Genomic DNA, 144179 nt, shown 5'->3' with positions numbered 1-144179 from the left:
GCTGTAAGCACTTCGAAAGCTGTAGTTATCGCCAGCTGAGGAGGACAAACCATGATTTGCTCTTTACGCTAGATTCCTGCTCTAATATGTGCTTTGCTTTCCTTTCCATTCTCTGCAAAGTGGCTATCGAACGCATTTACTGTTGCAAGTTTAAGGACGCGCTCCGCGATATGGCTTGAGGTAAGGTTCTCAAGCGGGCAAACAATGCCCGGTCCGGTAATGAACACCCATTTAGGCGAGTTTCCCCATTATCTATTGCACGTAGAGCAGGAAAGATAATTTGGTCTGGGTGCTTTGTGGCCACATATTATAAGTTCTGGAGGCGCATTTTGAGTATGTTCCAAGAACATTTGAAATCTTGAAAACAGATGTAAAAAGTGTTCCAGGGGACAGTTGACCCTGTCAGTTCAGCGCACAAATTAGGAAGTTAGCACTTAATGCGGATGTATCAGATGTGATACGTAGTGTATAGCAGTCATTATCAGTAACGCTTCTGTACTAGAAGATAACACCACTCACGTTCTATGACCCAAGACCTTCTCAATCCTTCTAATCAAGCACACTCACGAAGCTTTCAAGCTGTGCCTAAAGAAAGGGATAAAAGTAAACGGCGTCTGTCCTCCGCGGAACTCACAGGCCAAGTGCGTCCTTCGCAACCTGTCACCGCCGTGAGGCCGAAGTGATTTTTGGCGCAAGGCATGCTGCTGGGCCTAGTTCAACAATTACTGCCGAATGTTTGGCCTCACAGGCTCTATAAAAGGTAGCTTGAAGGGAAATGACAGAATAACTAAAGGAAACGCAAGGAAAACGGCGAAAGCGTTGGAAGATGACGCTGTCTTGTGTCATCCGGTATTCCGTGTGGGGAAAATAGGGCGTGCCGTGTTGGCGATTTTGTTATCAGTATTTCCGCAATGCATCATCGAAATATGGTAAACTAAATACAGCGGCCCAGAATAATCTGAATTCAAACAAAGTGTGACCAATGAATATTTTAGTACTAAAACGCAATTATTACATTTATCGGAGTCAGGGGATCGCGTCCAGATTGTTCTGAGAATTCTGACGTAGCAATAGGAGATTTGGTTATGACTAATACAGTCGCACAGTATGCGGGCTGATCACCCGTATCTCCGCTGTAGTGCAAGACTAAATGCTTTGAGCACATCCTTTCACTGGACCTCTTACCATGCACAACAATGGCATGGCGACAGATATAAAATTGCGATTGCAGCCCTTTCAAGCAGCCACTAAGACGTGGGATACAGCCTTGATGAAGGTATGAAGTCGTAGGTGTCTCGACTGAGTCACCACCCACTTCCGCACTGCCCCAATAAGCCTCGCCTATTCGATTCGACCAACAGTAGGGCGCTGCTACCTACGAAGATTTGGGAAAATCGCATCAACACACTGCGCGAAGTAGCAGAAACTAGTGTCTCTTAAAGCCAACTGCCTAGCGAAATCCTGTTTGGGATTCTAGCAATCCGATTCTCTGCGCACGTTACTCGTTGACGTCACGATAACGAGGTTTCCGCCAAAGAGAATTGTCCCAACTCTACGGCGGTATTCTACCATCACGTGACCAGTCTCCTGAGTAATCCACGTTTTTTTTTATGCTATTTTGCGTGAGGCTTGTTTCCTTTTCATTTCTGACACGACACTGCGAACAATTCGCGAGAGTCCTTTGGTGGTCTCGACGCGAAACAACACATAGTTGGCTGCTTCCCACAGCAGTCCTTGTGCTCCCATCCTCTCCCTTTCTCTCGTGTCGTCCTATTACGTGCACGCAAGACTTTCGGAGCCCGAGGGCCGCGCCGTACCCAGCGACCGTGTCGGGCACCCTTTGTTTTTCGCCCCCCTCGCATCCATTGTCTCCGCACGCGCCTACTCCCACGCGCCACCGTTGCGCCATAAAGCGCGCATGCAGGCGCCCCGCCGCTGTCGCGAATCTTGTTTTGTAGGCTGCACACAGCGCGAGCACATTTCCCTAGCTGCCCTGGACGCATAAAGCTGCCGGGTAATCAGCTTAGCCTATCTTTATGATAGCGACCTGCTCCGAATGCAATCTAGACACGGAGCGAACGTCGTCAGATCCCGTCGAGCGCAGACAGGTCTTTCACACGTGTGCGGGGACATAGAGGTCGTAGCTCCCGATACTGGTTGTCACAGTGCCTTCGGAGCATAAAAAGCGAGCCAAAAAATCACACAGCTATAATTACTTTTTTGCTTAGAAATATCGTGATTTCACGTAGCGCATTCGTATCCCAAAGAAAAGGGAACTGTTATCAAGAACAGTATCAGGTCAAGAACTGTTATCAATAGCAGCATCAAGGAAACTGCTATCAAGAAATGGTCGTGTAAACCTATGAAGTAGCGAATACAGGTATTATTTTCGAGGCGCGATAACAAGCTGGGAATAGTTACTACCGTTTCATAACGCGAGTATTGACGCCAAACTTTTAACAATGAACGATTGCGTTCTTTTTTTTTTTCGTAGTTGGCTTATTACTTTTATCTCCGTTTGTATCTATACTGGTATTTTGACGCTAATTTCCTCAGTCCTGTATAGTTCAATGTTTTCCTTCTACTTTGTAGGTACCTCAGCAGGGCTTGAGAATACGCTGAATAGTAATAAAAAATGATGTACCCTTCATTAGCTCCGTTAAAAAACACATTCCTTTTTCTCACTACAGGACCGCTCAAAATGTTGGAGTGGCGTCGGTTCGCCATTAATGTACAGTCGGTCAAATCTTTAACTAGCGTTCGGGAGCGGCGACTTTTCATGCGTCAGCGGCATATGACGGAAGCCAAGTTGCAAATGTCGAGTTCCAAACAGGTCGGAAGCCAAGTTGCAAACAGGCCCATCGTCTGCTAGGCTGTTCCTTCCGAAGAGCGTCATAAGACTGAAAACTCGCAGCTCGCGCACGCTAGTTAAAGGTTTGGCCGCCTGTACATGCTAGATACCTGGACAAATTCTACTGCCAATGGAATTCTTTATAGTAACGTAAACGTTACTCTAAACGTTACGTTACTTCATTAAAAACGCGGGGCCCTGAAACGTTGTGCCTGTTCGTGGACACAGAAATCGACATTGCAGATTAGAAACCAGCGACTCAGGGTATACTTTTCCTTTAATTCTTACATTTTGGGCGTTATTGCACGCGCGTGCTTGCGTGCGTGCGTGCATGCTTGCGTGCTTGCATGTGTGTGTGTGTGCGTGTGTGTAAGCGGGCGAGGGCGTGCGTGCGTGCGTGCGTGCGTGCGCTCTAGATAGCGGCGTCAGGAAGTCCTACACACAACGTTTCTGTTATATTGATTTATTTAAATATTTAAATAGATACATCAAGGGTACTTTCGGGGGCGTGAGCAGTGAGCAAACAAAATGGCATGCGGAATATGGGGTGAAACAATACGGGTTACATGGCGGGATACAATTCTTTTATCGTCGTCCTAAAACGGCTGCTTTCGGTGATAATGGCAATGCTGGCAGGAAGATCGTTCCAGTCAGGTGCCCGCCGAACTGACCATACCTGGCCTAATTCCACTGAGGAACGCGACGACAGCTGCAGCAGTAGTGACCTTTCGGAGCCCGCCGTGCCACGCAGGGACGACGACGTACGGACCCATCAGCCCGCTGACGGCGCGGAATAACAACTACGAGAGCCAGTACGGCGGGGCCGTCAAGTACTGGCACCTGGTGAAGCCCCTGGACGACCGCCAGGAGTCACACCAGGACCAGAGGCACAAGGCCATCCCGGAGATCTTCCTCACCAGGCTGCTCTCAACCAAGGTACGGGTATTGTGTGTAAGGATGCACGTGTAACCTGAACGTGTGCTGACGCTTGTATAGATGCTCCTATTGTGCGGCACTCGACGTAGTGGCCGATCGCGGACAGACTGACAAGCGCCATCCGCTCTCTGTGTTCGCTCGAGGCCGCGTGTGTCTCATGAAGGCCAAATACAAAAACGGCCTTAAAGAAGGCGTTTGGCACGCTCCAAGGAACCTTAGGGGGTGCCGGTTATTTCCGAACTCTACATTGTACACAATAAGCATAGATGCCCTAGGTATTGTTTCAGTGTCCTCTATTCTACAGATCTATGTTGAATCATATATGCAGCCAAATTATTGAGAAGTGCATATTTGGCGACGCAGAACTGTTTTTACAACATTCAACTGAGTGGAGCGAGGCTCATATTAACAGACTCTAATCATACCACCTAGTAACCCCCTTTGAACGTGAAGAAGTGGGTGAAGAGTGTTTCGCTGCTAATAACTTAGGCTCACTGAATAACTAATTCCATCCATCCTCATAAGAAGACACCATGGCTTCACGGTGGCTTCCTTATGGCTACGCATGGCGGCGATATACACTGGGGACATAATTCATGTGGTCTCGGAGCTTAGCCTACATCAATAGCTAATGTCTATAACCAATAAAATTTAGTGAGTAACCTGAAGGCATTTCCCGCTAAACGCCCTTCATTGTATTATTAGGCTAAGAAAACCGCGCGTTTAAATATTTTCTGTACACAACCACGTCCATGAAAGTGACTTTCGATTACTGTGTGTCGTGTATGCCTGAACTCAGCAAAACTGGGCCGCGTGTTCAGAGGAGCTTACATACATCACCAAATCACTTCGCCGAAACTAAGTCTCTACCAGTGCCCACCCCGCTCGTAGCATTTGTTATGACCTGAAAACATCTTATGCGTATGCTACACAACGTTCAATTAACAGTTGATCGCCAGCTTGCTTACAAGAGCGCATAATCTATATTCAATGCGCCACTTTTGAAACGGCCGTGTAGCGCAGGTAATATGCAGTTTTCTATCATCGTGCTTACACACAAGAGGTCAGCACAAGTTGACGCGGTTCTGACTTCCAGTCAGCAGGAGATAGTGAATTCCTGTCTACGATGCGATTCCAATGGGGATCGCATTGGAATCGCATCACAAGGTTTCAGAAGCGAGATTAATACACTATTGCAGAATAAGACGTATTTTAGCCTTTTGTGCATACTTTAATCTAGTCTAAAGTAATAAAACTATGGGGCTCAAGTCTTAGTTCTTGTTTGTTCGTAGAAGTAATAGAAAATATGCGTTTGTGACAACTCATTGTAGAGTAACAGGTGGTACCGCAAAATCAGTATTACCTTGTATGCTCAAGAACTTTGGCTTTCCGGGGCTCATGAAATTCACGTCAAATGACCTTTCCGCAAATCTCGGCTAATTGGTTCAATTTCACGAGGGAAGAAGCGTAGTGTCAACACTCTGTCTTCGTTCTTCGCATTTATTCGTCTTTTCAGTCATGTATGCGCGAATAATTTTGCAATTGTCGTTCGCAGGGGACGGTACAGAAGTTTGTCGACGACTTTCTGCATACGATCCTGACAGTCAACGACACGTTGCCTTGCGCTGTAAAGTGGCTATTCGATCTGCTGGACACGACGGCGTCCACGTATGGCATAGTTGACGCCGAAGTGTCCCACGCCTGGAAGAGCAACAGGTCCGTCTCCTACGCACTTCTTCATGCCGTCTTACTTCTCTTGCTTCCGGAGGGCAGGCTTTTGCATTCAGTCAGCTGAAAGTCAATCAATAAAAGAAAACATTTGGTTCATAAACAACGCACCAGGCAAGCTCTATGTTAACATTGAAAGAAAGATCCGTTAGGCGATATTATTAATTTTAAAACACACATATAATGATGGGTTTTGCCGAAATCCAACATTACATTGTAACGCCTACTAGATGCATATCGGTCATGTAGTCACTCGTTTAATCATGAGAACAATAATTACTGGCGAAATTTACGTCTTCCCACGAGGCTTGAGCGCGAAACCTATGCTGTTGAGAATTTGTAAACCACCCGTGGGCCCGTGATAGCAGCTGTCACCTTCACTGGCGAATATCCCTGAGTAGGCAAATTGAATTTACTGGTGCGTATGCTGGCGTCGCAACCAACTGGGAATTTATGTATAGTCGTAAGTTTGTGAAGCCAGCTGTCATCGCCATTGGCCAATATGCCCTTGAGTATGTATGTTACCATTCTGAAGAACATTCGGAACTGCGAATAGAGGGGCTGCGAATCTGTATTATGCTGGCTTCATGAAACTATGGAGCAATGTAGGAGCACATTATGACCGGTGGAAGCTTTATACTTTCACTATCAAAGCCCGTAAGCCGACTTATGTATACCTCGAAAGCAATGTTCTGTGTGGCGTAGACGTAGATTAGTTGTCCGGTCACTTGCCCGTGACCGCATTTCCCTGGGTTCGCTTCGCGTTCCTGCCACTGACGACAGCTGTCATCGTCATTGGCCAATCCCCGTGAGGGGACTATTGTAACTGGCCAGCCCCCTTGAGTGAAAGCCACGTGAAAGTTTATTGTGGAGGTGTGATATAAAGTGCACGTTAACTCTGCTGACGACAAATTCGCAGCCCCTCAAAGTGATCGCCCCCGTTTTTTTTTTCTTTCAGCTTGCCCCTGCGCTTCTGGGTGAATCTAGTCAAGAACCCCGACTTCATATTTGACATTGACAAGACCCCCATCCTAGACGCCTGCCTCTCCGTCATTGCACAGACATTCATGGACGCCTGCTCCACAACAGAGCACAGACTTGGGAAGGTAACCGAACTGCCCACTTTTCCCGACCTAGATTTTTCTGTTTTTCCAATTCAAATTTTTACCATTTTACTTACGGAAGACACGCCTGTGCTACCAAGCACGCTGTGGTAGAGGGCTCTAGAATAATAGAATAATTTCGTTCACCTGTCAATCTCTAGCGTGCACCCAAATCTCGACACGGGGGGTTTACGTTTTTCACCTCAATCACAAAACCGGCTGATGAGGCCGGTATTGAACCTGCTACCACGGGCTTCGCAGCATAACGCCTTAGCCACTCAGTCACAGCGTCATGGCATCGATTATTTCACGGAATAATCGATATCAAGGTAGCGCGGATGAAGAAATAAGAAATTGCGAAACTACCGCACACCGTCGATGTACCCAATGAGAAGCCGGGCATATATAAGGAAACTGCGCCAACGAATTGTTCTTACCGTTATATGTAGGGACAATGAATTCAGTGGCATATCAGAAATGATAGCTGCAAGCCAATATTCCTTACCCTCTAATCCATGTGCTCGTCTCTGGTCTTTATTTTATTAATGTAACGAAGCACTGAACCAGAATTTAATTAGCAGCTCCTGATGTAAGTTTTATTTGTTGTTTGAAGTAGTGAAAAACAAAAAATGAACTACTGAAACCATACTCGTTTAACGTGCAATATTTCTCTTGAAGGATTCCCCATCTAACAAGTTACTGTTTGCGAGAGATATCCCAAGTTATCGGCGAATGGTGTGCAAGTTCTACCAGGACGTCGCTGCGCTGCCTCCAATCTCCGACCAAGAGATGGGGGCTGCTATGCATTCGCTATCAGCGGTGAGTGTGTCTTATCGCCGCTTCTGGGAAATACGCAGTTGCGAGAACAATCTCTAACGACCTTTAATCGCCATTGCTCTTGCAGGCACATGCCGGGGAAGTCGATGTCCTGAACGCCTTGAAAGAGCTGTATATTTATGTAACAAAATATTCCGAGCAGGTAAGGCTGTGTTGATTCTTTGAGAACGGCTGATAAGGTCACGCTGATAAGGAAACACTGAAGGCAGCTCCTTTCTATCATCGTACCAGCTACTCGGGGAATGTAGCTGGAGTTGAAGAGTAAACATTTGTGGAAGGACGAAGCACAGCACTGAAGAGGGTGACAAAAGTTAGAACAGGTGTAGGATTTAGGCTGACAGAAAGAACAGGAAGCAGACAAAAACAAACAGCGCTAAAACAGGACAAAGAGAAGCCGAGCCGAGACTGGGCCTTGTCTCGTCTCGACAGACAGTGCCCAGTCTCGTCCTGCCTTATCTTTGTCCTGCCTTAGCTCTGTTATTGAACTTTAGGTATGTACCAACAAGCCTGCACTGACACCGTTTTTCAGGAAAACAAAGCTTTGTACTGAGCGAGTCCCTACCAACTGAGTAAAGTATCCTCGCTAACACAGCTTCGGACCGCCAGTCGCACTCTGTCTTGCCAATCAGATATGGTGAGCAGCAAAAGCCACGCAATGATATCTCGTTTTCGGGAAACAGGGGCAAGAAGTAGGCAGTACACTCGGCATGGTTGTCGGTAACAGTGCACGACCACCGAAAAGAGGGAGCATATGCCGAAGTCTAGTACATGGCAACGGAAACGCTGGCTGAAATAACATCGAGTGTAACTTTAAACAGGACATGCTTCTCTAGAAATTTTTACCAGCCAAACCGAATATAAATATCCTCTTTACCGAGAGTAGAATATTTAGTTCGCTGGTATAGGACGGCAAGGTTGGCTTGGAAAGCATACAAAGCCTGAGAATTTTTAACATAGAGGTCTCCGATCATGATTGCGTTATTTCTAATTGAAGGTACAAGTAAATCATGACGTCAAGGCAGGCAAACGAATTAAAAACAGAAGATCTAACCAGAAGGCAGCATAGTGGATTGATACTTGGGGGAAGAAGGTGCTACATAACTTGGTTCAAAAAGGTGTCACCCAGTTGGTACCATATAGCTGCAACGCAAATTTCCCTTATCATAAGGGATTCAACAAAACATAAAGATATCTTGTGCGCTGCAAAAGCTATGGAACGCAGGCGTGCGTTTGCTCGTCGCCGAAGAAGAGACCCCTCCCAAGCGATAGCAAGCTGTTTAGGTCAGCTTTCGTCGGGTTTATCGGGCTCCGCAGAATGAGAAGGTTACGCCCACAGTACCAAGGCGAAAAAGCCCCGATGGAAAACAGAGTACAGAGTATCGAGCAACGTTTCCCGACCTAAAATAAATGTAATGTTCGAAGGACCCGTAAATGTACGTCTTGGTCAAATAAATCTCTAACAATCGGCCATGCCTGAGGGTCGTGGGAGAAACACGCGAAACAAGAGGTCTGAACTGCAGTCTTTCAACTTTTAACGCCTACAGAGAAACAAGATGTCACCATCGCAAATTTACAATAAGCAGAACTTTCGCCAGCAAGGCAGTCGCCTGTCGACCTCCTTCGCGACTTTCGTGGTGGCTTTCGGTGACATTTCGTTTCCTCTCGCCCAGATCCTGGAAGCGCTCGAAGACGACGAGGCGTGCCAGGAGCTCCAGCTTGCCCAGAGACTCGAGACTGTGGCGTGCACACTGAGCGCCGAGCGGACTTTGCCGTGCTAGAAGTGCTCGACACCGGCGGCGTGGACGCGCCATGCGGTGAACACGTGCGTGCAGTTCTCCCGCATTCCTCGAGGCACAACAAGGTCGCTGCTTCGGTCACATAGCCTTCGGAACGTGCGGCCCTCTACCAGCGCTGCACATCGTCCTCTAGCGACATGCCATGTGATCAACCTCCACTGTACAGAAATCATAGCAGGACCCTTTTCATTCTGGTGCTTGCGGTGTCCGGCTCGTCGCTGTGCCCGTGAACTTGAGGCGCTGTTGTTCATTTGTCGCTTTCTTTTCAACCCAAGCGAGCTGGGAAATGTGCTTGGCGCTTCAGCGGCTCTTGGATGTGTGTCCGTGCTGTTTCTTTCTCTTCTTATATCGGAGAACCCACATTCGTGCCTGAGTGTGCGCTCGCTAGCTCGTTGGTGAGACTGAGAAGTGACGCTCTTTGACGCCTAAAAGAAACTGATTGCGCGAACAACGTGTTTTACGGAAGTCGTGGTGTGAGAGAGTTTTGTACGTTAGACAATGAGTTCATTCATTCACAGGCAGGGTCTCTTCCTTTGTGTTGTCTCCAGTGCGGCTGCAGTACGTGCTGCTCGGTAGACTGAGTGAGCCAAGAGACGCCTTGCAGTGGTTTATTCAGTGAGATAAAAAAGTATTTGCTGGCAATCTATCAACAACTCTTGTATAAAGCTGTGCTCATCTCTCGATTCTTTTCAGAAGATGCTTGATTGTCTGTACAAACAATATAGTTTTTATTTTGCTCGTTATGCTATTAGTAGGCGGATCCCCTCGTTTGATAATTTTGTATAGGGAATATTCATGAAGTGCAGAAAAGAGTCAGTCAGTCTGTACAAGCCTTTCTTTTCTGCATATCGTTATTCTGGTTACAGCGAAAGGAATAACACGGTGAAAAAGTTTTCGAAGTTTGCAGATTTGTTCATTATTGGCTGATCATGGCTTTATAAAGCTGTTCTCACCAAACATAATGAACAATTTTGGGAAGCCGGTAACTGTCATTTCCCTCCTTTTCCCGCGGTAAGATAACATGAGATGATATAGTTTAACTCGCGTACCTACTCAAATCACGAGAGGAAAGAAAGGCTTTGTTGATTTGAGGGATTGTTTCCTGTTGCAGGTGCATTATATATTTTTTCATATTTATCGACGTTGGTTTTTTATTTTACGCGTACAAAAACATTTATGTAAGCGTTCTGAAATGTCGTATGTCTGTTGTACTACGGACGCTCGATTGTCGAGCGGCCGTGGTTGTACCTACTAAACCAAAGATCTCGAGTCTCGATAGGGTCAATGTTATACACGAAGATTTTCGGCTCCAAAGCTCTGCTTGTCACACTATTAAGTCGCTTACACTGCGAGTTCAGCTTTCGCACATTAAACAGCATAGAATTAATACTATTACGTACACCTTATCAGGTGATAAATCTCTTCCTTGATAAATATCCTTAAAAACCTGGTTACTTTGTAGTTGATCTAGAGTTTCCTCATGCAACAAGGTTATCTAAAAAGTAAAGCGATTGTTCCAAGTTTGCCGTAATCCCAAGGTTACAAAGTAAGTGTCAGAGCGAAAGATTCCTTCTGTCCTACTAAGTTACCAGCAAATGCGTCATTGACGTGATAGATGTTTGTGATGCTTGAAACACGGCCTTTAGTGTGTAAGAGTGTATAGGCGGCAAAAGAAGCAGAGAGGATTTTTCGTATTAAAGCGGGGCTAAGCAAAACAAAGAAACAAACATCACATTACGAGCGAACAGCGGGAGCGTCTTGGCTGCGTAGTTTGCGTTCAATTCTGTGACCTTCGCTAATAGAGCACGCAACCAGCGCACGAAATAGGCAATGGTCATCCCATTGCCAGATACAGGGTCCTAAATGTTCTTTTCTGTGCATGTCCTATGCACCTGTAATTATTTACACTTCAGCTGCCTTGTCGGTGTTAGCTGTCGTCACCGCCTGGAAAGAAAAACACGGCAGGAGGCGGAGTTGGAAGTGTTGTACATGATTGAGCTGTAGTACTCGATGATTTTTCCGCTGGAAAAGTGCTTTCTCCTCTAGTGGTCTCTTTTGCCTCACGTGGCAGTGGCGGCTGAGATAGTTTGGCGTTTTGAGGCTATTTTTTTACGAAAAGAAGACAAAGAGTCAAGTGCATTTTTGGCATTCCTTTGTGAAGAAGGTGTGAATAAAGGGTATGGAGACTTTAGCACCATTCCGATGACGTGTATGCGTTCTTTTGCTGAGCCGTGTAAACTTCACGGATTAGCCATTTAAAGGGAACATGCAACACATTCGATAAGCGATTTCACTTTTTCCTTTGGGTCTGGAACCACTGCGAAAGCTATAATTATCGCTAGCATGTAACGGCACTGCGTGGTTTGAACGTCGCACCAGATGCGCCTTCTATTTATACTTCGTCTTTGTGCCTTTTTTAAAAAGTTGCTTCGAAAAGCGTTCATTGCTGCAACTGAAGGAAAACCTGCCAGCAGCCGCTACATGGCTTTCGTGACGTAATCCGAGCCGTCCAAGAACGTCAAGACCAGGAAAGATAGAAAAATATTTTGAGTGAGTTTACAAGTTATCTGATGGGCATATAGCAGTAATTTGGTTGATTGATTGTGGGGTTTAACGCGCCGACGCAACGAAGGCGATGAGGGCGCCGTAGTGGAGGGCTCCGGATTAATTTTGACCACCTGGGGATCTTTAACGTGCGCCGAAATCTCGTACACACGGGCGTTTTTGCTTTTCGCCTCCATCAGAAAAGCGGCCGCCGCGGCCGGGAATTGAACCCGCGACCTCGTGCTCAGCAGCGCAACGCGCCTTAGCCACTGAGCCACCGCGGCGGGTCAGCAGTAATTTCTGGTTGAGCTACTTTGCGACACCCTAATCTAAGTACTCGGTGTGTTGGGTGACTACGTTCTGTAAGCGTTTAATATTTTTAAAAAAGTTGAAAAAAGTGTTGCAGGGTTCTTATAAAAAACGCAGTGAAAGGCCTTATTCCACAATGAATGGATTTGGCGGTTTTTGATGTCATTTTAACAAGTTTGAGTTCATTCAAGTGATAACACACCCGATAAAGCGCTAAGGATGCTATTTATAAAGCAGCCTGAAAATAACTTTTTGGTCTTGATTAGTGTTAATTGAAACATCACATTCCCGTAATGGCGTGCGAGCTCTTCCTTTGGCAACTAACGTTGTCGAAATAAATTGCAGCGCAGCGCGCTCTAGAACGCTGCAGTTCACCAAACGGGTATTGATTGCGCTACATGTGTGGCGAAAGTTTCACAATCCCAGTGTTTCAATGGAACGGGGGCAAGCTATCTTCTGTAAAACAGTTATTTATTGCATTCGTCCCAAAAGTCATCGTTCGGTGCAGCCGTAGCATATAATTCCTGAAGGCACCTGGAAATGATATGCGCGCCGAAATTATCAGACCGAGCTGATAAATGACAACACGGTGATAGTACAACAGATGTGCGATTTAAAGTACGGGCAGGACATATTTTTCAAGAATACATACATGTACTCAAAAACTGAAAAGGAGTACAATGAATTTGATACTCAGCAGGAATACCTGAATATTTTGTGTGGTTTTTTTAACGGTATAGGGTAGGTTGCAAAATGAGAGACAGGTTGATATTTATTTGCCGTTTGAACTCTAAGTCAATCGTTAAGTATTAAGTTAAAACTATATTGTAATACCATAATTATCCTACCTCTATGATATATTTAATTTCCTTATATTGTGTTAGCGCCCTAATACGGTGAAAAAACCAACCGTCTCGCCTTCACCCAACCTTTTATCTTCTATTATGAACAGTAAAAAGCAACAGGCCCACTACTTCTTGCGAGGAAGAAGCTGCAAATATTGTGTTACTGTCTGACGATATTTATTTCAGTAAAAGTAAATCGAATCAACCTTTAGTTGGAATCAGCAGTGTAGATGTCAGGAGCATGTACAAAAAGACAAAAGGAGAAGTCTGATTGGTCCCCACGCCCCCGGAAGTGCCCGGAAGTGCCTCTATAAGGCGAATCTACTCTTCCCATAATTCCTACGTTGGCGCGCGATTGCACAGACATTTCCTTCTCTAGCATATCTTAGGAAGAAGCCCTATGGGTGGCGGTGACTATTTGCTATTCGAACCGGTGTTCAAGAGCAAGAGAATAGTCATACAGTTAAACCTGGATATAACGAAGTTGACGAAATCTCGATATTTTTTGTTACATGCAGGTTTCGAGTTAAGGCTCGCGTGAATGAAGCAGAAACAAAACCGGAAGGCTAGACATCAGTGAAGGTGAACTCACCCTTCAAGAACTTATTTGAGCGTAAAAAAACTGCGTGTTTGCAGCTTCTGCTTTCGCACGATCTTAGGCACTACGCGGCGCTTCAAAAAAGCAAGCTCACTTAGCCCCGTATTCACAAACGTAACTTAGCTATTACTTTTGCCCTTTGGAACTTTTTGATTCCAAACGCGTTTAAAGAACTAAACTCAGGCTGAAAAGGCGCCTTTTCGCGAACTTGATGCCCTCTTCAGCACTCACAATTGTTGAGGGGGTGCTAGCTTGGATACTGTACCGGGTGGCAACGGCATTTACAATTGCAAGCTTCCCTTGAAAAGAGAAAACGTTTCGTTTTCTGGCAGAAGTACTCATCATAGACGAACCAGCCACACAGACAGCAATGAAGATGCGCGCATAACGCCGACAGGAAGGCCTAGCACCTGGAAACTTAAGTGTGGAACCGACACCGCACTCAGACGTAGAAGCGCACGGTCGTTGCTGCGTGGGCAGAAAAAAGTGTAGTGTAGTTACCTTTGCGTTGTGGTTTCACGCTGCAAAAGCGAAACCTCAAGTGTATGCTACGTTAGCCATTAGATGGCGCTAGGCGCTCCGTTCTTCATCATCGTCATCATGACAAATTTTGTTTTGAGCATTTCTAGACGTTTTTGTAGCTGCTGGCTCCATAAAGGGGTGCTAGTACTCGGCATGTTAGTGAGTTTCTCCCATCTATTTTTAGTAAAAGTTCAAAAAACAATGACGGATCAGCTCAGCGAGTTCGTTACATCATGGTTAACCGCCGCAATGCTTTCGTTTAATAGAGGTCGAAACACATGGGCTTTAAGGGGGGTAGCAAAGGGGAATTGAAAAACTTCGTTAAATCCAGGAATTTGTTACATAGAGGTTCGTTACATCCGGGTTTGACTTTATTGCAGCAAGTTGTGAATGTGAAGAAAAGTGGTTTTTGAACCCCCCCCCCCTCCCCCTCCCCCTCTACCTCTTTCGCCACGGCTGGAGCTACCGCAAATGCTGGATGCCCGCCTAGAGACTGCGTTCTGGAACAGTTCCCACTCACCTTCAGATCATGCAGCCCTGGCACTGAGGTGGGCAGAGAACCGGGTTCAAGCATTCCTTCTTGCAGTAGCTCGGACATTTTCCGGCCGGCGCTGCGAGAGCCGCCATTGCCAAGAGGCAAAGCGCTAGAATCGCAATGAAGACGAGCTGGCGAAGGTTTACCGTTGGGACCTGTAGATGTATCAATGCGTGCGATCATTACCAATGGTCACGAATAAAGGTCGCTACACTCGCAATGGGAAGATTGTCAACAGCAGGTATTGTATAAGTAAAGACGGAGGCATTATATGAATATAACATGTTAAGCCAAGATATTAACAAAGAAACCACTTCTAAGCAGCTGGAAAGATTACCCAAAAGTGATTAGAAATATGCAGAAACACTTATTTCTCTATACTGAAAACTGGTACGGGATTTACGTAGAAGTTCGAGGAATAAACGGGCTATAGCGTGAGTTGGGTCCATTTTATTCTTGCTCCGTGATTGGGTCTCACGTTGTATAGTACCCGTGTTAAGACATTGCATACGGCACCGGCTCTGGCTCAGTGAAAAGTAAGCACACCAGGGCAGGTGCCATCGGCATTTTTGGGCCCAGTGCGCTCGAGAAACCCTGTTTGTTTTTAGGCGTGGCCGCCCGGGATGTGTCGGCGTTACTAAAACCATCCGCAAAGGAGCGGTAGGGGCAATTTCATCTATACGTCGAATTAAGCCTGGCAGGAGCTTGGCTTTCTGCTCTATATGGGAATGAAGCGGAAGAAAATGGCTGAAACTCGGGAACACACAAAAGCACACACAAACATTAAAACCACCGAAACGTACGTGACAACTGGCAGATGCAAGAGCGCACACACAGCGCACTGACTGGAGTTTAGTGAAGGGAAACGTTCACAGAATGTTGTTCAAGGTGCAGCCACGGAGAAAAGACACAAAGACCCTCCTAGCCCGTGTCACCGCTGCAGTCGGGTGCCGTGGGCCGATTACATCGGTGAGATTCAGGCGTCCATCAGCACGCAGTCCCAAAGTCATTTTCATGGTTAGCCGCGGGGAATAAATGGGGGACACCCACAGTACATGCCGACGTCTTCACGAGCACTGTGCAGGCTTGGCAGAAAGGGGAGTTAACTCGGTGCGTTTCATGCACGTTTTGTCTTCCACGAAGCGTCGTGCACAGGCAGCCAAAAGAAGTTGTTGTTAAGAGAACCAAAATTATGTTGTGGCTCGCAGAAGTGAATAATAAACAGCTTTTGAGTGTTGTGTTTTAATCATGAAGTAATCTCACGGGAATGAAAAAAAAAGTGAGAAATTTCAACCGTCAGGTGCGTTTTTTTTTTTCCTTCTTACGTATTTTTCGCTATATAGAGCCACTGCCCCCTAGGTACCAAGCCGTTTCGTAAACTGCCTCAGGCGCTGCAGCGTTACGACGAGTCACTGTCGTGGTTGGACCCCGTATACAAAATCCTGGGCTTGCCTTTTGAGTGGTTTACGACTGCACCCATGGGACAAAGACAGCAAGCTTAATCGTTGTCCTGTTTATTTTAACTTGCCGAACCGAGCAAACAACACGTAGGTCATCGGCGTCAATAAAAAAGGAACCAGCCCCTGTATTTTCGAGAAATGCTTGTATTAAAACAGTGCACGTAGATCGTGCAGTGACGACGAACGTCAGGCGAGTACGGGAAAACACACGAAAAGTCGCGCAGCCAGGCACGAAGAAAGGAAGACGGGCTCACCATCCTTGCTGAAGCAGTTTCCGCAGCTGTGGAGTGCGGTACGTGTTCGGGTCAAGAGGGGCGGTTTTATGCCGCAGCTCAGCCAGTTAACAAACCTGCGCCTTATCATCTACAGATAACACAGCTCCGCGCGAGCATGGTTCGGGGTTTACCGGCATAGATACGGCGAAGGTGAGTGGCACGCGGCCCAAGAGAAGCGAGTGTTGGCAACCTGAAGGATTTTTTCCGAGGTTTTGCCAACTGGGAAGTAACGTTTCTCCGGTAGTTTCAAAGGAGTGATGTACACGGGTTGGAGGAAAAGGAGGGGTGGGAGCGTCACAATGCGGGAACAACTTGGGGGCGGAAGCACGCAGATGGAAATAAAGAGCGAGCGAGAATTCGGGGAAAACGTAGGCCACTACGCTTAAGAGAGAATCACCAGACTGCATCTAGTCCACAGATAACACACCTGGATAAGATACAATAATTGGTGTTGAAAAGCTGAAGTTAAAGCACGAAGCTGAGGAATGGCACGAATAATAAAAACCGTATCTTTATTTTCTCAACAATCTCTGCCTTTCTATACTTTGTATCTTTGAAATTTTGAGAGCACACTTTTATTACCTTTCAACGTGAAAACTCAGAAAGGTAGTCGCGCGCTTTGAAATGCAGTTAAAAATTGCACATTACTTTCGAGTATACCACTATAAAGCCAAAATATTACAGGATCACATTCTGCAGGAGAAAAAAAAGACAAAGTCAAAGTCAAAAGTCAAATCAATTTTATTTCTGTGTAAAGGTATACAAACCTATTAATATACAGACGAGGGTCCCAGAGTCCGCAGACTGTAACGGGACCCTCTATAAAAGGGCAAAAAGTGAGTTTGTCGGAGCAGTGATTAAGAAATAAACATGAGCAAACGTACTAAAGACAGAAGAGAAATACAAATAACTGCATAGTTTTATAATTATCAAACATTGGTCTAAACTAAGTACATACAAATGCATATAAAATATGCATATGCATATATACATACAAAAGTAACATTTGCGGCAGCCGGGGAATAACAGACAGCGGTCCTGCAGTCGTATCTGGAAGCTAAACAGGTCACGGCCACATTCTTGGAAGCTCGCACTAATCAGACCTTCTCTTGTCAAGTACGGCGCCGCCTTCTGTCCCGACCGCAGCACTCGTTTCATTGCAAAGGAGACAAAATACAAACGCTCCTGCGGGGGCATTGTTCAGCATACACTAAAGGGAGCCAAGTGAAATGCGAAATTTAGTGCTTCTTTGTATCCATGAAAGCTCATGTTTCAAGGAGATTGAACCTTAGGTTCGAAAGTTATGGGGGCAGTGGGTTTCAATACAACTCACAGCACACCCTATGATTGAGCGATGAAGGATATAAAAAACTAGCAAGGCCAACGAGATATAAATCACTAAATAATTGTTACTTGTAAATACCAATTACTTCCGAACCAGACAGCTTTCAGCCAGGATTATATTTTTCGATGAAATAAAAATACTTTTATGTACCCATGATTGTCACCAGGCCTGCTTCTGCCGTACAAATTGCGGGACCAAACAATTATGCAATGCCCACAAAAACACGAACCACAGAAAAAATTCCCCCGCATTTCCCCGAGGGGGAGAATGTGAAAGTGCGAATGCACGGTTGTCGGCCCGCTTGCGGCGCTTGCGCTCGGCCCCCGCAGCCCACCGCCTCGCCGCCTTCTCTTCCATCTCTTCCATCGGGTTTGTAGTATCACGTGTACACCACGCAGTTATCAAGCCGCTATAACGCCGCTGAGTCGCCAACGCATGCCGCTGACGACGTAGTTTGAATGCGTTAAAGATATAAGGCGCGTCACTAACACTGACATCACCGTCGCGTCCGTGGCTTGGTCGGTAGAGCGTCGCGCTGCGGCCGCAAAGTCCTCGGATCGAGACCTGGCGCCGGATGCTGTTTCTTTTTTAAATATAGAGGAGCACTGCGGACGCCGCCGCCGCCGCCGCCGCCGCCGGCGGTGGATGGTTTGGGGTCGCTTATAAAGTGCATTCGCACTTAAAAAAAAAAAAAAAAAGCCTTAACTTCCGTGGCGAGTTACGGCTGTATTGGTGGCAGGGCTATAGCCTTGCTTTCGGCGGTGATTTATAGCGATGAAAAGGGCAAAGATAAATCCTTACCTTTGGTGGCGCCTCATGGCTGTGAAAATCGTAGCGGCATACGATTTTCACAGCCTCGCGCAGCGTAGTAAAGTGGATTCGCATCGTTACGACGGTGTTACCGACACCAATTCCCACACAAAGGGCTACAAACCTGAAAGAACATTCGCCTAGGGATTGCGCCAAAATCCACGAGTCACAACACGGGTAAGGGTCTGTGAATTGTGGCATCAGACTTCCATTCAAACCGTACTCCTAAATCAATACGTCACCGGGGAGTAATTCCACCATGCAACGTATCAGGAGCACAGTGACGACACATTCCCGAAGCTAAATGAAATCAAGCTGTGCGCACGAGTAGATAGCGCAAGCGGCAACCACCTTTGAGCGAGCGGCTCGTGCGACGAATAGCTTAGAGCGATTGCAAGCGAAGGAGTGGCGCTCGCCCCGGTTAAACTCGCACATCGCGCAAGTGCATTCACCATTAATGGGTTGGGAGCTAGGCTCATCACTCGCGAGTGGTGAGTACACTAGCAATGACGAGTGCTGAGCCCCGCTCCCACTCGTGAATAGGGAGTACGCTCGCACTCGCGAGTGGTGGGCGGGTGTCACCGGGAGTGGCGTTCACAACCACTTGCGCTCGCACTCGCACTCGTCAATCCTAAGCGTGGCGAGGCTCCCTTACCACGCACTCGTTAGTGCGGTGAGTGGGGCTATGGGAGTGCACTCATGAGAGAGCCTGCCGACCTATGCCTGCCACTATCAAAGCCATGACTTACAGGCGAAGGCAAACCTACAGCCAGCCACTAACATGCCCATAATACGACACCGAAGGAAAGGCTATATCCTCGCCATTTTCCCAACCTTAACTCGCCGCCGAAAGCGAAACAATAGCGCTGCCCTAAAACGGCCATAACTGGCCGCCCTTTTCATTTTCCCCGCCATAAATTGCCGCCATTTTCATAGCCGGAACTCACCGGTGAATTTAAGGCGAAATTCTCTTGCCATATTACGAGCCATGAATTTCAACGCAACACTCTGTATCTAACTCTGACTCAGAGACAAGTTTTGCTATAACTGATGTCAAGCGAATTCCGCTTGTCACAAGAAGTGAGGTAGCAATGGCGCTCGAAGCAATGAAGAAAGGCAAATCTGCAGGAGATGGCAGTACGGCCGATATATTGTTCCATGGTCGGGACATTGCGCTAACAAAGCTTGCAGCCCTACTCGCAGTGCCTGGGGACTTTATCGGTGCCAAAGGCGGGGAAAAACGAGAATTTAGTTCTAATAGACAGAAAGCTGATCTCACAGAGCTCAAAAATTACAAACCCATCAACCAGCTTTCAATTACATTTATGTGATTTACAAAGATAATTCTCAACTGCAATATAGCGACTTTAGTCCTTCAACAGCCACGAGAACAGGCCGGTATTAGGAAAGTTTTCTTAATTTTAGACCATATTCGCGCTATCAACCAGGTAATCGAAAAATGTTCAGAGTATGATACATATTTGTGCATGTCATTTATAGGTTATGCAAAAGCATTTGACTCAGTGCCCACTTCAGCAGTAATAAAGCGTTGCGTTATACGGGGTCGACAAACCATATATTGCGCTCTTCAAAGATATATATGACGGATGCATGGAATCTATACGGCTCCATCAAGAAACTCGTGAGATTCACATACAAAGGGTGTCGGACAAGCGGATATAATGTCTATGCATTTATTTACAGCCGGTACGAAGGGTGTGTTCAGAAAGATTAGTTCAATAGAAACATGCGTGCGAATAAATGGGGAATATCTGAGCCACCAAAGGTTTGCAGACGACATTGTCTCGTTCAATCAAACCAGCCCGAAATATGAGAGCATGCTTCGCCAGGTCTGCTTGGAAAGTTTGGTTGCAGAACATTAAAATAAAAGCAAAAAAATCAAAGGTTATGTTCAAAAAGCCCGCCAATGAATGTGGCCAAAATTTTCGCAATCGGCTGGACCATCGGCGTAGCACTTTCACTGCTCCAAAGTTTTTGCATAGCCTTAGAGCTTTCACTACCCCCAGACCTCCCTCCCCCCTCCAAAAACAGAACACACTGACGATTACTATGCTCTCTCAGGCAAAATTTGTGCGCAGCGCGAACTGCAGTCTTCTCGATCTCGGAGCATATCTACTGGGTATTAGGAAGCGATCGCGGGACCAGCGACGGCACGCGGCGCCGGCGTCGCAGCCGCCGAGCATGCTGTTGAAAATCGTCCTTGAACCTCCCGCTCAAATGTCACGTGATTCGGATGAGACACGATCGGAGAAGGATCTGGCGAACGTGTGAGGGGGAAGGCACTCCATGGCAGCGACGCATGACGAAAGGGTGAGAGGGAGGCAGGGATAGCGTGCCAACCTCACCCTGCCACTTTCACCAGATGCTCCGACGAGCGTCTCGTGTGGGGTCAGCATCCTGCCCTGTCTCACACTTTCGCCACAATTTCCTCCGCAGTTTTAGGGCGCAGCCCTTTGGCGGCCGTCTCTGGGCTGAGCCGCGTCGCCGTCGTCATGACCGAGAGAACGATGGCCACACCAACGAGTGAAAGAATAAGCCAACGATGAAAGAAAGCAAAGGAGGAGTGTCGCGAAATTGGGAGGGGAGGGCGGTTCGCCGTGGCGGCGCGAGCCAGCGCTCTCCGAAAGTGTGAGGTGTTGGAGAGGAGGGGGCAGTATACAGTGCCCGCACGAAGCGCTCGACGGCGCGACTCATGTCTAAAACGTGAGGGGGGCGTGCGCGTGACTATGATGAGCGATCACTTAAGACGCAGTTCCCGGTCCCTTCCTGAAGCGCTCTTCGCGCCGCCGATGCAGAGGCTCATCATCGTTGTTGTCGAGAGCAGAGTTACTCAATATAGACAGTTGCGAAACTCCGCTTCAGAATACAGGCGGCGCTAGCCCCCCCCCCCCCCCCCCCCCTCACTCCGTGGAAGGGGCAAGTTGACGAGCGCGGCACCTAGGAGATAAAAACGGAACTTCGCTAAACTATTATTATCCAAAATACTTCTGTAAAATAAAGATTGCTTTTTAAATTAAAACACAATAATTACGTAAAATAAACTTGTGTTTTTGCGGCTTTTCTTTTTATGACTTACGGCAGCTGCCGCAAGCACTTGAGTACTGCTTCAACGTCCTGCCGACAGACGACAGGCTAGTCAACTTGCCCCGTGCTTGCCTCGGCGCAGGGGGGCAACCGAAGACCGGCTTTCGATACATGGGGCCTATGGGGAGTTTCGCAACTGTCTATATCCAGTAACTCTGGTCGAGAGAACCCACGAGTGAATGCTGCCCCAGCGCACTGCTGCTGCGCCCAAATATCGCATCAGGGAGTATCGTAATCGGCAGCTAATTTTTCTTTTGTCTTCTCTCGCTCAGTCACAACGCTGTCGGCGTCAACGTCGCTGCCGCCAAACCGCAGTAGCAGCCGCCTAAATGGTGTACACTAAAAATTTTCGCCATGGGCTATACAATAGCCTTAGTACTTTGGCAGCCCTAAAACTTTCGCCAATGACTGGGCTATTAGCCTTGGCACTATGGCTGCCCAGCATTTCCGCCATCGGCTAGACTAAAGCAATAGTAATTTCGCTGCCCCGAAATTTCCGGCTTCGGCCGGATAACCTTGGCACTTTGTCAAAGCCAAAACTTTCACCATCGGGTGGACTATACGCTTACTACTTTTGCTGACCAAAACTTTTTGCCAGTGGCTGGACTCTAGCTTTAGTAGTTTTGCTGCCCCAATATTTCCGCCATCGACGACTTCATAGCCTTGGCACTTTGGGTGCCCCAATATTTTCGTCATCAGCTGGACTTTGGGAAACGCTTGGCACTTCTGCTTAGCTTAAGGATCCGTCATTGGCTTGACTATAGCCCTAATATTTTCGCTGTTCCAAATTTTCAAAATTGGCTGCACTATAGCATTACTACTTTCCCTGCGCCAAAATTTCTGATATCGACTGGATGTAGTCTTGGCAGTTCCCCTTCCTCGAATTTCCACCATAGGCTGGGATATGGGCTTGGCGGTTCGGCTGCCCAAAATATCCGCCATAGGAAGGGCTATAGCCTCAGTACTTTCGCTGCTCCAAATTTTCGCCATCGGCGGGACAATAACCTTCGTAATATTGCTCTCCAAAACGTCCACCACCAGCTGGACTTTAGTCTTAGTATAATTGCAACTCTAAATTTCCGGCATGCTCTAGACTATAGCCTTAGAACTTTCGTTGCCCCCAACTTTGCGTCATCGACTGGAGTATTATAGCCTTAGCACTTTTCTCTGCCCCCAAATTTCCACGGTCGGCTGGACTTAGTACTTCCGCTGCCAAAACTTTTCGTTATCGGCTGCAAATAGCTTTGACACTTCGGCTGCCCCAAAATTGCCGCCATAGGCCGCAATTTTGCAATTTTGCATAGGCCTTTTCAATTTGGCAGTTCCGAAATTCCTGGCATAGGTTGCTCTATGGCCGGTATTCAATGGCGTGGAATGCATGCAGGCAACAATGCGAGTGCGTCGCCATATCTGTGGCCAAGCGTCTGTTGCTAGGCGACGTTGTGCGCACGGCCCCCAGATCAGGCACCCCTCTTCTCCTCCATGCAACCGTGTGAGTGTGCCGTCACTCGTTACGTCGCGCTCCGCGAGATGGCGGTACTTGTCCATGTCCGTGGCGCATCGGCCATGTCTGTGGCCGTTTTCAGTGTTGCCAAGCGAAGAAATTGACCGCTAAACTTTTCAACGAATACCATCTATACCCTTAGTACTTTCACTGATCAAACGTTTCACTATCGGCTGCAATATAGACCCCAAAATTTCTACCGCTCCTGGGAATACCCTTAGTATTTCCGCTGTCCCAATATTTGCGCCATCGGCTTGATTATAGACCCTTTGCAAAATGGCCAAATCGCTGGCGGAAAAGCAGCAAGCCACTCTGGCAACACTGTGCACCCGCAGCACCGCCATTAGAAAGGAAGCGAAAATGCTCCCAGCACAGAGTTTCTATGGGGCAACAGACCGTCAATGTATGGGGCAACACCCGTCAATGCTCCCAGCACAGAGTTTCTATGGGGCAACAGACCGTCAATGTATGGGGCAACACCCCATGGGACCGTCAATGTATGGGGCAACACCGTCAATGTAATTGCATACGCGTCGTGGGGCAACAGACTCGTGAAGCCGTGGGCGAAAACGTGCAACCGCAACGGCGTTGCTACGACCTGCTTCCTTTTTAATGGCGTCGTCGCGTTCACCACCAGTGTTACCACCGCTGAATTCTCAGTGTTGTGCGCCTTTTTGCAAAGGGTCTATAGCCTTAGTACTTTGGCTGCCCCCAAAATTCCGCAGCTGGCTGGACTATGGCCTCAGTACTTTCAAAGAACAAATTATTTGCGCCGATGGCTTTACTACAGCCTTCATACTTGCACATCTCAAAAATCTTCGCCATCAGCTGAAGTACAGCCTTAGTACTTTCACTGCGCCGAAATTTCTCCACCGGCTGGACTATATATAGCCTTGGCATTTCGGCTGCTCCAAAATATCCGCCGTCGGCTGAACTATAGCCTAAATACTTTGCTACCTTAAAATTTTCGCCATTGACGCGACTATTGCCCCTCTCCTTTGTCTGCGCCGAAATTTACGCTGTCACCTGGGCTAGCCTTGGCACCTTGGCTGCCCCAAAATTTTCGCCATCAGTTGTACAATAGCCTTAGTACTTTTAATTCCCCAAAAATTATCGCCAACGGCTGCACTATACCTGTAGCACATGGTTGCCTCATCTTGGTTGCCACCGCATCCAACCGCCTTATTTCTAGAGGGTTCTAGGCAGTTCAAGAAACAACGCAGTACTTTTGCTGGGCTATAGTCGACACACGATAAGAACGCATACACGCTCCAGGCAACTGGATGTGTCGCTGATAGTGCTAGCAGGTATGATTGTAACGCTTCGCTCTGAGACTAAAGGAGCGGTAAATAGGCCAGGTTGATAATATGGGCGCAGAGGTACGGTCGCTTGTGCGTTCTTGGAACATTCCATGCTCGCGTCAGCATCGCGCACATCCGTTGTCCATATTCATCCAACTTATGATTCTGCAACTTTGTTTCTTTCCCAAATGTCAATTCAGAAAAAGCTAGGTGTTTTTAGAATTCATAGTGACTGAAATGGAGTGTCTTATCTCACAGTAATTTAAATGAACTTAATTAAAAAGTATATACTTCGAAGGATATTTTAGCAGGAAATAAAAGTGGCAAAACTATACTACCAAAAACCTGCATTGTTGCGCCCCCCATAGCCGCAAAATGTAATTGCAGTAATGGCCTTACTGCCCCTTACGCGAAGAGCCACACCAGTGCAAAATTATGAAACACAGGTCACTACCTGAGTCAAAAGTAATAAAAACTATGTTTCAGGAGAGCTTCGGCTCCCCTGTCGTTCCCCAGTAGCTCTGTCGTTCCCCAGTAGCTGTTCACCCATTCGCTCCCTTGTTCCTCTGACATGACGACGCAAAAACCACTGACGAACAGAAGGAGGCAAGGCCGCTGGACAGCTGCGGCTGCTGCCCATTCGCCCCGCCTAACAGGGCCCTATATGAATACATTTTTTTCTCTATCTTCCTCTCGTCTCCTTGTTCAGCTGAAGAAGGGAGCCGCAGTTCTATTTTTTTATGTTGACGCGAAGCGTGCTTGCTATGTTTGATGAAACATGTGTGATTGAATTGGATTGGACTAACTAATGCGCGTAGACTGAGCCTACGTCGTCCTCGGGGCAGGCGCCCGGCGTGGATCCCCGTTTGCCGTTGCCGGTTAGCGGGGCCCCTGCCTGGTCAGTGCCTCGACGGCCTGCTGGACGGCCCAAAGTTGTTCTTCTTGGTTTTCGCTCTTCGTCGCTGCTTCCAGCCGCGCCGGTATGCTTCCTGACTTTGCTTCGGTGAGGTTCTTGGTACAGTCCCACAGCATGTGCGTGAAGGTTGCTGTGCCCCGGCGGCACGCCGCACACTTGTTGCTCTGGTGTGTCTCGGGGCACATCCTGTTTAGTAACGCTGGACTGGGTAGGGTGCCCTTCTGCAGTTGTCGGAGCGAAACCGCCTGGGCTCTGTCCAGCCCTTTACAGGGAGGTAGGAAAAGGCTGCGGCTCAGTCTGAAGCACTTTTTCATCAAGTTGTAGTTCACAGAGGGGTGTTTGGTGCTGAACCACAACGGTAGACAGCTGCGGCGGTCGTGGTCGGTTAGTGCTCGCGTAGCGGCGTGTCCCGTCTCGTTGTGGTTCTCCTTTCTCTCCGACGCGGCGGCCGCGTTCAGCAGAAGGATTACAGCAGATCAAGACAAGGTCCAACTAGGCTTTGACATTCCAACTAGGCCTTCAGATTATCAGAAAGTTCTAAGTATCATGCGTAATTTTTTTAATAGGTCAGTGACTTGTGTTTCATCATCTGTATTATGCTTACCCGATGGTACGCCGTCCAACTCTTGACTTCATCAAGATACACCAGAGCTTTTCGTACTGGTGTTTTTCGTCAGCTGTGACTGGGATTAAACCCTGTCAACATGACTAAAATGAAACTTGCTAGCTTGAGCTCTCTAGCCAAACACTTCAGCCATGGAGCGACAAGGGTTCCGACCGGGAACCTTTCAATTATGTTCATAACTTTTTGTCAGAGCCAATTCAGTAGCAGAAGTCTTGCTGTGAAAACAGGGATGTTATATGCGGAGAATTAACATCAGAGCTGTTTAAGCTCTTGGTTGCGGCGTCGGTGAACAAAGACGCGCGCGTCACCTGACGTCTGCTCCTGACGGCACTCGCTCCGCGTTGCTAGGGGCAACCACCTGCGCTCATAAAGCTCTCCAACTCTGTGCCGCGCACATGGGGAATGGGGCAACCAAAGAAGATCCGGACGCTCGAAGAAGAGGCGGCTTATCAGGAAGTGCGCCGCGCTGCCAGGCGAGAACGCCTGCTGTCGAGCGGACCAAGCTCGAGAGGGCGGGTGACTTTGAAAAGGGGGATGCGCTGGCGCTGCGACGGCACGGCTCATTCAAGCTAGTCTTACTTTATATTGCCCGTAACGCTACCCAAAACGAAATGAAGTGTTAGGTCCGCACTAGGCTGCAGAAGCATTACGAGGGGGAACCCGTCGCTCTGGCTGGGAACTTTAACGTTGACATTTTCAAGCAAAAGTGGCTGCTAGAGTACATGCTTGGCACTTTTGGCGTGGCTTGTCTCACACTCAAGTGAGGGTGTCTGCCTACTACCTGAGGGGAACTTGCATTGATCTCGTCTTTGCCAACTTTGACTTTAATGAGATTTGCGAGCCATTGCCAGTCGACCATCGTGATCATAAGGCCGTCTAAGCCAAGCCGGAGACACTGATGATCATGGATGATTGGGTGCATCTACAGATACGACCACCAGTTGATGCCCCAGAAGAACAACAACAAGACGAAGTTGTGCAGGTCTTCAACGGGGAGGGAGCCCTCGACAAAAACTTTGCGGCGGTGGACGAAAAAGTATCGAAGAATGAGGAGGGCACTGTACAAATAAAGCACTTATATACTTTTCTTTCCATTTGATTTGGTCTTCTGCTGACGAGCGACATATATATACACAGTGGAAGTGCTTCTGAGTGACATATTGCAATCATCAAGTTTAGCTTAGTGAGGTGAACCCAGCCCTGCTGTGGCATTAGGTTTGCAACGTCTTTCAAGTTGGCTTTGACTGTTTAGTCTAAATTAAGCATAAAACGGGAACGAGTATCCCTCTTTAGAAGAATTTTCAAAAGTTGAGGGGAGAACATTTAAAACTGTTTGGCATGAACTTTCCTGATTGTTACTAGAATAATGATCGAGCTGCCTGTAATTGTTTCAAACTCCGGCAGTGTAACTCAACATCCGTTGGTTATGGATTAAGATGACAAAACCAAGGTCTCATATTTTAAATGGACGAAGAGTAAAAATTAGAAAAAAAATAACTCGATTCAATCATTTTGGCCTGAGGATTTAAGCGGGAATTTGTAGTTGCAGCTTTCAGAAGGCGTAAAAGCGGTAAAGGCCTTGCGTTAAAGGCAGAAGACTGCTGGTGAAAAAGAAAATTTGGGGCAAGTCACCTCTGGGCATTTGTGCAGGATATGTGACTTTACACTCCAATACGATTAAAACACACTTCAATTACGCACTCATCCGCCATTATGCAGCGTGTTTTTGGCAACCCTGGCGCCCACAGCAACGCGTAAACGTTTGTAACAGTGACGTCACACCAGCTGCGCGTACTGCTGCCTCATCCATTATTCCTTACACTCTCAACTTGACCGCCTGTTATATTCAGGACAAACCGTGTACTTACCGCGCAGCGCCACGAGCGTGTTAGACGGGTGGCCTATCAACTTTTCACTTTTTAAAAAGGCACACAAAGACAGCCCCTATCAAGTTGGTGCAAAGCCGATATCTTGTCCGTAAATAACTTTTAAAGCGAAGCTTTCTATACCTCACTGGTGCTGTGGACCATTACGCGCAAAACGCACTGCAGAAAAGCCAACTTACACAATGGGTTTCCAAAAATGAGCATCGAAGCGCCTCAAGAAAAAAAAATACAGTGGCTTAGCTCGGCTATATCAGGGTATACGTAGCGTGAGCTAAGGTTCATCTGATTGTCTTTAGCTTTCCTGGTTGTCTAGGATTACCTTGATTATCATGCCTACTGCTGCTTCAATGACACACACACAGTATACACATTATGTGACACATGTATATTTATCAAGCGACTCCGGCGCAACGTCACCCATCGCCCCAGAGCTAAGCTGGTTCCACAGGCGCACGCTGGTGTTGCTGCGAAGCATGAGCCATCGGTTCCACACCCGGCCACCCCTCGCACGATCATGAAGTGGACCGGACCGCCACGTGCAGAACGGAGGTCGGCGAAGACGCTGGGCGCGTGGGGTATGTGAGAGACGCCGGGCAGCGAGCAACGTTCTGTGCGCCGTGTGACGTCCCTGTTCCTCGCGCATGCGCAGCATGACTCTCCAGGAGCCACGCAAAACTGCACAACCTCGGCCAGTGTAACTCACGCTACAAAACCGCTTCCCTTGGTCGGAATCAAACATGAGTCCCTCGCGTTATGAAGCCGACGTCTATCTTAATTCGCCATTCAGAAGCGGTTTGGTTTGGGGTGGTTCAGGTCAGGGATGGGTTAGGGCTGATTTGGAATAGGTTTCGGTTTGGTTTATACTGACCCGTGACATGTAGGCTTCGCACGCATTCCAGTCCCCTTAAGGGAAGGTGTTGGTTTTTCGGTGACTACAGCTTGTCGATGATTGCCGTCTGTAACTCCGGATCCACTGAAAATGGCAGCAGCGCAACTGGCACATTTATTTTCCACCCACAGCGTGCGTATGAAGCAATGGACTATCACTAACCCCTTTGAAAAACGCCGCACAATGTCGGATACCGGACAACATGACAATATACTGGAAAGATTTTGACACATCTGTGGCGCGGGTGGTTGGCCCATCTACACTATATATCCTTTCGACCTCACTGCAGCCGCGTATTTACTTATGTTCTAGTTTGGATCGTAATAATTACAAATTACAGCCACTGCAACGCAACGTTCCCTAGATGCTTAATAAGGTCGTAGTAAATTACAACCCTAAAGAGTGGGGAATATATTTTTGTAAATGATAACAGTCTTTAGGGAGTAGCCGTCTAATAACGATCGCGTAATTTATTGCAGATTGCCTATAAGTGGTGTTTAGGCGCTAATTTTGTTTGCTGCTAATGGCGTTTGTGTAATTCTGTTTGTGGAATTTGTGTGAAATTGATCTTGGGCTTGTAGTTTCTTATACCATTGTTTACGAAATATTTTGTATTCGTCTGTAGTTTGTTGCTAAATGCGTAATGAGAAATTTCCTGCTCCTTTTTTGTGTGTCATTTAGAAATGCATTGTGGACATAATTGTCATATAGTCACTTCCTTGCTACGGATTCACGGGCTTCGTAATGCTGTGTCGAGACAGCTTCTAGCCCAGAAATCCCGCTAGAATTTGTTTTTATTTCTGGCAAATAAAATGGATTTAATTGAACTGAATTGTTTATTACGATCTAGGCACCGCTATATCACCAGTTTGAAAGAAGTCCATAATCTGCCAATATGCAAAGTAATCGCAATGAATAAAGCACAGCATATTTTGTGTATTTGCAGCGTGTGCAAGATTTTCCTCCCCATTTGTCATGTACTTGCTGAGTACCAAGTTTCAAAGCCCGTTTATATTAACTCTATGAATTATTATTGTTCCTTAAAACTTGTTTCAGATTAAAACACTCTACCTAAATATTGCTAAGCAACATGCGCAAATTTATCGGCACGAAACAAAACACCTATAGAAAATGCTTAGAAGTGTCTAAGAAATTTGTCTGCTGCAGAAGTGGAAAGTCAGAGAATTTCGAGCCTGAACACGATGCGCCCTTGAACGTCACCAAAGAAGAGCACAACATGATTCGAAACTATGCAATAAATCAATGGCTATCCGCCGCGGACAAACAACTTATTTCTGGACAGGAACGTCACATGATGGAAGATTAAAGCAGATATCAGCGTTATCTAGGCCCACTGGTGCCGTTGCGATGTTTTCTTTGCTTTTCAGGTCGGTCAGCACGAAGTCCAAGAAGGGAGAGCAGCACATCATTGATGAACAGCGGAAAGAACGTTCTTTCTCATCTGACGCAGCAAATGACGGAGCGACTCCACGCCACACCGAACCCATTGAGCACAACCTCAGCAACAGCTCTAGTAAGCTTCCCATATTGAGTCCAAAAGGTGAGCACTATTTTTTTTCAAGTATGAACACTTGGTATGAGACATAACGGTGGCTTCGTAATTAAAAAAAAACATTTTCTGGTTTCTAACGCTCATTCTAAGAACGCCTGTCGCATTGTTGCAGTACTTAAATTATGGCTTTTCTCCATAAACGCATTTGCAACTATAGAAGTCAAGCATAGCGGCTTACTGTTTCCGCATAAACCACAATACAACAAATCTAATCTATTTTTTCGCGCGAAAAGAAAATTGCGAACAATAGCACGAGACGTTGTGTGAATCCTCGCGACATTTTTTATGTCAGAAGGGCGCCATAGTGTTCAAACTTGTAGTGGGAAATTTGTGGCAAGGATGTTTTTATATTGGCTATTATAAATAAGACCTGAGCGGATTGTGCCACTGTTATTGGATTCGTAAGGCTACGCTGTTTCCAAACCTGCAGCTTGATGAATTAAAACCATCTTTACATATATAGTGTCTCATAGGTTGCGTCTCACTCGAAGCCTGCATGCGCGGCGGTGAAAAATGTTAGCCTATAAATGTGATATTTATTCCTAGTACAAGTGGAAGTTTCACACTGGGCCACAAGCTATATACTTTAGTGTTACGGTGCATTTTTTACACATGTGGTAAAAGGAAATTGCATTCGTCGTTGAAATCTAGATTATAAATCAAGGAAATTGCATTGCTTCGCTTTTGAGGAAACAAAATGTCTCCGGCTGTTAAGGTGCGGTTACGGTTGGTTTGTTCCACAGTGTGGAGCGATGTTTTTGACAACGCCCTTCACATTTCCATAGCTGCCCTGTTTGAGAGAAAGAAGATCTCAGCTTGAAAGCTCAGTCTCATAGCCATAATTTGCAACATTCTGACCTATGGAGCAGATAGACGGGTTCACAGAAAAGATCCGTTCATAGGCTGCTGAAGGCCCGGCAAAGTGCGCGTCAGCATGTTTTAGCGCGCAGTGAATACGGAAGAAAGCACGAGCGTCGACGTCAAGGTTCATTTCTTTTGCTGTACACTCCTTTTGGCGTTGTGTCTCGAAGAATGGTTCGCGTTCGTCTCGAGTTGCTTATGCAGGATCCGAAGCTTACGACCACCTAAAAAAAAGGAAGAATGTAACTTCCATAGCACTCAGCCTATTTGGGCACTTAGTAGCCAACTGCAAAACAAACATACAAAAACATATTGCTATTTCTGAATTTATGCTGGATCGCTTTGTTCAGCAGCCGTTGTAGCAGGGAAATAGAGAATTAATGCGGAAGTTCCTTAATTAGATAACATCTCCAGAATCAATGGAGATGCTCCTGAAAATGATTACGTCAGCTTTGTAGTGTTGCTGATTTTTGTTTTGTTGTGAAACATTACTTGAGTAGTTTTTTCCACATAGAAACATTTCCAGACTAAGTTGAGCATTAAAACATACAAGGAGGATAGGAAAAAAAACATTCGTTCCATACTCTATGCAGGAGCATCAATCCTTTCATCTACAGAGGAATCGACCATACATTGTCATTAATTCGTGCAAACGTTAAACCTAAACGTTTGTCTTTACGTTGGTCCCCGTATCTACAATATCGAGTTCGTGTGCTGTGTGAAATCGTACTGCGTCACCTCCATCCCACGTTTTACCCGCCCACATATTCCCCAAGAACACCCACGCATTAGCAATACGAAGGCGTTCTGTATAGTGAGTGCATGGCAGAAATACATACCAAGATGATGAGGGTTACGAGCATCACGAGAGCAGCGTTTTCATAACGCAGATTGTCCGTGGCGTATCTGCTAAGCAGTGGAGATGCCGATGAGCTACGACGAAAGCGACAATATTTAGTACGTGCATCTGTTTGTAGTAACCCGGTAATATTTCAGAAATAATACGTACCCCAGCGTTATCACAGCAAATAGAAAGCCACATACGGTTGCGAAGGTCCACATGTTGGCTGGAAATCCTCGCTCACTAAACTCCAAACGTGAAAAAAAAAACGCAGTAAAGGTGTTGGGGACATCAAATGATATGGGTCCGGTACTCTCAAACAGAAAAAAATAATACAGAACACAACAAGGCAGAATTTCCGCCACCAAAATGGCATAATAAGAAATATCCTAATTAGCCTCTAACCATGTCCATACAAAGGCTACGCATATTCCCTGTAAAGATGTTTAACGATATTTTTGCCCAGGGTTTCTCATTTGTGATTCCTTGAGAAAATCGGAAATAATCAGTAGAAATGTTATTTTTATAAAATAAAAAAAAGGAACAATTCTATTGGGGCTTGCAGTCGCGTCCAAAAAACAAGTGCTTAGGGGCCTCAGTGAAATAACGACGACACATTGAGCTTGGGCACATTTTAAGCCAGGGTTGCATGGTTTTGTCATTGTATGCTCCCTATTGTTAAGGATCCAGAGTGATTTCTCACCGCATCCATGTATTGACTCTTTGCATGGAAGTTTAAGCTTGGGCAAAGACAGAATGTGGAAATATGTGATTGCCAGAAGAAAAAAAAAAACAACCACGAAGTAGCTGACCAACTAAAATTCGTGGGCAGTGATGATCAACACTATATCGATACGCAAATGCAGAAATAGGGCGAAGTGAATGCGTAGATATTTTGAAAACAAAATGAACTACAAAGGACAGACCATAAATTCTACGGCTGTTCTATTTTTCGTGTTGCGTACGTCCTTCTGCATTTCAACAGCATATCTACGCGTCAAAATCTAGTAGACTTGTACAAGATTAAGAAGGTCATCCTCATGGGATAGTAATAAAGATGTACGTTATACCTTTGTAATCAAGTCTCCCCTATAACTAGGTGTTCTGGAAAAAAAAAAATAAACCTTACATTGCTTTCTTGAGCGAGAGACTAAAACTGGCCACTACCACCGCGGCGGCGCCAAAACCAGTCATGCCTTGGGTCAGGTAGACAGTCCAAAGATATCTGCAGTGCATGGAAACAATATCAAAGTAATTTGAACACATAAAACATTCTTAAGAAAAAAAGCGGAGAAATAATTGGCAATGCAATCAAAATTAAAGAGACCTAGGCGAAAAGGCAAGCTTCTCACTATCAACACCTGCATGGAAAGAAAATAATGAAAGAAGCAGACACTAACGCGAAAGATTTGAGGGTAGCGAAGCTGTACGCAACCCTCACGACCATCACGAAGGTTTAAGTCCACGACTGCAGCCGATTTCCTTCTTTGTGGCCGCAACGACCTTAACCCCATCATTGTTGCTGTAAGTGTGAGCTTTTTTTCATTTTTTTGGAAGTGATAATTATTGCACATCGCCTCGGAGAGGCGTACGCTATGACGTGTCTTTCTGGTTCCGAGCATGTGTGGCTACCATTACGGGGAACGCCGGAGTTCTTTATTTTTTTGGTTCAATCTCACTGAGTGGGCATGCTTGGCTTGACAAGCGCGCGCTGAGGACGCTGGGCGGTCGCCGCGAGGCACGCACACACGAGCATTCGGCCTTTTCTTGGTTCTTTTAACTTCCGGGCGGTCGCCGCAATCTTAGCCAACCCCCCTAAATAGATATGCCTGGCTTGGCAACACCTTCGCTGTTGAAAAGAAACAAGAATAAAAAATTACCGAATCTTGATCATGCTGAGAGATGCATTTATAAGCATTAACACATCTGTCTTGCGAAGTTAGTTGCAGTATTGTTTGAGTATTTGAGTATTTGATTTTTATTTCTTGGCAAAACCAAGGGGAGGATGAGACTAAAGGCGGATGTGGCCTGACGGGGGCCTCAGCCACCCGATTTGCAGCGTACATAATAGCACGTCTGTTCACAAATTTAAGCATTATAGCACAATCGTAACAGAGAAATAGCACTAAGCAAAGTCATTAGTACATTTCCTTTGTATTATACAAAGCATTGGTCTAAAATTCACGGAAGTATCCCGGTGTGCGCATAAACGCAGTAATTCGTACGCATGAAGTTTCATCAGTTACACTACTATGTCACAATTACGTATGAATGTATTTTTGTTTGTAATTGTTTTTAATTTCTACCTTTAGGGGAACATGTAGACATATATTTCAAACCCTTAATTATATATCAGTGTTGCAAGCGTTTTGCTTAAGTAGTAACGCTTCTTTGACCTGTTTTTTAAACGTAAGTTCACTGGCATCGAAGTTTAATTTTTCTCGCAATTTATTTAATACTTCAGTCATGGGCCATTTCGCTGGGACACTATCTGCGTTGGCCCTTGACAACGCGAGGGAGCCTCATTCATTTTTCCGCCGTAGAGTGGGTCATGCGGCCTTTTCCTCAGCACACTCCTCCCGGAACGGGCGGTTTTTATTTTGTACAGTCTTGTCGCCTATTTTTCGACAGAAATTTTGATACACGATGGCAAAATTTTAATTTTGTCATCGTGTGTAATAACTTTAATAATCTAATCGCTAAGTCTCATTAAAAAGCTGTGCTAACATTTGCTTTGTACTTGTGTTCTTCCACGCATGCGTTCAAGGTTTCCTTCACTCTGAGTAATTTCTAGATGGTCGAACTGTACCACCTGTTTTAGTAGCTAGGAAATTTGCGCGCTTATATATAAATAAGCCCTATTTCTGATGTGATTATAGTTAATCCAGAGTTGTTTATTGTTCCCGTGATCTCTACAGTCCACCGGTGTTCTGTTATCCAGCTCAGAGGACACTTGCCAGTTGCTCCCGTATGTCATTGTCCTGTCCGAAGATTATGCCGAGTACGTCGCTTGAATGTGTTGTTGTGAGATTTCGGTTTTCATGGCCTCCGATTCGCTCATTTGCGACGGTGCGCGTAATTGTGCTTGACTGCTTCTCCGACGTCTATTCTAATAAAAGTGTAGCGTGAAGCTTAATTTACTTTAATAACCCTTATGAGGTGTGGAAACCTTGCTTTCTGTCCGATTTCGTGACGAAATTTGGGTTATGTCGGCCACTGAGCTGCTGCGTCGAGTGCCAAACTTGTTTTTGTAACAATGGTTGATCGGCAGTTCTGGCTAGCAAGATCCCGGCCAGAAGACAAGCCCATCAAGACTGTTGCGATGACCAACGAGGCAACCGAGCCTTTGCGTGAGTTCAACAAAATTTTCCGCATACATCTGCTTACCTCTTTATACGTACAATTAATTTGGGTTTACAGTTTTTGCTCTAGAATGAATTCCGCAAAAACAGCGGGAAATACACTTGTATTACTGACTAATCAATTGTTGAGTGAGTATGGCACTTCAGGTGTACCCACTGCACAAGATCCCATCCCACCCAGGAGACGAATCAAAGATCGTCTCCCCAAAAAAGTTCCATCTCGAGCTTTGCGCGTCAAATTACCCTTCCAGTTCTGTAATTGCATAATCTGTTAGATTCCGCATAGCAGCCGACAGAACGATGGATGGGGTGAGGCGGAACGATGACGTATTTATTACAACGCACAATTCGGTGATAGCTATCGCAAAATTTATTCCAGTCATCAGAGCAATAATGCAATGAATGCCCATTAACTAAAGCTTACTTTTAATAAAATTGTAACTTACACCCTCGAGAAAATTACAGCTAACAAATTATTCTAGATGACCAAATAATCGAATTATTTGTAGCATTTGCGTAGCTGCTATAGTATTTTTTTTATGCTACACCACTGGTATTAAATACTGTCACTTCAATGCGCCAGTACGCAGGACTAACTCTAGGGTTCGACGGTTAGCGGGATGCCCTATTTCATAGCTAAGATTTTGATTTCAACAAAAAGGGCGGGGTAGAAAATATATCCCACCATCATATCTCTCGGCGGCGGCTTTATGTAGTCCGTTGGACAACATAAGGTCTGGGCGGGAAAGTATACCTGGTAAATCGTAACTACTTCATCTGTTTTTTAAATATCTCGTCCAAATCTCAGCCCATTTGTTTAAAGTTTGCTTGTAAATCTCACCATTGTTATTGGGAAACAGCCGCATTTTGAATGTTTGTTTGTATTTTTTCGACCGTTCGAGCGATCGGCATTGTCGGCGTCTTCGGTCAGCGAGCTCACACCACGCGGACTTTCGATCGGCCGACGTGTTCGTGTCGCGATCGCCGTGTTGTGACAAGGCGGTCTGCCAATTCGGCAGTCAGCGCCGTCGTCGTGACATCGTCCTGTCGGCCTTGCCAATGCGTTTTAAAGAGAAGCGTGGTAATAGAGTAAAAATGATAAATATGGCCGAACATGAGAGCGTTAGGCGTGCCGCAGGAAGCGTTAATTAACCAAAGGCGCCACCGCGACCCGTCGATGCTGAGCAGACGACACTTCTCTTCGCCGAAAGTGAGAGAAAAAGCAGCCCTATTGCAAGATTTCTGCTTCGTGAAGCACAATGGAGAATCGATGACGTACATGCGGGAAGATGGCGGAGCCAAAAACGTGCAAGAAAGGGTCGGAACGCCTCAAGAAACTTTGAAACGAAAGTGTCAGCTCTCCGCTGCGTGTAAAAATCTTATAGTTAGCACAGATGACGTTGACCACACAACCTAACGATTGCGCTAGTTCATTTAGTATGCTCAAAATGCCTTTCAGGACTCCTGCAAGCGACCAAGGTGTCAAAGGCTGAGAATCCGGCTGTGAATTAGGCTTTTGGCTAAAGTAGTCATTTCCATGTGAATGCGAATCGCAAAACTTCCCGCGTATAGTTCACGTCTTCCTCCCTATATAGAACTACGAAGATGGTCCATATGAGTTCGTAGTCTCATATGTCAGGTGTTTTTCAGGTACTGAAAAATGAATTCGGCTCTGGCAGGCAGGTGTTGGCTTCCGAACGAGACTTCCCCTAGTTATCAAAGGAAACTAGTTTGACTAAGTGTTAGGTTTTCGTTTTCTCTTTTGTTTTTGTTCTAACGCCGCCAGCAGCTCCATGGCCCAAGTGCAGCATCGGAACATTAACCATCCCGTTTCAACTGAAATTCATAAGATTGGTCAAGCGAAGCCTTTGTTATATCAGTGTTCGTTATGGTTGAGTAATCTGCCCAATTTAACTCCTATTCGTGATTTCGCCAACTCGCTAACTAATGCCATGACTGACCCGGTGACTGGCAAGTAGGTAGATGACTGAGTGACTGTGTAAGCAAACTATCCTGTCAGGTTACCTATTCCGCGAACACTAATGAAACCGGCTTGAGCAATAGGAGTGTTTTATTTAACTCATGTACCCTTGAAATGCTCATCGAACGCAATGTACGCGGATTCCCAGGTTAACCATTGTTGCAGCCTCGGGGAAACCTCCAAGCTTCTAAGCATATTCACGCAGCATCAGTTCTTTTGAACCGATTGGTGTTGTGGAAATGTATTCGATTTGAAGAAAAATTTAGCAGTGGCTTAGATCGGCTATGCCAGGATATACGTAGCGTGAGCTAAGGTTCAGCTGGTTATTCATCGGTTTCCTGGTTGTCGAGGATTAGCTGATTATCATGCTTACTGCTGCTAAAATGATTTCCAGCCAAAACAATTCAATCCAATCCAATTTAATCTAATTCAATCCAATCCAATTCGATCCGATTTAATCCGATTCAATCCAGTTTAATCTGATCCAATCACGGCGGCTCCGGCGTGCCAGCTGTGCGCCGTGTGACGTCACTGCTCCTCACGCATGCGCAGCACGGCTCTCCAGGAGCCACGAGAAAGTGCTCAACCTCGGCCAGTGTACCTCACGCCATAAAAGAAAGCTGGGCGGCACGTGGCCTTGTAGCATAAGGAAGACGGGAAATCCCCACACAATGCTTAACTGTCCCCGCCTGCGCGGCACTCACGGTGGAATGGGCAGAAAAGGGGCGGGCCCAACAAAAATGAAGGCGGCCGCCATAATCATGAATCCAAGCAGCACCGTTAGGCTCTCTTTCTCCTATGAGAGAAAAAAAAAAACAGATTGCAATGAAGGAACAATGATTTATGGAAAGTCAGTCTCCAGCTAGAACACTTCACACGCAAACTGTCTCCAAAACCTGAAAATCTACCTTGCACTCAATACAAATGTTGAAGCCCTCTTGAAGTCGATGTTTTATGTTAAAAGCGACATTCGCGGTCAGAGCTCCAACTTGCACACGATTGGCACTTTTTTTTTATGCACGGGCAACGGCAAGGTTTACGAGCAAAGAATTGGTGCTTTAGATAAAGCAACGTGGTAGAATTGTTTCAAAAGACGCAATAAACCTGTACTGCTTTCTGCCGAGCAGGCTTGTTCGAAGACATAAAGTCAGCACTCCAAAGAAGCGTACAAGACTTTAGTTTACGGCGCCTCGGCAATGACGCGTTGAAAGACTGATAAGAACAAGCACAGTGCACTGGTTACAAGGAAGACTCTATGGCGGCGAAAGAGCAGCCCAATATAGGGCATTCACCGAGAGCAAACGACCGGACGCGGTGAATCCGTGACTAAAGCGTCGGGCTACGAAGCAGTGTGCCACCAGTTCGATTACGAGACATGGTGACTTTACCTATGAAGTGGGAAGAAAAACAGAACAAAATGAATATTCCGTGTCTACAAGACTTCGCTGCACGTCTTGGGACTCAAAGGGGAACACGCATCTCCATACCACAACAGCTGGGCATCGACACGTGAAAGAACAGTTTGAACTGAGGCATGACGAGAAGTTTAAAAAAGGAACACTTCGCGTTATCGGTGATCCGTCATTGTTTCAAAGCAATATCACATGCTTAAACAGCCGCGTTGATGCAAAGTAATGTGAGGCCGGTTCCTCGAGAATTAAAAATGAAGGGAGAGGACATGGTAGATGCCAAGTAATCTAAGGCCCACACCTTGAGAAACAACACTGAAGGAAAGGGACATAAGCCACTAAAAATGACTCCGCTGTAAGGCGTAAAGGGAACGTAATGGACGGGGATCCCGACCACCATACCTCTGAAGCAAACCCAGTGGGGTAAATAGAAGCGATAAAAAAAAAAAAACAAGAACCAATGAATGTGCTTAAGGGGGAAGAGCTCTACTAGCGAGGCAGTATATCAGAATTTCCATACCTGCATAATTTCGAAGGGCTTTCGCAGGCCCGTACGTGTATGTGATGAACAATCTTGTTGGTTGTCTCATGAAGTTTTAAGTGCAGTACGTTTTTAGTTTCGTTTAATATTGGGGCATAATATTGATTGTGTTCTTTTACTGTTTTTAGTGCTCCACGGCCCTATTTTCATTATTGCTTGTCTCAGATCGTCTGGAATTTGTTACCAAAAATATCTGAGTTTTTCCAAGTTATTGTGTATATTTTTCTTTCATTACCGAGGTAGTGGTGTGAATTTTGTATTCGTGGAAAAGAGCACGCAATGCTTACGAGCCATATGGAACGCTTACACTCACTCTCAACGGTGAATACCCGCCGTATTTGACAATTGCCGAGACAACGATCTGCAGCAGCCAGGGGCAGCCACCTGGGCGAAAGTCGGCCTAGGACGTTACCCGACGAGCCCGAAGTATACTGAACTATAGTACCCGAAGCTGCCATTTTCTGTCGTGAATTGACAGGGGGATGAATGAAGTTATTCCTCCTTCTCCTCCTTCTCTTCTTCCCTCGAGCAGCCCCAGCTCTCTTCCCTGCTAGTCTGCGTAGCGTCGGCCGTCCCGCGAACTCCAGCGGGAGCTCCAAACAATTCACATCAATAAACATTTTGCTTTGGTAGCTAGATGGCGTTAGCGAGGTTAAGTGGAGTTAGTAGCCTTTGGAAGATCCCGCAGAATACCCTTTTAGGGGAACAGGAACCCGATTATTTGCGGAACTGTGGTTTAGCGATTGCCGACCTCGAAAGCCTCCTAATATTCATAACACCGCGGAGTTTCGCGCAGTTCATTCTACTGTCTGCCTACTAAACTCTTAAGGATGTTAAAAACAATTTCACTAATACCCTCACACTTGCATCTTAAAATCAACTAATGTTACTGCGTTTCGTTTACATAAACAAAAAAGGAATGATGATTCGCTAATTGATACAAAGGGTGAGGACACAACCCATTTCATAGCATGGTTACATTTGTTCGTGCACCTCATGGACGATATAATTGCGAGCCTAAATATTCTCAACAATCTGAGGAAAAATTGGAGTTGAATGCCATCAAATTTGCGAAACGGGACAGGCTCGGTAGAGTAGGCCTAATTTGTTATTGCTTTTATTTAGTGTTAGTTCAAGGTAGACTTCTTTAAAAAAGCGGGAAATTTTCTACAAAATGCAACATTTGTTTTACATTTCATACTACTTCTTTAAAGTGGTTACTCTCTTCCTATAGCCAAGAGCAGGGACGAAATTTATCTGCTATACGATCTTTCCAGATATTGCTTGATATAGCTTGCAACCACAGTTCAGCGAAACAAAACAGTTCAAAGATAGTGGGCTATCCTGGTAGCCTGAAAAGTTAATCAGGCATTCTCTGCCTGTCGTCGAAAACAATAGATGCTGATCCCAATTTTTGATTGATTGATTGATTGATTGATTAATTGATTGATTGATTGATTGATTGATTGATTGATTGATTGATTGATTGATTGATTGATTGATTGATTGACTGACTGACTGACTGACTGAATGACTGACTGATTGATTGATTGATTGATTGATTGATTGATTGATTGATTGATTGATTGGTTGATTGATTGATTGATTGATTGATTGATTGATTGATTGATTGATTGATTGTAAGGTTTAACGCGCCGACGCAACGCAGGCGATGAGGCGCGCCGTAGTGGAGGGCTCCGGATTAATTTTGACCACCTGGGGATCTTTAACGTGCGCCGAAATCTCGAACACACGGGCGTTTTTGCTTTTTGCCTCTATCAGAAAAGCGGCCGCCGCCGCCGGGAATCAAACCCGCGACCTCGTGCTCAGCAGCGCAATGGTCCCACTTTTTAAAGCGCGGAGCACGTGAGGGGCCCGGCTTGTCACCGTAGTTCGTCCGCGGTCACTGCGTCACGCGGTGTCGCGCGCCTAAACAGAGGCTTCGAACAGATACCCGCTTGTCCCTCGATTAAGCATTTGGGACAAAGCTTATGAGCATACTTGAATAAGAGGTTTACATAGGCAGAACCGTTAAAAAATGCTGGAATCACTAGCACTGGTTATTCATCTGCCCATGATGTAGCCCACCCAAAAAACAACTGCTAGTACATTCAATTGAGGCAAAATATATGTACTTAACCGGCCCTCCCCATGTTCACTTAGTTAGTAATGCTTATTGGGTTAGTTTTTACGGTAGTAAGGAAAGAAAATGGCCGCGGAAGAAAAAAGTGGCCGCGTATCTGCTTCTGTCGTTGTAAATATCGACGCAAGACGATAGTCGACTGGTGCCCCTGGCATCCCTTCTCTTTCCCGCTCACCTCTCATTCTGTCCCTCTCCCGTCTCCTTCCTTCTAAACGCTAGAGGTTGGCTCACGTCAATTTAAATTTACCGCGTTCCACTGCTCCGATTAGGGTGCCTCGATGCCGTACGGCGGAGACGCGCGTGAATCGAGGCACCCCACTACAACGTTTATAAAACCACGCTGCCGTGCTCCAGGAGCCTTCCAAGCGGAATGCGAAACCTATCTCGTGGAACCTTTCATCGCTGTTGCCGTTTGATTTTTTTTTAATTTAGCCAAGTAGCCTGGGAAACAGCAGGTGAAGGTTTTCTGCAGTTGACGTAATGTTTTATTTGCTGTTGCAAAAAGCAAGCATCCGTAAGTTTTTAATAAAGGAGCACTGCAAATACCACTCATGTATTGATTTTCTCTCTTATATTTGCGCAATGTCTTGTTCTTGTTCAACAATGTTGACAAGTATGAACATTAACACCGGACTTAGACGTTTAGATTTGGCTGTGAGTATATAAGACTATTGCGCAGGTAATGTTTTACTTTGGCCGGCTGGCTGAATCGAGTGACAGACAGACAGACAGACAGAGAGACAGAGAGATCAAAATTTTCCCGTTCAAGTAGACCAAGAAAGACTATCGCGTTAAAAACGACGCGTTGAAACTGGCGCGGAAAGGCCAGAGCACGTGCGAGACGAAAGGAAGGACAAAAAGAACAGAACTCCCGCTCCGGCTGTCCCATGCAGAACAAGAAACAGAAGATAAAGAAAAGGATGCGAGCTGTCCCAGGAGAAGGCGCGCGAGCACTACGAGGGCGGGAAAATTGAATTGCATTGAACAAACGTCTGTTCAGTTCATCAAGATAGGAGCGGGACAAGGAGCGGGACAAGGAGGGTAAGAGCGTAGGGGGTGGTAACAAAGAGCGGAGAACGGCGCCACAGCCCCCGCGGCGAATCCCTGGTCCCCAATTGACAGCTTTCATGTTGAGTGGAACTGTTTTAAGTTTTTGTTCCTGTGCTCTCTGGGTGCTTGCAACAGGGCCTAATCGTATTTCATTATTGGATTAGGATGGTTTGGCTCTGCTCCATGTAGCCTTACAAAATCGCTATTCCCCATACCATCTCTGAAACGATTTTTTTTTTCAATTAAATCTTACTATTCCCTGTTTGAAGTATACCGAGAATTTATATGCTAATCGAAGTGGAATATGAATGATGGAGAGCTACATACCTTCCTTTAGGGACGATTAAAGTAAGATCTCTTTACCTTTGTGCAAGTGCGTGCATGTACGGACTACTTATTTTCCGCCTATGTGTGAATTGATATTGCTACCTAATGGACAGTCATGTACCAGGATCCTATTTTTGTAATGTGGGTTTTTAGCTTTGAGGCTATGCGGTCGCACATCAAGTTATGACCCTAGCATTTCCATAGATTGAGCGTTATGGTAATTTTGATTATTTGCATACCGTTGTGCTAAGGCACAGACGAAGACGAAGCTACAGTCTCGAATGAGATGTGAGTGCTAATATTACAACCTGACTTTTTTTCCGGGCCTAATATTGATACATACCATCTTGGGGTTCTTTCAGTCAACTCGAAATTGACATTCCTCGTTCGGCCTTTTTTTTTTTTTGCATATATATAATTTATTATTTGTCATTTCGTTTTCTCCCACGAAATATACCTGAAATGTTTATTGCATGGGCCCATTGTTTAGCCAGATGGCTAAGAGCCCAGATGGTTAATGTTATTTATTCCAAAAAGGCTCGAATAAAGAATTTTCTTCTTCTTTTTCTGAACTTTAATTTGCGTGTGTTACTATTACTGTTTTGTTGACCAGTCAATCATTTTGCGCTTGATATTGCGCGTGAGCCACTATCGTAAGGTTGTCGTTGAATTTTTGAATTGGTGTCTAGAATGCTAAACATTAATGTGGCATTTCATATCCTCAGTGGTAGCTGAGTGCCTAAAGCATTGTTTTGCGTAGGCATCATGGCCGTGGGTTTGATGACCATGTGCGGCGGCTTCTCTCCTGATGGTGGCGAAAAACAAAAATAGTAGGAGAATAATAATGTCCGCTTTGTCGCACTCGCTACGGCACGGAAGTAGGCCAGGTGCACTTTTGGAACCTAAACAACCAACCTTAACATATTTACCCACGATTTCTGCTGACTGAGACAACAGGGGAATGTCAATTTTCAACATGCGATGAAAAGCTACTGCAAATTGAATTCCCGCCGAAAGTTAGCGAAGAACAATACTTTGATATTCCGCAATCATAAATGATAAAAGAAAGAACTGAGTGAGTCTATTACCCCTCAATTTTATCTATTGCATATATCGGTGTTTTTAAACTTACCAGCTTGTACGTGAACAAGTATCCCCAAAACAGGGCTCCAAAAGCGTACGAAATGTAGAGAACAGAGAACACCGCCGCAACTTCAATGTCTGGAAGCCTAAACTGCAAAAAAGGGGAAGTGGCAGTAAAGGTTTAGCGTTTGGAGCTCGATAATACTTGCTACTCCAATGGGAATATCGAATATATTTCGCAGAAGGGTCTATGCTCTATCTAGGACAACGAAAAAATTTTGGGGGAGAACACGAGCTTTGCGCAAAGTGTTACGTATACAGAGTAATACAGGACAAATGCAGGAGATTGTACCTCGAACAATGAAAAAAGACTCCATAACGCCGACATTGGCGCCACTCATGTCCTACGATGCGTTTCTATACCCCAAGTTCGATCTATGCGCCTTACTCCAGCTTGCGCATCTACTGTATTGCACGCGATACAATGCGCGAGACAGCGCCACAACACGAGCAGTGCACCATATTGCTAAAACTAAAGGCACGAACATTTGAGGCTCGGAGCACCTTGGGCCCGGCTCGTCACCGTAGCTCACCCGAGGTACCACCGCGTGCCGTGCACTCATAGTCACGCGGCGTCACGCACCGAAACAGAGCATTCGAAAAGATACCCGCTCGTCCTTCGATTCAGCCTTCCGGCCAAAAGTTAAGAGGACACTTGAACAAGAGGTTTATATAGGCAGCACCATTCGAAACTCCCGAAACCGCTGGCGCTCATCATACCTTTCCGCTTACCCAACAAAATCTCCCCACGTCCGTTTAGTTAGGACTGGTCGTTGGGCTGTTTTTTTTACGGTAGTAAGCAAAAAAAAGTGTCCGCAGAAGAAAAAAACGACGCATTTTTTATCAAAAAGGCGCAGAAAGGCTCCAGCACGCGCGAGATGAAAGCAAGCACAAAAAAAAAAAAAGCTGAACTCCCGCTCGTGCTGTTCCAGGCAGAACAACAACCAAAAGATATAAAAAGGATGCTGGCTGTCCCAGGAAAAAGGTGCGTGAGCACTGCGAGGGCTGGAAAATTGAATTGCATTGAACAAACCTTCGAGACGAGTGAGATAGGGAGGGGAAGAGCGCGAGGGGTGGTAACAAAGAGCGGAGAACGGGGCCACAGCTCCTAAGGTGAATCAGTGCTCCGCACTTGAGAGCTTTCACGTTGAGTGGAAATGCTTTAACTTTTTCAAACGCAGCTTATATGGCTATTGTTCTATGTACTTTTCATGACTCGGAGAAACATTTACCTGTCTTTGAAGCGCAGAGCGTTCTATAGCTCAACGCGTTAAAAAAAGGACGTTCCGGTGTTTATGCGTGCGCGCTATTAGCCCGCGGTCACCAACAAAGACTCACGCCATTGAAAACATGAATTCCACCCCAAGCTCATACTTTGTGGGATTCCTTTTTTTTTAACTTGCTGCGACACTACCATACGTTCAAAATTGTTGTAATAGCCTTGGGAATTGAATAACGCGCCGTTGTTATTCTCGTTACTCTCGGGCAGCACTGAACAACGGATATATTTTCCACCACGGGTTCGAGGGAGCCAAGCGGTGTGATGGCAAGGACGGCTCTCGCCGCGCACGCGTACGTCAGTCACTCCAAAGTGAAGCGATAACTTTCGTAATACAGGGGTTTATTACGTGGCCAACCACGATACAAAAGCTACACTGCACTACGCACCTAGACCCTGGGGCAAGTACTCGTCAGCGTCTGCCCAGACCGGCATCGGCCGGCAGTTGGCGTCCGCCTGCGTATGCCGACAGAACGCGCGCTTAGGTCAAGGAAGAGTCAAGGTTCATGTTGGCCGCTATACATTTCAGGCCTCAGGGCTCGACGGGGTGGCATCGGCGCTCGTCTGCAGACCTTAGACGGCGCATGCCGTCACAGTGCGGCCGCGGGTCAACTCCGCTAAAGGGCGGACAAGGCCCAGAGACTCACCGGACTACCTAGATAACGAACTAACGCAATCAAGGCATGCGCAAATCAATACGGTGGGTGCCGCGACCTACGCTTCTGGGGAACAATGGCCGATGCAATGATGGCCAAGATCAGCCAAAATGCATCAAACACCGTGAGCTGCACCTTCCCACGGTGGTCTCCCCCGATCGCTGGCGCGTCCTTGCAAGTTTCCGAATAGGGAGAGGAGGGAGGTGCGCGAGGATTAACCTCTCCCCATTCAGGAGGAGAGCGGCGCTAGCGCTTCCTCGCCCCGAGAGGAGGGGTTTGCCCCCTCTCCCCCCCCCCCCCAAGAAAAAAAAAACTTATAATCACTCTTTGGAGTAGATTAGTCGATAATGGGCACTATTTGCAAGATATGTCTCGTCACTTGGATATTTTGAATATATTAGTCATGCGAGCGCCCTGCTGGGGGACGGCCGCCGTCAGTAATAAAGAGGAATAAAATTAGCACATGTTTACCACATAATTCTGTGTCAACTCTATTTCGTGTTTTAATTTGCTTTACTGCACGTACGTATTCCCAGAGAGACATGGTTCATGATTTTTGTGTTTTATTTCTTCTGTGAAGCCATTTCGTTTGTATTTAAATCACCTGGAACGTCATGTGACCCGCGGCATCGGCCTAGAGTACTGGTTAAATCACTTGCTTCTCATCATGCGTCCCCGGGTTCGATGTCCATATTTGACGGGGTTTTTAAAGAGAAGCTTTCCATGCTTCGCTGATGGCGACGTTGCCCCAAAACGCGCTGAAGAAAGCCAACATCCTCTGACGATGATGATTAGCGTAGGTGAAGTGAAAGATGGTTGAAACGCGAAGCTTCCTCTGGTCGAAAACCAATGCCCTCAAAGTCCAAAATACAAATCGTTACGTCCAAAGAGTACTGCAGGAAAGTGAACTTACACAGCGGGTTTTCACAAAGGCGCATCAAGCGCCTAAATAAAAAAAAAAAACGCTTCTTGTGGTCGGAAACGAACATCGCTCCCGTGTGTTTTGAAGCCGACGTCTATTCCACTGTGCCACTCCGGCACGGTCGAAACAGTTTAGATTTTTGACTTTGACTTTCCCTCAGATTGCACGGGAGATTGCTTCGCGTTTAAATAATGTTCCTTTTAAGAAAGGGGCTTTGATTTTTTTCAGTTGGATGACGTAATATGTGTACGGCAGGTGATCGCGCAGGCGATCTGTCAGAAAGGCTTCCCGTTTTCCGGGCGCTGCTTTTGCGAACGCCTGCTAACTTCGCACTTTCGCCAACCTAGAAAAGTAACGCGACCGCTTTAAAATAAAACTAAATCGATTGCTATGTTAGCGGTGCTTCTTGTCCTGAACGGATGACCCGTTACAACAGTGTATTACCGCTCTTCCGAAAGGCCACTCCTGCGAATGACTCATTCACGATTCTTTACTCGAACTGTTTATATAAAGCAAGATTTACCATATGAAAAATCGGGTAACCATCGTTTGCTCCTCAGATTGCTTCTCAGGGGGAAATTTTCAGGCTTGGTCGTTTTGGTAAGTTTCTTCGCACTCGCCGGTAGAGTTTCGTCCTTTCACCAGCTTTTCGCTTTTTCATGAAGGTCAGTCACCTGACGGTTATGTACCGTCTTGTGCGCATTGTTGCGCTCAACAGAAGTTTTTCTTTGTGAAAAATCAGGAATGACATTCCCACTGACGCCATTCACAAAACCAGGTCTATAACTTGCGCTGCACTTGCGCAAGTTGTGCTGCATTTAAGGTGCGCCGCAAGGTGCGCTCCACTTAAGCGAATCAATAAACTGCACATGTACAGCGCAGTCGAAGACGCGGCCTAATTTAACCTCAGTTTAAAGAATGATCAGTACCATACTATGCGCGCAGTGTAAGTGAACAACCAATCGTTCGTTTTTGTAAGCGGAAACCCCCTTCGCTACTGCTCTTAGTACTTTCCAAAAACGTAAGCGAAGAAACTGGGTCCAAATTTTTTTGACGCTTAAAAGAGGCACTTACCTCTCCTTCTTTCAGGTGGAATTCCAGCGTTCCGTCGTGGAATCCAAGAGCGGCCATACTAATGCCCACGTTCACAATACTAATAATCATCGGAGCATTAGCCAACAAGCGAACAGAATTTTGTTCTGCCCTGTCTCTCTCAATTTTGATGGCTGTAGAATAAAAATAAATGAAGCATGCCAAAGTTAGAAAAGCATCCACCGACGAAGAAAACATTTGCACACATTGTGTAAGTCCTGTCACCTCCGAACTGGCACTTCGAAAGAATTGTCCTTTTGCGGTAATTTGCGCAAAAGAAGCTTAAATTCCTGGGCGATGATTTTTTTTTCTAAATGGTATTGAGTCAACCGGCCTGTCAACACCACAGTCAACACGAAAGTTAACTTCAAAGTCAATACAAAAACTGCACTTGACGAGACGCAAATCGTGGGACTTACGTTAAGGTTGCGGCACCCAGAGTATAAAAAAAAAAAAAAAACACCGACAGAATGCAGAAACCGATACAGAAGCCAATTTGTTTTTTTGGAGTGGTTTCGGTTTCGCTGAAAACCACCCCCAAAAAAGAGACACTTAAATTGGGGTTTTAGCGTCCTTGTAAAAAGGTATTGATTAAGATCCCCTCAACGTAAGGTCGATGCCTTGCGTGCCAATCTCGAACCCATTCGGATTATTTTTATTTTTATTACTCCATCAGATGAAAAAAACGGCGGCCCCTAGTTAAGAATTAAGCCAGCGACACCTGTTCAGTAATGCCGCAGTGCCTTACCGCATGGGCCGTAACAGTGGGGGTCAAACGAATGCAGGAAAAAGGATCATACACGCTTGTTGCGTTAATGACGCTAGGCGAATTCAGTGAACAAACACGCCCAGAGTTTAATGAACAAACACACCCAAACACGCCCAAAAGCATTTCTGGAAAGCCGCTCTGAAGAGCCATTGGCTTTGCTCAAAGTTCTAAATACTACCTGTAATATGTTTACCCAGGACAACTGAAGCTTCCAGTAAGCTTCTCCATAGAAATGATGCACCTCTAAAAAAACACCAAGTATCGGCTTCGCCCCAACTTCACAGAGTGGTTAGCCCATGCGTTGAAGCCAACAAATGTGAAGAACAATGATTACAACACCATTTTATTCAGAAAGGCTGACTGCATTGGGACGCCACCTCATTAAAAACCTTATTGCGTGTTGTTTGCACTGCGTGATAAAGCAGCGGGGATCAAAATTTTAGGCTCAAATATTATGCTGGGACCAGTCAATAACCCACTTCGCTTTTTTGATGGCGAAGATTGGTCACACGGGTGCATTGTGGTAAAGCATATTCACAGATTTTTTTTTTCAGAAGTGTATGAAATTAAATACAACTATTTAATACGGCAAAGTTCCCCATGACCCAGCTCAAAAAAATTTTATTCCACTGCACCCCAGCCATCATCATCCCCCCCCCCCCCACCCCCTGCAAAAAAAAAAAAAAGGCGTAAGCATGACTCACACTTTGCAGGGGATCGAAGAAGCAGCAGCGGCAAGCCAAGGAACATCAAACCACCGGAAATAAAAAAAGGTATGGCATCTTGCCACCTCTGAAACCACAAACATCTTATAGTTAAACAAAAGTGACCTTTGTTCCATGCCCCTGCCCGGAATAGCAAGCCATACCTCAAGCAGCGCGGTTCCGATGATGAAACCTACTGTGTTCGAAATGCCATACGCAAATTCCATTGTAGACTAGAAAGAAGAAACGAAAAAGAAAATGAATCGCTTGAGTGGACAAATAGAAACGACACTTCGGCCCGTATTTCCTGTTCGGTTGGTTATTTACTAAGACTGACTATTCTGCTCATAGTTCTCATTTGTAGAATACCGATCGTGATTTTCCACAAGCCTAGAAAGAAGCAGGATGAACACAAAACGCGGAAAGAAGTAGCAGAACATACATAAAAAAACGCAGTCACTGACTTGAACCACAGCACACAGTTTTCATCCATTGGTATCAAGACATGTCTAGGAACAACCACTCACAATAATTATTCCGCAGCTTTGCTGGCTTCGGAATGTTGCCGCTGCGTAGAGAGTGACAACGAAAAAGGCGTAAAAAAAGCCAAACGCCAAGCCCAGTGCAATCGTGGTACCAATGAATGAGCCGCCTTCGGCCATCCAGTGCGTAGACCTATAATAAAGTAAGAAAATAATTTCATTTCGCGTGGCGCATTGGGTAGAGATATGTTAACGTGAAATCCTTAAATCCGCCAAAAAAGAACACCCAGTCGATAGACTTTGGAGGTTAGCGAAATATTAAGTGCGAATGCACTTTATAAGCGACCCTGAATTCCGGTGACCGCCGTCCGTCCACATAGCAACAGCTGCGGGTGCGCGCGCTCCTCGTCTTCCTTGGCAACGGGGGGAGATGGGCGACATGGCACATATCCTTGGCAACGGGGGAGATGGGCGCGCGCTGCCTGGCCACTGACATGGCACATACCCACGTGGGGGATTGGCCAGGAATCGGGCGTGAGAAGGGCTAATGCACCCGCTTAAAGGAGTACTGACACGAAATTTCAAAGCTGAGATCCGCTCTAGCAATCAAGTACAACGACAACACAAACAGGTGTCTGTGCATGGCACATACCCACGTGGGGGATTGGCCAGGAATCGGGCGTGAGAAGGGCTAATGCACCCGCTTAAAGGAGAACTGACACGAAATTTCAAAGCTGAGATCCGCTCTAGCAATCAAGTACAACGACAACACAAATAGGTGTCTGTGAATAAATGCATCTTTCTTTCTTTGTAGTTGTGTGTGTGTGTGTGATCTCTCTTTCGCGAACATTACCGAACCGCGCAAATTCAACTCCTGCATTCGCACTTTCAGATTCTTCCCCTCGGGGAAATGCGGGGAATTTTGACTCTTTCCACATAATAACCGCACCTTTCAAACGGTAGTATAACTAATAATACAATAAAAAAATGGCTGACGATTACGATACTCCTCGATCCGAAAATTGTGCGCAGCGCAAACTGCAGTCTTCTGGGTCAAGGCGCATAGTTGCTGTGTCTCAGGAAATGATCGCGTGACGAGGGAATGCATGACAGCGGGCGTGACTCTGCCGTTATCTCACAGCGCGTAGGTGCCGCCGAGCATGTTGTTGTAAATCGTGCTTGAACCTCCCGCGCAAATGTCACATGGTTCGAATGAGCCACGCAACGAGGACGACGACGAAAGACCCCAAGGACCGATGAACGTGGAGCACGCTGCGCGTTCTGAGCTTCTATGCCTTTTGTGAACTTGAAAGAACAAGACACTTGCTTTCATGGATGCCTGGTTTTGCTTTTCCTTTTTTGGGCCCGCTAGACTTCGAGGGTGGTACTGCCCTCCTCCTCACACTTTTGGGGGAGCGTCTCTCGCCTTGGAAAACAGCCCTCCCCCTCCCAATCTTGTGACACTTCCCTCCTGTCTTTTTCTTTCAGTCTTCGGTGTTCCCAACGTTCGCTCGGTAACGACGCCATCGCCACCGCCAATCCACAGTAGCGGACGCTTAAGTGCTACGCACTAAATTTTTTTTCTAACTGACATGCAAGCAGTGGCCCGAACCCTCTACCATAAATTTTATTGAAAAGTTTTGTGGTGGTAAAACATTCAGCAGGTTTCTAATTAGCCCGGTATAAAAAAAGACAGGTTCTGAAGCTAAGCAGGGCAAGCCGTCCGTTAAACGCGCAAAACGTACAGTCGCCAGCAAAAGTTTGCGGGATGTGCGGCGCGTGGCCGAGCGGCGCAAAACTGCATTGCTGCGCCATCTGCAGCCAGCAAGCGCCGGGTCGAGGCTCAAGGAACTGGCGGGCTAGCCGCGCTTTGCGCATGCCGGTCCATTATTGGTTACCGGGCGTCTCTGATCACTCGCTTGCCCGTGACATGCGCTCAGTATTCGCGGCAGCCGCGGTGGCGCCGCGTGAGCATCGCTGTCCTTCTGCTATCACTGGTGCTACAAATTACGCAGCCCGAGGCCGCCGTTTGCGCGGCGCGCAGCGGTCAATAAATCTTATCTTCCAAGTGATGTAATGGGTCCACGACTAAATTTATTTTACAGGAGCTAATAAAGGCTACCTGTTGGAAACTGCGTACCTCGATGTGGTGCTAAGGAAAAAAGTCGCGTCGCCAAATTTAATCTTGCGACAAAGCAAACTTTCTGGGGAAAGATCTAGCTCTCAGTGTAATGTAGGTCTCATGTAAACATCATACTGGAATTGGCCAAGGGAGGACCATTAGCACTACGCCGAATCACATTTACTTGCCATAATTAATTTTTAGGGAAGCCGTAAACGATACGGCATTCAATACATGACAGACTAAGGATGAGCTACAGTTACAGAAAACGGCTGTAACTCTTGTTTTGTTAGAACTACCCCAGAGGACATTTTGTGATAATTAGCCCCTGAGACGAATACAATGGCAATTGTGGGTCAGCTGACAGTTTATCAGTGTTGAGATTAAAAATAAAACAAAAGTATTTCCTATTAAAACAGCAGTGCCTCTTGAAAGATAAGGCCGGGTTCAGACTGTCCGCAACTGTCGTAACTAACTTTAAAGAAAGACGTCATTTCACGTCTCAATCCACCGAACAACGTGACAGGCCGTCTTTTTACGTCCATGGATCACGATATGGCTTTTGCGTCGATAGTCTGAATATAGCCTAAGATTTATTAAATGTTGCGCGCCGCGCAAGCGGCGGCCGCGGGCTGCGTATTTTGTAGCACCAGTGATAGCAGAACGACGGCGATCGCCACGCGGCGCCACCGCGGCTGCCGCGAATATCGAAAGCATGTCAGGGGCAAGCGAGTGATCAGAGATGCCCGGTAACAAATAAAGGACAGGCATGCGCAAAGCACGCCTAACACGCCAGTTCCTTGAGCCTCGACCCGGCGCTCGCTGGCTGCAGATGGCGCAGCAATGCAGTTTTGCGCCGCTCCGCCAGGCGCTGCACATCCCGCAAACTTTTGCTGGCGACTGTACGTCACGCCGTCGAGCAAACCTTGGAATTACTTGAGAAAGTACAAACAACAGTTATGCTTGAAGTTGATCTGAGAGTGGGCGTTAAGTTAGTTTGCGGTGACGGCGATGGTGTCCAATCTTTCTTTGAAGAGGAGCTTGCTTACGTGGGCCGCAACCTTAGTTTTATGGTTGAATTTATGTGAAGTCTAAAAACTTACCTGAATTTGAAGTGAAAGCAAAACTGGTCCTGTCAGATAGCTGACTATGACCGTATCTGCTCGCACATCTGCACGTTAATCTTAATTAAGGAAAGTTGAAAGATAACCTGGCCAGAGCCTAGTTTGCTATACTGCACGTGGGAAAGGAAAAATACGAAAAAAAGATAAACCAAAGAATTAAGAAAAGTTGGAGCACACAGGTATGCCCAGCGCTGAAGCACTAAACGTTCAAGCCCAGTCATTGTCGCTGGAGTCTTTCAGTCTACAGTCTGGTGTTTAAGTTCGTCGCCCGCAGGAAGCGTAAGAGTTCCTTAGTCACCTACTGAGATGATGACAGAGAAGGCCAGTGGCATAGAATCTTCTCCTCTGAAACATTTTGAGAGTACACTCTAGGTGTTTGCAATAATTGAAGATTTTGATTGCTATACGCAAGCTTTTGTTTTTCCATGCCAATTGCATTCGGGAATAAGATATTAAATATTTACCAACATCTGACTGCGACGCAATGTATGCGAAAAATACAATTATTCGTGCTCCATTAAGAGGTACGAGTTTAGAGTATTCTGAGAGACTCGAAGCATGCCTTTCAGGCAGATGTTATAGAGAGTCGCAGGGTCTGTAAACGACCTATCCATAACGCGTAATTGTTTTAGGTTATTGCGAAGGCCTGAACTGTGCTTTATTTACCCACCTACCTGCACGATATTTCATATGTGCCGAGAAGGAAGGCACAATAAACTAAGAGAAATAGTGATGACCACACCATCCGCGAAAAAAAAAAAAAAACAGGCATAAAAGTTTTTGTGACGCATTCGTAGAACAATGACAACCTGTGGTAGTGTTCCCCCAGGACTAGTATACCATTTCAACAAGCGCTACGTTATCAGGATAAATACGCCCTTGCGGGAATTATGCGACTGTTCAGCTGTGCAGGTAGCTTGAAAAAAAAAAGGTGAATCTTCCTGCTCGTTGAGAATGCAACGTCAGCTGAGGCTCCCGAAGCCCGACATTAGCGAGGAATAGGCGTGACAAAAATCAAAACACCATTTGACACTGACACTAACATGCACAGTAGCCAGCCGCAGCTGTTAAAACGGCGGCGTTTCATTACTGGAGACCACAAAAATTACTTGCTGACCTTGGCGTAAATGATAGCTGTAATTTAATGCTTCGCCCTCACGGTCTGTAAGATCGTATTTATATTGTATTCATTGCAGGACAATATTGAATTTCTGATGCCATACTCTGAGCAAATCGATTTTTCTTGACGCTCCTGTTTAATTAGATCTAGATAAGTTCGACATCCGCACCTCCTGAAGTGTTATCGTTCCAGTTTATTTCATCGTTTTCTTCTTCTGGTGCTTTCTTTTGTGTTTTTGTGCCGCATATCTATTTTTTTCTATTTTGCTCCTCTTCTCATTTTTCATTTATTTGGAGACCACCGTCTTTAATTATCATTTCGTCTCACTGCAATTAATGTCATCTGGCGCAGTAAAGCCTTGGCGTCAGCATTACCTCTCCAGTTGATGTAAATACCCACACTTACCCGTAGAGTGAAACGCATGCAACCATGCCAACCAGTGCAACAATTAAGGTAGCTTGAGGCGTGAGGCGCTGAATCTGAAAGCGAATTAACACGAATGAATGAATGAATGAATGAATGAATGAATGAATGAATGAATGAATGAATGAATGAATGAGAGGATAAAACACCGAGACTCACGACCACGACGTTAACGAGGCTCCCAAGAAGCATTGAAGCCTTGGTGCTAGCGTACATGATGTTGAATTGCCACTGTTCCGCATGTTTCTCGGCTGCCTGGGAACGGTTGGGAAACGACCAAGTTAAGGCACATCCAAGGTAAAGCTGCGAAAGTTAAAAACGTGGAACACGCCCCGGTAAAATTAAAAAAAAAAACTCTTAAAGGCAGCCCTCGTCCCGCTGTACCACAACGTATCGCATGACGAAACTTCGCGATAAACGTAACTAAGCAGGCTAATGTTGAAGCCAACCATCTAATATGACTTGAAAGGTGTGGTCAGCGTTCTGACATTACGCACTGCAACAATAACGTTTTGCAATGCTTGAGGCTACAGCGCAGATCAGAATTTTGAATCCCATGATATGTCCAGCAGGGTCAGTGATTCTCTCTCTTCGACACCGCGATTGATCACCTAGGTAGTTGCATGGTTGCGAAGCAGACCCTCAGTGAGGTCGTTATGCGAACTCCGCAGCGCTTATTTTAGCTGACAGACTGTCAAGCAACGCTTTCAAGGTAGTACCGCGAAAAGGTCGGAGTATTTGGCCGTCAGGGCAAAGCTTTTGAATTTATTACTATCGCTTAGTTATAGTTGCCCTGACCTTAACTACGTCACTTAGCAATAGCATTCATGTCGGACTGACGGATGTTGGTGTCTATATCAGCAATGATTTCATGGAACACTACAGAGCCACTGGCAAAAAAGAAAACGAAATGGGCCACAAAATGTCCAAATATAATGACAACAGAGCTCTTTAACGAACGAAATGAAAAAAAAAAAAAGACGACAGACCACGCTGCTGGGATCCCTTCGTTCTACCAGGTCATCTGCCAAACTGTAGCATTTTTACGGCAAGATTAACTCGTCGTCATCCTTTGAAATAGCTCTTCTGATTATGTTTCAGTGTGTACCGACTAGTCCACCCCCGTTCCCGAAATAAGATGTCATTTTTCTTGGCGTTTGCTTCGCCCCAAACACGACTTTTTCAGCAAATATTGCTGCATGAGGCATGAGTTATAATCAACACACCGGGCATGTTTTATATCCGATACCGTAGAGAGTATAAGGTGCCTCGCTGAGAGTATGTAACCCATCAAGGAGCTGCAGGTGCGACATACCAGGTGCGGAATATACGGAGCGACGAAAGCAAGTGAAAAGCAGGCGATGCCGTACAGGACAAGGAGGGGCAATTTTTTCAGGGCTCGGTTCCGGGTCGTTAGCTTCGTCGGCTCCTCTCGCTCCAAAGCTCCGAGTTCTTCCGTATTTGTCCGAATAGGCGGGTCGTCTTGCGCGGCGTTACCGTCGTTCTCGCTGAGGGAAGCCACCGCCGTCGTTTCCACCGTCCGTCCTCGCGATCGTCGAAGTCCCCGCATCTTGAAATGACTGTGATGACAAATATTATGCATGGGCCACTTTGAAAAGTGGGTTAGATGCAGTTGGCTTTGTTTTAGCACCTCAACAAAAACTCATCTTCCTTAACCTAACAGGCGTCGTTTTTTTTTTTTAAAGGTGAAGCTTTTTATGCCTGATGGCTTTGAATTCCGAATAAAACACTACAGAAAAGCTAACTGTACACACTGCAGCAAAGCCAAATTTACACAATGGGTTTCACGAAGGATACATCAATCATACACCAAATATCATAACAATGGTATGTCGCTGCACACCCAGCAAACCACTCGTAATACGGGAAACATAGTTTGACAGGACATATGGTTAGCAATGACGATGAAGATGAAATACATGCTCTAAGCAGGGTTGGCCTTGGGTTTTGGACTTTCTGTGTGTGCGTGGAGGGGGAGGGGGGGGGGGGTGGACGTCGGCATTGGACTCAGGCACAGTTGAAGTGGTCTTTGACTTCAGACTCTGGCAGCTCAGATTCTGGACTTTGTCTTCGACTCAGGTTGCACGGGAGAAAGCTTCGTGTTTTAACCATCGTTCTCTTAGGAAAGACACTTCGAGATTTTTTTTTTATATGATCCTGCGTGTTTGGTAACTATACGGTACCGAAGAGAACAAGCGCCGGGTATTTATTATCTTCTTTTCAATGGCAAGTATAAATAAAGCGCGAGAGCATTCGGATCAGATGATGGCTGTGATGGTCTCGTTTTTTCTTCTGTTTATGAGGCTACTGTTGCAAACCAAGTACCGATGCGAGCCGTATTTGTTTGCCTTAGAGAAAAAAAAGCTGAAATATGGCGAGCGGAGCTTGGCAACTAGCAACCGTTTCATTAATTGGAAAATAAAATGGTCGTAATCCATCCTCGCTAAAGTGGATCTCCATCGAAGCTGTTGTAAACCACTACAAATGCTGATGGGGGAGGGTATGGAATGTTTCTCGTCGTCCCGGCGGGCTGGTCCCTTGCGCTCGGCATCTCAGGTGGCAAATGCTCGGTCCTGCCTATAGCCTGACGGAGGCGCTCGGCGTCCAGGAAAAGAACTGCTTTATTTAGCTACACTAGTTCTGCCTAGCCTTGACACATAATCTGCAAACGCAATCTTTACCAGGAACACATGGTGGGGGGGGGGGGGGGGGGGGGGTCCTGTTGTTTATAGGCGCCGTACTATCCATAACAACACTACCATCATGACTAGGGGAAGGGAAGAGTAAGAAAACGCGAATGCGCGTGCTGACATCATATACTGGTTCGCCCGCAACCACTGATTTGCGGCAGTCAAATCGTCTTTTACCATGCGGTTTCTGAAGTTCCAGGCGCCAGTTATGACAATAATGGGGTTTCGATGCTTGTTTTGCACTTTTTTAAACGAATACTGAGCTCGATTCGGCATGCCTGGTTAGTCTGACGCATGCGCTCGGCGTCTTAGGCGAAAAGCTTTGTCTTGCCTGGGTTTTTTGTTTTTGACACGAAAATTTATGACCATCTATAGAGGCGAACAGCTACGCTGTAAAATGTTCGCCACATTCTACACCAGTTGCTTCACCAGTGCAGAGTTGCCAATTAATTTGTTTCCATATCATACATTACTACTGCATGGGGTAAGCATCAGCCAAAATCACATTAGGCCGAAATTTCGTGATTTCTTTGTCTAATAGGCTTACTGTAGGTGAGATAATTTTGAGAGCGGAGATAGCAAGGTTGTCTTGTGTTTGATACAAGTCTTAATATGGCGTGAACTTTCTTATGGGCGCTATTATAAGAAGGTTAAGCCGGTAGGGCCTATGTCCACCCAAGACTTAAGTAGGAGGACCATATCTTTTTAGCATCACGAAGCAAAACCCTTTCGGTAATAAAGCAAGCACGGCGCTGTATGATTGTACACCTCCCTGATATCAAGCTAAGCACCAAGCTGCGGCAGTTGAAGCCCACTGTAGCCCCTGGCATGCAGCTCACGATACGGTTGCACGCCATAAAGAGTCGCGGTCAACTTTGCCACCAACACACAAAAAATAGGGCTAAAGACCAAGCGAATACAAAAAGGGAAAGTACAACGCTTGTGAAGCCCATTCTTTCTCGTTGCCTTGTCTTTGTAACATCGTTAGAGCTGGTTCTTTTCGAAGGATTGTGTACGGGTCTGCCTTTCCGTAATGGAGCCGTGCCCGGTTCGTTGAATGTCGCTGACGTGTGCGGCGAAATCAGTGCTCGAAAGACTGAGAAGAGCTCGGCCGGAGGAGGAGATCTCCACACCGTGATTGTATATTTCGTTTCTCGTATGCATACGCTACCTTTATACTCTACCTTCCTCTCAGAACAGTTGACAAACGTGGAAGCGGGCGAAATTTGCAGTGAAATCTATATGACCCTCCTGCATCGTCATAATCATCGTCGTCTTTGTGATGAAGGAGGTTGGCCAGGAAGCTGGCCGGGTGGAAGGGGCGCCGTCCGCCCGGCAAGCAGTATGAATAAGCAGTACATGTTTTTGAACTTCTTTTAAGACACTGCCGAATCCCAGGCCTGCGAACGAACGATAGAAATTTGAGGGGGTTCAACTAGCGAGGCTTCACATCTTAGGAAGGTTACTCACTTTTTCTGTGCTTATTCGCTTTGCAGTAGCAATGAAATAATGTAACGTTGGTATTCGGGACAATTGAAGTGACGCTTCATGTCGAATGAATAAATCATAAAAAAAACGAAATCAAAGCGACTTTCTCAGGAGAAAAATGATTTAACACGAAGCTTTCTCCAATTCAAACCTGTGTCAAAGCCGAAGTCCAAAATCCAAATTGCTTCGACAGTGCGGAATGGCGCAATCGGATAGACGTCGGCTTCATAACGCGAGAGACCCAGGTTCGATTCCGACCATGCAGAGCGTTGATTTCTTGAGGCGCTTGATTTGTCCTTGTGGGAACCCGTTGTCTGGGTTGGTTTCCCTGCACAGCGTTTCTGGTGTAAGGGCTGAGATTTTGGACTTTTGCTTCGGGCTTTGAAGACATTGACTTTTGACCACATAAAAGGACACCACCCGCCGAAACTCGTTCTGCTCGCTGGTCATCGCCGTTTCCCGACGCGCACTGCGACGCCTTTTCTCAATGCCATCCTCCAGCCCTCCGCTCGCCGTGCTGTTTCCCTTTCCGGCGCGCGATCCCAGGTTCACGCTCCCCGGCTGGCGCCCTTTTCTGGCGTGGGCTCCCCGGCTCACGCTAATTTGTTTTGGATCAACGATTTTCTTAAACCTCACAACGCGCGGGCTAAAATAATACAGATTTAATGCGCTTTCGCCTTAATACTTTCATCCGACAAAGTGATGTTGCGGTGTTTACTTGTGGTTCTAGCACTACTTTACCAAAAAATGTATTTGTGAGCCCATGATCGTAGCTTCGCCCCGCACAAAAGTAGCTTAACAGCGCTTGTTTATTGATCCAGAAAGAGTTAAAACAGAGACGTGCACGCCATCAGTGGCAACCAAAAGCAATTAAGAGCGGCCAGAGTATAATAACGCCCTATCTAAGGTCGTTTGTTGCAATATACGTCAAGTGGAAAGAACGAACCGCCCAGCGTTCATGCCTGTGTTGGTTTCTGTCCCCGATCACTCTAATTGCATTCTACGCGTGTGGTCAACGCCATCCGAGGGATACGCATCAGCGCTGATCTTGTTATCCCCCCATGCTGTTACGTCTGATAACCACTTGAATAGAGCTTTCGTGTTATCGAATAATAAGACGTGTGCCCGGCTCCAATGGAGAATTTTATCTACACGCCCGTACGCCATAAAGGTTTTTACAACTTACCATGCTCCACTTAACCTTCGTCAAGCCGTTGCGGAAATCGGAGGTTGTTAGTGAATTATGCCTCATAGGAATTGAAGGAATATTATGTCATCATCATCATCGTCATCGCCAGCCTATCTACGCCCACTGCAGGGCAAAGGCTTCGCCTATAAATCTCCAATTATCCCGATCCTGTGCTAACTGCGACCAATTTATCCGTGCAAACTTCTTGATCTCATCTGCCGTTCTAACTTTCGGCCACCCCCTGCCACGGTTGCCTTCTCTATAAATCCACTCTGTTATTCTTAATGACCAACGATTATCTTGCCTTCCCATTACATGCCCTGACCACACCCATTTCTTCTTAATTTTTACTAATCTGTCCTTAACACGCGTTTGTTCCCTGACCCACTCCGCTCTCTCCTTGTTCCTTAAGGTTACACCTATCATCTTCCGTTCCATTTCTCACTGAGTCGAGTCTCCCCTAGATGTTTCATGATACTCCAGCGTGATGTGATGAGTGGGACCTTGTTTTAACGCAGAATACATTTAAGTAACGTCGTGCAAGAACGTGTGGGTAAATTTTAATTCCAATTCCGCATAAGCGACGACGCCAGTTACGAAAGACGAAAGCGAGTGACCAAAGAGAGCAAGCTGGTCGGCGCTGAAAATCTCGTGCGTAGCGAAAAATGCAAATAAAACAGTTTAACGAAACATTCGGAATCCTTTGTGATCATCATTGTGTTGGTAGAAAAGAAGTTCCCTCCTGCTCAGTGGGCTAGTCGATTTAGTGAGGCGTGGGTGATTCGGCCGTGAGCTGCTTGCAAGGAAATATTAACTTCTACAACTTGTAATGGCCGCAGTCATCACCATAGGCCAACCTCCCTGACCGCATATGAGCGTTTTGTGGAGGGAGTTTTTTGAAGACTAACGCCAGGGTCCTTAAAGATTGAGGCTGGTGTGTATAACCGCGTTCGACGTGGATCCTTGCCTCAAACAGCCCGTCCAAACTTCATCGTTCCGAACGACTTCTTCGGGCTGTAAAATGGAAATAATGACCATTATCTTCATCAGTAATCCAACATCAGGAAATGATTACCGTGAATCATAATGTGAAGCCATCTAGACGTACGTTTAAGCTAGCTCGCCGTTTAAAACTAACAAAGTCTGATCCTTTTATAGTTGAAGGCAACGTACAGATTCGTCGTAATTTTCTAAAGTGAAGGCACCTGGGACTTCATTAAACCATTGAAAACATTTGTGGCTCACAAAGACGTAAATTTAGCGCCAGTAGAACAACTTGACAAAAGCTTGGAGCATTCGACATATAGTGAAAGTAATTATACACACGGTAAAAGTCGGCCATGATATGTTGCAGACCAATCTATTCAACCAACTATGATTTCTTGTGGCCAAATAAAGGCGTATGGAAAGCTGTTCTAGTCCACAGGGGCGCGGGATTTCTCGACCTCCGGCAACGACTGCGGATACACAAATATTTTCAACCAAAGCAATCATGTTCATGCATGGAAAGACTCATCTCTACCATCGCCAGTGTTATACTTCTAGAAATTGACAGAAATTTCAGCCTGCCCCAAGCAGAAGGTCTCACAAGTGGATACAGATCAGTGCCCGCAGGAGTCGCCGTTGAAAGTCACGTTGTACTCACTCAGCAGCTGAGCTAAAGAATCGAGAAGGCGCCGTATCCACTCACAGCGAATTTCGTTGAGCCGGGCACCCTTGTAGCGAGTGTGGTCCGCGCTGTTCCGGTGCGCAGTGCTGAGTGAACAGAACTCGTCCTTGGCGTGCAGACGCTTTCCTTCGAGTGATTCATTATTTCGGCACCGGACATGACGTCGCATCGAGGCGCGAACACAATGCGCCTTCTGAAAGAAAACAAGACTGCCGTCCGACGGACTCGGCACGATAATCGCCTCTTCCTGCAATTTCCCGCTGAAAGAACATGCAAGCACGAACAAACCGAAGGGACTAAGTAAAGCTACAGCGAACTCCAGCAAGGAAATCCACTGTGCATCCGGAAATTTTGAAGGAAAAAATGAGTAAATATGCCTCCAGCGCGTATAGGGCAAAACACTCGCGTCTGAGCCCGAGAGAGATCGTCTGGCCCGGAGGTACTATCGTGGCCTTTTGAGCTGATAGTTACTGTACTTGCCCGGTACCGTCTTTTTTACATAAAGTACAATCAAGAAAAATAGGTGGGCTCTGCTGATAAGTAGGCTATAGTTTAATATAGTTTCAATGTGATAGTATGCTCGTACCTCATTAGCGATGTAGCCCATGTTAGGCATACTGCCACCTAGGCTGCACAGAATAAAATGCCGCTGTGTGTCGGCTGCGTGACCGTCATTGTTATGGAAAGCTGGGAGCTGCAAGGTAAAGACAGCAGGTAATTGAGTGCCTCTAAAGAACAGAGTAATGTGAGATGACACGATGGTTTATGTAATACAAAGGGAGGCGGAATCAGCGCTTTCTTGCTTCTTTCCGGCCCTTGTTTATTCTGCGCTTGATTTATTTTCAGTAAAGATACCTCCGACGCAAGTAGCGACAGAATTTCGACACAAAGAAACAGACGAATAATAAACTCGATAGGCGGTGATTTATAAAGATATTAACATACTCTTACATTAGGGATGTTAGGCACAACTCTAGCAATTTTCTCATATACATAGACTTGCGAATAGTTCAGGACGTCCCAACAGGACGTCCCAAGACGTCCCAACATGGCCGAATACACCTCCGCACACTTAAAGAGCATCAAAAGATGTATCGCAGCCAAACGGGTTTTTGTTAGAAAAGTGTGTCTTAGAGCCCGTCGCCAGTACGAATTTAAAGATGTAAGGAAATGAAGCTGCCCAGTGATGTTTCGCCTTGACTTTTAATGTAGGAATGACCTGCTAACAACAGCGTGTTCGGTGCTCAATGAAGTTGAAAATAAAGTTCGAGTTGAGTACGCTTTTGGAAACTAGGATGCCACTGCACAAGTTTGAAGAAATCTCTTTGGAGAGGACGCGGAACATAGTTTGAGAATCACTGTGAAAACTGTGTAAACAAACGCAACTACCGTCACCTTTAGATTTTTGTGCTCAAAATTGTGCGTGTTGTCGCTGCGCCCCCTTCTACTGCTGCTAGCGGTTGTTCTCCAAGAGTTAGTTGAACTAGAGGACTAGGTTGAAACCAATAGCGTTCCAGCAGTTAACGCTAGCTGCCGGGTAACATGAATAACGATCTCAAACTGCCCTTGAGAGCGAAAGCTGCAGCTAAATAGGGTTCATATAGGTGCCTCTTTGGAGAGAGAGAGAGAGAGAGAGAGAGAGAGAGAGAGAGAGAGAGAGAGAGAGAGAGAGAGAGAGAGAGAGAGAGAGAGAGAGAGAGAGAGAGAGAGAGAGAGAGAGGGAACAAACCTTATTTTCCGCAGGATCCAGGTCCAGTCCTAGTTTCACCGGGTCCACGCAGTACTGTAGCATGCACGCGCGAATCCGGTGCACATCTTCAAAAGAGAACGTCCTGGGCAGCCTGGACGTTTACTGTCGGCGAGGGAGACAGCCAGAGCTCCCAGGAGGTGATGGAGGCGAGGGATGGGGCAAGAGGTGGCGGCGTGCAGTCCCAATAAGAGTGAGGGATGGATGGGTAGGAAGAACAGGTGGGACAGGAAGGATGGCCAGGGCGCTGATAGATGCGGGGAAGAATGTGATGGGAGGGGAGTGAAGAGATTTCAGCCTGACGAATGAAAATAGGCATTTATGTGCACTTATAAGCACTTAGGCACGAACGCCGAAATAGACATTTATAGGCAGTATAGGAACACCATAAAAGCCCTTCTTAAGCTTTAATTCGTGCTTATATATAAAGTGAGTGATAGGAGCGCACAGAACAAAATAGGGAATTTCCTAAAATCCGGCCTCTGCTCATTAGTTTCGGTCTTCGTCGAGGCAGGAAATGGATCGTCGTAACTGTGGCTGCAGTGTTCATCGACGTAGTGAAAACAAGCATTCTTACGTCGTGGCTATTAAAACAGAGTCATGTTAAAGTGGAACCTGAAGCGAAGCCCTAGTTATGTTCTTCATAAGGGAGCTTCATTGAATGCTTCTGGGTATTAAAACGCCAATTATTTTCACCGATAGCCAAAGGCAAATGTCCGGTCCACTTACAATAATGCGTTATTGTAAGTGGCCAAAACAAGACAAATCGGTGAAAAGGAAAGCATAAGAATTATGTAACAGAAAATTACAGAAAACTAAGGATGTTGGTTATGCAAGTAAAACATTTTGCGCGTCAAGTTAAAATTTCTTGCAAGTTTAGTCTCAATTGATATCACATTCCATACGTTCGCACCAAAAAACTCAATCAAGCTTGCCTCGTCGTACTAGCCGGCAAAGAATACAAAGTTAAGGGCAGGGAATAGTTCGAGGTTACTATTCTATTGACCAAAAGGGCAATTGTGTAGTCACGAAGAAATGTAAATGATAGCACTCGAAGTTCGTCAAAAAATATGCTACTTGGGTGGTCAAAGGGAGAGTATGTTATTATTCTTAACGCTCATCTTTGTAGTCGTTCGCATATGTTACCTCCCACGTTGCAATACGGTAACTTATATGGAAGTGTAATAATGAGAAATATAGGCAGCGGAGAATGTTAAGTGGAAAGTGTTGACGGGCCTTCATTAGTTTGTAGCAACAAAAAGCAAGTTTTTTACATACGCTATAAATTTGCTCCGTCCAGTGCAGGTGTTGATGAGGAATAACTCCTAAGTATTTAATAGAAGACATGTCTTCAATACTACGATTTTCTACAGCTAAACTAAATGAGTCATAATAGAGGGGTTTTGATCTTGAATGAAAAATTACGTTTTGATTTCTCACTGCTAATAGTCATTTGTTATGCAAAAAAAAAACACTTTGAAAGAGCTGACAAATCCGTCTCGATATTACTTTGAATGGTTGACAAAGCTTTTCCACTTGCAACTAAAACATTGTCGTCCGCATACATTAAAACATCTGAAAAAGCAACGGACTGAGGAAGGCCATTTATAAAAATAGGAAATACAATTGGCCCCAACGCCGAGCCCTGAGGTACTCCACACGCGATTGCTTTACACCCAGAATGACAATTACCAATTACTACTTTCTGTTGTCTGGATGATGAATAGCTTTGAAAGAACTTGTTTGAGCCCGTCACGAATCCATATATTTCCAACTTCTTCAACAACACTGCATGGCAAACAGTATCGAATGCTTTTCTGTTATCTAAGAAGATTTATACTGCGATTTTGTTTTCACGAAGTGCACAGATAAGGATCTGGGATAGGGATAGAATGGCTGTGGCTGTAAACGTATGTTTAACAAAACCATGCTGGTGACGACAGATTATTTGGTTTGCATGAAGAAACAGATTTGCCTGAGCTTAGATAAGCATTTAAAAAAAGGTGTTCATTATGCTTAGTATGGATATTGGTCGGTAACTACAAGGACCATTTGGATCCCCTGATTTAAGCACAGGTACGACCTTCGCGAGATTTAGTATATTTGGGTAAAAGTCGGATTGCAAGGAATGGTTAAAAATGTGACACAGTGGGGTGCAGAGTGCACCAATGTTGTATTTTAGAGCCTTTTCAGGGATGTCATCATGGCCAACTAATTTGCTAATTTGCAGTCCACTAACCACAGAAAGAATTTCATCTGATATAGGTGGCGAAAGTGAACGCCTTCATTTAGCTTCCCTAGTACATCTCCAATTATCTCCAATTAATAAGGGAGGGTGGAAAGAAGCTATTTAGGCAATTACCAATACTAGTGAAATAGCTGTTGAAGTTTTTTGCTACTTATACCGTGACATCATCAGGAAAAATACGTTTTACTAGACCTATACCTTTTACGTTCTTTATGGTGTTCCATAAATGACGTAATGTTGCTCGCCAAAAGACATATATTCTACGGGGATCGGCTAAGAAGATGAATACAATACAAAAGCGTTTCCCCTCAAAAGCACTGTTAAAAATTATGCCGATATTGTGAAGGGAATACGACGTCCACTACCAACTGCGACCGTGGTCTCAGCTACAATGCTGTGTGCCAACACTGCATCTTGGGCTTTGCAAAAAAAAAAAAGTAAGCCGTTCCACTCAATGTGAAAGCTGTCGGGAGTGCAGAGCAGTGATTCGCCATAATGGGCTGCAGCGCCGTTATCCGCTGACTGCAGCATTTCAACTTTCCCGCCTTCACAGGGCTCGCGCGCCTCCTGCCTGAAATTGCGCCAGCGGGAGTTATGTTGTTTTTGCGCTTGCTTTAATTTCGTATGCTGGAGCTGTTTTACGTCATCTCGAACGCGTAATTTTTTTCTTGCGCGGCTGGAGCCTTTCTGCGTCATTTCGAAAGCGCCATTTCTTCTTTTTGCGGCCGCTTTTTTCGCTTACTATAGTAAAAGCCAACCCAATGAGCGTTCCTAACTAAAGGAACGCGTGGGCTCCCGGTTATATGCACATATTTTGCATGACATGTACCTTCAGTTTTCTTTGCGCTAAATATGGGGAAGATGTGCGACAAGCTCCAGCGGTTCACGAAGTTTGAACGGTTATGACTATTTAAACAGCGGGGTTTTCGAAGCCTCACCGGGACTCCTTGACCCCGGTACAGAAGGCACTACTTGGGTCCGTTATCTCGCTGTCCCACCTGATTCCGGCAGTCGCATCGACCGTTAGCGAGCTACGACGACAAGGCGAGCCCGTAAAGTGCTGTGCACTAAACAGTATGTGTGCTTGCTACAGAGCGCATAACCGTGACCCCTATGTGAAACAGATAAAAGTATAACTGCGGAGTCTGCGTGCACAACCGGACTGGCGCCGGTAGGTTTGTGTTGCACGGGACGAGCCTGACCGCGACGCTGACGCCGTGTTGTCGCACTACGTAATCCCGTAGCCATTCTTACGGCCTCTTTTGTCAGGGCCCCCTGGCAGCCGGGGTTTTTGGCCGTCATTTATTCTCTCAGAGGTTGCACACAGGATGCGCGGTTTGTTTCCTCTTGTGCTGCCATCCCAATACCGCAGGAAGCGCTGAACAAGCTGCTAGCAGCCTCCCTTGAGACTTAAATTTCAAGTTCCCTAGAGCATCCTGTTTTCACACCGTTCAAAAGCACTGTGCGTGGACGTTCACTCAATGCCAGGCATGCGCTGCGTAGGCTTGGCACGTTTAACACTTTGGGCCGGCAGACGCGTGCCAGATATAAATAAGCAGCGCAAAAACAAAAGAAGACTCATCGAGCCAGACCGGTTGAGGATGTTCTTTCCTTGAACGCCGACCTAAGGCGGCCGTATTTCGAAGGTGGGAGGGAACGTCGCAAGTTTGCCTCGGCGGATACCATTTATGTCACGGGTTTTGTTGCCAAGGCCCCGCCTCGCGTGCTACGCGGAGAATGGCTGGCGGGTGAGTAGCGTAGAATTGTTTGCTTTTTTTTCGCAAAGGAAGAGAAAGACCCTCAGAGTAGAATCACGTAGTCTAGTCAGAGCCCTCGGTTGTTAACTTCCAATTCGCAAGATGTGTAAAGATGTTAAATTATTAGATACTAGATACGCTCTTTGGGCGCTCAAAAATTAGTGCAACAGAGAGCAGGTGCGCAGAAGCACTCGTACCTGCCTGCGTCTGTTACTTTCTATCAGTTTCCGGGCACTAGGGAACGTTGTTATAGAGCACTAACATTGTCCACATTAGCTGCAACAGTGATTAAAAGGAAATTATTAAAGAAAGAGTCAGAGGGGGAGTCAACCATTATATTTCTCTTTCTGAGCGCATCAGTAGATTTAGTTACCTGTTACCGAACAAGCAATCACGTTTAACAATATTTTTTTTATGAATGCAGCATCGCTAAAACGCAGTACATCAGAAGTTCGGACCCTTGACGCTCTGGGTAGTATTTTTCGAAAAACGTTCTTATGTTTTACGTCACCGACAGCTCACGCGTATTGGTTGTACCAATAGCGAGGGGCAAGCAGATGTCTAAAAAAAAAACTATGAACTGTCAGTGACCCAGTAAATACCGATAGATCAAAATACATGATAACGATGCTGACGTGGTGAATATAAGCACGTTAGTAAGATTATTATTTTGTGGGAATCCCAGTGGGATATCATTTACAAAAATACCATTAGGACAGGGAACACAATAAATTCATTTGTTAAGAGCCTTATGGCCTTCCTCTTTTCTCCCTTGTTAAACACAGTAAGATCTCGTTTACTTCCCAGAAATTCCATAAAACGAATACACTTAACGAGCCGTCCGACCGTTACAACGTGTGAATCACAAAAGCTACGTGTAACTATACAACTGAGAAATATTTCATCAAAAGCTTTATTATGACACCTGTGAAAAGGTTAGACTGCCGTGAGACCCACGTTTATGAAACTACGTTGAAAAGAAACTTGTCGCACACAAAAAAAGTTTACAATCGGTTCTAAATAAGGTATTTTAACGTGACCGCAGAATTACGCGATTTTTTCAGCTCGAAAGAAGAACTATTCACAATCTTCATTCCAGTGAATTGCATTTTTTGTTCTCATAAACTCTACTTTTAATGTATTTTCTAAGCTGTTGACACATAAAGACGTCTTTTATTATAGGAATAGATCAAGGTATTTTCAGACTCGGTCTATTGCGAAACTGGGAGTTATTTTTCTTACGGCTCACCTTTATAACCATTCCAGGCAGTTATTATTTGTATTACACGCTTTTGTGACCACTGCAGAGGTTCAGATATGCTTTGTAAGCCTAAGGCTAGGATTAAATGCGGTATGTTAATTATTATTTTTTTAAAAGCAAAGTAGAGGATGCGCAAAGCGCTTCTGTCAGCGCAGTTTTTTTTTTATATAGAAGCCTGCATACACACTTTTGCACTAAGAACGTCGATTTGACTTGTTGAGTGCTAGTGAATACTGGAATTTACCAGAATTTAAGGCAAATGCCTATTTTATCCTTTCGCTACTATCGTCCAGTTTTGATAGATGAGCATAAATTAGACGTAAATCAGAGATTTTAAGGGGTTTTTATAGTGCCTATAAATGCCCATTTTGTCCTTTATGCCTAAATGTCTATAAATGCTTTAAATGCCTATTTTCAAAATCGGCGCCTATATGAACACTGTTTAGCTTCAAGTTTCGCTTTCGAGTGCACTTTCGACAGTTATTTATTTTACCGGGCAGCATAATTGTTCGGAACACTATGGGACACGAGCTAGTCCTCTAGTTCATCTAACTCCCGGAAAGCAACCGATAGCAGCAGTGGAATGGGAAGCTCATTCTCAGTGACAAGAGCCAGACCGGCACATTTCCTACCCCAGTCTTAGGACACCTCATCCATCCTTCCCTGTACACTCTCTTCTGTCTTTTCTTCTCCCCTGAAAGAGCTGACCTGAACCGCATAATGCGGGATTTCTCCAGACGGTTCTCCTACAAATCCCTCCAAATAACTACGTCGGAGCAATGGAAGGATGCCATTCGCAGCTCAACGCCTACAAGCCAGGACAAAGCTTCGGACTGGGTGTACACTGTTTCCACCCATTCCCGCTGCTTTTTGTCCAAGGGACAAAAAAAGGTGTTCTGACACCCTTCCCCCCCCCCCCCCCCCTCCATTTTAAATCCAAAAAACTGGAAATACAGCCGAACCTCGATTTAACGAAGTCACCAGGACCCGCAAATTAGTTCGTTAAATCGGGAACTTCGTAAAACCGAGAGAACGACAAATTTCGTTCCAGAGAACGACAAAGTTATTGCCCAGTGAAAAAGCTCGTGGTTTTCGTCCGCGCGCGCTTCGTGAACAGCGGGAGCACATACCTCTCGTAGCTGGCCAGTGAAGTCAAAGCGTTCTCGGCACCCTCGTGTGGCCCGGCAAACCGCCTAAGAAGTTCAACGGGGTCCATCCCCTGGTTTGGTGTGGGCACGGGAGCTCCGCTAGTGTCCGGATTGTTCGCATTTCCAGACTCCTTTTGTGCGCCGGAAACGAGCTGCACCCTCTCCTCGTCGTCGAAAACTTAATTTGTTTCAGTGTCCGCGCCTGCATCGGCGTTCACGAAGTCGTCGAAGTCCTGATCGGCGGCCACCTCGTCACGCCGACGAAGCTTTTCCCAAGTCGGCGATGCCTCTTCCTGCTCGTGTTGCGGGCTTGTGGAACCCGACGCAGCCTCAGAAGTAGAAGTGAGGAAGCTCTTTTGAAAGTGTGGAGATAGTGTGCTACCGCTCCTGCGCCGGCAGCACACTGCCAGACATTCTGGTCACCATAAATCGGGTTCGGCGGCGACGTTTGTTTCGTTATTTTTCGAGTTCGTAAAAGCTTTAAGCTTGTGGGCAACTGCGAGGGGAATCCGAATTTGTTCGCTAAATCAGGAAATTTGTAAAATCGGGTTTGGCGAAATCGAGTTTCAATTGTATTGCTAGTTTCCGGTTTTTCAAGCAATTTCTCACGGTGACTCTCAGACTATTTTCCGCGTGCTATCCAAACAAATTTGTTTAAACGTGAATTCGCGTCCTCGTTTCTAGAAGCATCCCCATATCCAACTCTATTTTTAATGGAACGGTTGCGCATGGAACACACCTTCGTTAGCAGATTATTCCTGTATTGAAGTGCCAACGGCGAATCAGCACTGAGCAGCCAGCTTTCCTTGCGCCTTAACGGGACCCTGCAACACTTTTGATAAACACTTTCACTCTTTCATTCGTCTCTGGAACTACTGCGAAAGCTACAATTATCGCTAGCACGGAGCGGAAATGCGTAATTTGCTCGTCGCACCAGATACGCATTCGATTCCGGCTCTGTTTTCGTGACTTTTTTAACAAGTTGCTATCGAAAAGCGTTCATTGCTGCAACTCAAGGAAAACCGGCCAACAGCCGCTACATGGCCTTAGTGACGTAATTCGGGCCGTGGAAGAACGTCCAGACCAGGAAAGAGAGAAACATTTTTTGAGCCAGTTTACAAGTTATCGGACGGGCATAGAGCTGTAATCTTTAGCTGAGGTACTTTGCGACCTCCTAATCTAAGTGTTGGGTTTGTTGGATGACTAGGTTCTGCAAGAATTTAAGATTTGAAAAAAAAGTTCAAAAAAAGCGTTGCAGGGTCATTTTAAAATTCCCACATCCGACGGGCTCTAGAACGTGCTTTTCCATCAAAAATCTGTTCAGCTATTCAACGCCTTCTGAAAAATTCTCTTTGAATGTGTGGAAGTGTACTTTCCAGTGATATGACGTCCTGCCTAAACAAGTCGATTAGTATTATTGTATACGAGAAAGTTTCTAGTTTCTAAAGAGCTCACCTAACAATCCTTATGTAAGAGTACGTGAACTTCTTGATTTCTCTAGCGTTTGTTACATATGTCTTTTTTGTTGTGTCGTAATTAGATAGCGCCAGGCAGACATCAAGTAGCGCTCTTTTCAATCCGTATTCCCAACTCTTAAGGATATTTTTTTATGCTTGTTTCACTACAAGCGACGCTCGAGTAAGCGACAGAGGCCATTTAACATGAATGTGATCAGCGCGCTTGTTGAATTAAGCCACTGAATCGCATTCGTCCAGCAGTGTTATGCAACAATGGAACGGCTATGCTCAACTGTTGGAGCCTTTGCGTCAACATTAACAATAACATTTTTGGTTCTCCTGCAGCAGATACAAGTAGCGCACGTCCTCGCATGAAATTATTTGCTCTTATGTAAAAATTTATCGAGCCTACATTTACGATGTTGGAGGCCTAAAACGTTATTTTGCCTGCATGTTTTGGCGCCTAAAGCGCGCTTTTTGAATGCCAAAAAATCCGGCCTTTATGTTTACCATGTGTAACTCTCAGACATATAATCGTGTATGTGTGTTCGCGTCGACAGTTGTCAATTTTAATTTAGGAATCTTCGCTTTTAATTATGCGATGACAAAATGTAGTGTACTTACTCATTCTATTGGAATTATTTGGTATTTTGTTAGCAAGAAACAATTCAAAATTTCTCTGCAGAATATAATGTTTGCGTTTAATTTTTATTCAAGAACATTGCTCTAAATATTCGGGTCAAATGGTCCGCATACATAATATTTTCAAAAGCGCTTAATATGTGTGGCAACTTATTGATGCACAGTGAAAAGAATTCTGGCTAAAACTGCAATGTTGTAGCAATACTGTTTATCGTGAAGGCCGGTTGTCTGTTTTAAATGTGGCTAGAAAAGAAATAAAAGTGTCTGAGTAGGTTTACCGTGGTGATTTATTTTGGTGAAGAGAATTTAATTGGTTTACCGTGTCAAACGCTTTTTGTTAGTCGGGAAATGTGCCTACCACGAGGTTGTAGATGTTTAATGCAACCTATGATTACACTACTGAAGACGTCCAGTGATTACACGATAACCTGTATTTATAAGGACGACCAGTATATTTCACTTGTGTAAAATAATTGATACGGTAAACAACAAGTTTTTTAAAATGTTATTTATCACGCTAAGAACAGACTTTTGCGTGCAGCTATAGTTGGTTGAGGAAGTTCCATTCCATTCTGTGATTATGATATCTCATGGAATTCCATTCTGATGATTCCATTCTGATGTTTCCGTCTAAGGGGACGTTTGCATTGATATAGGGTCTACCTACTATAACCATTTACTGAAACCGATACAAATATTTGTAATCTGCATCGATGTGACACAGAACTGGATCCAATGTTATGTCCCATATTCGCAGTATGCTTTTGGGCGACGCCGGTAGAAGAATGGCGCAATTTCTCGCCGCCTCCCACGTTCCTTTCTATCGTCGCGCTTTCTCGTTTATCCATCTCTCAGTTTTTACCCTTGCGCAATCCAAACTACAAGCGCCTCCCACGAATGATTCAGCTGGTGCCAACATGTCTGCCACATATCATCCAGCGATGTCCTCCGAGGCGGCGACGCGGCCCAGCGGGTCGCTTGTCGTTGATAAAACCGAAACCCGATGCTGGAGAACCCGTGCGGCAAGGGCTGCGGGAGGACCTTTCGTCACCGGAATGGCGCTCTCGGCTTTCACTGCGTAGCTGTTTGCAATTAGACGCCGAGGACCGCACCAAGGCGACAATTCATCTTTCTCGCGTTGTCAACAAATGTGCGAGGACTGCGTACGGGTTAACAGCGGCCAGCCTTCAGACAAAGAAATGGCACTGAAGCACTCGCCCGCGAAGAGCGGTACTGGTTCCGCTTCGGGTTTTTCGGGATAAGCCTTTGATCCTGGAAGATTTTTTTTTTCTAAGGCGTTAGTTGCTGTGTATGTTTTCATGCTCCAAACTGTCGCCCAGAAATCTCCTGCCCAATCACTCATGTGGCGTGATTTCGAGGAGCTTGCCGCTTGAGATCGGTCTTAAAAAAACGCGGGTTACGTTAGTAAGAAGGATGTGCGCGGCGCCATCAATTTTCATTACCGCCGGTGGGCTGTGCCCTATGCCACTGTTATCTCTCAAAATTTTTTACCTGATTTAAGAAGTAACCCAATGCCTAATACCAGATTCCCAATCCACGATTTTGATTTGCAGAGGACGATGTCGGGGCATATAGGCATTAAAATGCTTCGGTGATGAATAAAATATTTATAACCTCAACGAGGTAACCCACCGTAGCTGTGGGCTTAATTCGTTTCCCGCTGAACCAATCAATAATTTATTTTTAATGAGAACACGCGACCGCGCCATTATTATTTTTTGAGCCTACTTACATTAAGACATGATATTAGTGTTGGGCTTATTTTGTTCCCCCTGTTTTCGGTGTGTAGCACGTGGGGGATTATATGAAGCTCGGCGGGGATTTCGCAGCCACAGCGATTCAAGGGAAGGAAAAGTTGGCTCGAAGGTTTTATGCTCCGTCTAAAGCACCTGATTTCACGCAGCAATACACTATTCGACAAGAACTCAACCATATTCCAGTACGTGGAAAAGGTGTTCAGTTTCCATGGACATCGTGACGTGATTCTGATAGTTCGCTCGCCCATGCCGCGAGATGGCATTACATTTTACCGCATTAGCCACCTTGGTTCAACACGTATGGTCATATAAACAAATAAAATGCGAACACAAAAATATCAACCAGAACACGTAAAATTGTAAAATACTCTTTGTTGCCGCCAAATAATGGCGCGCTATTGGTATATTTGGAAAACCCCATTTCTAAACTTTGTTTTTGTAACTAAGCCATAGGTCGTTTTAATTTTTATGGAAAGAAATAGCGCTATTTATGTGTTCCGGTTCATATTTCCCAGTTGGCATTTCATTTGTTCATGACTGTACATTATTAAAACCCGATCAACCCTGTTAACGTTTATTTAACAAGCTAAAAAAATGTTAAGCACTTCGACAACCCCGAAATATCTCTAAAGGCGATAACACGAGCGAAATTTAAGCACTTCGATAACCCCAAAATATCTCTAAAGGCGATAACACGAGCGAAGCCTTTGACATCTGGTTGCACACACTTCGCTTGCGTAGGAATCTTCACCGAAATTTCGAGGACTCTGGATAGGATAGGGGCATGTCGCAGCTCCCTGCGAGAACTGGTTTTGCTGAAGGTGAAAGCCATGGCATTTTTCAATGCCACAGAACACATTTTGACGCGAACCCCAACACTGAACTGACATAAAAACACCAAAGCAAGCCGCCATTTTGTGCCATTCCATGTCCTCGTGAATTTCGATAGTGGCCTCTACGATTTCGTTCGGCCACTCATTAGACATTCATTAGTTGATTCACCGCGCGTACAAATGAAGGGAAAATAAATGCCAACTCCCTCTCACGCTGCTCGACGTCTGCTTGCCGCTTAGATTCCGTCCGTCTACCTGCTCATGTCTAGCTCCTACCTATTTATACTGGCTGTGTACTGTGCGTTCACACATAAGGGCTCGGCCCACCTAGCTAGGCAGAACATCTCCCCATGTAATCGTATTCTACGCTTGGAACAATTCTTTCTGGACAGGAATAGCTCCCCAATTTTTAAATAATCCCCCTTTTCAGAAAGTTTGTCAATCTTCCACCAGCTTAAAAACCCCCGCTAATACAAATGCAAGGTATGTGTTAAACACGTCCCAGGTATGACTGCGCAGTTGGGCCCGAAAAACTCACCCGTTCTGGATGCATTTCGCTGCCCTAAACAAAGAAAAACAAAGGTGGAGAATGTGGAGAGAGAGAGAGAGAGAGAGAGAGAGAGAGAGAGAGAGAGAGAGAGAGAGAGAGAGAGAGAGAGAGAGAGAGAGAGAGAGAGAGAGAGAGAGAGAGAGGAGAGAGAGAGAGAGAGAGAGAGAGAGAGAGAGAGAGAGAGAGAGAGAGATGTGCTATCGATTCCACGACTGTCGGACACAACTTGCGAAACGATGACTCAGATCAGGATGTTCTAATTTGTAATTGACATCACCCGACATTGCATACCAATTACCTAACACAACGCTAACTACAAACAAGCAACATCAAATGCATGCAAGAATACGTACAGCATTCATATGCTAACTCACATCAAAGTTTGAGTCACCGCACGAGACTAAACCTCAGTCTCGCTGCTTATAAAACATTCCCGGAAACCTCTATATACCCACAAGGGCCGCCCAGACGCGCCGCTCTCTGTTTGCGCTGCAGTTGAGCCACGGGCTCTGAACAAAGGTCGTGTAAACATTGGAGCGCCGTTGGCGTGGAGCCCCAGTGTTCCGGCGGCCCCGAATTCTAGCCTCGACTATACCGTGCTTGTTAGTTTTGCCCTACTTCGTTTGCGGCCGCCTGGGAGCAGGCTAGCGGACTTGAGCCTTGAAGGTTGCAAACTCCCGGCGTGCGACCATCATGTCCTTAACGTATAAAAAGTTATAATAAGGGAATATGGATCCCACGTCCATAAAAATGGAGAAATTCAACGTTGGCTCATCAGGACATCAATGTTATGCGCAGCGATTTCAAAGCGTTGTGAGAATAATGACGTCGAGGTAGATCGGCCTGAGATACTGGTTTCTATCAAATTAAAAGTACGTAAGCTTACGGGAACAAAAATAGTCATCGGGATAGTGCACGCGGCTAAAAAAATGCATGCAACAATTGCGTGATCGTGCGCAGTCTGTGTGCGAACTTATAACCTCGTCGTCCCAAGAACACACGCATAAAGCACCAAAGGCTGGAAGAGCAAGTTAGCTAGGACGTCCGCAACTGCGGCTTGAGCATGGATAAAGAACTAGCTGAGGCTGAAAAGATGAACCGACTACTTTTATCTGTCACATTGAAAAATAGGACCAGTCTCGATCGAGTTCTGCATGCTGGAGCCATAGTTCCAGAGGTCGCAGCTAACTTTTTTATTCCTCCTCCATCCCGCCTCTTACTCTGCCTTCTTCCTTAACACGTGCTTAACACATATGTTCCTGTGCACGTTGTTATTTACATTGCGGTTTCGAGGCTAGCAGGAATAAACAGAGAATTTATAAGCCGTACAACCCTTATAACAAAGTGTGAAGGGCTAATGCATTAGCATAATTGCTACACGTATGATGACAATGTCTCACAGCAAGTCACGCCGACATTCACGGCGCTGTCACTCCAAGAACGTGAAAGAAGTGCGCCGGCGGGAATTGAACCAACGACCTCGCCTGACAGCGGTTCTGGCGAGTGCTTCATCCGCCAGTTATGCATCGCGGCGGGGTCACCCTAATGAGGACGATAACAAAGAGACGACGACGCTGGTGTCCTGGCTAGTATCAGATGCCCCCCTCTTCCTCTGCCATCATCCTCCCCTTCTCCGGGGGTGTGTGCCGGGAGCGGGGTGGCGGTATTCTATTCTAACCGCGAGCGCGCGCGCGAGCGTGGCCAGTCTTCCGCTTGAAAGGCCACGCGCGGCGTTAACCGCAGGCCCGGGTGCGCGCATCCCTCACTGTTTGGTGCGGCCACTGGCTCCGCGGAGGAATGTGATATTTCGGGAAGTGAAGAGCGCCTGCAAACGGGGAAGCAGCCGCGAGAGGCGAAGCAGGCCACCACCGCCGCGAGTAGCGAGCGCGCCCGGCGGGTGTCGACATGCGTTGCCCCCTCAGCAGAGTCGCCTTGTTCCGCGGAGAAGCGCACTTTACCCGGCGCGAAGACGCTTCGCGCGTGCGCTAAGCGAAGCGCCGGCTACGAGTCGCTTCTCGCTGTCGCGAAGTTGTGAGACCGAGGAACCCCGCCGGTTGAGCACGCGCTCTCGCTCGCGTCACGAGAAGCGGTGCTGGGGGAGGAAGCCACGCTCCCCAACTTGTGTTGCCGCCGCCGCTGCTGGGACGGGGCTTGAGGAGCGCCTGCCAAAGGAAGAAGTCGCCAAGAAGAGACTGACGGTGACGAAGTCGTCGCCGCCGTGCGTGCGTGAGACGACGACGAAGACGGCGACGACCTTGCTGGCTTAACCAACCTGTCCCGAGCGACTCTCCGACTCGTACTCGACTTTTTGCTCTTGTTCCGACGGGAGGATTTGTGTTGGAGGAGTTGCGCAGGAAGCGGCGGCGGAAAGTTGTGAGTTTTGCGACTTCCTTAATTAACACCTCCTTTTTCTGTTTTCACTTGGCTTTGTTCTTTGCTTTATTCACGTTGCTCGCTTCGTGCTCTTGCTTTTTCCTCCGCGGAGGACTGACCCTTAAGTACAGCGTAGATGTTCAAGTGGAATCATTTGGTAAGAACGGTGAAGGAACAAATTCCACCAAAATCAGACTACCTGCCTTTAAATGGTAGCCTGTTTTACTTTGCCAACTATGTTTTACCATTTGTAGCCCTCATTTTCACCGGACTGGCGGTATTCGCTTAACCTACGTTTACATGTATTATCTTGGTTTACAAGTTTGATTGATTTTTAGCTACACGAATTTCAAGCTAAGGTTTACGTGTTCACACGAAAGGCAATTGTTTGGTTCAGAAAACAGGTGTTTCAGACCATGCAAACTTGTACACTTACTCTCTTCCGCACCACCTCAGTGCAGACGTAGAAAGTGCCAACCGCCAATTACTTGGAACATCTTATTCTTCAAACGTTAAACCGCTTTGACTGAAAGACAAAGCCATGTGAAATGTTGCTTGAAATGAAGACCTCAAAAATTCGTCACAACGCCTCTCCTGTACCATGCTTCATCTGTTTTATATGTCCAGTTGCTAGTTACACACCAGAGCCCAAAATGTCCTATCCGTGTCCTTTAGTTTCAAGGTTTACACGTAGATAACGTTATCAATCAAAACCGAGAAAAGAGCAGTTCACAAGAAGCTGCATAATCCGCAACAATGAAACGCTTTGGGCTTAGTGCAGTACCAATTTATAGTTTTGGAAATGTAGACCAATTTATAGTTTTAAAAACATAGACTACACCAGCTAGCAGAGAAGACAAACCAAGGCTGCGTGTGTAATTCTTACACATAACTGTTGTGCTTTTCCAACTAAGCAATGAAATGGGAAGTCCAATATTTTTTTTTCAGCTGCTTATGTATATGTAGTGACATACGTGCAACCTAGCCTCGACAGCAGCAGACGATAGTATTCTGAACGAAAGAGGCGCACTGCAATATTCTTGCGGTTAGCGATCGTAACTTGAACGCGCTTGCTGTGAGAAGACGCAAATGGCCACGACCAAAAATCCCCCTGGCAAATAAGTCTTTGTAAAAAGAATGGGCTTACTAAATGTTAAGGTAAGATCTAATTCTGTTGGTTAATTGAGGAGGTTGCCATACCGGTCTTCTTTCCATTTTTTTTTCTCCGCCGACTCTCCTACTGCCTCTCCACGGCCGTTATACTTATGCAGGTAAAAGGACGACGAAAAAAGAAAGTGTGAGTGCCTTAATGGCATCATGGCGTTTTCAGTAAGACCGTCTTCTAAAACTGCCCCCTGGGTGGAATTTCTGAAATTCGCCATTTCCCACTGAAGGCAACTTGAAGAATGGCAGCTTCCCGGGGCATTCAAATGGCATCCCCGTTGGAAAAGTCATCACTTTCTATAACAACCGAATGTAGGCTGACTTTTTTTAATAACAACAGAACAGCAAAAATAAAAAATTCTACACAATTTCTACAATGCCCCGGAAAATTATTACCATGTGTCCAAGCTCCAATGAGCGGCCTTCATTAGGAATTGCGTAGATGAGTTGTCACGACTTTCAATTCGTGAAATAAGTTGTGTTCGTTAGCACTGAATTCGCATGTTGAACTTTTATACTGTGCGTGGGTGGTCGCGTCCTTTGGCACACGAGGGTTCAGTTGACATGCTTACGGATGTCTGGGGAAAAAATGTTTATACGCGCGTTGAAGTTGCAATCCCGCTTTGAATTCTGACGAAAAAAGAATGTTGGACGTTTTTTTTTTTTTTTTTTTAAGATTTCGCTGGTTGTAGCTGCGAGAGGTTTCGTTGATTCGGGTGGTATTGGTTGCGCGGTGTGGTTAATGAAGATAGAAGAAAAAAATAAAAGAGTTGCACGCTTCAGCCTTGTGCCTCTATATCCGGCTCGTAGAGGCGCCGTCAAAAATAATTGTAACACGGTCTCGTAAATTTACAGGAATTTCTTCTTCCGGAAACTGCCTGGCTTCATTAGTGTGGGTTTAAAGGATTCCTCCTTAAAGGGTCCCTGCAACGCTTCCCATAAACGCTTTCACTCTTTCCTACGCGTCTTTGAACCACTGCGAAAGCTATAGTTATCGCCAGCACGGAGCGGCACTGCGTGATTTGCTCGTCACACCAGATACGCCTTCCGTTTCTGCTTTGTTTTTGTGACTTTAGTTTTAAAGCTGCTATCAAAAAGCGTTGGTTGCTGCAGCTGAAGGAAAACCGGCCAACAGCCGCTAGATGGCCTCAGTGACGTAATTCGGGCCGTCGAAGAATGCCAAGACTGGGAAAGAGAGAAATATTTCTTGAGCGATTTTCCAAGTTATCTGATGGACATAGAGCAGTAATTTTTGTCTCTGGTACTTTGCGATCTCCTAATCTAAGTACTGGGAGTGTTGGGTGACTACGTTCTGCAAGCAATTAAGATTTCAAAAAAAGTTGAAAAAAATGTTGCAGGGTCTCTTTAATAAAAAAAAGCTTCCTGTAAACCGGTAATTGCTATCATAAATACAGTAAGACAAATATTTTGTGATACTCTCAAATCCCTATTTCGATTACTTATGGCGGCGCCTGAACACAGGTATACAGCGAACAGCAGTGACGTGAAGCTTGACGCCTAGCAACCAGTGGAGCGCCTAACATCCTTCGCACGTGGCATAGCGGGCGTTTATTGTTTGGATAAATAAATGCGGTGGTAAACCACCACGTTTCCAGCAGAGTCGGTAGAATTATAGCTAACGGCCTTCCTTCTTGCACGAACCGTATCGTCGTGCATGTCTAGCGTACGCCACAAAGAATCTTCGGCCATCCGCGGCGCGCGCGAAGAGCCTCTACACAAGACGGCACACGCCGCGTGGGTCGGCTTTCAAGGACTGTTTGTTTACCGGTTGCACGTTGCGTGCGCGGTACATGAATGCGTAAACTGGTTCCCACGTGCGCTAGAATCTCGATGAAGCACCTGTACGCGCATGCGCCAACCATCGGCATGACGCGCGCAAAAGTGGATACGCGAGTGACGAGACGAGCCCCGTGTTTTGCTCCCGGTTCGTTCACCGCGGGACAGAACCTGCTCTTCACGGCAGCGAGGTCCCCCCGTTGGCGCTCGTCCAGCGCGATTGAGTCGGTGTTGCTCGTTGACGGGGGAGACAAGCGGCTTCTGTCGGGGTCAAAGCAGATGGATGGCTTCCCGCCGAATGAGACACACACACGGCTCTCCCCGCGAGGAGCCACGCATCCGTCCTCTTGATTGGGCGCGCTGTCTTGAGGTTCTCCTCTAGTACGCCGCGTAACCCGCGTCATCCGGCACCACAGGGAAGTTCGCGCTGACGTAGCTGGCGCGTCTTCGTCACTCTCGGCCCGGTACGGTGGAGGCTTGTCTGAGGAAGAAGCCGAAGCCCTGATGATGAGGGCCGGAGCAGTGAGATGTGCTGGGCCAACCTGGCAGCACACACTCCCACCCGCATAGGCACGACGAACCGTTTTGGACCACAATATGGGACGCCTGTTATGCAGCCCCTTTTCTGATCCGCCGGCGCAGGGGTTTGCGCGGTACTTTCTGGCTTGCACTGGCTTTCTAGACACGCGTTGTGAATGTAAAATATCTAAGCCAGGGGTAGCCCGGAGGTTATGTAACAAGAGACCACAGAAGAGAAGCCATTTTCCAAAAGCACACACAGAGAGCCACGCGGCCTCACCTCCTTTGGACTGACCTTGAAATGAGCTGTGTGATTGCTTGGTGCGTTTATCTATGCACATGTTGCGTGTGGCCCGAGTGCGTTTGTGGGGGAGGCAAGTGTCTGCGCGCATAAAATTATGCTAAAATACCATCCTTGCGTTTCAGCTCACCTTAGCTCTCTATTGAAGGACATTTTGCCGGTAAATTCAACTTGACCATTTTTTACTTCAAGATAAAATATCCCAATGCACGCGAAAGGAACATTACGTGAACATCCCCGCAGGCATCAAAGATTGCTTCAGTTGTGTGAGTGCAAAGGAGGCCGAATGTGTTTCATTCAGGTAGCATACCTACTTCCGATTTGTACGAACGCTGTCAATCTTAACGGCAGCGCTAAGTTTTTCAGAACGAAACATTCAGTGTGCCTGGCGGAAAACTTTATAAGAGCTAGTATCTTTTCGAGGTTTTAAACAGAATGTGGGTAAGCGAAAATCTCCCAGTGGCTCAATCAGTTCGTACAACCATATCTTATTTAAAGAAGGTAAGAGGAAGTGGAACACCTTGCAGAAGAAGTTCAATAAGCCCTGTGTATGTCCCTATGATGTGGCGGCTGGAAAAGACAGTGACGCATAATATTATTTTTAAGTGACATCTCAGCGCCAACATCAGTGCATGCGAACTATATATAGTGTGTAGGCGATCCTAAATAAACAGACGGACGAGCACCCTCGACTCGCGCAGCGGCAATTTTATTGGAAGTTGGGGGGCTATTACATTTATTTCTAGGTATCTTTAGGAGCTGTCACTGGGAAAGAAGTTCTGGGTCCACATAGCAGACTTGTCAAGCAATTTGAAGCTCTCTAAGGCGGCAAAACTCGGCATGACGATTAAAGCGATCTAAGTGTGAAATAAGTATACTTGTGTAGGTTAAACCAATTGAAATGGCCGTCAAATTGTAGGAGCTGGGACGTTAAACCAATATTTTTTGCGTCCTTTTAGTATGCAACAGTTAGGACACTAAGAAACTACGCAGAACTCGGATTGAATGCCTAGGAACTCATACATATAATCCAAGATTGCAAGTGATTTTGCCGTACATTATCTTTAGGGTGAACTCTTCTTATCTCTAAAAGCAAAAAGCTTAAACCAACTGATGGAATTGATACTTGGCAACACTGTTTCTCAAAGCTGATGTAACCTTGCAATCTACATAATTATTAAGGACGCTAATTCTTTTAGATAGCAGTTAGTGTGTTCGGGTTTGATCTCCATCCCTATGGAAAAGTTCTTTCGCCGAGCTACGCTTCAATCTTGCCACACCAACCATAATGTGCTTCTAAGAACTATTCCAGACACCCCCTTCTCTCATAGAAATGCCAAAGTGTGTGTTGGTCCAATGGGGCCTCGGAAGGCAACTACTTTGATGAGGACGCTTGAACATAATATGGTTACATTTATTGCAACTGATTTGTGACGTCTTTTTCAAACCTTTTCCCTTCCGTACCCACATGGCTTTTTAGCCTCCTCTCTGCATTAAATTCATTCATTCATTCATTCATTCATTCATTCATTCATTCATTCATTCATTCATTCATTCATTCATTCATTCATTCATTCATTCATCCCACCAATGTTTGAAATAGCACTACAGAGAACTTCTTCAAGTGGCAGCATTGCATAACTGTTCGAATAGGCGAGCAGCTATGTTGAAACTAACATTTATTTGAAAACATTTGCGTGCATTATTTCATTACTGCCAGTAAGTCGCAATAACATTATTTCCTTAAACAAATCAGACTTTTGTCCGGAAATGATGACAACACTTTTCAGTCCATGCACTCAATTTCAACGAACACCGCCTTATTTTCTCCGTGTCTTGTGCAGAGCTGCGCCTTCTACCGACTTACCGCGTACGCATGCCGCGAACTAAGCAAGTTGGCACTTCGGTTCATAGAAACAGTAAGAGCAACACCGCGGGAGAAAATACGTTTCGCCCCGTCCACTCCTTACTGCGCGTGGTCATTTTCGCTCGTTTTTCCTTCTTAGAAAGGTGTTTACAAGTCGTCACAGGCCATTCGCTCACCTAAATACAGTAAACCCCCGCTATAACGAAATCGTTTCATTTATTACCAGCTTTGTTCTGAGTGTCTCATGATTCCCACTACATTGTATACTCACTGTATACATCACACTCGCTTTTAAAGGGACACTGAAGTGATTTGTAAACATTGCGGGATCACGAGCACAAATTGTAGTCCGGAGTCCATAGGCCATGTTTCGACCACTCTGAGCGCGTTTATGCGAATTTATTTTGTAGAAAAAGCAATTCAAAAATGCTGTCCTCCTCTCTGCACCCTCACCCATTTTTTGGGGCGTTTTCGTGTGACGTCACGAGGAGACGAGCTGGCAATTGGCTGCGCTACTGCACGGTTCGCCGACCTTGCGACCAAGTCAGTCGGCCCAGCGTTAACACCGCCGGCCGCCGACGGGTCGTCGCAATTCGCTCGCTCAATTGAAACTAAGTCACAACACGTTCGTGAATGGAAGAATGTGCCTTTCTTTACTTTGTCAGTTTGTACACTGTATCAAGCTCCGAGTCCGGGTCGCTCCACACAAGCGCTGCACAAGTGCACATGGGACGCTTCGCTGACTTTACTCTAGTAGGAAAATGTAAGGCCCCTTGAAGGCGGGAGAAGAGTCAGCGAAGTCAATATTGGTACTAAGGAAATAAAATAAACTGAAATTTTTACCATACAGCGCAAAACTAGGGAGCTGGAAGCACTTTTTTTGCGCTGGGTGAACAAGCAGAGCGGTCAGCAGCACGACCGCACATCTGCGAACGCTTTTCCGTCAAAGAAATGCAATTGCTAGACGTGAGATATGCTAGACGTGAACGCTTACTGCAAGGGCGCTATACAACAAATAGTCACCTAAAGTACTTGAAATGATAAAACTAAATAAAGGTGTAAACTGGTTATACATTATATGCCTGATATATCCATCCTCGGCAGAGGTGGCTTCAGTCCTCTTGGACATATTCATAGCCGCATACGATCACGGTGTTTTGCAACCAACCTTTTACTTAGGGCACACAGTGTTAATACCAAAAACTGCGAATGAACACAAGCTGAGATCTGTAGAGGACTATCGGCCAATCTCTCTCTGCAATGCTGACTATAAAATATTCGCCAAAGTTTTATCTAACCGTCTTCAACAGGTAATTTCTAGTTTAGTTGGTTCTCACCAAACGTGCGGTATTCGGAACAGAAGTATTCAAACGAATATACATATTGCTCGTTCTATATTGGAATGCGTGTCTGATTCGGTTGAACAGGTGGCCCTTATCCAAATTGACCTTGCGAAAGCATTTGATCGGGTGTCTCACGACTTTTTATTTGCACTTTTGGAAGCGGCTAATGTGGGTGATGTGCTGTATAGAGGCATTCAGCTTTGCTACAAGAATTGTACTACACAACTTGTCGTCAATCGCATTCTCTCGAAGCCAGTTCAGATCAGGTCGTCTGTTAGACAGGGCTGTCCTCTATCGCCTCTACTGTTTGCACTGTACATAGAGCCTCTTTGCGTTAGCATACAAAAGAGCCAAAGAGTACGTGGTTTTTCGTTAGCGTCATGCGAAGTTAAAGTGATTGCGTATGCTGATGACATTGCCTATTTTTGTGCTGACAAGCGTAGTGTTCACGAAGCCCTTGTATTGACTAAGGAGTTTTGTGACGTGTCTGGAGCGGCCATGAATATGGAGAAAACTAAGGGGTTTTGGTTTGGCCTGTGGGGAACCAAACCTTCCAAATTTGCAGGTATTAATTGGTAGGTATTAATTGTTTTGTTTTTTTGCAAGTCGATTTTTTTGTCTTCGGCCGATGTTTTCTTAACTGAATTCACCATTTTTGGGCCGTAACGTTCACTGCTCCACGAGCGAGTTCGCAGAACGCACGCAGACTGCCACTGACGCGCTAGCGATCGAGTTCTCGTTAGCGTGCTGTTGCCACAAGCACCGACAGCTTGCGGGCAGTGTACACAGGCCTGAATCAGCACACCCTTGGCCTGGTGCGAACACGCTTTTTACGATACAGGCATGAGTGAGGTAAGCTCCGAATATGCGGGAAAAGCGCATGGCATTTGAGCGTCTGCGGTGACGCGGAGGGCGTTCATCTACTTCGTAGGCCTCGGCTAGTGATTTCTACGATTCCAAGCCGTCCTGGGAAGCTTATCTCAGGCGTTTAACAGCCGACAACATGGCAGATGCGCGGTACGGCGATTACTGAGGTATCGAGAATGCCCATGAGATAACTTCGGATGTCAAGCATGTTGTTTTACAGAACCGAAACCGGAACTTGTTTGAATGCTAACCTTGGACATCGTCCAATCACGGTACCATCTTCTCCCGACGTCACAGCTTTTAGTTGGTGCGGCCGCCACAGACCGCGCATGGTAGTTTTTCTTCTTTCCCGCTTTATAAAATAATTAACGACTTATCAACCGGATAAACGATGAAAAGTGTGGCAATTTGAGCCAGTCTACGCAGTGCAAGCAAAACCGGGAGCTTGAGAAATCCACTTCAGTGTCCCTTTAATGAAATATCGCCTATAACGAAACCGGTTTTCTATCCGGGGGATTTCTTTAAAATAAGGGTACAGTAGTAGTAGAGAACTTTATCTCACAGCTAAATGGGTGTCGTTCCACAGTACGGAAGCCACGTGACGATTTGGCGATCTGTGCCTTAGAGGGTACACTGTACATACATTGACCCCTGATGCTGCTGAGTAATTTTTTTCTTGTTCCGTCTGTCCTTCGCAGACGAATGACGAGGCGTCGCGTGACGCGCTGAAGAACTCGGCTGCTGTTCCCGGCGGCTCAGCATGGGAACGTCGACGCCGCCGGCGCGGGCGAACGCCGAGATCTTTTCCGGCGACGGCGACCGCGCTTACGGCGACCTCCGGGTGGCGCTCACGGCCCCCTCTCCGGTGACGGACAAGGACGAGCCGCAGCCCGGCGAAGAGGGGCAGCCCTGCAAGCCCGGCGGCGGGGCTCCGGCGTGCGGCGAGAAGCGCACTGCAACCCCCCGCCACACAAGCCTGCTGGCCAGGCTGAGGCAGCATGTGTGGCTCATTCCACTCATACACACGCACTTTTGGGTGTCGGCCGCTTTCTCGCTCATGCAGCCGTACTATCCCCGGCTGGTGAGCGAATTCGTCTTCTTCCACGTGCGTCGTCTGCTTTCATTGTGGTGCAAGCTTGCTTGTTGCAATTTATTTATCACGACATGCTCGCATATCTAGTGAGTGCAAGTGGGGCACCAAAGAGGTATCTTTGCCTCTTTGCCAGCGTGAACTATATATATATATAGTCAAGAAAACCTCGGAAAGCAAAGGGGAGGATGTGGTACGTCATTGAAACAGAATAAAGGATTTGGAAAGGAAGAAAGAAAGTGGAGAAAAAATGCCCGCCAGATGGTATCCGAACCCACGACCTCCAGAATACCGGTCTGGTGCGATAACCACTACGCTACCGGCGGGGCGATTTTCCCCTCCACTTTCTGGGGTACTTATGTTTAGGTATTTTTATTTCCTGTGCTTGGGGGTGGTAGCCAGCGCCACTCGGACTACTCGGGGTGAAGGGGACCTTCTTTTTAACCCCCGGGCCGTGACTCGAGTGTCTACGACATGTCGAGAGTGGTCGACCAGCGTTGAACCCTCTTAAGCTTCCTATGGCACCAAGACTGCTAGAACAGAGGCCCTCGCTATGCATGTAGCGAATCAGAATAGGAAATGAGGGGCTCGTTGAAAATAACACAGAAATAAGAGTTGGCAGTCAAGAAAACCTCGGAAAGCAAAAGGGAGGATGTGGTACGCCATTGAAACGATATAAAGAATTTGGGAATAAAGAAAGAAAGTGGAGAAAAAATGCCCGCCAGGTGGGATCCGAACCCACGACCTCCATTTTTTCTCCACTTTCTTTCTTTCCAAATTTGGCCTCTCCTGACCGCTTCCCCGGGCCCAGCGGGATAACTCTCGGGCCAACAGGTGGGCGGTTTCACTGGCAGATGATTTGGTGGGTTGTCCGGTGAATTTGCCCGCACGAGAAGTTACGGCGCGCTTGCTCCGAATCTGTGATAATTACTTTGGCTTAAGTTTGCGTTATGGCGAGAGCGATGGCCGCTTCTTCCGCTTGCAAGGGGTCGTATACGGGTAGGGTTAGGTTGCTGACGTGCTTATTGGGCTGGACAACCACGGCTGTCATTGCTCTTGTGCCGGGATAGGAAGACGCGTCCGTGTATGCTGTGGTTGATTCCCTCCCGTAGTATCTAGGTTTACCCCGAATTTTGCCAAATGAACGCTTGTCCAACAAAATGCAATGGTTCAGATGGTCCAATGCTTTACTAAAGTCTATAAAGATACCAAGAGTAAAAAGATTGTTTTTAATGTTTTCTAATGCATCTTTGTTCAGAGTAAGTAAAGCTTTTTCCGTTGATTGTCCGTTTGTGAAGCCAAATTGTGCATCCGATAACATACTTTTAGCATCAAAGAATTTTTGGTATGCCGGAGAGCAATATTTTTTCTAGACCCGTAGAAAATACTGGGATGACCGATATTGGTCGATAATCGGAGGCTTTGTTTGGATCACCACTCTTAAAAAGTGTAGTCACCCTAGATTTTTGACATGTCATCTGGGAATATGCCTGACTGAATAATCAAATTAAAAATATAAGTTAAAACAGCAGCGATAAGCGGCAAAGCGTATAGTACTGGTTTTATTTGTATGCCGCCGGCGTCTAACGCTTTACTCATGTTAAAAGCCATAAATGTTCTCTATATTTCTATTTCATTCGTGGGATCCAGAAATATACCATCAACAAGTGTTTCCACAGCGGACCCTGCAGAGATGGGCACACCAACATTGGTGAAATGGCTATTAAAATGTTCAGCAAGTGCTACGACGGAAAAGTCGCCGTTGTCGCGGGTTATCTTTGTGGGGGAAAGGCTTTTTCGTTCGCGCCCTAAGACGCCATTTATCAGCTTCCAAACAGAGTCAGGGAGTTCTTGCTTGATATCAGAAAAAAAGGTGTTGGTAGTAGGCAGTCTTCGGGGCTCTGAGTTCAACCTTTAATTTGTTTATAGTTTTATTAAACTTTAAACGATCTGCCGACGATCGAGTGTGCAAGAAAGTATGAGAAAGCTTATTCTGGTTCCATGTCAAGGATACCATTAAGGCCGTTACCCATGTTCTTTTTTCGACTGCTTGAGCTTTGTTAAAGGAAAATTGGGTGTGTATATTTCTACTAACGCAGTGATAAACTTCGAGTACGCCGTAGTTGCATCTGTTATATCAGACAAGTAGAACTAGTCGTACGCACTTTTCTCTTGCTTGAAGGATTCCAAACAACAGTCACTTATGTGTTGTATAGTCAACAGCTCACCTCGATAATTCCTAGTTTTCCTTTCAGTGTAAGACATAAAAACAGGACAGTGATCACTGACGTCTCATGAAATTGGGCCTGCTTCACGATCGCGAATATCGACATTTGCGATTAAAAGATCAAGGCAGTTGTTTTGTGCTACGCGAGGGGGGGGGGGGGGTATTAACCCTTTCTGTCCCGGTGATTCCAAATGGAATCATAATGCTGTAGTCACTTTAGCGCATAGAGAACAAAACCAAAACTGCTAGTTTTTTGGGGAATTATCCTTCAAGGATAAGTTTTGCGATATGCATCACCGTTGTAGCATTTTAGCGGAGCGGAATGCTACAAAGAAGAAAAAGCTCCAGTGAATACGAAAGTGTGAGGTCGAGGCTAAAAAAAAAAAAAATACCAGAGGTCCTAGTGGTATTCCCAGGCTTGTAAATATGTGAATACTTGCACTGCGAAGCTCATCTTTTGCTTTTAGTCTCATGTGGTCATAAAATTTAGGAAAACAGGGAAAAGTTTTTTTTTTCTGCACAAAATAACATTTTTAATTGCCATATGTCTTCAATTATTGGCCTCATTCATAAATCAGTAATGACTTGCACTACCAGCTCTATTTTTCGTTTATGGGCTTAGGGGAGCCGTAGAATTTAGTAGAACATAGAGAAAGCATTTTCGTGCTTGAAAAAAAAGTAGAGACTGAAAGGTTTAATTAGGTTAACAAAACCGGCAGAGCATAACGTGTTCGTGAAATCCTGTACATTGGTGTTACTGTCAAGAATATTTATATTAAAATCACCTCCACGAACTAACCGTTATTTATTGGAAGAAATGTATTCCAGAAAACGTTCGAAGAAATTGAGAAACCGCAAAATGTTTCCCTTTGCACGCCGGTATACGACCGAAAGAACGTCAATATTGTCCCCTATTGCTATTATTTCATAAAAATCTTCGGTTGTGCAAAATTCTGATAATAAGTCATAATTACCACGTTGCTCAACAAGCACAGACACATCACCACCACGGCGATACGGCCCATTAAGAATGAAATATCTGTAGCCGTCAAGATGCACATTACTGTCGCAATTGTACCAAGTTTCAGTGATCATTATTACATTATAATGAAATGTAAATTGCTTAAGGAAATAGTTGATTTCTTCGTCTTTGCTTCCTGCAGGACGTGCGTTAAAGTGTAAAACAGTGCTTTGCGATTTATGAGCAAGTTAAGATTATGGGGAAAAACAAAATCGAGGCATTTCATTTCAAGGGGATAGCTGTAAGCGGGACGTGCGCTAGATTGCGGGCATTTAGGAGCTTATCTTTTCCTGTTCCACTGCGACAGTACTGGGCGGAGCAGCCGAGTTGTCGCTTTGGGTGCTGAAAAATGTTCCGAGGTTCCTTTCGCATGAAATGTGCACAGCGTCAGAAATGTTGATTTGATTGTAGGGTTTAACGCGCCGACGCAGCGTAGGCGATGAGGCGCGCCGTAGTGGAGGGCTCCGGATTAATTTTGACCACCTGGGGATCTTTAACGTGCGCCGAAATATCGTACACACGGGCGTTTTTGCTTTTCGCCTCCATCAGAAATGCGGCCGCCGCGGCCGGGAATCGAACCCGCGACCTCGTGCTCAGCAGCGCAACGCCTTAGCCACTGAGCCACCGCGGCGGGTCGTCAGAAATGTCGTTTTTCCTCCCGAAGATTTTACCGTTGTAGGTTCAGACAGACTTCCAATTACACTCGTATTTCCATTTCACCACCATTCCTAGAAGTTTTTTTTTTTTTTTTTGTGCTGGGCAAAGATGCTTATTCACGTACACTGGGCTGGAGTAGTCTATAACTATATCCTTGCTAGTGCGCCTCAACATCTTTGCTTTCTTCAAAGCACTGTCGCTCTTCGTTGGGGACCTAAACTGAATGACTACGCCAGATTTCTCAGGGTTGTGAGTAAGAACGCGGTGGCAGGCAACGATATAAGCTTCCGGGATGGTTTAACTAATGGCCGTTTCTACAGTTGACACCATTTCAGTAACGTTTTCGTTCCCTTCAATAGGGACATCCTGAATTTCCCGAATTGGGTTGCGCTAGTACTGGTCCATTTGAATGAGCCGTTTTTCCGGGTCAGTGGTTGTTGTTTCCGGTGTCATGTTCCTTGCCTGAAGTGCTCGGTTTTCACTTTCCAGTTTTGTGTTGTTCGCTTGCTCTGCACTCAATTTCGGCTTTAAATGTTCAATTTCCTTGTGAGCATACTTTAGACTTTGAGCCTAGACATGCTGCTCAGTGCGGAGTTCTGGAATGTCCACGGGCAGTTCACGTTCTTGTGTCTATTTGAATGTGTGAAGTTCCTGCTTCATATCTTCCTTCAATTTCAGAAATTAGGCTTTCATGTCATCTAGCAACAACTGGCCGATTGGCAAACTCTTCGTAAATTTACCGACCTTGCCTACTCCATACGTAACTGCCCGGGTCGCAGTGGAGTGTAGCTGTTAGTGTAGAATTCCTGTGAGTGCATTTGTGTGTGTGCGTGTGTAAGTGTGCAGGTGTCCTTTTTGCTACTCCTTCGTGTCGTGTATTTTGATATTTATTAATTTGTCTAGTGTTTCGTTTTTGTTTTCTTGTTTTTTTTTCTTTCACCTAACGTTGTATAAATGTTATTCTTGCCCATGTGTTATATATTTATGTTAGCCCTCTACCCTATCCCCCTATTCCTATGTACTCTTTCCTCCCTATCCCACCTCCCCTACACCAGCAGGCGTTCCGGTGTCCGCCCCTAGGCGAGACAATTTACGCCTCTTGGTGGACCTTCCTTTTTTCTTTTGTGCAATAAATACATACATACATACATACATAGTCCAGTTAGATTGCATTCTTGCCATTGCGCGCGAGAAATATTGCGCAATATCAGTTTTCATCGTCTGCAGCTTACATTTATGACACAAAGACACATAAGACATGGCTGTCAAACTCCTCTCGTCGACTTATCGTAAGGCTAGGGCGTCGTCGTCATGTACAGTCGCCTGTGAGTGTGGCGGCTTTGAAGAGAAATGCAACCCCAAGCCAAATCCGTGGTCCAGACGCGTCGGCCGCTAACTCAACGTCGTCTGGTTATGACACCGCTACTAAGCTGTGATTAGCCGCGCGGTGTGAGTGCTGTACCACTGGCGAGTTTGCGAAACACAAACAGAAAGTAGACACGTCGGAAAACCGCAGGCTATTATTACGGTGTCGGATGCAATGAGCCTTTACTTTTACTTCTTGCTGGGCCAAACACTCCCGGCCCCAAATTTCGTACTCTATAATTTGCGGACGTCAGCAGCCCCAAATAAATTGGCTGTAGGAGCCAGGCCCTCAAACGAATCGGAAATGTTTTACGGCGTTTTAATTTCCCCGCAGGCAGCGGCTGCTGGACTTGAGGCGTGGAAGTACGGCTTTGTATTCTCAACGTTCAAGCTCACCATGCTGCTCGGATCAATATCCACGGAAAGACTTGTAAGTAGTACATTAAGCACGAGCCACTTGCCCTTGTTCTTTTTTTTCGCCTGTCTTGTTCTTCCACTCCTTTGTTAATTCGTTCATTCATTTATGCATATCAAATACACCTGAAACACATGGGCACTTTAGTGTGGCGTGATTTACACCATTGTTCCTCATCATCATCAGTAGCAGCAGCAACAACAGCAGCAGTGCGGTAGAAGAGAAGGAGGAGGAATAAATGATTATTTGATTACGGTGGTGCTGCTCTTAGGGCACCCGCCAGGTGGGCACGTCCATAGTCCGGGATTCCCCTGCCTTGGCGGGGACTGCCGAGTCAAAACCAGAGTAACTGGGGGTATTACCAAGGGGTCTAGAAGTAGGGCAAGACCGTTAACTCGATGGAAAGATGAATTAACAAAATTTGAATGCCAAGACTGGACTCGGGCACCACAGGACAGCAGCGGTCGGATGTCAAAGGGAGAAGCTGTCATCCTGCTGTGTACTTAGGATGATGATGAGGAGGAGAAGGCGGCGGAGGAGAAGGAAGTGGAGGAGAAGGAAAGATACACTCAGATGTCATCGGCATACGGCACAGGCCAATTTCGGCATTGAATAGGGTTCAGTGCACACTGAGGGAAAAAAAAGGAGGGCTAAAGGACCGACCCTTGGGGTACACCTCCGGCTGGAACAGAGACGAAAGGTGATGTGGGGTAGGCGACGAGAAGCGATGTGGTATAATCGCTTAGGAAAGAGTGCAAGTGGCTGAATGTTCCGTGGGATACGTTGATACTATGATAAAAGAGGTGGAACGCGATATATTTAGAGTATTTACAGCTGAAATCGAAGCAGAGCCGAATCTGACATCCTGTTTTTTTCTATTTTCAAGCGACCAACCACGTCCCTTATCACTGTTTCTGTCGCTCGGCAATACCGGCGGGTATTATGTTGGAATGCTCCGGCGAGAGGAGTGCAGGAGCACCCGGTAAACAGAAAAACCGAAGGGAGGAGGCTGGGCGTGGGAGACGAGCAGATAAGATCACCAATGAGGAGTGACGCCGTAGGTACACGCGTCACTGCTGGTATGCAGGGTATGAATACCAGTGAGCCGCTGGGAAGAATTCTTACACGCTTTCTCACAGTTCCCACTCTAGCTCTGTTTCTACTTTTTTGCGTGTTGTCTTTTAAGGGTAAATTAACTAAATCAACATTTTTAGACAGGTTGCATACAATTTTTTACATAATGATGATCATTGGAACAGAAACTTGAGGTGTCTTACGCTAAAGTGCTAACCTGGCTGTGGCTCATTTCAGATGGTTCTTTCGACCCCCCTTAAATGCTACCTCTGCGGCCAAATCGGTTTTTTCCTGTACAATGTCATGTTCGGGTAAGTTGTCACCTCATACGCCCCATTCCTTTTCAGGATTTGTTTATTTTTTCAGTCAGTCGACATTAACATGCTTGAATACCTTTATTTTACCTCTCTTTGTGGACTTTGTGTATGCGTTTGATTGTTTGCCTCTGCGTGTCCTACGTCAAACAAAGCAAAAGTTCCGAGGGCGTTGAGTATAATGTGGCATTGGCGTTGCAGAGCTCTCTTCTGGTCGCCAGGCGGGAACATCTTCCTGGGACTCTCACTGGTGGCAGTCATCTTTGGCGGCTTCATGCAGACCCTATACTTGGTGTCAGCGTACTCTGTCGTCACATCAGAGCTACACCAGAGCAGCGGCGTCATCATCGTAAGTGATGGCCATTCTCTAATAAATGCGATCATGTTGAAATAAACGACTCCTTCCTTTGTTTAGACAGACAGACAGACAGACAGACAGACAGACAGACAGACAGACAGACAGACAGACAGACAGACAGACAGACAGACGGATGGACGGATGGACGGATGGACGGATGGACGGATGGACAGACAGACAGACAGACAGACAGACAGACAGACAGACAGACAGACAGACAGACAGACGGATGGACGGATGGACAGTTGTTTAGCCGCAGCCAGGGTGATTGGGCCGTCGAGGGATTTTCCGTCGTCCGTCGGGCAGCAAGGCCGCTTTTGTGCGGGGTCCGTTGCCGTCGGCCTTCTTCCGGGCGACGTCTCTTTGTATATCAGCGCCCGGGTCACGCTAGTGCGGCCTCCCTCCCAACGCTATTAGCTAGTGATGGTATGGAGAATGAGATGGGAAGGGAGCCTGGGCAGGGGTATGCTACCACAGGCCCACACGATGTGCGAGAATGTTGTGTGAGGGCCAGACATGCACCTATACAGATGTCAGTATACATGGCAGGACATGATGGCAGGAGTGGGGAAAGTGGAGCCCGGAGCTGGCAATAGATGGCCGCTAAGAGTGCAAAGGAAGAAATGTGGTACGAGCGAACATGGGAGTGCTTGTAAGGTAATCTCCACGCCCGCACGGTTGCACATACAAGCACGAGCAAGATGAATTTCAGGTTAGATCACATTCAAATCATTTTCGGCTGAATGATAAAGCCCAGACCCTGATATCAACCGCAGTACACGCCTATTTCTAGTAATTTCTCCACGGACGTGTTCATTGCAACAACTTGTATCTCAAAATAATATCTCATGTGCTCTCATTTTTTGTGCTTTCAGGCCCTCATGGAGTTCATGTTCGGATGTGGCAACATGATGGGTTCAGTGCTTGGAGGAGCGTTAATTGACGTGAGCACAGCCTTTCCTTATCCTTTATAATTTCACCCGAATTGAGGAATTATACTTATGGAGGATTTGTTCCACGCTCCTGTATATCCGTCGATTCAGGATGACGTAATCTTGCGTCTGTAAAAAAAGCATAGCAGGCACAATTATTTTGAAGCAAGGGGCTACTATTGTTCGGGCGTGTGCGTGCGTGGATGTGCGTGTGTGCGCGCATGCGTCTATGTGTGCTCTTGTGAAGAGAGTACCTATTTTCTCATACACCTGATGTGCCTGCCTCAATTATCGCGTAGCGTACTTGTTCCTGCGGGCGGAGTGCGCTCCACGTTTTAATTGTACGTTTTAATTTGTGGCCCACACGCGCGCCTCGAACATCGTGCTATGAGGCTTTTATTGACGCTTGCAATCAGCAATGACGCGCCTGCCTGCCGCAGGGATGTTTCCCTTCTGTAGGAACTCCGTTCATCTTTCTTCGGCTTCTAACAGACATCTGCGCCCAAAGAAAAATATGCACAGGCGGAAAGAACAACTAGAAACCACTGAAGAACACACGCTACTGACCCGACACAGTGCCGTAAGCAAAGCGGGTGGCTTAAGAAAAAAGCCGAAACTGGCGACATCAAGAGGGCTATTTTCAACACGTTATTACAAGTAGAAACACACACGTTTGCTTTCACGCCGCAATACTTGCATCACGGCCGGCAACCGCTAATTGTTTTTCTGGACGCAGAAGTTTCCGCCGCCGTAGAACCCCACACCGTTTGCTTGCCAAATCGAATATGCGTCGATCTAAGAACGAAAAGGCTAAGAAAGCAGTCTGCCGCCTCGCCATCCATTTCGCTACCGACGAGATTGCTTGCTTCTGGAGTGCAACACGCTTCTGTGCACTGGCGGGTCCCATGCTGTTCCCTGATTGGATCCTATATGCACGACAACCCCGCTGACGAAAAACCAAAATGCACGGCAAGCCATCTTACCGCCTGGCACCGGCCGCCACTGCAATGCCGAAAGTAACCAAACGTTTAATTTCCGGTTGGTGTGCGACGTCAATCGACTCTGTGGCCACGATTGCATAATCGGTTTTCGGTGGACATCGCACCCCGAAAACATCAATCGGCGAGCGACGGGCTGCGGTTCGCAATCGGGATCGTACCACAAATTTTGCCCTTGGATCAAGGGAAGATTAAACAACACTTTTTTATTTTTATTTTTATTTTCTTTAGCAAGGAGATTGTATTTCCCCTCAAAATGGCTGACTGAGTGATGAGTGGGCATCGCATTTTGACCCTTTCTTCAAGAATACATCTGTCAGTCATTTAAAAAAATTCCGTTTTTTTTGCAACTGAGAACCTTCCTGCATATGTAAGGAGAAGTATGAACTTTGATTCTTTAACTAGCCCTGGGACAGATGCCCATTTCAAAATCCATTGAAACCGATGACCATGTGTGACCTCAACTTTGCTGTGATCGGATATACCACACGGCTACTTTCGGCGGCGATCGGCTTCGGTGGTCCTCAAACACAACAAAATTCACCGAACACCGTCGAAATGCCCTAAAAATATCGAGCACTCAACAGACAACGCGATTTTCCGAGTGAAACTTAAAATCAACAACGTAGACAACGAGGAGGGCTATTAACTTCAAACTGCGTTTCATGTTTCCAAGGATCCATCATCCCTTTCTAATGAAATTTGAGAGAGGAGCGAGAGCCACGATATTTCGCGCACTAAGGAAACGCATCTACGAACGTCTAAACGTATACCGATCGTGATTTATGATATAAATGTATGCTTTTGTACTCCTCCTTCATGATCGATGCGTCTATTGTCCTATCTGGAACCGTTCCTTTTTCGCGACTTTCAACTTACCGCTTTAACACAATGGAAGCGAGGTTTCCGGCATGTAGAGTCCTCTTAGCGGGTAATTTTCATATAATTTGTTTCGGGATACTTTCGATAACACAAGAGTTCGAGCCGTTTTCTGTAATTTTACTCCCTCCGTAAATGGCGATTTCTCACTGTAGGACAGTAAAATTGGGAAATCCAGCTTACAAAGACCGAATGTACACCCGCCCAATTTTTTACCAATATCACGGGAGCGTCGACCGTTCCGTCGATCAGCGCCGTATGATGGAGCGATACGACAAACTCAGCGAGAGTAACCGCATGCGCATTAAGCAAAGGCCGTTTTGCTATCGTCTTCGGCTGGGCTGTTCCAAGAGCAGACAACCACCCCCGATTTTTTTATTCGCTTATCACACTGCCCTCCAAACCGCCGTTAACGGGGCGAAGAGGGCAATGAAAGCGAGTGGTAACAGCAGTATGGGGTGGCTGTCGGCTCTTGGAACAGCCTAGCAGACGACGACAGCAGCGGCCTTCGCTTAGTGCGCATGCGGTTACTCTCGCCGAGTTTTTCGTATCACCCCATCGTACGGCGCTGATCGACGGAACGGTCAACGCTCCCGTGATATTGGTAAAAAATTGGGCGGGTGTACATCGATGCCCTAAAAGTCGGCTTCACCTTTATGCACAAAATTATTGCTGGGAAGACATTTTTTTATGAGCGATTTTAGACATATCAATATATCAAGGCCCTAGGTCCTTTTTGTTTACATTTTAAGAGAGCTTTTCGGTCGAACAACCAGTCTATGGGGAAATGCATTGTCTTTTCTGACAGGAGGCCATCGGTCCCACAAAGAATGCTTACGCTTTAAAGATAAACCGCCTTCATTGGCGTTGTAACACTCTGCACCACGAAGCCACGCCGTAGCAGGATTGCTCGACGCTGGAAGCGACGTCTTCACCTCTGTCTTCACATTGCCCGTCATATAGTGCGCATAGAAGAAAATGCTCGTTCGCTTCTGGCCGTGGCAGTATGTCAAGGGGTATTCACACGACAGAGCGTTTCAGCGGAGAAATCCGAGGGGGGCCGTGACGTCACCGCAGGCGGACTTCCGCTCGTCCAACTCCTTCGCTCACTCGGAGGATGCGTCTGTCGGACGGACATCAGTGTTTGCAGTGTTTGCAGTCGCCTGTCTCTATTGCAGCACCGCCGATTCCGCTACGGCGGCAATTTGTGCTAAATCACCTACGTACTGATCCTGTCAGCCGCCCAAAAATAGGCCTGCCGCGGGTAGAGAACGGCGCGCGACGCGCGGGGCAGTTCGGGTGCCTGGATGCAGTGGGTGGGGATGCGCGCGCTGGGAGCAGCCGGCCGGTCCGCCTACGGGCCCGCATACAGATGCTAGGCTTAACACTGCGACGAATATTCCATTTCCGCTCTCGCAAGCGGCGCAGATGTCGATTTTTAATGCAACTTTCCATCACATCATTATCCCCTTTCTCGCATGTGCAGCTCTGTTTGCGCCTCGGGGAGCGATAACAAGCTATCGCTCGAGCTACCTGCGCCGGTCTGCGCCACGCCGCCGCTCGCCCAGAGACCGTGCTGGTGGTATACGCGGCTCGCTCAGTGCGCCTGTCGTGTGCGCGGCGCTTTTTTTGCGCCCATTGTAATAAGAAGCAATAAAATAAAGTGCATGCAACCGCTCTGGAACTTGAGTCGCGGCCAACTGCCCGACGAGCAGACGAAATCCCGCCTCCTCCGCCGCCAAGCAACGGGTCGTTTGTAGCTCGCGAGCAGAAGCTCCGACCTCCGATGGGAGCGGTGTGCCGGAGAGAAACCGTGACGTATGGGTCACGTGATGCGCACTCCTAGGAGCCAAACGGTGGATTTCTCCTTCGTGTGAATACCCCTTCAACGGCGCATTTGCGTCGGATTCGATGGTGTTCGAAAGTTTTGTAGGCATGCACCCGTTTCAAAAACGATTGGAGCGGCCATCCGCGCAGGTATATATTTATAAGTATACGCGTGACCACAAGCAACATGTTAACTCAAACCACCTCACTGTGTGGGAATCGTGGAGAACCGACGCCCGCGATCCCGATCCGGCGCGTGCTTCCGGAGAGACGCTTTGCGCTGAAACCGGTCCGGCGCTCCCCTGGTTCGTTGGCGCCCCCCCCCCCCCCCCCCCTTCCCCCTCCGAGAGATGGCACCACCGGTCCGTGGGGGGCATAGGCGCGCGGGCGGCGCGAACGTGTGCGCGCGAGGCAAGATCGGCGGAACAGCGCGGCACTGGCGGATACGTATCTCAGGTGGGAACTGTTTGTCCTGCGCCATGAGTGCCTGACTCCCGTTCGCGGTCACGCCCCGGACGGCGTGGTTCGTGAACGCCGTCGATCCTTGTGCTCGCATGTTTTGGGAGTCCCCAAATAACAGCTGTGCTTCGGCACTACTGTCTACTGTGTTCTCGTATCGATAAACCTCGCTAGGCTGCCGTAGGCTCGGGAGCCCGCGTGGTTGACACTCCGGGAGCAAGTGTGGTGGCCTACGCCCGAGTACTGGCTAGGTCGCCCCGAAGAACCCCACGATATTCCACAAATGTAAAAAAATGCACGCGTACTCCGGAGCTATGTATACGCATAACCGGATGAATTTTCTTTTCCACAGCTGTGGAATTACCCTCTGCCATTTTTCGTCATGGGCACCATACTCATCCTGTCCATTCCTTGGATCATCAAGCACAAGAAAGTTCCGAATAAGCACCCTGAAGGCAGGTAGTTTTTTTCTCTTTTTTGTATGTTGAGTTTGAACCGAGCACACAGACTTTACAAGCACTATACAAAGAATATTCGTGTGTCCGGCTGCTTCTCTCTGCGCTTCATCGAAATATTTGAGCGAACATAAAAATGAATAATGAATGGAAGCCTACCATTGTCCCTGCAGAAGAAAGTGTGTGGAAGCTATATCTTATCGCTACTCACCTATGGGGCAGAAACTTGGAGGCTCACTAAGAGGGTTCAATTTAAATTGAGGACGACTCACCGAGCAATGGAACAGAAGATGATAGGTGTGACATTTAGGGACAAGAAGAGAGCGGAGTGGGTCAGGGAACAAACGCGTGTTAAGGACACATTAGTGGAGATTAAGAAGAAGAAATGGACGTGGGCAGGGCATGTAATGCGAAGGCAAGATAACCGTTGGTCATTAAGGGTAACAGAGTGGAACCCTAGAGAAGACAAGCCTGGCAGGGGGTGGCAGAAAGTTAGATGGGAGATGAGAGCAAGAAGTTTGCGGGGATAAATTGGTCGCAGTTAGCACAGGGCCGGGATAATTGGAGATTAATGGGAGAGGCTTTTGCCCGGCAAAGGGTGTAGATAGGATGATGATGATGATAAAAAAGGAATAAAGCTTAAGGTTGACAAACGTTGCTCAGAGTCACAAGTCGCGGAGGTCTCAGCCCCTGCTGACTGTCTTACAGGGTGAGGCCTGGAGAACCAATGGGAAAGCGACCGTAGAAACCACCCCAGAATAAACACCTTTAAAAACGTATATCCCTCCTCCTCCCAATGCACATTGCGATATAATTAAATTTCAGAGCATCCCAGCGCACTTTACGGTTAAACCAACGTATTGCGACACAAACCTTCGTAAGTACTAGACAAACGGCGGTTTGTTTATGAATTCATGAGAGTTTTGTGTCTAATTCTTGCTTACTGGTATTAGGGTGGTACTAGGCTGGTATTAGGTACTATGGGGTACTATATTCGTCAATAGCGTTTCAAATACCAAAAATAAAATCCCGGGCCATCTCCACTAACGAGACAGCTGGGGAGGGGCGAAGCATGCAGTGTACCAGTGTATTCTTGGTGCCTTGGCGTTTTTGCCAACGGAGATGAAACCGCAGGGGGGTAGAGATATACAGCTTTGCTCTAAAAGTCTCTTGTCTTTGAAGCTGTCTAGCCCGAGGCATAGACGAGTGTCCCGGTGTTTTTTAGGTGTGAGTACCTTAGGACCGCACAATGTCCGTCCGCGTCCGTGCGTACAATTGCAAAAAATCACAGTCTAAGGCAGGATTCGAGTGTGTGTCTGGTAGACCAGACAAAGTTAGTGTCAGTGGTCTCACCCATTGGGCTACGATTGTGAGTTAGTACCCGAGAGTCAAACGGCTTACTCTCTCGCCTGTAACGGTGCGGAGTACCTTAGGACCTCCCAATGTCCGTCCACACACACCACCATCAAGCGAAAATCAAGCGAAATTCGATTTGAGCAGTGAGTTGCTGTTTCAGTTAAGGACTAATCAAGGTGCAACTCACGGCTCAAATCGAATGGCGGTCGGGGCGCTAATCGGATGTCACTCGGGGCGCAACTTGGATGTCATTTCGAGTCTCGTTACTCCGCACCCTCGCCATCATCCACGGAGTGGAGATGCTGCCATTTTTATTTAGAACGCGTTACGAAGCGCTCCAGCGCGAGGCGTAAACAAATGTCCCGGTGTTTTTTTTGTTTATTTTTAGTACGCGTTACTTTCTAGCGCAAGGCGTGAACGAGTTTTCCGGTGTTTTAGTAACGTGACTGCATGAAACGACGATTACGACGACGACAACAACAAGAGACGCCAACAGCCCCTGCCCCTAAGAGGAAGGCTTCGGCCCTAAAAGCAGCACCAAAAATCTACGTCCCGGCGGAAATTTAGGAATTTCGTTTCGATGCGTATGTTTGCACAAGCTCGCATGTGTTGGCTATGCGTATACTTAATTAAACAAAGCGAAGGTTCATGCCCAAGACTTTATTGTTCAGATTTAAAGTTTCCGGTGCGGCATTGTATACACTCTAAGAGCGAAAGCGCGGCGTCACCCCAAAGCTCATCGCTCTTCTGTCCCTGCGCAGATTCTACTCTGTACTCAAATCACATGTTGGCCTTGTCGTTCACTTATGAAGCTGATCTGTCACACCGGAGCGTTGTGGGGAAGTCGGCCTGCGGTCGTTTCTTAGAGTGTAGGTCTTTTTCTCGAGCGGGCTAAGGAACATGAACTCCTTCTTCTCAAAATTTCTTCACTAGCCTCATTTGGCGAAAACTTCAAAAAAAAAAAAAAAAAGAAGTCCTAGATTTTACTAGAACCAAAGGCAGGGTGCAGTCCAGGAAGGAAGAAGCTAAGCTTACTATGGCGGATAACTTGTCGCAAAGGAGCGATGAGAAGGCTGAAGTCAGCTTTTGTAATGATGTGGTACGGCAGAAAAAATTGTCCGCGTTCGGCAAAGAGGAAAGTTCACAGCAGCCGCGCCCTTCCATAGTCGTCATGACGACACCGGTTGTTCCAGGCGTACCAATACAAAAAATGGCCGCGTATACGCTCATTTATTTGCACATGCCGACGAAGACGATAGTTGACTGGCGCCCCTGCCATGGAAACGCCTCTTTTCTCTTTGCCGCTCACCTCTGATGCCATTCCTCTCCCGTCTCGTTCCTCCCAAGATAACACGCTAGAGGTTTGCTCAAGTCAATTTAAATTTACCGCGTTCTACTGCTCCAGGCCGTGTTCCTCGATGCCAGCGCTGCCGTACGGCGGGGACGAACGTGATTTGAGGCACCACGCTTACTACAATGTTCATAGAACCACGTTGCCCTGCTCCCCGTGAATTTCAAGAGGAACGTGGAAGCTATCTATTAGAACCTTTCGTTACTGTCGCCGTTTGATTTCTTAATTAAACTTCCTCCGGGAGCTATAGTGGCGCGGGCAACAGCAGGCGAAGGTTTTCTGCAGTTGATGTAATATTTCATTTGATATAGCAAAATAAAGCATCAATTAATTTTTTTAATAAAAGAACACCGCAAATATCACTTATGAATTTATTTTCTGCCTCAAATTAGCGTTGTCTTGTTCTTGTCCAACAATTTTGACAAGTATGAACATTGCCACCGGACTTAGGCGTTTAGATTTTGCTGTGAGTATATAAGGCTATTGCGCAGACTTCATTTCACTTTGGCCGGATGGCTGAATCGAGTCAGAGACAGACAGACAGACAGACAGACAGACCAAAATTTCTGCTTTTAAGGAGCCAAAGAAAGTCTATCGTCTTTAAAACAGAGCGCACGCACGCGTCACGCATGTTGTGGATGCGCTGCATCAGAAATGATGGAGGTAGCACAAAAATGGCAATAAACCACTTGCTTTTCGCACTTAACGGTGGTGTACTTGATTCCATTGAGGAAGCACGATAGAAAGCTCTGGCACAGTGAGAGCGGACATGTAGTTGCATTGTGTCGCAGCAACAAGCCTGTGCCATCAATTTTTATCGCGGAGAGAGAGCGAGAGAAGCATTATGTTTGAAACAACTCTAGTCCGGAGATGGCATGCACACCGGAACCAGTAGACTGCTGGGACTTGGTGGACTATCTTACGCTAGGTCCCGGTGCCGGCCGGCTTTTCTAGGAAGGGATGCGTTAGGCAAGGACGCCTCGTGTCCTGTCGGGTGCACTACCAGTAAAAGTGGCGTACTGAAGACAATATAAGGCCGTTAGGTGCGAGGCAAATAGGCCGATAAAGGGTCTCTCGTATGTGGTATAAGCAGGATGGTGTCAACAGGGAAGGTGTTCGACCTTGCTTTACCACGGAGGCGGCTTCACGGGAGGGTGACTTGATGGGGTAACATTGCATACTGCCATGTAGGAGGTGTTGTAGGCAGGCCTTTCAATGTGAAGGGAGTTTTGTGCTGGGCTTGGTCAAAAACAGACGGGCACAGGCAGAGTTTTGCGGTAAAGTGGATAAGGGCTGAAAATTCTGTGTAATTTTCTACTAAATTTTGTGTATTGTAGGCGATAGTGACGTTATAACTGAGTCCACTGAAATCAAACTAAATCCTCGTTCCGAACAAAATCTCACGTAATAGGGTCGGAGGGTTGTGATCCCTTTTTGTGTACGCTGCAACTTTTAAGCTTCCTAACCCTTACGTGACCGGAACTGACTGCACGTGAAGCGGGTTTTAAGCTTGACTGCCGTTTTATTTTGTTTGGCCTCGGCAGCCGTCCCTCAAGAGGCCTTGATGCAGGCGCCAGGCTCTGAGAAGAAGCTTTACCGGTTGCTCTGGGACCCACTCTTTATGGTCAACATGGTTACTCTGATGCTGTCCTGGGTCATCATGGGCTTCAACGAGCCCACACTGGAGCCGTACTTGAGACAGGTACTAAGCTAGCTAGTTCGCCGGCTTCAACAGCATGCTTCGGTATCGCCTCACCGAAATATCAACTATAATGATGATTTGGAAGCCTTGAGGGAGACACTCATTAGTGAGAAGAAAGGGGCGGAGATTTGAGAGGCATTGTCTATAAATTTCGAAACGTTTTCCTTCGCTTATTTGTAAGAACAAGAAGCTTCCTGTGGTATGGCATACTTGTTTCTTGTTTTTGCGAAGTTATGTAATTTGGTAATTTTTTCCGGCCAACACAGTGGACTAGCATATTGCCTGTTCTACATATTGCTTAAGATTCCGAGCTTCCACGGAAACATAGGCGAGTGTCAGATCTGATTTATTGGCAGTGTAATAAGCAGGTTTCATTGGTGCTTAACTTTGTCTCGTGGATAGTTCATATTCTTGTTTTACTGGGACCCCATGCCCCCAAATTTTGTGTGATCATTTTTTCCCATTTCTTTCAGTTCAACCTAAGCACCACCCGGCTTGGAGTACTTTACATGGTGCAGTTTGCAAGTTACACCATTGGCGCGGCTTTCGCGGGAGTGTTCTGTTACGTAAAGGTAAGTACGCTGCATAAAATGCTTGATTTAGCGAAGTCGCTCGACGAAACGAGCCAGAACCTATGACAATAGACCAGATACTTCTTGTTGAAAAAGAAAAACAGCACGGACACACTTGTCTGCGGTTCTGTGTAGGTTATATACTGCCTTCAAAATCTATAGCATTCGGTTTTTGATACAGCTATGCTCTATAACCGTGTACATGTCGAGGGACCGCTGACAGCTAAACGTGAGGTGTTTACTTTTCAGATGACTGTATATCGAGACTCTGTCTCCATAGTCAATAAATTACGCAACTCCCGACTTCCTGATACCAAGGGAACATAAACAAGCGGATCTCACATAATAAAACGAGAACGAGCTCAACGCAGCTATATGTAAGCCTATTCAACGCAGACATTTGGTCTAGTTGGTGATACGACTTCGATATGGTCAAAAGCGCACTAGGCGGGGACAGAAGAAAAGACAGTGACACGGGACGAGCGCTAAACATCAACTGAGGTTTTATTGACAAGAAAGGCCACATACACACAGATGCGCAGAAAGACTATGAAAAATACGTAAGGCACAGTTTTCACAGAGAATGTGATTGACGCTGTACATAGGCTTTTTCTTTTGTGTGCAAAGCCAGAGACGCAGTGCTTACGCATTCGTCATTTTTATTGATAATACAGAACGTCTCGAAGATCTCTCTTTGTAGTTGCTTCCTAAAGCTGCGCAGGACGCCTGTTCTCTGGAAGTCAGGCGTGCAGGAGCACCGCCGGCAGTGATCTTCCAAATGTCCTCCCCCCGCCAATGAATTTACGGCTGCGCGATGCTCTCTCAATCGTTCATTATTGCAGGGTATGGACTGTCCGACGTAGCATTTTCCACAATCTAGTGGAATCCTGTACATTCCACGAAGCGTGTGGTGTGTTTAGTTGTGCAGCCAGCCTTCCCAGCTTCGTTGTTCACGACTTTGCACCTACGTGCAAGCTTGCCTGGCGGCGAAAAGACAACCCGGGCGCAGCACCTTCCCGCCACTTTTTTGAGCCGGTGGGACAGGTTGTGTACGTACGGCACGACCACAGGCCGCGCCTTCTGGCGTTCAGGTTCATTCAATCTAGCCTGGCTCCCTGAATTCGCAGCTTTGATCAGGGGCCCTATTCTCGACTGCACAAATTCCGGGAGAATTTGGCAATTTGCCGGAAGACTTTTCTGATTGGCTTTTAATTTTGGTCACGTGCTTCCGGTTGACAAAGCGGTTGTGTGTGCTGTCGTCATCTTGACGTTTCATGACGTTTGCGGGCACCAGTTCTAAAGTTTGCCTTATTTCTCTTTACTGAAAGGGCATAATTCTTGGCAGGCAATGAAAAACTACACTAAATGTACAAGACGTGACAATGTAAGCCTGTCTTTGCTATTCAACAACAATACTGCTTGTAATACACACCCTATATGTGATTGGCTGATAATGCGTGACGTATTTTAAACAGTTGGCGGGAACGACACGTCACACATTGGCAACTTCAGCCTGCGTAAAAGTGACGTAATGTTACATGACAGCTGAAAATGGCGGCGGCTTTTGCCGCGAAACAGGGCAAGAAATTTCACCAACCTTTGGCTCCGTGAAATGTCCGTGCATTTGCAGCAGGCGCAGTTTTTTTTTTTTTTTTTGAAAGTTTATTGCAACAACATGTACAGGAATGGCTATACAGTTGTCGAGGGGGACGGTCAAAAAGGCTACAGGAAAAAAAAAGCCTGACAAGGTGACGTCCCTCTTTACCCTATCGAGGGGCCCCTGACACTTGTCCATCTGGCGGGGCCCCCGGCCATCATGCCGCATTGCGCCATTGCCGGGGGTGAAAGAGTCTGGCGGCATGTCCTGCCACGGGCGGTTGCGAGTTGAGCGTCCATCGTGGCTGTGGAAGGCACCATGTGAATTCCTGTTCCTTGGTGGCGCCGGGCACCTACGGGTAAAATAGGTACAAGCGACTCCCCGGCCTGGCGCTCGGCCCTTGTGTGGGACTACAACGCTTGGGAAGCTCACCCGGCTTGCACGGGAAATCGCCCCTATGGAAAGGGGCGGCTGCAAAAACGCAGGAACTTTTTTTTTTTTCGCATGATGCGTGGGCTAATCCATGTTTTCTACCGAAAGAAATAATAGTTTCGACTGTTTCCAAGTCAGCGATCACGGAGCATACAAATAACGTGCAGTATTTTGCTTTTATGTTTGGCAATAAAATAAGAATTATTTGTTTGGCGTAACCGCAACATAAAGAGGGCAGTACAAGCCTCTCCATGACAAACAGAACCCAATGCATGGCATTTGTCCACACTCGTCCTAGTAAGCTGCTGGGTCACATGATCGAACTCAAGAGAAAAATAATAAAGAAAAGTGACTTTTTGGTTCACTACAGCGCTGATTTAAGTTGAGCTTGACGAATGAGTGAATCGGCAACATCGGTACGCTCCGCGATTATCAGGCGTAGCGCTTCGCTACCGTTATGTGTCATACAAGCGATGGTCGCGGCCGTCTTTTTCTGTGATCACGCCATAAATTTGCAACATTACAGCAGACGATAGCGTGGAGGCAGTGGCGGCAGGGAAGGTGATACCGCTACAAAGCTTGCATTGAAGCAGATAGCTCAACTATGTTACTAAAAACGATTGAAACAAAGAAATAGACACGGTAAAAAAGATTGTGTGATGTTCTTTGGCTCAACATCCCTCTTTAGCTCACCTTTGGATCAACGATACTCGATCGCCTTGTGGTGTTGACGCTAATTTTGACCTGCAGAAATGTGTTTATCTTGCCAATCTCAGCTACCGTCTAAATTTTTATAATAGATGCCAAGGTTTTTTTCTATCTTTTATGGGCAATACTTGATACCTTAGTTGTGATCTTTATGAGTGAAGCGTCAAATTACACTGCATGTTGTCATAGCTATACGTGCAATACGTCACTGAATGGTTACGTTGTGCTTACGCAAAGAAAACATGGTGAATTGCCTGGGAATTTGTGCAGTCGAGAATAGGACTCCAGGCTTCCAGCTATGGAAGCAAGCAATCCTGCAGGAAAATCGGCATTGCACAGGCATTGGGCTTGGTGCTGAAGGCTACATGCAACTTGGTGGACACAGGGCTTTTTGAGAGCAGAGCACATGCAGTTTTTGGCGATTTAGGAAGGTGCGGCACCCAGGTTGTTTTTTCGGCGCCAGGCAAGCTTGCACGTATGTGCAGAGTCGTGAACAACGACGCTGGGAAGGCTGGCTGCGCAACTAAACTTACCACACGCTTCGTGGAATGTTCAGGATTCCACTAGATTGTGGAAAATTCTACGTCGGACAGACCGAACGCTGCAATAATGAACGACTGAGAGAGCATCGCGCAGCCGTAAATTCATTGGCGGGGGGAGGGCATTTGGAAGATCACTGCCGGCGGTGCTCCTGCACGCCTGACTTCCAGAGAACAGGCGTCCTGCGCAGCTGAAGGACGCAAATACAAATAGAGGTCTTCGAGGCGTTCTGCATTATCAAGGAAAATGACGAATGCGTAAGCACTCCGTCTCTGGCTTTGGACACAAAAGAAAAAAATTCCCGCGCCTTCCCGCGAGGGGAACACGAGTAAATGCAGAGCATTGGGGCCTCAGTACTGGTTGAAGGCAGTGTTGCTTCCATCGCTTCTTCCGTGATGCTGGAGTAGCAGACACGAGTAAACGTGGGAGCGAGCGTCAACCAAGGAAGAAATGAACAACGCAGTGACTGAAGCACGAGCGACCGCTAGCGGCTTTATATTTGCAGCGCAAGCAGCGCGCGCTCTTCTACGCCCCACCACGCTGCTATCACGCACCTGTTACGCCGAGACACGGCCGGACTGGAGGAGCGGCGAGCACGCACTTTCATATGAAAGTGCGCGCCCGCCGCTCCTCCAGCCCGGCCGTGGCCGAGACCGCGACGGAGCGTTCCGGGGGTGACGAGCGAACGGGCTGACTACGACGCATGCGCGCACCTGCTGCGGACGCGGAGCTGTGGACGCCGTCCGACGCAGGAAGAGGCGAGGCTAAGAAATGCTCTGCATTTAAAAACCCGCCCGCATCTTCCCACGGGGGGAACTCGAGTAAATGCGTCGCAAAGTGGTGGGGGTATCGCGTGAATGTTGCGTAATTGGGTATCGTTTGGGAATGCTTAATTGTTATTTCGTCTTTATTATTCTTATTTATTGAATTAAGGAGAAGCGAAGACAAGGAGTGTAAAGTTGAAGTCTGTCTTTATTGCTTGGTGCCATCGTTGTATTGGACGGAGAGGATGACTGCTTTGTGGTCACTAAAGTGCACTGTCAAGGGGTCTTTGAGGAGCGGTCATGTGATTGCGTAACTGGTGAAGACGTTGCTTCCATCGCATCTACACGAGTCAAGCAAAGCGTCAAGTCAAGCGAAACCCAAGCAAAGACGCCCTTGACTGAATTCCGAACGCGCGCTCCGCCGCTTATATACACACCGCCCGCGTTCGAGGGAGAGGAGTACGTGGGAGAGACGCGCATGCGCACACTTCCGTACACAAGCGCGCGAACTTTCCACGCACCCACGACGCCGTTATCACGTGTACACGCCCTGCCGCTGTTGCTGTTGAGCGCGACGCAGCGCACGGGTAGCTACGACGCATGCGCGCACAGACGCGCTCCCCCCGCACCGCCGCAGCTGTTGTTGAGAGCGACGGAGCGCACGGGGTACACGCGCTCCTCCCGCACCGCCACACCTGTTGTTGAGAGCGAGGAGGGTACGGGGGAGAGACGCACACCTGCGCTTCGACGCGACGCGCATGCGCAGTGAGCGTGTGGGCGGCGCCGACGCCGAAGCGCGACATCTTGCGACTAAGAAATGCTCCGCATTTAAAAGCCTATCTACAGCGTCAATCGCGTTGTCTGTGAAAGCTGCGCATTGCGTATCTTTTTTAGTGTTTCTGCGCATTTGTATATATATAGCCTTTCTTTTGAAGAAAGCCTCAGTTGATGTTTAGCGCTCGTCCCGTGTCACTGTCATTTCTTCTGTCTCCGTGTAGTGCGCGTTTTACCATGTCGAACTATATGTAAGAATAAAAAAAAGCCGCCTATAACTCAGGGGGACTGAATACTGCGCTCATATTACTTGGAATCCGCGACAAGGGCAAGGGCTCATGAGTGGGTGGGTTCAGCCCACGCCCTATTTTTAGATTAGTCGCGACATCGTGCTGTGCGTAACGTGCTTTCCTGTCTGTACAAGTGCAAATCACAGGCACACTGCCAGTGAGAGGTGTCATAAATGCCAGCTTGTCCTTGGCCATGGCCTATATGCCATATGCCATGGCATATATCCGTCTCGAAACTTTTGTTTGTGTTTTTTATTGATTGATTGATTGATTGATTGATTGATTGATTGATTGATTGATTGATTGATTGATTGATTGATTGATTGATTGATTGATTGATTGATTGATTGATTGATTGATTGATTGATTGATTGATTGATTGTGGAATTTGACGCGCCGAAACGACAAAGGCGATGAGGCACGCCGTAGTGGAGGGCTCCGTATTCATTTTGATGGCATGGGGATCTTTAACGAGCGCGAAATCTCGAAAGGTGTTTTTTCCTTTCGCCTCCGTCATAAAAGTGGCCGCCACGGCCGGGAATTGAACCCGCGTCCTTGGGCTCACCAGCACAACGCATTAGCCACTGAGTCATCGCGGCGGTTTCTAAACTTCTAAACAAGTTCAAATACGAGGTGTGAACAAATAAAACCAGTTTGCGTGCCTTTATTAAAAATAACAAAATGTATAAACTTCCGTAGTAGAAGTAATAACAATGGATACAAGCAAACACAATACACCATTTTTTGAAAGTTACTGAAAGCGTTTGCACACGCTATCCAGTGCTTGGGAAGACTGCGGATAGCATCCACGGAAACGTACAGTGTTTGCTCCTTAAATTATTCGAACACCCGTTCTGTGACGTCCGCATCGGAATAGAGTCGCCGTATCGGAGGTGATCTATTGTAGACGCACCTACTTTTGCGCTCGCGAGTGAGCGCCGACGACAGCCTTCGCATATTGCAGCATCATTTTTCACGGTGGCTTCACCTGTCACAGCAACATGCGTCTAGCGAGTCCCGCGCACTTTCTGAAACATTCAGGCCCATTCAATGTTGTCTTCGAAAGGCCTTTGCGAATTTACAGGCTAACGCCAAGACTTTCGACTGGTAAACACGCTTCAGGGCCTAAAAACCGGATCACCGCCTGCTGGTTCATTTTGGACATATTCCGTATCGGAATGATATCATTGGATTCATTGCTGTCCGATATAGGCACTTGAGAGCAACGAACTAGTAGTGCTCACTGGTACTGTGGTGCGCGCATACTCTGTGCAACGTCATCGAGCTCGTCTGCGTCGGTATATGTTGCATTCACGAGCATATCGCACGCATGCCGGCCACCATGTGTGTCGCCTTAGCAACGGGCACGCGCAGGCTAGTGCATGGCGGCGCCTGCATGAGGCCGTACCACCGAGCTCAAAAGCATTACCCAGACGCTAACTATACTGTATCGCGCAGTGCTCTACAGCCTACCTGTCGCAAGACACAACGCAGTCGTCGGCACAAATCACGTTTGCTAGCTGCCGTGGCGGTGGTGGTGGTTGTTTGGGATCAGGCGGGGCTAGCCTGGCTGGATATACCGGCAATTGCTCCGCCTAACCTCCTCCTAATTAGTCTATGTAGTTAGCCAGTTCCGTCTCCGGAAGAAAGCTTAGTAGAAGGCGCGACACGTCTCTGCGCAGCATCCAATGACCCCTTGGGAAGACGATGTGGTCCAGGGTGTTGTGTGGGGCTGTCAACTTTCGAATCACTGAGAGCATTGCAATCCGCTCGGAATCATGCTTTGAGCAACACATTACATTGTGGTGTGTAAACCCTATCATTGCACATGACGAACAGAGGCGATCGCACGAGGCCCACCTTGAATAGCCATGCTGATGTCTTCACCTGGCCCGTTCGGATAAGGTACAGCAATGTTGCCTCCGATCTCGTAAGTCTCTTAGTGACGCAAGGCTGACGATAGGGATCTCCCAAGGACTTCAAATGTTCGACGACTGTGCGGCTGAAGTCGTTCCAGTGATCGGCAGAAACCTTGAGAGTCGGTGCAAATTGCAGCGCGTTGCGTGCCAACTGATCAGTGGTCTCATTGCCCTTGACGCCAACATGGGATGAAACCCATATAAACCGCACATTAAAACCCTTGTTGCTGAGTTCTTGCATATTTTGGTATCGGCCATAGATTTCTCATCTGTCGGCCAGCGCCTTCATCCTCGGCCGCTTGCCGATAGATGTCGATAGTCTCCCACCGAACAATGTGCACACTGCTATGCTGCCGCCGTATCTCAATCGGTGTGCGCGCAAACATTTACATGTTCTTCGGAAGCATTTTTCTTTGACTTTTGTACTCAACCACTCTGCCGTGTGGAAGGCGCAGGCGCACATGTGTGCATATCCGTGTTCGCTGGCAACCCCGCTGCAGCGTAGACATTTCGTGCGTCATGCCGCTTCCTTTTGCAACCGCGGCTCCATTCTCCAGTGGTGACGCGGAGTTCTCTTGGGAAAGTAGAGCATCACCACGCAGTTTCACTGCTATTATTCATGTCTTTTGACGCCACAGACGAGAGTCGGGTGGTAACGGCGCAGACATGCGGAAGCATGCGCAGACACGGTGGGCACTGTCGTGGCGATTTTCAGTGTTGCCAAGAGAAGAAATCGTCCGCTAAACTTTTATGTGAATGCTACACCTTCCGCGGCAAAAACGAGTTTGATTTCAGCACGCCTCGTAATATAGTGATGTTTACATTCATCTACGCTGTTTAATCAAACTAACTCTCGCAATATCAACAGCTTGGATTATGCATTTATTTCATCGTGGCGTGATGGCCACCAGCGATATGTTTGTGGTGTTGGGGGGCCCAGTCAAAAAATCACTACCGGTGCCTAAGGGAGTTGGATTGACATTTAATTTTTCAGAGCGTAATGTCGCGTTTTGATGCGAGAGCGTGCACTTCAGAAATGTATTGAGGTAAATCTAACTTCATGGGAACATCTGACTTTGAAGCAATGACAACAGTTTGCGCTGATGAAAATTACGACGCACCCTACATTTCCCTACCAGCATCTCCGTAAACGATGTGAACTAGCCCGTTACGTGACCCGAGAGAGTTACAAAAAAGACCATATGAAGTTCACCGCAAGAAGACTCCAGGGTTCCTGGCCGCGCTTTCTCGTTATGAGGGAGAAATAGCTTATGAAAATATTTAACGGACCCCGTGCAAAGACGACCGTAAATCATGCCCCTTCGAGACGCGATATCGTCAGGGGAGACGCACCAAAACTGATGACATCACTTTCGCAAGCGCCGGTGCAGTCACTTTAGCAGTGGTGCGTGCAGAGCTCGTAGATCCTGACGGAAACCAGCAGAATCAGACAAAGTTCGTTGCGGGATGACTTAATATGTGGAAACAACGGGAAAATCTGTTATGTGCCTGTATTTTCTAAATTGTTCCATCGCTGCTCAAGTGGCCACTCGGACACAGTTTTTAACATTGCATAAGATTTCTTAAGCTGCAATTAGCCTACACTTTTCTCGATGGAGGAAGCGAAAAGTAAAAACTTTTGTGGGTTTACCCTCTTGTTCTGTATTCTTCGAGCCACTCTAAAGTATTGAAGTGCAGCATTGTCAAGCTTTGCCAGAATGACGCTCTCACTTATTGTTGCTACCATATGAACGGGGAAGTTTTTCAGGGTCAGGTGGACCACCCGTTTCATGTCACTAATTACATCTCTTCATTCTTCGAAAGCCGCCGTTGTCCAGCCCTTCTTTTGTTCACTTGAGCTCTTGGGCATCCCGCGTAAATGTCAGCTGCATAGTAAAGCACAAGCGAAATATTAGTTTCTGAAAATCGTTAGAAACAATAATGCGCTTTCGTTTTTTTTTTTTTTTGTTTACAGATGGCTGCATTCTTCGCCTTTGCCGGGCAGCTAATGACGACCTTCGCCTACTTGATTCTTGGTCCGGCGCCATTTGTACAGCAAGACCCGTAAGAACATTTCACGGCTTTGTTTAAGGGCACGATATAGGCAGATAATTTGATATTGGTATCTAATATAATTGAAGTTTTTCTTACGCCTAGGAAGATTATTACTTCCAGGTAATCGGAAAACCTGCCTGATTTCACTAGCTTTTTCGGTTGCGGCCGACCTTGTACCAACGAAGCCTCATAGCACCTTGCTCTTTGATTCTTTGTTCGTGCCTTCAATATCTGTCTCTTGCAGCAAACCTCTAGATAAATGCCCGTCTACAAAGAATTGTGCTGGGCAGACAAAACATTTCCTGGTAAAACAGCGTCATTCAACCAGTATTACTGAACGTGTGACCGTTTCCGAGGTGACGTGTAAAAATAGCGCTTAAAGATGATCGACAAGGTGCGTCGTGCTAGAACTCCTACGTCGATTCTTCTACTAAATCTAGAGAGCTTACAGCAACTACATTAGGGAAAAAGAATGATACATTTCTGCGCCTCCATTGTGTCACCTAGTTTTTAGACCACGAGAGACGCTGAGGCACGATCTTGACGGTTCTTAAGTTCGATAAACTTCATTGAGCACACGCCCTCCCGGCGCCACAGAATTTCATTTAAACTTGAAATTTACACCTTAGGAAACAGCGCGAAAAACTTGGACAGAGATAGGGCAAACAGACACAAGTGCTCGTGTCTGTTTGCCCTCTCTCTGCCCAAGTTTTTCGCGCTGTTTCCTAAGGTGTCATGTGTACCCAACTAGCCCAAAGTCAAGTTTTAGTTGAAATTTACACTTGTACACTTTAAACCAGAAGTTTAAAGGCGGGAGCTCAAAGCCCGGAGCTGCGATGTCTTAACTCTGCAAACCGTTAATCGTCGGGATAAACCTGATTTCCCTCGTCATTCCCGTTCCGCCTAGTCCACAATTTTTTTTTTAATCTAAAACAACGTTGGGGTTGACAGAGAAGACGCTATACTAGCGCTGTAGGACGAGACGAACTCAAGCCTTCAACTAAGATTTTTACTAGACACACATATACGCTGCTTTATCATCGCATGCACCGATAAAAAAAGAAAACATTGATTTTACACCTGTGCACATTAATCTGTGATTCAGGAACTACACTTCCTTTTTGGAGAATGCCACGGAATCCTCGTACAGGCGTCGCCTTCTTCACCAATACTAAATGTCTCGAAGAGTTCTCGTTGGAGTTGGCCGCTTGATGTGCGTTTTCGCACCCTGGAGAGCACTTGCAGCTGCGAAAATTGTCAGCCAAGTGCTCCCCTCCCATTCTTTTTTTTTCGGCGCATGCGCCGACGAGGTAGCGTACATCTGTGCCTACTACAAACAATTTTACCATCCCTTTCTTAAGAAAGTTGAAAGTAGCGCGGAAGCTTTCTCAGTCAAAACTGCGTCAAAAGTGCGTCAAAACATTCGCTAAAAGTGCACTCAACCTCCGCTGAAAGTGCGTCCAATCTATCGTGAAACCTTCAAAGAGCCAAATTTCAAACGAAGGACGAACCCCTGCAACGATTTTTCGCGCGATAAGTAAACTCATCTACGAACGATCTAAATGAATACCGATACGTGGTTTATAAAACAAGAATATACTATCGTACCCCTTTTTTCATGATGGATCCGTGTATAATCTTATCTATACTTGTTCCTTTTTCGCAATTTCAAGTAACCGTTTTGACGCAATAGAGACCCGGTTTCCCAGAGGTCTTATCAGAGCTTTTCGCATCGACCAATCAGTCTAAGGGGAAACGCATTAGCTTCTTGGCATAACGCCATCGGTCCCATTAAAAGCTTTTGCTTGAATATCTCAGTTGAAGTCTAGCGTTCGTCCCGTGTATTTCCTTCGGTGTCCCGTCCCAGAGCGCCTTAGTACAATGCACCTAGTAACTAGCCTGACTTATCGTCCTTTATCCACACAAGACGACGGACATTTCCTTATAAACGAAAAGGTGTTTATTTTATATCAAAATGCTCGACGGCAGGGCGACACGGTCGCGTACTGGGGAAAAAAGTCATTCAATCCATTTTGTGTATGCATTTTTCGTGCTAATTTATTTCTTACCTGAATATTGCTTCCCTTAATGTCCCGGTGGTTCGAAAATGTCCCAAGTGGCCCCCTAACAATTAAGGGCCTCTAATCTTAGAGTAGTGTTAGAATGGCTAAACTATAAAACAGTGGTTAAATGAGATTGTTGTGCCAGTTGAATGAATTTTGTATTAAAATGAGGGCATTGGATTTGGGCGGTGTTTCGTCTTTTTAGTATGCGTCAATCAAGGGGTTTCTGAAACTCTGCAGTAAAGTGTTATAAAGCGAAACTAACTTCACTTCGGTAGCTCTAGTCATGCTAAGCAGGCAACTTCGGGCATTGCTTTCTTCGTTACATTCGGGTAAGGGCTAGCAAATACCACGGTGGTAAATTTTATTTCAGATAGCCTTATACTGAAGGACCATTGCTCACTATCCTTAGAAAGTAATATACGGAGTGTTGAATATTTTTATTTTATTGAAGGTTCTTCGCACTTACGGTGGCATAGTCCAAAGAACAGCAAAGTCGCATTCTAAATAATAATTGATTATCATCCCCTCTATGATTTAACGTAGGATCTGCACATTTTCATGGTTTACCTACGCGTTGCGCACTCCGAAAATCATATTTAATGGCTGCATTTATTGTATATAGCATTACAGGGAGGCCTACTAAATATTTGAATTCCCTTTCGCTTACGTTTTTATTTTTACTCGCGCTATTTGGGAGCCCAATTCATGTCACAAATGTTTTCACCGTGCGCCCCTCATTAGAAATTCCATTCCCAGAGCGCCCGTTCTATGATGCTTGTTTCTTTGCGTTTCTTGTCATCTAACCTTTGCGCGTGTCTCGTTTTGTTCAAAGGCAGCTTTGGATGGTCTATGTCGCCCAGACGTTCACGGGTGTGGGGATGGCTGCGCAGTTCATCTGCAGCTTCTCCCTCGCCCTCAGCCACGCTGCGTGAGTATTTCAAACACAAATTGCAAGTCCACGTAGCAGCTGGTGTGAGCACCGCAAAGAGTGTAAGCAACATACTGCCATGCTTACTTCGGCTGCAGGAAGCGGGGCTACCCAGACGACATTCGGACTACGGGATTTGTGTCAACTGTCGTCGTTACCTTCCTGGTTATTGGGTGAGCATCTTTCGACGTACGTTTTCACTTGTGGCTGCTGCAGGGGTTTTAAGGAGGTTAGAAATGCGCGCACAAACCTGTTTTCTTATTTAAACTAGCTGCCGTTATATTAAATCTGTGCGTACCATATAAACATCCAGTCCAGTAAGACGTGTATGATTGAAACATTTTAATACCCAAACCAAGTACTGAAGAAACGAATTGTTTTTATTCCTCAGTTTTGCAGACCTCTGCAGTATTGAGCTACTGTCGGGTGCGGCGCTTTCAGTGAAATCTTACCGCATAAACCACATTTAGATTTGTACGTAGATTGTAAAAACTCTTAGAGCTCATTATCACGCCTGGGTTGGGCGTTAACCAGTAAACGTTCTGCAATGGCTGGTAGGGGCTGTTTGCAAAAACGGGTTAGCGCGAATTCACGTTTATGAATGTTGATTGATGGTACCCAAGTCCTGGAACTTGTAAGCTTCACGTTGTTGCCACTGAGGTAGCCAAGGCGCACTTGAGAATGTTGCGGCGGTAAGTACCTTCTAATGCTTACATTTATTTTTAGGGCCATCACAACACCTCCGATAGCAGGCTTCCTCGTCGAAAGCTTCGGATATCGAAGAGGGTCCATGTTTCTATTTGGCATCCTCTTGTTCTGGGTAAGCAGTCACACAGACATTTCATACGCTCCAAATAGCCACTGTAAAAAACATTGTCCGTTACTGTTGAGTTTACAAGGCTTGAGGACTTTGTGTTAGCTGAAATTATAGATGCATTGATTTATCAATGAAATTTCTAATTCCGGAGTTTTAGGCACCGAATGTAGACCCGGGCTATGAGGCGCGCCGTAGTGGAGAGCTGCGAATTAATTTCGACCACCTGGAGGTCTTTATCTTGCACCGAAATCTCTACACACAGTTATCGCCGTGTTTCACCTTCACCAGAAAAACGGCCGCCGCAGCCGGGACCGAACCCGTGTCCTTGGACTCAGCCACACAACGCATCCGCACTGAGCCACCGTTGCGGGTGTTTGATCAATGCAACAAAATTGGTTACCTGTTTTAGTATACCTAAAGCTAAAAAGAAGATTGACGACCACAGGGGGAATGTGACGTCGTGATTTTCATATCAACTCGAAAACGTATTGCGGAACCCAGATAACATAATTAGACATGTATGTACGAGGGCGGTTTATTTTCGGCAATGTTTACATTTTCACTGGAATATTAACATTTCCACTGCGTTTGATGCAAATATGTTTACCGTCGACAAGGGATGTGTTCAATAATTTTGTTTTTGTCGGGCAGCGAAACCATCTGTATTAGTCCGGGAACAGCAGCGGAAGAAGGTTCAGCAAAACACTCTTACAAGTTTATGACCGGTTAAGTGTGCAGTGTTTTCTGAGTGCGCATTATCTTCAAGAACAGTTGCTTGCTCAGAAATTCTGCAATTTTATTCGGATCTTTCAAGTCCACGAACATTGAAGATAAACGCTTGCTTTGTGCGCGCTACCAGGCTGAAGAGACGATTCCACCAAGTTCCAGAGAGATGGAAGCCAGTGTAACTCAAGTGGCTTAAACAGAGTGTGCTATTAACTTGTCTTGCACAGTTATTGCTCAATGTAAAAGGTCTCTGCATCACCAATATCGCGTCTATGAGACGTTTTCTTATGTTTCTAAAGGATGTGTCTGTCCTCCAAAGCTACTAAGCATTATCCAATCGACTCTGTATAACAAGAAAAGCATGCGACACTTCACGAAAATCAGTCAACAAATAGGCAGGATTTTTTTTTCTTCATTGTATACAGGGCTGACAATGGCGTGTTCTTTTTAACGCGAAAGTGTTTTATTCCCGGATGCATGAAGACCTCGCTCACGTCATATCCGTCACGGAAGTGACGCCCGTACAACGAAGCAAGCGGCCTGTAAAGGGTGCACCCCTGCACACAGAGTCTTCTTGCTGGGAAGCAACCTTTAGCACTAATGAGTACGTTATACTTGGGGTTGTTCGTTTTCGGGCTTTATATTTGAACACGAAAGTGTTTCTTGCCGGAATACACCAACTTTCACTGACGTCATATCCGTCACGGAAATGACCGTCACGGAATATCCGTCACGGAAATGACGCCAGTACACCTTTGCCGAAGCGACCCGCCAGCAGGACGTCGCTTGCCAAGCACACCCACAAGACAGCCGTGACCCGCAAATCATACTCAGCTGCATATTTCGGTGCACATTTCACTTCCCTGTTTTACTGATTCCTATGACAGAGGAATCAACCACAGTTTTTTTTTTGCATTCCAGACACCCATAACACTTATCCACTGGATCTACCTGATGTACATTCAACGGACCAGGAGTGCTGACGTAGCTTTCCACGGTCGACCCTCCTCCGGCCGGAAACTATAAATGTACCAGCAGTCGCCATCGTGTGTCTGTACTATCAATAAACGTTTTTGTAATAAAGGTTGCAGTCGTTTACGTTGAACACTGCACTATAACTGCACAGTACTGCATTATTTCACTGCGGGCTTGCTTTTTTTGTTGTTCAACGCGTGAGCTTTTTTTACATTTCAGGTGTGTTTCTTCAGACTTAGGTAATCGCCAACCTTTTTTGTCGCTAACGTGTGACGGCGTCAAGAAACATTTCTCACTGGTTATATATCTGAACGCAGATAATACATGATACGATTCCGAACGGATGTCCTAGCTAACTATTTCCCCTTGCTGGAGTAGCTAGCACATCGCGTCACGGCATCCTTTTCTTGTCAGACATTTCCAACTTCCCCACTGCTCACCAAGATACGAGTATTAGATGAGCGTGCAGCTTTTAGCTCCTAAGTATGCAAGGTAGGGTGATGTCAGCGCAGGCCATCTATTCCCCTCGATAGTGGTGTTTCGTTTGCTGAAACTTCAGGTGACGGTACTGGTTTAAAATACTACGCAAGTTGTGACAACAGTCTGAACTTGACTTTATTCACATAATATAACACTTTCTAAAAAAATCTGTAAGATAAGCGGATGTAAAGAATGAAATCGCCAAGCATACCGGCAGGAGAAGTACAGCAACCGAGAAGGATCGGAAAGGCGCGGCAAAATGCTGGTCGCAGCTGTTAGTGCGGTCAGCCTTATCTTTGCCTTGTTGTTGCACGTCCGTTGCGATATCGGCACGCTTCCGACATGTAACCAGGCTTGTCGGTGGAATAACATCTGCAGCTGGTGGCGGAACGTTTCCCATTTCACTTCCGTCGTCCTTGCGTTTTGTAGCTGCACGCTTTTGGATTCTGACATTGTTTTTGCGGGAAAAGGTTCAATCTACTTGTCTTTCACTCCCTCAACATCCTGTTATCAGCCCGCACGTGCATACAGATCCGCCAATATAGTCGCGTTTCGTCGTTTTCACTCCGCACGCGAAGTTCGCTCACCCGTCGGCGGCTGGCCCATCACAACAGCATCGGACCCTGAGCTGAGCTCGACACACGTCGGGAGATTTGAACCAGGGAGGAAAGGAAAGAGGCAAAGAGAGAGGTGGTAGGAATTTTTCCAAGTTAGAGTACGGTTTGCTGTTCTGCACGTGGGCGAAAACAGAATGGGACAAAAAGAGAAGGCAGAAAGAAATCGGAGAGCGTAAGAGATAAAAGAGAGAATGACAGCCTTCGGCGTCTGTGCACTGATGACAGAGAATGCCAATGTTATAGGATAGCAGTCGCGAAATACAAACATTCGGCAGGGAACTTTGTCAAGGGCTCTTATGCTAGCGGGAATTTCAATTACAAATAATAGAGAGAGAGAACAAACTTTTATTTTCCGCAGGAGCAAAGTCCAGGTTCTAATTTGAAAGTTCAATTTACCGGATCCACGCAGTGCTCCAGAATGCCCGTGCGGGTACAGTGCGCGTGTTTGTAGAGAGCTTCCTGGGCAGCCTGGATTTTTACTGTCGGCGGGGGAGACAGCCAGACCTCCAGTCGTTTGCACTCCACCCCCGTCAATAGTTTTAAAAAATGAGGGTTTTACGTACCAAAGTTATACCTAGGCTACGAGACGAGCCGTAGTGAATAACTTTAAATTACAGCAGGTGGGACTTTTGAGGCGCACTGAATCCTCGACACACGGGCGTTTTCGTTTTCCGTCTCCAACAGGAAAACGGTACCCGCGGTCGGTATCAAACCCGGTCCTTTGGTTGAACGGCACAATGCCTAAGACACGGCACAACCACGGTGGGTGCCGATCAATCCTGTTTTGTGTAGCGCCATGATTTGACGTGGCTGTCCATCCAGATGCACACCATGGACTGGAGCCAGTTTTTTTCTTTTTTTTTTCAGCAGAGCCAAAACGCCGCAACGGTCGGTCTCAGCTGTACTTGCCACAAGCTCTCAACACTGCATTTTTCGCTCAGGCACACGGCAAAGATGTCAGCGTCAGAGTGCGAGGTGCCCGATTTCCAAGAATCGCGTCTTCTGTTCTGTTGGAGCGCGAAGCCTGTCATCAACGTCCCAGAGCGAAAGGATGCCGCGCGAGCGAAATATTGTTGCTTGGCAACATCTCGTGGCGTCGGGCATGCTAAGCACCGCGGCCATTGTATGTCCCGATTGGGAGCCCGTTATTTGCACAGGATGCACAGGGGACGACAGCATGAAAAAGAGGTTAGCGTGTAGGAACGGGAGCCGTGGACTCGGTAATGCGCTGTGGCTCTCGTACATTTATTCTAGTGTGCAAGCCCCGGCCGGAAGAGAGCGACGTAGACATGCGACCGCCCAGCAGCACGGTCGCGTTCGATCTTCGTGAGGCACGTGGCCCTCCTGACGCAGTCGGGCAAGCACCGCTGATTATGATGGTGGGATGATGCAGATAACGATAGTGGGGCCAAATGCAAATGGTGGTGCCGCCATTACAGGGCTCCCCCCTTAGCGCGGAGCGCGGTAAGATGAATGGCTATTGCACGCGAATCAAAACCTATATACAGCAATGCGCAGCTGTGAACAGGTAATTAGCAGGGTCCGTCCGCATTCAAGGTCCTTAGGTTTTCGGGGTCAGTCCCTTGAGGAGGGAGAGGAGGAATCGCTTTATTGAGCCTTAGGCTGGTATACGGAAGCGGTGTGGCCGCCGGTTTGAGGCCGGCAGCGACGTTGGCAGCACGGGTGACCAGAAGTACCCCGACCTCTGGGTCCGAGCTACCCAGCGCTCCCTCCCACTGCTCTTCATTAACTACGGGTGGAAAGGGGTCTTGAGGACAGGCCCACATGAAGTGAACCAGCGTGGCTGGGTCGCCGCAGAGTGGACCATTTGGCGAAGGGAATTGCGAGGGGTGAATTCGGTGCAGAAGTGCTCGACAGGCCAAAGAGTGCGTCTGCAGGAGTCGCCATAAGCGCTCCTGGTCATTGGTTAGCTCAGGGTGGGCAGGAGGGTATTGACGGCGAGCGAGGCAGTAATGCGCAGTGATATCATGGTAGGTGATTAAGTGATCCCTCGCTGACCTGGCGCCGTGGTACCGTGAGAGCGTCTGGTGAGAGTTCATGCCATCGCCTGGGAGTGGCGCAAGGGTCGCCCGCATAAACGGACGTTTCGCGATGTGGAAGCTGACAGGCGCGTCCGCAGGCACAGGAGATGCCCTGCAGATGGCGAGAGCACTGTCAGGATCACAACATGGTCGAATGGAGACGGCGTGTCAGGGTTTGGCGTTTCTGCCATGCAGACAGCTCTCTCTCTGCACAGGGAACTGTGACCTGTGCGCCGTGAGTCGCGCCATGTCCATCTAAGGCCCCGGGTCCGGCGAAGTGACATTGGCACTGGCGGTGGTTTCTTCCAGCGACGGATCCGTCCACGTGTTAAGGAACATGAAGCAGGTGAACGGGTGAAGAATGTCCTGCGCAGTTGCAGGGGTAGTTGTCGATAATAGCGCGCGAAAAGTTGTCTGCGCTTAGCTATGGACGCCAGCACTTTCGTAGAGGTGGCTGGCTGATGCGCAGCGACGACCCGTCCGTGAGGTGCACGACGTTTGTGTGCTCGGATGTGGCCCTGACGACTCGGCATAGAATACGCGCGTCTGTAAGCGAAGTACCAGGCGAGAGTGAGCGAGGTGGACGGCTCGGACTGCGACAGAGGTATTCTTTGTTCTCACTTACTATACCCGCCAAAATTTTGCTTGCAGGTAGTTTGGGAATGTCCATCTTTGCTCTGGGAGAATCTACTAGCCCACGTGGCTCCTGGTAGTCGAGCAGGTCGCTCGGAGGCACGGCAGCTGCGTCCACAGTCTTGTTGCAGCTGAAGGCGTCGCACAGCGTAGGGGCACGGTGCTGCCGTGCATTCACGACAACGGGAGCCGCTGACATTTCGTGACGGCAGCTGGCGGGTGCGACTATGACCGATTCGTCAGGGGCGCACTGTGCCTGCCGCACAGTCTGGCATCGAGCTGGCAACGTTGTGGAACACTGGTCGTGAAGCGGTGTCAGGGGAGGGCTCGCAGTGGGTGTAGGTGGCGGTGGTGCTAACCGAGGCGGAATGGAGGTCGCTGCCTCGGTGCCCTGTGGCTCACCCGCCCCTTCGCGTGGAGTGGCAGAAGGGGGCGAGGAGGGCGGTGGTCGGTGGACGTCCGCGATGTCGTCGGCTGCCAGTCCCGTCCGTAAAGGTGCAACTGCCACGCTGGAGGTGCAGTCTACGATGGCGACACTCGTGGCAGGAAACGACGCCGATGGTGCAGAAGGTACGATGAGCGGCGACGAAGCGTGCGCGGACCGCGCAGGTACCTTATCTGCTGCAGGCCGAAAGCAGTAGTCTCCGAAGCCGCAGGGCGCGAGCACGGCATCACAAATGTCATCGTAGGGTGTTCCGTTGAGCGGTGGTAGGGCGAGGACGCAGCGGAGCTCAAGGGGAAGCATCCCCCAGAGGATGGAGTACTTGAGCGGCTGAATGGTGACGTAGTTCAGCGAGAAGGTGGCCTCAAGTTTGAAAAACCAACCTCTGAGGTGGCGTGCATCGATCAACGGTATCGGCGGGTCCCCCCACGTCGCCATGTCGGTGTGCCTCTGGTCGGGGATCACGTCCGGGTCCCCATTTATAGGGAACGGGAGCCGTGGACTCCGTTATGCACGGTGGCGCTCCTACATTTATTACGTGTGAGCAAGGCCCGGCCGGAACTTTGAGAGCGGCGTAGACATGCGACCGCACAGCAGCACGGTCGCGTTCGATCTTCGCGAGGCGCGTGGTCCTCCTGACGCAGGCTAGGGGGCCAGCGGGAGCGGACTTCTGTCACGTCGGCTCCGTAAAATGTCCTTTTCTCTAGAGGAACAACCCAAATTTTGGCTTGAAAGTGACGTGCTGTGTTTGCGCAACTCCTAGGAACTCCGTGGATACCAAATTCAAGCCGTGAGTGGACTTTCTGAGACTTTTTCACACCCTTTTTTTGGTCGACCACGCCGCAGCCTCGCTAACCCTAAGCCAAGCCAGGCTAGGCTTAGCAGCCCGGCGACCCCGGGCGTCCGCCATCAGACTCTTGGCGGCAGCCCGACGCGGCCGACAAAATGGTGATGGAAGTGGCGGTAGAAGGTACGGACATTGATCCGACGGAACTTAAGGAGTTAAACTGGATCACAAAGGTGACAAAAAAAGTAAAGGAACTACAAGATCAAGGTCGACGAGAAAAACAGAGCGCCGACGCTTCGTGCAACACGCTTTCAACAGCCGCCGCCGGAACAGCGACAAACCTTAAGAGGTCACCCATCGGAGAATATAAAGCGCGCCTGGGCAAGAAGCTGGCGGAAAAATCGATTGCATCGCATCTGCCGAGACTGCCACACACGGACCACAAGGTGATTCTGCGACCCAAGGGCGGACTTGCACTCACCAAGCTCTCGGTCCCCTACGTAGGGGGAATGCTAAGACTTGCCGCAGACGTACAGTGGGAAAAAGGCAAAGAAGAAGACCAAGTTGTGTTAAACGACAAGCAAGGCACCATAACATACAGCACGCCGAGGCAAGAAGACGCCCTGAAAGTACTGTCTCTGAGAAAACTACCGATTGGAGACAAGGCCTACGAAGTCACGTCCTACATGGCAGCACCGGAGAACTGCGGTAGAGGAGTAGTACATGGCATCGATCTCCGTTTCTCCGAGGAGGAACTCGAGGTCGGTTTCTCCCACCGCACTAACCCCCCTATCATCGGGGTGCGTAGGATGGGAAGATCCGAATCAGTGATCATCACTTTTGCCGATCCCCAAGTCCCACGATGGGTCAGGTGCTTCGGATCGCCCATCAAGTGCTTCCTATACCGAAAGAAGTATGAAGTCTGCTTTAAGTGCGGTGACATCGGCCATCGGTCGGACGTCTGCAGCAACAATCCCACCGACAAATGTAGGAAATGCGGTGATCCGTCGCCCGCGAGTGAACACCGTTGTGTACCGAAATGTCAGCTGTGTGGAAAAGAACACGAGACGGGTGACAAGAGGTGCAAGGTTCTCTACCGCACCCCGTACGTCCTGAAAAAGAGACAATGGGAGCGAAAGCTCGGAGAACAGGCAAGGAAAGAAGAAGAAGCGGACGAGAAGCGGAGGCACAGAGAGGCGCAGTCAACCATCAAAGCATCGCAACGGGCAAGCCGAAGGGACCAGAGCCGGGATCGCGCGAGCAGCATGTCTCGAAGCCGAAGCAAGTCGAGGAACCGATCCGTCTCCTTCCCTCGCCTGCCACCTCTGAGGACTGAAACTATATCGACTGCTAATAGCTCGAGTGAAAACAGCGGCAGTGTCCGTGCATCGCTGGAAAACTCGAAGACAAACGCACCAAAGGTAGGTTGGGTGAGTGGGACCGCCCAGGATGCAAATGCGGAGGTTGTAAGGAAGTTGACAGAGCAAAATAAGTTTCTGATGGATCAAAATAAGCTTATAATGGAACAAAACGCAGAACTCAAAAGGCAGCTTGACGAAATCAAGACGGCAATGACCGCAAAGGCATCGGAACAGGTAGTCGAGTAGTCGGAACAGGTAGTCCACTCTCCTCCTTTCGAACAACTTCAATCCAAACTAAACGATGTTGACGACAAACTCGCCAGTAGGGTGTCGAAATTAGAAAAGGTTTTCGTAGCAATGGCAGAGTTGAAGAGCCTGAAAAAGATAGAGGATAGACTACTGGAAATGGAGAAACGCATGGACCGGTTAGATAAGTCTAACATTAGACGGCAAAAGAGCTCGAAAAATCAAGAATTCAATAGACCCGATGGATCACAGGCAACCGTATCTTACAGCCTGGCAGTGGAATAGTAGGGGCTACGGCAGAAAACGTTCGGTTTTGCAGGCTTTCCTTGACAGCGGCGAAGGTCGTCCGGTAATAATTGCGATTCAAGAATGTGGGGAAAATTCCAAATTATCGGGGTATAAAACCTACCCGGGACTCGGAGGCGACACCCGAGTAGTCACGTTCGTCAAGCGAAACGTAACGGCAGTGCAGCACGAGACTCGGAATACCGAGATCGACCACTCGATGGTGGAACTCATCCCGCGTAAGCGCACGGATAAGAGTCTCTACGTCTTGAATGTGTACAGCTCACCCAGACAGAGGAAATGCGATTTTGGAGACTTGTTTTTCAGAGCAAAAAATCTAACCAAAGGTGCTTCCTTGTTGGTCATGGGGGATTTCAACGCCCCACATCCAGCTTGGGGGTATAAACACACTCTAGTCAAAGGTAGAGCCTTGTGCCAGGCAATTCAACACCACGATCTACTGCTTATCACCGACCCCATGAATCCGACGAGGCAAGGTAATAGTGTGTCGTCAGACACAACGCCCGACCTCACCCTCACACACGGCGGAGTCAAGGCCACATGGCGAAATACCGGGGAAGACCTAGGCAGCGATCATAAAATCATAGAAATCGTAGTCAGCAATGTTACCCCAGTTCCGAAAATGCGCAAGCACAAAATCACTAGCTGGGAAACTTTCAGAAGCATAGACGCTACGGCAAGCAAACCGATACGCGACATTGGGGAGTGGAGTAAGAAAATTATCGAAGCCGCTCAAGCGGCAACGGACGAGATAGAGACGGACGAAGGGATCAAAACGACTGACAGCCGCCTCGTCGGCTTATGGAGGAAAAAGAAAGAATTAGAGGAGAAACTCAAACATAAAAAATGGGACAGGAACCTACGTAGGAGGATTGCAGCGTTAAATAGGGAGATAGAGGACTATTCTTTGGAGCTGACCAGACTAAATTGGGCAAACACATGCAGTCAGATGAACCAAGAAATGGGAAACGCGAAAACATGGAAGTTACTTAGACACCTACTCGATCCGGAAAAGACCAGATTGGAGGCGCGCCAGCAACTCCAAACCCTTGTCTACAAGTTCGAGGGAACCACGCAAGACTTACTAAACGAGGTCCGTAGCCGATACCTGGGGCCGTCCAACCGCGAAACTCTTCCTGAATACGCGGGAGCCGCAAACGAGGCCTTGGACGCCCCGATTACAGTAGCAGAAGTTAGAGCAGAGCTAAATCGCCTTAGAACCAAAACTGCCGCCGGGCCAGACAAAGTCAGCAACAAAATGCTACGAAATCTCACCGAAGAGTCTATCTATGACTTAGCCGCTTACATGCACAAATGCTGGGACAGCGGGGAGATTCCTTTGGAATGGAAAAGGGCCAATCTGGCCCTCATTCCGAAACCTGGAAAGACACTAAGCCTCGAAAATCTAAGACCGATCTCTATCACGTCATGTGTCGGCAAGCTAATGGAACGCGTAGTCCAGACCAGACTTAGCCGATATCTCGAGGACGAGGAACTGTACCCGGACTCAATGATAGGATTCAGAGCTTAGCTTTCGGTCTGCGATGTAATGCTCCAGATCAGAGAGGACATTATAAACTACACGGGTAAAGATACGAGAGCCATCGTCGGTCTTGACGTTGCCAAGGCCTTCGAAAACGTCAAACACACAGCCATCCTTCACAACTTGAGCAAGTTAAACGTAGGCGCTAAAACGTACAACTACGTGCGAAATTTCCTCTCAGATCGTACGGCAAACATAGAACTGGGAGGTATGTCCCTCGAAAACATCAATCTAGGCAACACGGGAACGCCACAAGGTTCGGTACTATCTTTCACTCTCTTTAATGTGGCTATGATTGGACTCCCTAAAAAACTCGACAGGATAGAAGGCCTAAGGTACACCATGTATGCGGACGATCTCACGCCGTGGGTAAATCGTGGCAGCGATGGACATATTGAGAACGTTCTTCAGAATGCCATAGACGAGATCGAAAGCTACTTAGAGCTGCTGGGACTCAAATGTTCGGCCGAAAAATCCGAGGCGCTTTTCCTCGTCTCCAAAAACAACAGAAGGATGGGCAGAAATGACTGCGACATAAGACTGAAGGCCGGCGGCAAGCCTATACCCGCAAGGGACAAGCTCAGAGTCCTCAGGCTATACGTTCAGGACTCCGGTAGAAATACTGAGACTATCCGCAAACTAGACAACGCCGTCGCGCAAATTTGCAGAATGTTAAGGCGAATCTCCAACAAGCGCGGAGGAATGAAAGAGACTAATCTACTCAGGCTCTTTCATGCCTTTGGCGTTAGCAGGGTACTCTTCGTAGCCCCCTTCATGAAGCTAACCAAGGCAGAAAAAAGTAAGCTCGACATCATAATTAGAAAGGGCATCAAATGTGCGCTAGGTCTTCCCCCAAACACCTCGACGGCCAAAATACTTAGTATGGGTGTATCTAATACTATCGATGAACTGATTGAGGCGGTAAATGCGTCACAACAACAACGGCTGCTGAGCAGCAAGACGGGTCGGAGGATATTAGAGCGTCTGGGATACCAGACAGGAGAAAGAGGCAAAGACAGTATAGAGCTACCCAGGCAGCTCAGGGAAAAACTTACTGTGTCACCACTGCCAAGAAACATGAGCCCAACGCATCATGAGGCTAGACGTAAAAGTAGAGCCAGAGCCCTGCAAATTAGATATGGTGGCAGGACTGACGTCCTGTACACAGACGCAGCGCAATATCAGACGAAAAAAGCTTTCGCAGCAGTGGCGGGTACGGAAAACGGGGTACCCGTTTCGTGCTGCACGGTACTGAGCAAAGGCATAACAGAGGCAGAAGAGTCAGCCATCGCTCAGGCGATGACTCAATCAGGAATAAAAACGATCGTGAGCGACTCGAAGTCCGCCATCAGAAACTTCGATCGAGGAAGGATCTCCAATGCCGCATGGAAGATCCTCGCGAACGCAAAGGCTCCCATCGAACAGGCAACATTAGTGTGGGCACCAGCTCATACGGGTCTCATCGGGAATGAAAAGGCACATGCGACCGCCCGAGGTCTGACAGTCCGGACGATCGCCGCCGCCACCGAGCTAGACGCGGTTCCTCCGTACGCGGAGCCCCTTCCGAGTGCAGACGACGGGCTAGGAAACTTCCACGAAATAGTACAATACTATAGACTAGCGAGGAAAGTACTACCGCCGGCTCACCCGCACCTTACTAGGAAAGAGGAAATATACTGGAGAAGGTTACAGGCGGGGGTCTTCCCAAACCCCGCATTGTACAGTAAATGGCACCCCAAAGTATCCGATTCCAAATGCAAAAAATGTCAGGGCATAGCGGATCTCGTTCACATGGTCTGGACGTGTCCCTCTTACAAAAAACCTCACAGAAATGCTGCGTCCTGGGAGGCCCTGCTACTCAGTCAGGACTCCAGCAGTCAGAGAAAAATCATCGGTCTCGCCCTGGAAGCCGCCGAATCGCAAGGGATTCTGGCTGACTGATGGGGGGGCACACCCTTTTGTGCTTTTGACTGGTGTAAATAAAGTTTCCCCTCCTCCTCCTCCTCCTCCTGGCGCAGTCGGGCAAGCACCACTGATGATGATGGTGGGATGATACAGATGATGATAGTGGGGCCAAATGCAAATGGTGGTGCCACCACTACAACCGTATACATCAGATAGAGAGCATATATAGGGCATGGCAAGCCGGAAGTCGACTTTCGAGGTCTTATCTCCCCGTGCTTGGGCAGCGTATTTCCAGTACTGCCTGTCCCGTCTTACAATAGCTCCAAAAATAGACGGCGAAGTAGCTCAGTTCGACCGTTACCGATTCTTAGCGTCATGCTCGTCGAGCTAACTACAGCGTAAATGACGCCAAGCGTGATGACGCATGACTGTTGATGCCGACGCGCTAACTAAACTAATAAAAACAAAAGAAAACAATATTCGGAAGAATTAACTAAGCAGCACTCTCACTTTTGAACACTACGACCTGCACTCACCTCGTTTTGAGACGACTTCCAACTTTGTGTTGCGTCGCGTTCACCCGACGCAACAAGAGACAATTACGGCCACCAAACCCGCCAGAGGACACCAGAAACGTAAATCAGCCACTTCGCTTTCACCCAGGTAGGAGGCCAATAGGAAAGTATGGTTTAAAAACAGCTCGGAAGACGGTACTAACGAAGGAACAGACCACACAAGCGCTGACGAACAACTGTGCGCATTTTTAATTCGCAGGAAAATATACATGAAAAGAGAAGGGAAGAAAAAAAAGTGATAATGAAAAAATGATAACAACAGATTACTTTGATTGGCAACAACAATTTTATCCGCCGCGTGACGATTTGTAGACGACTTGTCACGTTAGGTAAGCGATTTCTTTGTCCAGCAGTGACACGAACGGTTGCTAATGCAATCGCTCCCTTTTCTGTTGAATTGACAGGATTAGAAGATCTCCCTCTCCCTTCACCCGCGGTAAGAATTGAGTGTGGTGCATTCTGTGAAACCTGGAGTGCAGCCGCCGGAGGCGCAGTGCGCTGATAACGTGCCACCCGTCGAAGACCTGACTTTCTTCGCGTGTTCTCTCCATCGTTCATTCAGGCAGCCGCCCGTTTGTACTATGTAGGAGCGTTTGCACGACAATGGAATCTTGTAGACGACGTTGCACACACACTCAACGTAACGTGTTTCGTGCTTTTTGACGCACGCTGGTGATTTGCGGTTTTCCGTATTTACGCGTTTACATAGGCGGCTCGATTTCTTTGCAGAAGAAAACACAAGCCGCACGGCCGCCTTGCCAACAATCTTTTTGAGCGCGCGGCTTACTCTATGGACGTACGGGATGACAGCTGTCTTTCTTCGTTCCGGTTGGGGGCACTTCTCCGGAGCCTTCGAAGTAAGTTCGCGTAGCAGCTTGATTGTCAAGGCACACAGCAGGTCCGTCGGATACGCGGCACACTTCAAACGGCAGACTTATGCATCAAAACATTGTTGCGCATGAGGGGGAGGGGGAGGGGGAGGCTAGGGGCAGGACCTCTTCAGGGCATTTTTTAGCACACTCGGGGCAACTCCTCTCTTGAATAGCTTTGAGTCTGCTGAGCTGTATGGTAATAGGCCTTTATGGGACCTAGGTGCATACTCGTAGCACGTGTGCTCATCCTCGAAATACAGGCTGGGGTCCAGGAATCTCATCTGTCCGTCCGCGGGAAGTTCCGTGGTCAAGGGGAAAGCAGTGAGGGGCGATTGGAACACGCCAAAAATCGCTTCAGCCCATTCACTGATTGTCGTGTTATTTTATTTCATTATTTTTTTTACTTCAATTGTCGCCACGCAAAGACGTCGTCACTTCGCGACCATTTGAGCATTGCGTAATACAGGCAGCGATTTCGACATTCGGAGAACGAACAAAGACAGAACCTCTCATTCCGAAACCTTGCCTGTATTTTCTTCCCTTCCATTGGTATCAAGTATTAAGGCAAGTCCATGTGTGTTTTAGGTTGCGGTAGAAGGGGTAGGCCCCGCAATTTCTACTGCTACGACCAAAGGGAGCATAACTTCGCTAACTCCTTCTCCACAAGTAATTGGTTAGCGAACGAAATTGGTCTGACGTAGTCTTCCCTCGGCGAAAGTATTCTCGCTTCTTGCAACTGACATTAAACCTGCCCTATTGGCCTAAGAGGTGCGGTGCCCTCGGCAGAATTCTAAAATATTGATTGGCAGCCTACCATTATACCTGAAGAAGGAAGTGTATGACAGGAAAGTGTATGACAGCTGCATCTTACCGCTACTCACCTACGCGGCAGAAACTTGAGGGCTCAATAAAAGGGTTCAACTTAAATTGACGACCACTCAGCGAGCGATGGAGAGGAAGATGATAGGTGTAATATTAAGGGACAAGAGGAGAGCGGATGGGTAAGGGAACAAACGCGTGTTAAGGACATATTAGTAGAAATTAAGAAGAAGAAATGGACGTGGGCAGTGCATGTAATGCGAAGGCAAGACAACCGTTGGTCATTAAGGGTAACAGGGCAGAGGAGGAAAGCGTGGCAGGGGGCGGCAGAAAATTAAATGGGCAGATGAGACCAAGAAGTTTGCGGGGATAAATTGGTTGCAGTTAGCAGAGGACCGCGTAAATTGGAGACTAATGGGAGAGGCTTTGCCCTGCAGTGGGCGTAGATATTATATTATATTATATTGTATTATATTATATTATATTATATTATATTATATTATATTATATTATATTATATTATATTATATTATCTTGCGGCAAGATGGCGCCCAGCAAGGATTGCTGTATTCTATGCTCCTGTGTTTTTTACGGTAAACAAAAGTTTTTCCGCTGCCTTTCCTGTAACAAACGCGTGCACGCGAAGTGTGTTGTGTGGCCGGACGCTGAGCTTCAACTCCTGAGTTCTGGCGCTCGGCCGTTCAAGTGCAACATCTGTGAAACGGCTGAGGCGGCGGCTAGGCCTAGCGGAGCCGGCGACGACATCGGCACGTCCGCAAGCGGGGCTCCTTCCCCCTGCTCCCTTCGACGAGACTCGCCGCCCGTCGTCGAGAAGGCCCCGGCCCCGCCGTCCCAGCCGGTTGACCTTGACGCCGAAGCTGCCGGTCTCCGCGCGCTCCTCATCGACGCGCTGGACGGAATTTCTTTCCTCAGCGACCAAGTGGCCCGGCTGCGGGAGAACAACGACCTCATGCGCCGGGAAAACGCCCTCTCTTTCGACCGTCTCCGTCAAGAGAGGGAGGGAGACCGCGCCCATTATGCGAAAGTGGTTAGTTCCCTGCGTGCGGAGGTGTGCTCCTTGCGTGCCGAATTGCTTCGTCGCCCCCCTGCCTTGCAGGATGAAGTACGTCGCAGCTCGGAAAAGCCTTCTTTCACGCAAGTTGTCTACAAAGAAGTGTCGCCGTCGGCTACGTCGGCTCCGCTGCAGTCGGTGTCTTCGGCTTTTCCGACACTGCCTCCCACTCCGTCCCCACTTTCCCCGCTGCAATCTGTGTCTGTGCTTGATCGTAACCCTCCTACTATTGAGAAGAAGCGCCGAAGCCAGGCATGTGTAGGTGCATCGGACACATGTGGACTCGTAGTCGTTCCGCAGCCGAAGCGCCCCAAAGCTATGTTCGTCTCAAAGCTTTCCCCATCCACCACCTCTGCTAGCCTTAATGCCCATCTGTCAACCTTAGGTGTCTCGTCCTTGAGCTGCCGACGACTGAAGACGAAGTTTGACACGTACGCATCCTTTTATATATCCGTCAGTGAAGAGTTTTTCGAGCGCTTGAATGACCCCGCTGTTTGGCCGAAAGACTGCCTCTTTAAGGAGTTTCGAGGCATGTTTCGCGAAGGCATGCTTCACAGCTCTGAGCGCATCACTTAAGAAACGCAATGATGACTAGTACTTTGGATGTGTTTTATCAGAATGTGCGCGGTCTTCGTACCAAGGCAACTGACTTCTTTGGTAATGTTCTGGCTTCGTGTTTTCCGTTAATAGCTATCTCTGAAACTTGGTTGTGCCCTGATATTCTGTCCAGTGATTATTTCCCTCAAAATTACCATGTATATCGTAGTGATCGTGCCTTGACGGGAAGCAAACAAAAAGGGGGTGGGGTCCTTCTTGCCGTCGACAAATCTCTCCCGAGTGTGCTTTGTAGTGATACTCAGAATGCAGATGAGTCTGTATGGGTTGAAATTCTTATCTCTAAAACTGAAAAACTTCTTGTTGGGGTTTTTTACATTCCCCCTGATGTAGCTCCTGACGCATTCAATCAGTTAGTTTCCTCCATTGAACAAGAGCTTATTACTCAATGCAACCGCAAGGTCCTCCTTCTTGGAGACTTTAACGCTCCTGGCGTTCAGTGGAGCCATCTATCCTGTTCCCACCATAACCACCACATTGAACAGAAGGGTAATAGATTACTAGATTTTTCGTCTTTCACTTCCATGGCACAGCATAATCACATAGAAAACTGCAGTGGAAACATTTTGGACCTGTGTTTTTCGAATTTTGATGATGTTAGTGTGTCACACTCTGATTGTCCTTTAGTTAGACCTGACAGATTTCATCCTCCTCTTTCTATTTCCTGTTCCCTTCCCACAATGCTCCACCATTCCGTAAGTTCCTGCAACACGCAACCTCGCTACGCTTTCGCCCGGGGAGATTACGTTGGGCTGTATGATTACTTTTCTGCTGTCCCTTGGTCGACAGTCATTGACGAACCTGATGTCAATGAACAAGTTGACCGTTTTACTGAGATTGTACTTTTGGGTATGAAGAAATACATCCCGCAATATTTACCAAAGAAGTTCAAATTCCCACACTGGTTTTCTTCTGAATTGCGGGATGCCCTTAAACTCAAAGAACGTGCGCATAGAAAGATGAAGCGCTCTGGTGCGAACCAGTTCACTCAGGAGTTTCGGCGCCTACGTGCCTTATGCAAAATATTGCACAAGCGTGATCATGCTTCGTACCTGGCATCAGTAGAAGCTAAAGCAACCTATCAACCGGGAGCCTTCTGGAAGTACATTCATTCAAGATCTAGTAAAACTAAAGAATCTATTCGTTTACTAGACTCCAACGGCAATGAGGTTGCGGAGGTGGCCGACTGCTTTGCTCGTCAGTTTTCTTCTTTTTTTGGAATTAGCGGTGGCAGTGATAACAGTAGCGCCCCTTGTCACCAGGGCGGTACCTCTGGTTGTTTCCAACTGGATGAGAACATCGTGCGGGCCAGTATCAAGCGGCTAAAGCCCTCGCTTTCTTGTGGACCAGATGGTATTCCTGGCGCCATTCTAAAAACGTATGCAAACATATTCGTTCCAGTGTTCACTTCAATGTTTAATAACTGTCTCCGGTCTGGCACGTTCCCTCGCTCATGGAAAATCTCTCGCGTATTCCCTGTATTCAAGTCAGGCCCAAAAACTGACGCCATAAACTATAGGCCAGTCTCGCTCCTTTGTTCTGCCTCTAAACTATTCGAGTTATCTCTTCATATGGTGTTGTCTTTCTCACTTAAACACGTCCTCATTCCTAATCAACATGGCTTTATGCGTGGTCGTTCAACTTCCACAAACCTCGCGTGCTTCATGGAGCAGGCTGTCCCAGCAATCGTTGGTAGAAGCCAGCTTGATGTGGTCTACTGTGACATGAGCAAGGCCTTTGATGTAGTCAACCACTCGTTATTGCTTGCCAAGCTCATTCTGTTAGATGTCCACGCTTCTTTGGTGGGTCTTATACGTTGCTATCTCCAGCAGCGATATTGCTATGTAAGTGTTAACGGTCAAACTTCATTTAGGTACAAAGCAACAAGTGGTGTACCCCAGGGATCTGTTCTGGGTCCCCTTCTTTTCTCCATTTTCATTAACGATGTTGCTTCTGTAATTCAAAATTCTTCTTTTTTGTTGTATGCTGATGATATGAAAATCTTTAGAGAAGTGCGCAATATTCATGACTGTAATTATCTTCAGGCTGATATTGCGTCATTCCATCGTTGGTGCACCAAAAACGACCTAATTTTGAACCCCTCAAAAACGAAAGTTGTCTCCTATAGTAGAAAAACTCAACAGCTGCAATACTCTTATAAAATTGCAAGCACTGCATTGCCGAGGGTGACTGAAATTCGAGACTTGGGAGTACTATTTGATTCTTCTCTGACTTTCTCTTCCCACGTTACACAAATTACCCGTCGCTCTCTTCGATGTCTGGGTGCTGTTTGCAGGTATTCTAGAGAGTTTAAAGGTCCTCTTCCTTTTTTAAAGTTGTATTCGGCTCTCTGCCTACCTCTTCTCGAATACGGCTCTGTTGTTTGGAATGGAACTTGCAAGTCCAATAGTGACCGTATCGAAAGAGTTCAAAATAAGTTCCTCTTTATCTTTAAGCACCGCTTCAGTCATGTGCTAGAAGACGCTAACGGCAGTGTGCCTTTTCTGAAAAGTCTTCCTTCCCTTCGGTGTCGACGAATGCGAGCTGATATTATCTTTCTTTATAAACTTCTTCATGGGGATATTTTGTGTGACGACTTGGTTACACTTATCAATGTCAACCTGCCGAACAAACTTTTCCGAACATTTCGAACTTTTAGAACAGATGCTTTAAGTAGAAGACGCTCGTCCATCTGCAGAATACAATGTGCATATAATGAATATTCTGATCGTCTTGATATATTTCAGAGTTCTTTTTCTTTGTTCTCAAACGACTTGAAAACTATTGTAGCTTAAGTGCCTTTAGTCATTGCAAATTTATGTGCTGTATTTATTTTAGGCAAATCATGTTCTCGTTTGTTTGTTTTTCACATTTCCTGGTTTTGCGTTGCTTGAATTTCTGTAGGTTTGAGTGCCAGTGCTTGTAATGCTGAACTTCTTTCAAAGTTGAAACTTCCGAACATTTTGTTATAAAACCTTCGTGTTATGCGTATAACTTATCGCTGTCATGTTCAGTGAGTATTTCCTGTTTTTCACGTGCCTTGAACATTTCGCTGTCCGAGTGTCATGGCTTGCAACGCTAGGTCTCCTGTTTCTTTTCTTTTCTTTTCTTTTTTTTTTGCTGTTTTGCTTTCTGAGATTACTGTAACTATCTTTACTTTATTGTTTCTTTCATGCATACAGTTTTGTGTGTTGTGTTGTCTTGATTTTAGTTTGTTTTTATGTACGATTTGTATATGGTGTACCAGTACCAAGACCCTAGGGTTGTTCCTGGGCACCGAAAATAAAGGTTGATTGATTGATTGATTATATTATATTATATTATATTATATTGTATTGTATTATATTATATTATATTATATTATATTATATTATATTATATTATATTATTCGTCTTATCATTTGTCTCTACACTCTTGCCGTTGTTTTTGTTGTATTACTGTCAAACTTTGTTACTCTGCCTGTCGTGTGGGCTTTACGACGGGCAGAGCAACATAGGCATCTTCTTTTTTTGTTTTTTACCTGTACCCAGGCTACGCCTGTGCTTTATTTCTGTCATTTTCACTACTTCAATTTGTGTGTGTCTTGTCGCTTGTTTGTTTCTTGTATTTTGTTTTCATGTAACTATCCGTGCGCCAGCACTCAGGCCTCTCGGCTGTTCCTGGGCACGTAAATAAACATGATTGATTGATTGATTGATTGATTGATTGATTGATTGATTGATTGATTGATTGATTGATTGATTGATTGATTGATTGATTGATTGATTGATTGATTGATTGATTGATTGATTGATTGATTGATTGATTATTATTGGCCTAAGAAATGTACTATAGCGATTGTGCGCAAGAACAAGCGCTAGGCCTGTGCCCCCGGGTTTACTTTTCGCGCTTATATAGCGTATTTAAACCACCACCCCGTAGCTGAACAATAAATTGTACTGACAAATCATAGAGCTTCCCAGGTTTGGTGAAAGGTGGAGATACCGCTAAATGTAACCTTTTTGTTCTTGTGAACGCTGATATTATTGAGAGGTCACAGGGAAAGCGCGTATTATAACATATCGCTAAAAAGCAGAACAAAAGTAGTTTTATAGGCAGGTATATACGACACGATAAAAAGCCCTTTGAATATCACGCGATTCGCAGCCCTGTTCCGATAAGGATGCCGTTAAAACATCGGCTGAGTGCCCTATCTTTACCAAGCAATTGCATTCCGCCTATTTCCATTTTCCTGTGTCGAGAATTTCTCGGAACTTATCAACTCGACCCAGCATAAAAAGGTTTGCTTAAGGTATCGTTATTGACTGTGCGTGACTCGCTGGCCATGTTTGATATGGAATCCCCAAGCCCATTGCACCACTAAATGCGAACTATGCGTGGCAGTCGCCGTGGTTGAACGTACATCTCTGGGAAAAACTTGTTGGGTACAGGTAGGAATTACTCACACTTTCTTAAAAGGCGTGCCATCAGAGATATCCTACAAAACAATTACTAATGAACGTGTCACTGGCCTCCTTGTTATTTCCTTGTCTGCAGCAGTGCCTCTACTCGTGAGAACGTTTATAGGGAAGAGTCAATTTGGCAGATGGGCTGACATCTCTGCTAAGTCAGTCTATTTCTTTCTAGGACCCGCACACACACAAACACAGTCAGAATGGGATATCACTGATTACTGTGCTGGCGTTTTCTGCATTGCTTTTAATCGCAAAATATGACATACGCCACAAAAGAAAAATTTTGCCGTACCCACAGTTTTTGTCAGAAGTCCCCAGACCATGCCGAGAGTTCCCAGGCCACAAATATTGAAAGCAGGAGGTTAACTATCGGGCGGAATTAGAACATTTCTGCTGCAATGAATAACGCTTTTGCTAACTTTACTTTGTAGAACATTTTGTTTCACCATGGTACTTAAGCGTCTCCATTGACTTATTTATGACCTGGATATTTTTTGTATGAAGTGGAGACCACCAGAACGGTATTCTGGAGGTCGTGGGTTCGGATCCCACCTGGCGGGCATTTTTTCTCCGCTTTCTTTCTTTCTTTCTTTCTTTCTTTCCAAATTCTTTATCTGTTTCAATTGCCTACCACATCCTCCCCTTTGCTTTCCGAGGTTTTCTTGGCTGCCAACTCTTATTTATGTGTTAGTTTCAGCGAGCCCCTCATTTCCTATATATATATATATATATATATAGGAAATGAGGGGCTCGTTGAAAATAACACAGAAATAAGGGTTGGCAGTCGAGAAAACCTCGGAAAGCAAAGGGGAGGATGTGGTTGATCATTGAAACAGATTAAGAATTTGGAAAGAAAGAAAGAAAGTGAAGAAAAAATGCCCGCCAGGAAACAAACATACCTAACATAAATACCCCAGAAAGTGAATGGGAAAATCGCCCCGCCGGTAGCGTAGTGGTTATCGCACCAGACCGGTATTCTGGAGGTCGTGGGTTCGGATCCCACCTGGCGGGCATTTTTTCTTCACTTTCTTTCTTTCTTTCCAAATTCTTAATCTGTTTCAATGATCAACCACATCCTCCCCTTTGCTTTCCGAGGTTTTCTCGACTGCCAACCCTTATTTCTGTGTTATTTTCAACGAGCCCCTCATTTCCTATTCTGATTCGCTACATGCATAGCGAGGGCCTCGGTTCTGGCAGTCTTGTTGCCAAAGGGAGCTTAAGAGGGTTCAAAGCTGGTCGACCACTCTGGACATGTCGTAGACACTCGAGTCATGACCCGGGGGTTAAAAAGAAGGTCCCCTTCACCCCGATTAGTCCGAATGGCGCTGGCTACCACCCCCAAGCACAGGAAACAAACATACCTAACATAAATACCCCAGAAAGTGAATGGGAAAATCGCCCCGCCGGTAGCGTAGTGGTTATCGCACCAGACCGGTATTCTGGAGGTCGTGGGTTCGGATCCCACCTGGCGGGCATTTTTTCTTCACTTTCTTTCTTTCTTTCCAAATTCTTAATCTGTTTCAATGATCAACCACATCCTCCCCTTTGCTTTCCGAGGTTTTCTCGACTGCCAACCCTTATTTCTGTGTTATTTTCAACGAGCCCCTCATTTCCTATTCTGATTCGCTACATGCATAGCGAGGGCCTCGGTTCTGGCAGTCTTGTTGCCAAAGGGAGCTTAAGAGGGTTCAAAGCTGGTCGACCACTCTGGACATGTCGTAGACACTCGAGTCATGACCCGGGGGTTAAAAAGAAGGTCCCCTTCACCCCGATTAGTCCGAATGGCGCTGGCTACCACCCCCAAGCACAGGAAACAAACATACCTAACATAAATACCCCAGAAAGTGAATGGGAAAATCGCCCCGCCGGTAGCGTAGTGGTTATCGCACCAGACCGGTATTCTGGAGGTCGTGGGTTCGGATCCCACCTGGCGGGCATTTTTTCTTCACTTTCTTTCTTTCTTTCCAAATTCTTAATCTGTTTCAATGATCAACCACATCCTCCCCTTTGCTTTCCGAGGTTTTCTCGACTGCCAACCCTTATTTCTGTGTTATATATATATATATATATATATATATATATGCTTTTGCAGAATATTATACTTTGGATATGAGGGGCTTCATGTTAACTACACTAACCGTAGTAAAAAAAGCTTAACACCCGTATGCCTCCTTTGGCGTTGTAGACTGCCGACCTATCTGTCTGTATTTCCTCAACGAGCCCCTCATTTCTTAACTATATTATTCTGCGAAAGCCTAGCGAGGGTATCGGTTCTGGCAGCCTTGATGCCTAGGTAGCATAAGAAGGCTTCCCGCCAGTTACCCGCTCATGACAAGCAGTAGACGTTCGAGTCACGCCCCGGGGGTTGAAAAGAAGGTTCTCTTGTCCCCGTGTAGTCAGAGGGGCGCGAGCTACCACCCTCAAGTGTCAGATGCAGTTCTAGTGAATATAAATACCCCAGAAAGTGAAGGAGAACACAGTCACCCAGATAGCCGAATTGGTAAGGCATTCGAGATGAAATCGAAAGACGTGGGTTCACTCTGGGCGCGCGTTTTTCTTTCTTTCTTTCATACGAATATTTAAAAAATGTTAACTTTCCCAGTCGTAGTAAAAAAAGAGCTGAACAACACCCCTATGCTTCCTTTGGCGTTGTAGATCCCACCTATCTATCGGTTTACATTATATGTATATATATATATAGTAAAAAATGGGTATAGCTTCTAACAAAACTGTTTATTGGTCGACGTTTCGATCGGATGCCGATCTTTCTCAAGAGAAAGATCGGCATCCGATCGAAACGTCGACCAATAAACAGTTTTGTTAGAAGCTATACCCATTTTTTACTCTTTGCTACGGCAACCAAAGACAGCCCTTTTCGCAATCTATATATATATATATATATATATATATATATATATATATATATATATATATATGCATGCATACATACTATCGCGCTCACTATGACCTACGATTATATCGTCAAAACAATGGCTATGGGAATATACGTTAGTATAAGGCTTGTTTCATTAGGACGTTGTGCTCCTAATGCGTACTTGGTCTTTAACCCCTGGTATTAGAAGAAGGTTGTACAAAACGGTGAATACTAATGAGCGGTGTAGGTCATAGTGAGCGCGATAATACATACTTAGCGGCGTATAACAACACTTGAGTGGCGTCTTAATGAGCATGTATTTAAGTTTCTAGGTACGCACCAAGTCTTCGTACATAACCAACACGTCTTTCATAAAGAAACATTAATAGGTACAGCAGTTGCGCAACTTCGGGAACTAGTATAAATGCATCGAATAATAAAAAAGAACTCGGTTGCAGGGGTGTTCTTGAACATAAAAAGCGCATGTGAAACCGTCAGCGTTATTACTTTATTAGATAAACACCGGAATATCGATTCTAGGCATTTAAATTAATCTTCTTGCTAGCTATATAGCCGACGAACAATACGCAATGATAGACTCATAACCTCCCGTAATGTTCAGCCGATCTCATATGGAGCTCCGTACTAGGCCAGATACTTTTTTTTTTCATATGAATAACGTTTGAATGGCCCTGAAATGCCGCAGACAGTAATGTATGCGGACATTACCGTTTTCTTTCCTTGCCTACGTCTGAATGAAACAAAGAGAAACGTTAATCCATACCTCGCAAGTGTGCCTAATTGGTTCATAGATAATAAACTCGCTGAAATTTCGGGAGAGTAAAGCGGGAATCTTATCTTGCTGGTGCTCTAGTGTAAACAGCAGGGGATATTTTTTCATTCCACTTTTAATTTTGGTCGCACGCTAAGCAATTAATCGCCAAGAAGGGCTTGTCTAGTTCTTGACCATGAGTCCTCGTGGCATGCAGGATGTTTCTGGCTCCCCATGCGCATATGGTAGGATCGGGGAAGAAGACAACGAGGGGTAGAGGCTTTCCTTACGAAGTGGCTGACATAATTCCAACTCTTGCAGTCCTGCTTGAAATATCCGTATATTTCTACGGGCTCGGTGCATAATAAACAGTCGGTTGTTCTTGCTTGCCTTGGGTGTCTTTTCTGTGGTCTGCATCCGCCTTTCACGCTGTTCTGTCTAGCTTTAAAAGGGACCAGCGCCCCTAACAACCTATTCTGTTGCAAAAAGTCGTACATGTCAGGATACTCCTGATGTCGGAACAATTTTAGTAAAAGTACCATTTTCATTTTCTGTGTCCGAGATTTCGGCGCACGTTTAAAGGAACCGTGCTACACTTTTTCCAACTTTTTTTGAAATCTTTAACGCTTGCAGAACATAGTCACCCAACACACCCAGTACTTAGATTAGGGGGTTGCAAAGTACCTTAGCCAGAAATTACTTCTCTGCGCTCATCAGATAAATTGGAACCCTCTCAAAAGATTTTTCTCCCTCTCCCGATATTGACGTTCTTAGACGGCCAGAATTACGTTACAGAAGCCATGTAAAGGCTGTTTGCCGGTTTTACTTCAATTGCAGCAATGAACGCTTTTCGATTGCAACTTTAAAAATAAAGCCACAAAAACAAAGCAGAAACGGAAGGCGTGTCCCCATGCTGGCGATGACTATAGCTATCGCAGTGCTTCCAAGCGCGAACGAAAGAGTGAAAGCGTTTATCGACAGTGTTGCAGGGTCCCTTTAAAGATCCCCAGGCGGTCAAATTTATTCCGCAGCCCTCCACCACGGCGCGCCTCATCGCCTGTGCAGCGTCAGCACGTTCGACCCCACAATTAATAAAAAGTACCGTTTTCAAGGCGGCTGACTATCGCTTCGAAGATGACTGAAGATGACTGTGTGCTTTTCTATAAATAGCCCAGGGGGCTCCCCGAGAAGTCACCCGACCTTCTTTTTTGCCGTCTGTTTCTTGGGCGAGTGGGGTCCCCGGACTACCCGCAATCCACGAGCAGCGAGTCTGAGGATAATAACTCGAGATGCCTCAGGGGAACCTGTAAGTTCAACCGGAAAATGGAACGTCTTTCCAGGCGATACAGAGTACCTAAACACAAATAATAGGAATGTAAATGGGAACACAAAAGACAGCTTGAATAATTGTCGATAAAATTAGGCGTCGTGACTTTCTGCAGCATGCCATTAGTCCGTAAGAGTCCTATGACTGTTCGCTGTCTGGTATCTAGACTGCCTCCTGAACGGACTATTTTTTTCTTCTGTTCTCTATTGTCTTTTTTAGCAGCAGAGCTGTTTGAACTTGAGCTTGGTTCGGCGGCGTTATCAAAAATGTACCAAGAACAAATACTGAGCCCACGTGAGCGTGCTCCTCATAAGGGGCGTCCGGCGACATCTAAGGCTTGCACGTGGGCTTCCGCCACGTGAGGAGCTCGCAAAAAATACGAGGAAAAATACCCAGCGTTCGTGAGCGTGTGCTTCGTGAGGAGCGCTCGGCGTCGTGCAGCTCGACCTTCGAGAACACTCTGCCCAGCGTTAGTGGCGGGATATCTCGGGTGCTCTTCTCCTCGCCAAATCACATGTGTTCGCTGTTAAGTTCGTACAGACGCCGAGTTCGCGCTACAGAAACCGAGTTCACGAAACCGCTTGCCGCCGGTTCTAGCGCGTACTGACGCGGTCCGCTTTGAGAAAGATGTGAAGGGCTGCGGACAAAACGATCTGGGCGTGCCAGTGACGGAGAACTTTCAGCGGCAAGTGGGGAAATCCGCGTGAGCTACAACAGCCGGGTCTTCGACGAAGGGAGACAGGCCGCCAGCTCTTTTGTTTCTTCAGCCTTGCACCACTACTGCAAGCTGCAGCAATTTTTATTTCCTTCAATTTTTCATTTGTGTGCGAGCCTGTGTGGGTCTTCGGTTATCGGTCCCGTATTGTCTAAGAGTGCTCTCTCTGCAGTATATGTTGCATATGCCTCGGGTCTGTGCCTTCTGTGAGGGCTAGTCCCGAAATTATTTTTCACTTCCGTTTTGATGAAGTTATGCTCTCCGATACAAAGCCGGGGCGCAGTACACCCCCCCCCCCCCCTCTCTCTCTCTCTCTCTCTCTCTCTCTCTCTCTCTCTCTCTCTCTCTCTCTCTCTCTCTCTCTCTCTCTCTCTCTCTCTCTCTCTCTCTCTCTCTCTCTCTCTCTCTCTCTCTCTCTCTCTCTCTCTCTCCTCTCTCTCTCTCTCTCTCTCTCTCTATCTGCGTAGCGGAACAGACCGGTTGGTTTGTCTTTTCTATGTTGATTTTCTTTTTTGTATACGGCACGAAACTTTTTTCTCCGCGTGGAATCCCAGTTGGTGATCATCCACATGGTTTTTATTATTAGCAATTTTACTATACAGTCGCCAACAAGTGCCTGCGGCAGCTCCGTGTAGCATTTACGTAGATATAAATTTCGGATCCCCTAAGAAAAGTAAACTGGCGCTTTTCTCCTTTGAACTGGAGTCGCTTCCACTGAACGGAG

At 46.7% G+C, this 144179-nt stretch overlaps 3 protein-coding genes and 1 long non-coding RNA gene across 9 annotated transcripts in view; 2 read left to right on the top strand and 2 right to left on the bottom strand.

The window, feature by feature from the left end:
- LOC144152869 (plexin-B-like) overlaps nt 1-11439 on the top strand; it is a 114129-nt gene extending 102690 nt beyond the window's left edge. The window contains exons 25-30 of the mRNA XM_077684383.1: nt 3603-3787; nt 5343-5503; nt 6474-6621; nt 7297-7437; nt 7523-7597; nt 9126-11439. Of these exons, the coding sequence (XP_077540509.1) occupies nt 3603-3787; nt 5343-5503; nt 6474-6621; nt 7297-7437; nt 7523-7597; nt 9126-9233 (818 nt within the window). The 3' untranslated portion in view covers nt 9234-11439. The remainder of the gene's footprint in view (nt 1-3602; nt 3788-5342; nt 5504-6473; nt 6622-7296; nt 7438-7522; nt 7598-9125) is intronic.
- Nucleotides 5274-16472, bottom strand: LOC144152872 (uncharacterized). The gene is made up of 3 exons (XR_013319244.1): nt 16319-16472; nt 14590-14759; nt 5274-5578 (listed from the first exon to the last, which is right to left on the bottom strand). It is a non-coding gene; the product is annotated as an uncharacterized LOC144152872 (long non-coding RNA).
- Nucleotides 16473-30116: 13644 nt separating this feature from the next.
- Nucleotides 30117-119142, top strand: LOC144152935 (MFS-type transporter SLC18B1-like). Of its 4 annotated transcripts, none has more exons than XM_077684512.1 (14): nt 30117-30281; nt 86052-86434; nt 92048-92143; nt 93440-93513; nt 93718-93865; nt 94750-94818; nt 99322-99424; nt 103676-103833; nt 104307-104405; nt 113405-113493; nt 116383-116478; nt 116577-116651; nt 117205-117298; nt 118943-119142. In XM_077684512.1, the coding sequence occupies exons 2-14, from the start codon at nt 86114-86116 to the stop codon at nt 119045-119047; spliced, it is 1527 nt and encodes a 508-aa protein (XP_077540638.1). In that variant the 5' UTR covers nt 30117-30281; nt 86052-86113; the 3' UTR covers nt 119048-119142. The 4 variants fall into 4 exon arrangements, with proteins under 4 accessions (XP_077540638.1, XP_077540639.1, XP_077540637.1 ...); XM_077684513.1 differs by lacking the exon at nt 30117-30281 and adding an exon at nt 49383-49442; XM_077684511.1 differs by lacking the exon at nt 30117-30281 and adding an exon at nt 67303-67444.
- LOC144152936 (uncharacterized) lies at nt 30279-61963 on the bottom strand. 3 transcript variants are annotated; one of them, XM_077684515.1, is made up of 14 exons: nt 61723-61963; nt 55960-56224; nt 54804-54899; nt 54627-54700; nt 49901-50048; nt 49538-49606; nt 49374-49461; nt 47883-48034; nt 43941-44042; nt 38043-38134; nt 33125-33220; nt 32164-32238; nt 31994-32087; nt 30279-31378 (listed from the first exon to the last, which is right to left on the bottom strand). In XM_077684515.1, exons 2-14 carry the CDS (start codon nt 56212-56214, stop codon nt 31274-31276), a joined length of 1446 nt encoding a protein of 481 aa, XP_077540641.1. In that variant the 5' UTR covers nt 56215-56224; nt 61723-61963; the 3' UTR covers nt 30279-31273. The 3 variants fall into 3 exon arrangements, with proteins under 3 accessions (XP_077540641.1, XP_077540640.1, XP_077540642.1); XM_077684514.1 differs by having other exon boundaries at nt 61678-61962; XM_077684516.1 differs by lacking the exon at nt 43941-44042 and having other exon boundaries at nt 61678-61963.
- Nucleotides 119143-144179: the final 25037 nt, after the last annotated feature.

This window comes from Haemaphysalis longicornis, unplaced genomic scaffold (genome assembly GCF_048455015.1).
Source record: "Haemaphysalis longicornis isolate Haplotype H1 unplaced genomic scaffold, Haemaphysalis longicornis Haplotype H1 scaffold_9, whole genome shotgun sequence".
NCBI lineage: Eukaryota > Metazoa > Arthropoda > Arachnida > Ixodida > Ixodidae > Haemaphysalis > Haemaphysalis longicornis.
This window is presented reverse-complemented; position numbering and strand designations above follow the sequence as displayed.

Excerpts from the sequence above, each read along its gene's own strand:
- LOC144152936 (XM_077684515.1), bottom strand. The coding sequence starts at position 56,214 with ATGCGGGGACTTCGACGATCGCGAGGACGGACGGTGGAAACGACGGCG. Across the intron at positions 32,088-32,163 it reads TTTGCTGTGATAACGCTGGG|CTCATCGGCATCTCCACTGC; the intron begins GTACGTATTATT and ends CTTTCGTCGTAG. Across the intron at positions 31,379-31,993 it reads TCGTAACCCTCATCATCTTG|GTGGTCGTAAGCTTCGGATC; the intron begins GTATGTATTTCT and ends CCTTTTTTTTAG.
- LOC144152935 (XM_077684512.1), top strand. The coding sequence starts at position 86,114 with ATGGGAACGTCGACGCCGCCGGCGCGGGCGAACGCCGAGATCTTTTCC. Across the intron at positions 104,406-113,404 it reads GAGTGTTCTGTTACGTAAAG|ATGGCTGCATTCTTCGCCTT; the intron begins GTAAGTACGCTG and ends TTTTGTTTACAG. Across the intron at positions 113,494-116,382 it reads CCATTTGTACAGCAAGACCC|GCAGCTTTGGATGGTCTATG; the intron begins GTAAGAACATTT and ends TTTTGTTCAAAG.